General features: G+C 48.6%; 2 protein-coding genes and 1 long non-coding RNA gene across 7 annotated transcripts; 2 read left to right on the top strand and 1 right to left on the bottom strand.

Annotated features, from left to right (window-relative positions):
• Positions 1–38,695: 38,695 nt before the first annotated feature.
• On the bottom strand, positions 38,696–85,601 carry LOC144609402 (acylphosphatase-2-like). Of its 5 annotated transcripts, none has more exons than XM_078427873.1 (5): positions 85,555–85,601; positions 69,935–70,102; positions 62,183–62,199; positions 46,855–46,964; positions 38,696–41,231 (listed from the first exon to the last, which is right to left on the bottom strand). In XM_078427873.1, the coding sequence occupies exons 2-5, from the start codon at positions 69,993–69,995 to the stop codon at positions 41,117–41,119; spliced, it is 303 nt and encodes a 100-aa protein (XP_078283999.1). In that variant the 5' UTR covers positions 69,996–70,102; positions 85,555–85,601; the 3' UTR covers positions 38,696–41,116. The 5 variants fall into 5 exon arrangements, with proteins under 5 accessions (XP_078283999.1, XP_078283994.1, XP_078283995.1 ...); XM_078427868.1 differs by lacking the exon at positions 85,555–85,601 and adding an exon at positions 74,838–74,865; XM_078427869.1 differs by lacking the exon at positions 85,555–85,601 and adding an exon at positions 74,838–75,094 and having other exon boundaries at positions 41,208–41,231; positions 62,111–62,199; positions 69,970–70,102.
• On the top strand, positions 74,761–80,206 carry LOC144609401 (putative G-protein coupled receptor 75). Its single transcript, XM_078427867.1, has 2 exons — positions 74,761–75,182; positions 77,631–80,206. The coding sequence occupies exon 2, from the start codon at positions 77,732–77,734 to the stop codon at positions 79,286–79,288; it is 1,557 nt and encodes a 518-aa protein (XP_078283993.1). The 5' UTR covers positions 74,761–75,182; positions 77,631–77,731; the 3' UTR covers positions 79,289–80,206.
• Positions 85,602–93,643: 8,042 nt separating the features above from the next.
• Positions 93,644–110,886, top strand: LOC144609403 (uncharacterized). The gene is made up of 4 exons (XR_013549312.1): positions 93,644–93,750; positions 95,757–95,840; positions 97,640–97,695; positions 110,768–110,886. It is a non-coding gene; the product is annotated as an uncharacterized LOC144609403 (long non-coding RNA).
• The last annotated feature ends 21,374 nt before the right edge of the window (positions 110,887–132,260 follow it).

Genomic DNA, 132,260 nt, shown 5'->3' on the forward strand with positions numbered 1-132,260 from the left:
AGCCGACCGAACAATTTTTCGGGTGAAAAGAAATGAGTGGGCGGAGTGGAAGCACTAAAAGCATGTTAGATAGAGCTCTAGGGGCTAGGCGGAATCAAGGGATGTGGGGAGAAGGCAGGCACGGGGTTACCAATTGTGGACGATCAGCCGTGATCACAATGAATGGCGGTGCTGGCTCGAAGGGCCGAATGGCCTCCTGCTGCACCTATGTTTCTAAAAGTGAAAAACATATAGAAATGCCATCTGGTACTCTAGTCAGAATCCACACAAGAGATGGTGGGAAATGTAGTAATAATAATCATAATAATGAAGATAAAAACACAAAATGCTGGAGTAACTCAGCGGGACAGGCAGCATCTCTGGAGAGATGAGATAGAAAATAGACAATAGGTGCAGGAGGAGGCCATTCGGCCCTTCGAGCCAGCACCGCCATTCACCGTGATCGTGGCTGATCGTCCACAATCAGTACCCCGTTCCTGCCCTCTCCCCGTATCCCTTGCCTCCGCTATCATTAAGAGCTCTATCTAACTCTCATTAAGAGCTCCACCTAATTCTCTAAAGGGTGACGTTTCGGGTCGAGACCCTTCTTCAGACTGTAAAGAAGGGTCTTGACCTGAAACGTCACCCATCCCTTCTCTCCAGAGATGCTGCCTGACCCCGAGTTACTCCAGCGTTCTGTGTCTACCCTCAGTGTAAGCCAGTATCTCCAGTATCCTTGAAAGGCTGGAGCGATTAGGCTTGTATACACTGGAATTTAGAAGGATGAGGGGGGATCTTATTGAAACATATAAGATAATTAGGGGATTGGACACATTAGAGGCAGGAAACATGTTCCCAATGTTGGGGGAGTCCAGAACAAGGGGCCACAGTTTAAGAATAAGGGGTAGGCCATTTAGAACGGAGATGAGGAAGAACTTTTTCAGTCAGAGAGTGGTGAAGGTGTGGAATTCTCTGCCTCAGAAGGCAGTGGAGGCCAGTTCGTTGGATGCTTTCAAGAGAGAGCTGGATAGAGCTCTTAAGGATAGCAGAGTGATGGGGTATGGGGAGAAGGCAGGAACGGGGTACTGATTGAGAGTGATCAGCCATGATCGCATTGAATGGCGGTGCTGGCTCGAAGGGCTGAATGGCCTACTCCTGCACCTATTGTCTATTGTCTATTGTCTATTGTCTACACACGAATAATAATAATACTGAAACATAGAAAATACGTGCAGGAGGAGGCCATTCGGCCCTTCGAGCCAGCACCGCCATTCAATGTGATCATGGCTGATCGTCTACAATCAGTAACCCGTGCCTGCCTTCTCCCCATCTCCCTTGATTCCACTAGCCCCTAGAGCTCTATCTAACTCTCTCTCAAATCCATCCAGTGATTTGGCCTCCACTGCCCTCCGTGGCAGAGAATTCCACAAATTCGCTCCACTGATGATTCTGGTCTTCCGCGAATGGAAAAACTGTGCCCATCAGCACAGGGACCAGGGAATAAAAGGACACAAATTTAAAAGATTCGCAGGTGATATACGGCAAGGCCGAAGAACGGGTCTCGACCCGAAACGTCACCCATTCCTTCTCTCCTGAGATGCTGCCTGACCCGCTGAGTTACTCCAGCATTTTGTGAATAAATACGGCAAAAGCTGATTATCCACCCACTGTGTGCCTGCGATATCAACACCGTCTCTAATTGTGCATGACGCAGATTCCATCCGGACTTTCCAAAAGAAAAATAGGTAAGTATTTTAATTTACTGAAAACGTGCAGGGTAAGAAAACCAACCTCCCCTTCTGTTGACTCCAGTTCCACCTCACCCTGCGATAAGCGTAATCAGGGACCAGTCTCACCCCCCGGCCACTCCCTCTTCTCCCCTCTCCCATCGGGCAAGAGGTACAGAAGTGTGGAGACGCACACCTCCAGATTCAGGGACAGTTTATTCCCGGCTGTTATCAGGCAACTGAACCGTCCTACCACAACCAGAGAGCAGTGCTGGACTACCATCTACCTCTTTTTGGTGACCCTCGGACTATCCTTGATCGGACTTTGCTTGCTTTACCTTGCACTAAATGTGTATTCCCTTATCACGCATAGTTTACAATAGACAATAGGTGCAGGAGGAGGCCATTCGGCCCTTCGAGCCTGTACGCACCGCCATTCAATGTGATCATGGCTGATCATTCTCAATCAGTACCCCGTTCCTGCCTTCTCCCCATACCCCCTGACTCCGCTATCCTTAAGAGCTCTATCCAGCTCTCTCTTGAATGCATTCAGAGAATCGGCCTCCACTGCCTTCTGAGGCAGAGAATTCCACAGATTCACAACTCTCTGACTGAAAAAGTTCTTCCTCCTCTCAGTTTAGTTTAGTTTAGAGATACAGCGCGGAAACAGGCCCTTCGGCCCACCGGGTCCGTGCCGACCAGCGATCCCCGCGCACTAACATTATCCCACACCCACTAGGGACAATTTTTACATTGACCAAGCCAATTAACCTACAAACCTGGTATTTATTCACAAAATGCTGGAGTAACTCAGCGGGTCAGGCAGCATCTCAGGAGAGAAGGAATGGGTGACGTTTCGGGTCGAGACCCTTCTTTAGAACCTACAAACCTGCACGTCTTTGAAATTTTTTTTAGATTTAGATTCTACAGTGCGGAAACAGGCCCTTTCGGCCCACCGGGTCCACGCCGCCCAGCGATCCCCACACACTAACACTATCCTACACCCACCAGGGACAATTTTTACATTTACCCAGTCAATTAACCTACAAACCTACACGTCTTTGGAGTGCGGGAGGAAACCGAAGATCTCGGAGAAAACCCACGCAGGCCACGGGGGAGAACGTACAAACTCCGTGCAGACGGCGCCCACAATCGGGATGGAACCCGGGTCTCCGGCGCTGCATTCGCTGTAAGGCGGCAACTCTACCGCCGCGCCACTATCTATACACGGCTCGATCGTGTGTTGTCTTTCCGCCGACTGGTTCGCACGCAACAAAAGCTTTTCACTGCACCTCGGTCGGTACACGTGACAATAAACTGAACTGAAACTGAATGAAGGAGTGGGGTTGATGGGATTTCTCTTCAAAGGGATAGCACGGACTGGACGGACAGAATGGCCGCTCTCTTGTGATGATTCTAGGTCACGATTTGTTAGGGAGGCTGTCCAAATTAGTGTGTTTTGTAACCACCCAGCTCCAAAGAAATGTGTGGGAAGGGACTGCAGATTCTGTTGTACACCGAAGATAGACTCAAAATGCCGCAGTAACTCAGCGGGACAGTTAATGCTCGTTATCACCTTCCCCTCAGCTAACAACGGTCCATTCTACAGTCTGAAGAAGGGTCTCGACCCGAAACGTCGCCCATTCCTTCTCTCCCGAGATGCTGCCTGACCTGCTGAGTTACTCCAGCATTTTGTGAATAAATCGATTTGTACCAGCATCTGCAGTTATTTTCTTATACGGTCCATTCTACATCTGCCTTTGAGCATCTTCCCCTTCGATCTCTCGTTTTCACACCTCACCGCCACACCCTTCACCACATCTCACTGGAGTTTAGACGGATGAGAGGGGAACCTTGATGGAAACGTATAACATTTACAAAAGGACTGGGCAAGCTGGATGCAGGAGAAATGTTCCCAATGTTGGGGGGAGTCCAGAACCAGGGGCCACACACACACAGTCTAAGAATAAAGGGGGAGGCCATTTAAAACTGAAGTAAACTGAGAAAAAAAAAATTTCACCCAGAGAGTTGTGAATCTGTGGAATTCTCTGCCACAGAGGGCAGTGGAGGCCAATTCACTGGATGGATTTAAGAGAGAGTTAGATAGAGCTCTAGGGGCTAGTGGAATCAAGGGATATGGGGAGAAGGCAGGCACGGGTTACTGATTGTGGATGATCAGCCATGATCACAATGAATGGCGGTGCTGGCTCGAGGGGCCGAATAGCCTCCTCCTGCACCTATTTTCTATGTTTCTATGATTCTACCTCGCCTGACCCTCAGTCTGAAGAAGGGTCTCGACCCGAAACATCACCCAGAGTTGTTTTTAAGAGTCCAACCTACACCAAGAAGCTTGATGTGTGGGAATGTCCAGCTTCAGGTTTCTGGGCACTCACATTTCGGAGGACCTCACATGGTCCAATAACACCGCTGCGCTGGTCAAGAAGGCACAGCAACGACTGTTCTACCTGAGAACACTGAAGAAGTCTGGTCTACCCCAACAGCTGCTGACGACCTTCTACCGCTGCACCATAGAGAGCATCCTAACGCATGGCATCCCTGTGTGGTACCTCAGCTGCACGGAGGCAGAGAGGAAAGCTCTTCAGCGGGTAGTCCGTGGAGCTCAGAGGACCATCGGAACACAGCTACCAGCCTTGGAGGGCATCTACAACACACGATGCCTCAGAAAAGCCACCAGCATCCACAAAGACTCCTCACACCCCTGCAACAGTCTGTTCGAACTTCTACCACCGGGCAGACGATACAAGGCCTTCTACGCCCGCACCTCCAGACTCAGGAACAGCTTCATCCCCAGGGCCATAGCTGCCATGAACCGGTCCTGCTGAGCCGGATGGCCACATCGCACAGCGAACCGGCACAGACCTACTTGCACTTTATTCTGTCTTAAAACTGTTTCTAATTTTGTTTCACTGGGTTGTTTAAATTTATACTGATTAGCCGATTAATTTATTGCATCGTATGGGAGGCGCATTCCCAATCTCGTTGTACCCCTGTACAATGACAATAAAGATATATTGTATTGTATTGTGTTGTATGAACCGCAAGATGCTGGTTTAAATCGAAGGCAGACACAAAATGCTGGAGTAACTCAGACAGGCAGCATCTCTGGAGAGAAGGAATGGGTGACGTTTCGGGTCGAGACCCTTATTCCAGACGCAAAATGCTGGAGTAACTTAGCAGGGACAGGGAGCATCTCTGGAGAGAAGGAATGGGTGACGTTTCGGGTCGAAACGTCACCCATTCCTTCCCTCCAGAGATGCTGCCTGTCTGAGTTACTCCAGCATTTTGTTCTCAACCCAAGAGGCTGGATGTTTGTTCAGTGAAATCCACAAAAGGGGGGCAAAGACCCCATACATTCATTGTTAAACAGGGAAGGGGTCAAACAGGGAGATGTGGAAGGTGGCTGGCTTGCAATGAATGGGTGCAGCAGATTGGGCATTTTGATTTTGGGACTGGACTAGAGTTACTGATAAATCACCGATGCAAATTTTACATCAATACACCACCTGATTAAAAATACAAAGCCCCACAAACCCCCCTTACACAAACGAACAGTGGAGCATTTTGCAAATGGTTATCAAGATCTGGGTCTTTTATATACAATTTAAAAAAATTAAATACATTTTACACAATATGCATATTATGCAGTGAAACTGGGGGAAGGAAATGGTAGAAATCTAAATGGTAGAAATATATATGGTTTCCCTGTCTAACAAGCGTTTTGTTAGATATATATATATTTATATTTATATATATATATTGGGCTGTTTTTTCATCAGTCGCCAGAAAGATGCTATTGTGCATCTTTCACAACAGGGCTTTGCAAAAATCAAAAAAATAATATGTTTTTACAAAAAAAATTATAACATCTCAAGCAAACCTCGAAAAATCAGGGCCAATGTATGTCCTAATCTCTGTTTACATTAGCCAACGATTGCAATTTCTGCTCAGCGATTCCAAAGCATTAAATCACACATTATTCTTTTTTTTTTAAACCACACACACACACACACACGCAAACCATTTGCAAACGAGCATTGCATGAAAATCTCACAGTATTAAATGCACCTTCTCTTTTGAAAAAAAATAAAAATAAATGCATACCTTTTTAGCCTTGAGAAAAGAAGCCTTCTTCCCCCAACACACACACACACACAATCTGTGCAGTGATTTTTCGGTTTTAAATCCACATTTTTGATCAGAGAGAGGATTTTTCGAGTTGCAATCTTGCATCTGCAGCCTGGCAATGGAATAATCCAGTGTTGGGGATGTGCTCAGGAGGTGAGCAAGATTTTGTGTGTGTGTGGGGCTAGGCAGATGGAAGAATGTTTGCCTCTGTTTGCCTTTGATGCTTGCATTTGCAAAGGCGGAGGAATACACACACACACACACACACACAGAGAGCTCTTTTGAGAAGAGGCTCAGACAGACACAAGCTCACACACAATGCAGTAAACTGGGGCAAGTCAGCAGGGGCAGCATAGGCTATGCCAAGCTAGCAGCAAGCACATGGTTGCTGCTAGCTTCCTGCAAAAACGAACTGCTTTGTGCTCTTACATGAATGAAAATCGGCCACTAATACACAACTGCACCAACCCTCAAATCTCACATGAAAATTTCAACCCCCTTAACGTTGTTGCAACAAAAAATAAAAATGCACCATTTCAAAAAGAAAAATCTGGGATATTGTTATTTATTATGCCTGTAAACGTTTGCAAATCATTTGGGAATTTTTCCTTCCCAATTCATTCAGTTTGAGTCTGAAGTTTGAGTCATTCAGATCAGTCTGAAGAAGGGTCTCGACCCGAAACGTCACCCATTCCTTCTCTCCCGAGGTGCTGCCCGACCTGCTGAGTTACTCCAGCATTTTGTGAATAAATCGATTTGTACCAGCATCTGCAGTTATTTTCTTATATCATTCAGTTTGAGTTTCAGTCTGAAGAAGGGTCTCGACCCGAAACGTCACCCATTCCTTCTCTCCCGAGATGCTGCCTGACCCGCCTGACCCGCTGAGTTACTCCAGCATTTTGTGAATAAATACCTTCGATTTGTACCAGCATCTGCAGTTATTTTCTTATACTCAGTCAGTTTGAGATTGCTTTTGCTGAACAGAAGATTTTCCTTCCGTGTGCGTTGCAGAAGATTCGATTGGAATTTAGAAGATTGAGGGGGGATCTTATAGAAACCTCACAAAATTCTTAAGGGGTTGGACAGGCTAGATGCGGGAAGATTGTTCCCGATGTTGGGGAAGTCCAGAACAAGGGGTCACAGTTTAAGGATAAGGGGGAAGTCTTTTAGGACCGAGATGAGAACGTTTTCTTTCACACAGAGAGTGGTGAATCTGTGGAATTCTCTGCCACAGAAGGTAGTTGAGGCCAGTTCATTGGCTATATTTAAGAGGGAGTTAGATGTGGCCCTTGTGGCTAAAGGGATCAGGGGGTATGGAGAGAAGGCAGGTACGGGATACTGAGTTGGATGATCAGCCATGACCATATTGAATGGTGGTGCGTACAGGCTTGAAGGGCCGAATGGCCTACTCCTGCACCTATTTTCTATGTTTCTATGTTTGTGTCTTCTGTCTGACCCGAAACGTCACCTGTTCCTTCTCTCCAGAGATGCCTGCCTGTCTCCGCTGAGTTACTCCAACATTTTGTGCCTTATCTTCGGATCTGAAGAAGGGTCTCGTCCCAAAACATCACCCGTTCCTTCTCTCCAGAGATGCCTGCCTGTCCCCGCTGAGTTACTCCGGCGTTTAGTGTCTGCCCTCGATTTAAACCAACGTCTGCAGTTTTTCTCCGACAGGACATTTGTCTAACAGTCCTGTAGTCCATCGTCCAGGTGGACACAAGATGCTGGAATAACTCAGCAGGGACAGGCGGCATCTCTGGAGAGAAGGAATGGGTGACGTTTCGGGTCGAGACCCTTCCCCATCAGTCCGAAGAAGGGTCTCGAACCCGAAAACGTCGCCCGTTCCTTCTCTCCCGGGATGCTGCCTGTCCCCGCTGAGTTACTCCAGCATTTTGTGCCTACCTTCGATTTAAACCAGCATCTGCAGTTCCTTCATCCACACAAGCCAGCCAGACCTCTCTCACTGCCATTCATTATGATCAGAATGGATCAGCCACAACATGCTGGAGTTACTCAGCGTGTCAGGCAGCATCTCTGGAGAACATGGATAGGTGATGTTTCAGAAACATAGGTGCAGGAGGAGGCCATTCGGCCCTTCGAGCCAGCACCGCCATTCATTGTGATCATGGCCGATCATCCACAATCAGTACCCCGTTCCTGCCTTCTCCCCCATATCCCTTGATTCCACTAGCCCCTAGAGCTCTATCTAACTCTCTCTTTCAAATCCATCCAGTGAATCGGCCTCCACTGCCCTCTGTGGCAGAGAATTCCACAAATTCACGACTCTCTGGGTGAAAAAGGGTTTTTTCTCACCTCAGTTTTAAATGGCCTCCCCTTTATTCTTAGACTTTGTGTGTGTGGCCCCTGGTTCTGGACTCCCCCAACATTGGGAACATTTTTCCTGCATCCAGCTTGCCCAGTCCTTTTGTAAATTTTATAAGTTCCCATTAAGGTTTTCTCTCATCCGTCTAAACTCCAGTGTTTTTTCTCACCTCCGTTTTAAATGGCCTCCCCTTTATTCTTAGACCTTGTGTGTGTGGCCCCTGGTTCTGGACTCCGTAGATGGATTCAATGGAAGGGAGGGCTGGTTTGTGCGATCAGTTTCCGGCCGCGTCCCTTCCCCATAACTCAGTGGGTCAGGCAGCAACGGCACGACATCCGGAGGCTGCAACGGATCGTTCGCACAGCCGAGAGGGTTGTTACCTGCAACCTTCCCGCCCATCGACGAACTGTACACTGCAAGGGCCAGGAAGCGAGCGGGCAAGATCATCTCTGACCCCTCTCACCCTGGCCACAAACTCTTCGAAGCACTTCCCTCTGGAAGGCGACCCCGGACTGTCAAAGCAGCCACAGCCGGACATAAGGACAGCTTTTTTCCCCACAAGTGATAGTTCTACTCAACAACCAAAGTCTGTCATCTCTTGTTTTTGCTCTGGTTTATTTCCGCCCACGTGTTCAGACCGTGATAGTGTATCCTTATTGTTTTGATGTGTTTATGCTTCATTCTTAATTGTTAACTGTATGTTCGTGTTGTCATTTGTGAGCGGAGCGCCAAGGCACATTCCTTGTATGTGCACATACTTGACCAATAAACCTATTCATTCATTCATTCATTCATCCATTCATCTCTGTAGAACATGGATGGGTGACGTTTCAGGTCAGGACCCTTCTTCAGATCATGTCAAGAGTCAAGAATGTTTTATTTCCATCCGTCCCAGATAGAAACATAGAAAATAGGTGCAGGAGGAGGCCATTTGGCCCTTCGAGCCAGCACCGCCATTCATTGTGATCATGGCTGATCGTCCCCAATCAGTAACCCGTGCCTGCCTACTCCCCATACCCCTTGATTCCGCTAGCCCCTAGAGCTCTATCTAACTCTCTCTTAAATCCATCCAGTGATTTGGCCTCCACTGCCCTCTGTGGCAGAGAATTCCACAAATTCACAACTCTCTGGGTGAGTTTTTTCTCACCTCAGTTTTAAATGGCCTCCCCTTTATTCTTTGACTGTGTGTGTGGCCCCTGGTTCTGAACTCGCCCAACATTGGGAACCTTTTTCCTGCATCTAGCTTGTCCAGTCCTTTTATAATTTTATATCCACTTTGCTGCTGTAACAATGTGAATTTCCCCGGTGTGGGACGAATAAAGGAATATATTATTATTATATAATTATTATATGTTTCTATAAGATCCCTGTTGTACTTCGTGGTCCGGTACCTGTTCTGCAATATCATAACAATCCCCTCTCATCCTTCTAAGCTCCAGTGAATACAAGCCTAGTCTTTTCAACCTTTCCTCATATGACAGTCCCGCCATCCCAGAGATCAATCTTGTGAACCTACGCTGCACTGCCTCAATTACAAGGATGTCCTTCCTCAAATTAGGAGACCAAAACTGCACACAATACCCCAGATGTGGTCTCACCAGGGCCCTGTACAACTGAGATAGAAACAATGAAATTTGATCGCTCAACAAGTATCATTGTTGTACTTGCCCTTGTGGCTAAAGGGATCAGGGGGTATGGAGAGAAGGCAGATACGGGATACTGAGTTGAATGATCAGCCATGATCATATTGAATGGCGGTGCGTACAGGCTCGAAGGGCCGAATGGCCTACTCCTGCACCTATTTTCTATGTTTCTATGTTTCTATGTACTGTGACGTCAAATTCTACACATAAGGTCCTTTCCCTTCATGGACCAGCTCTGTGTGTTTAAAATTCACACAGGAGAATACAGCACTCGTATACAGCGCTGCTGAGTACACGGCCCCAGCATGGTGTCTCAGCGCTAATACTAGCAAGCTAGACACCAACAACACCATACAAATCATCAGGATAGATTCAGGACCAGTTCCTGTGGATTGGAGGGTAGCTAATGTTGTCCCACTTTTTAAGAAAGGAGGGAGAGAGAAAACGGGGAAATTATAGACCAGTTAGTCTGACATCAGTGGTGGGGAAGATGCTGGAGTCAATTATAAAAGACGAAATTGCGGAGCATTTGGATCGCAGTAACGGGATCGTTCCGAGTCAGCATGGATTTACGAAGGGGAAATCATGCTTGACTCATCTTCTGGAATTCTTTGAGGATGTAACTAGGAAAATTGACAGGGGAGAGCCGGTGGATGTGGTGTACCTCGACTTTCAGAAAGCCTTCGACAAGGTTCCACATAGGAGATTAGTGGGCAAAATTAGACCACATGGTATTGGAGGTAGGGTACTGACATGGATAGAAAATTGGTTGCCAGACAGAAAGCAAAGAGTGGGGATAAATGGGTCCCTTTCAGAATGGCAGGCAGTAACTAGTGGGGTACCGCAAGGCTCGGTGCTGGGACCCCAGCTATTTACAATATACATGAATGACTTGGATGAAGGGATTAAAAGTACCATTAGCAAATTTGCAGATGATACAAAGCTGGGTGGTAGTGTGAACTGTGAGGAAGATGCTATGAGCTTGCAGGGTGACTTGGACAGGTTGTGTGAGTGGGCGGATGCATGGCAGATGCAGTTTAATGTGGATAAGTGTGAGGTTATCCACTTTGGTGGTAAGACTAGGAAGGCAGAGTATTATCTGAACGGTGCCAAGTTAGGAAAAGGGGGCGGACAACGAGATCTGGGTGTCCTAGTGCATCAGTCACTGCAAGAAAGCATGCAGGTATAGCAGGCAGTGAAGGAAGCCAATGGAATGTTGGCCTTCATAACAAGAGGAGTTGAGTAGAGGAGCAAAGAGGTCCTTCTGTAGTTGTACAGGGCCCTAGTGAGACCACACCTGGAGTACTGTGTGCAGTTTTGGTCTCCAAATTTGAGGAAGGATATTCTTGCTATTGAGGGCGTACAGCGTAGGTTTACTAGGTTAATTCTCGGAATGGCGGGACTGTCATATGTTGAAAGACTGGAGCGACTGGGCTTGTATAGATTGGAATTTAGAAGGATGAGAGGGGATCTTATCGAAACGTATAAGATTATTAAGGGGTTGGACACGTTAGAGGCAGGAAACATGTTCCCAATGTTGGGGGAGTCCAGAACAGGGGGGCCACAGTTTAAGAATAAGGGGAAAGCCATTTAGAACGGAGATGAGGAAAAACCTTTTCAGTCAGAGAGTTGTGAATCTGTGGAATTCTCTGCCTCAGAAGGCAGTGGAGGCCAATTCTCTGAATGCTTTCAAGAGAGAGCTAGATAGAGCTCTTAAGGATAGCGGAGTCAGGGGTTATGGGGAGAAGGCAGGAACGGGGTACTGATTGAGAATGATCAGCCATGATCACATTGAATGGCGGTGCGTACAGGCTCGAAGGGCCGAATGGCCTCCTCCTGCACCTATTGTCTATTGTCTACTGTCTAAGAAGAATACAAAGAAGAACTGTTTTGACTTTCAGTCTTTGGTCTTGGGGGGTTTTATTACTGTGAAGGAAAAAACAGATGGACATTTTTAGTCATTTTATATATCAGAATCAATCAGAAAAGCCTTTAATGTCATCGAAAAACATGTTTTTGGACGAAATTACGTTAGCCACAGTCAACAAAAAGAGGCAATAAAAAAAGAATGCAATAAAACACACAATCACAAAAACCATCATAAAACAAAGAGACATCCATCACAGTGAGTCTCCTCCAGTCACCTCCTCACTGTCATGGAAGGCCACAATGTCTTCTCTCTTCCCCTGCCGTCTTCTCCCGCGGTCAGGCTGTTGGGTGGCAGTGTGAACTGTGAGGGAGATGCTGTGAGGTTGCAGGGTGACTTGGACAGGTTGTGTGAGTGGGCGGATGCATGGCAGATGCAGTTTAATGTGGATAATGTGTGAGGTTATCCACTTTGGTGGTAAGAATAGGAAGGCAGAGTATTATCTGAATGGTGTCAAGTTAGGAACAGGGGACGTACAATGAGATCTGGGTGTCCTAGTGCATCAGTCACTGAAAGGAAGCGTGCAGGTACAGCAGGCGGTGAAGAAAGCCAATGGAATGATGGCCTTCATAACAAGAGGAGTTGAGTATAGGAGCAAAGAGGTCCTTCTGCAGTTGTCCAGGGCGTTTTGGACCAATTGCAGGCGGGACTGGGATGATTGGCGGATCCCAGTGTATGGGGAGTTGCACCGCCATTCAACGTGATCATGGCTGATCATTCTCAATCAGTACCCCGTTCCTGCCTTCTCCCCATACCCCCTGACTCCGCTATCCTTAAGAGCTCTATCTAGCTCTCTCTTGAATGCATTCAGAGAATTGGCCTCCACTGCCTTCTGAGGCAGAGAATTCCACAGATTCACAACTCTCTGACTGAAAAGGTTTTTCCTCATCTCCGTTCTAAATGGCCGACCCCTTATTCTTAAACTCAGCGGGTCAGACAGCATCTCTGGAGAAAACGGTGGCGCAGCGAGTAGAACTGCTGCCTCACAGCGCCAGAGACCCGGGTTCGATCCCGACTACGGGTGCTTGTTTGTACGGAGTTTGCACCTTCTCCCCGTGACCTGCGTGGGTTTTCTCCGGGTGCTCCGGTTTCCTCCCACGCTCCAAGGACACGTACAGGTTTTGTTTGGTTAATTGGCTTTGGTAGGGTAGTGTTAGTGTGCGGGGATCGCTGGTCGGCGCGGACACGGTGGGCTGAAGGGCTGTATCTCTAAACTAAACTAGAAAAGGAACAGGAGACGTTTTGAGCCGAGACACTTCTTCAGACTGAGTAGTATAAGAAAATAACTGCAGATGCTGGTACAAATCGAAGGTATTTATTCACAAAATGCTGGAGTAACTCAGCAGGTCAGGCAGCATCTCGGGAGAGAAGGAATGGGTGACGTTTCGGGTCGTGACCCTTCTTCAGCCTGAGAAGGAATACCTTCAGACTGAGAAGGAATGGGTGACGTTTCGGGTCGAGACCCTTCTTCAGACTGAAGAACGGGTCTCGACCCAAAACGTCACCCATTCCTTCTCTCCTGAGATGCTGCCTGACCTGCTGAGTTATCATCATATCATATATGTACAGCCGGAAACAGGCCTTTTCGGCCCTCCAAGTCCGTGCCGCCCAGCGATCCCCGTACACTAACACTATCCTACACCCACTAGGGACAATTTTTACATTTACCCAGCCAATTAACCTACATACCTGTACGTCTTTGGAGTGTGGGAGGAAACCGAAGATCTCGGAGAAAACCCACGCAGGTCACGGGGAGAACGTACAAACTCCTTACTCCAGCATTTTGTGAAATAAATACCTTCAGACTGAGTAGAGTCAGGTAATATAGAAACATCGAAAACAGGTGCAGGAGGAGGCCATTTGGCCCTTCGAGCCAGCACCGCCATTCATTGTGATCATGGCTGATCGTCCATAATCAGTAACCCGTGCCTGCCTTCTCCCCATATCCCTTGATTCCACTAGCCCCCAGAGCTCTATCTAACTCTCTCTTAAATCCATCCAGTGAATCGGCCTCCACTACCTTCTGTGAAAGAGTGCAGGGAATCTGTTACAGGTTGCATTGGTTCAAGAGCCAGAGGGCATAAACGTACATGTTTGCTGCAAAAAAGGTACAAAGGGGTGATGAGAGATCTTTGTTTTTATGGGAGATTGGTTGTAATCCTGAACTCAGTGCCTGGAGGGGTAGTGAAAGTTGAATTAAGCAGGGACTTTAAAGGAGAATTTATAGGCATCCGTAGAAGGAGAATAAATTTACAGGGTTACGGAGAAAGAAGGCGGAAACGGGGTTGGCAGTGGTGTTTAGGGTTGCCAACTTTCTCACTCCCAAATAAGGGACAAAGGGTGACGTCACCGCCCCGCGCCCCACGTGACCTCACCCAGCCATCGGCCACGTGCTCCCGCTCCACCAATGGCGGCCGCCCGGGCCGGCAGGCGGGTTGCTATGCAACCTCCGTTAGGAGGCGCCCGGGCCTCCGGGCCTAGACTCTCCGGGCCTACTGCGGCCCCCAGGCCTACGGTGTCTAGTCCTACTCTGTCCGGGCTTACAGTGGCCCCCGGGCCTACAGTGTCCGGGCCTACAGTGTCCGGGCCTACAGCGGCCCCCGGGCCTACAGTGCCCGGGCCTACAGTGTCCGGGCCTAAGCGGCCCCCGGGCCTAATACAGAACAAGGGCGGTCCCGTACAGGACAAACCAATTTAGCCCAAAATAGGGGATGTCCCGGCTAATACGGGATAGTTGGCAACCCTGGTAGGGTTGGATAAAGAGCAAGCTAAAAGCCGATGGGCCGAATGGTACACATTTAGATGGTCCGTCCTGTGAAAGTCGACACAAAAGGACTAGTCGACACAAAAGTGCTGGAGTAACTCAGCGGGACAGGCAGCATCTCCGAAGAGAAGGAATGGGTGACGTTTCGGGTCGAGACCCTGAAGAGCGGGATAAATGTGCTCTATCTGTATCGTAAGGAAATGTAAAAAAAATCCTTTTTGGAAGAATGTCATCACATCACTGTTCCAGATCAAAACCCTTGGGGGGAAAAAATCAGCATTACTGAGTCCATTTCTGAAATGTAAAAGCACTTTAAATCATAAACAAACGTCTTTGAAGAGACTTGCAAAGCCAGTGTGAAGTTGTAAAGGAGTAGGTCATGTCTGGAGAATGTCTTCGACTTACTTGCTCAGCGCAGGTCGGGAAGTGTTTACATATTCAATTTATATAAACTTATATAAACGTGCAGAAGGCATTTGACAAGTTTCACTCCTGAGAAGCTTCAGCTTGTGATGAAACTCTCAGCACTGAAAGCAGATTATTAGGGTTGCCAACTGTCCCGTATTAGCCGGGGCATCCCATATTTTGGGCTAAATTAGTTTGTCCCGTATGGGACCGCCCTTGTCCCGTATTTGGCCTGGGGGGGCGCTTTAGGCCCGGACGCTGTAGGCCTGGAATGTGTAGGTCCGGACGCTGTAGGCCCGGACAGTGTAGGTCCGGACAGTGTAGGCCCGGACAGTGTAGGCCCGGACACTGTAGGCCCGGGGGGGGGCTGTAGTCCCGGACGCTGTAGGCCCGGACATGTAGGTCCGGACAGTGTAGACTCGGACGGTGTAAGCCCGGACAGTGTAGGCCTGGACAGTGTAGGTCCGGACAGTCTAGGTCTGTAGGCCCAGACGGCCCCCTAACGGAGGTTGCGTAGCAACCCGCCTCCCGGCCCGGGCGGCCGCCGTTGGCGGAGCGGGAGCACAGTGGCCGCTGGCTGGGTGAGGTCACGTGGGGCGCGGGACGGTGACGTCACCTTGTCCCTTATTTGGGAGTGAGAAAGTTGGCAACCCCTACAGATCATTGACCTGGCTGAGAAACAGGACGAGCAGCAGGATGCAAGGCCGTGGGAATAATGGACAGAGACTCCTTGCCAAGTTGTGACTGCTGGCGTCCAACTGGAATTATGTCATACAGTCATACAGTGTGGAAACAGGCCCTTCGGCCCAACTTGCCCACACCCACCAACAATGTCCCAGCTACACTAGTGGTGTAGCTGCCTCCTGGGGAGGGAGGGGAACGGGGGGATGGAATGGGGGAAGGGGAAGGGGGGAGCAGAAGGGGGAGAGGTGAAGGGGGGAAGGGGAGGGGGGGAAGTGGGGGTGGGGGGAGGGTGGTTCGATTGTAACCATATAACCATATAACAACTACAGCACGGAAACAGGCCCGTTCGGCCCTACCAGTCCACGCCGACCATTCTCCCTGACCTAGTCTCATCTACCTGCACTCAGACCATAACCCTCCAATCCCCTCTTATCCATATACCTATCCAATTTACTCTTAAATAATAAAATCGAGCCAGCCTCCACCACTTCCACCGGAAGCCCATTCCATACAGCCACCACCCTCTGAGTAAAGAAGTTACCCCTCATGTTACCCCTAAACTTTTGTCCCTTAATTCTGAAGCTATGTCCCCTTGTTGGAATCTTCCCCACTCTCAAAGGGAAAAGCCTACCCACGTCAACTCTGTCCGTCCCTCTCAAAATTTTAAAAACCTCTATCAAGTCCCCCCTCAACCTTCTACGCTCCAAAGAATAAAGACCCAACCTGTTCAACCTCTCTCTGTAGCTTAAATGCTGAAACCCAGGCAACATTCTAGTAAATCTCCTCTGTACCCTCTCCATTTTGTCGACATCCTTCCTATAATTTGGCGACCAGAACTGCACACCATACTCCAGATTCATGTAATCATGTATTGTATTTCCACTGCCTGCTTTGCTCGCAACAAAAGCTTTTCACTGTGCCTCCTCGGGTACAGGAGACAATAAACTGATGACTATCGGCCCTTCCTTCCAGAGATGCTGCCTGTCCCGCTGAGTCGCTCCAGCTTTTTGTGTCGATCTTCGGTTTAAACCAGCGTCTGCTGTTCCTTCCAAGGCACTCACCGTCTAAGTCTCTCGTTTCCCTTTCCCTCCGGACTCTCAGACTGAAGGAGGGTCTCGACCCAAAACGTCACCTGTTCCTTCCCTCCAGAGATGCCGTCTGACTCACTGGGTTACTCCAGCTTTTCGTGTCTGTCGTCAAGATAAAAGACCATTGTCCAAAGCTTGCAAACTCTCGGGGAAACGTAAATCAAATCATTGCCCTTTCATGACCCCATTCACAATCCTCTGACTATTACGAAGACTGAAAGCGAACACTGGGATAGAAACCCCTGAACATCAAATTCAGAACAGCATTTGAATTATTTCTGAATTATTTTGTAAGGGAATAAGGGGGTATACGTACGGTTTATTTTTCATTAGGGTTAGGTCAGTCTGAAGAAGGGTCTCGACCCGAAACGTCACCCATTCCTTCTCTCCCGAGATGCTGCCTGACCCGCTGAGTTACTCCAGCATTTTGTGTCTCCCATCGATTTATTTTTCTTATAGATTAGATTTATGCAAATTTAATTTTTAAAGGGATAATTTAAAACCTGAGAATGATTTAAAAATCATGTACTTACAATTTTATGAATTACAAGACCAATAGACAATGGGTGCAGGAGGAGGCCATTCGGCCCCTCAAGCCAGCACCGCCATTCAATGTGATCATGGCCGATCATTCTCAATCAGTACCCCGTTCCTGCCCTCTCCCCATACCCCCTGACTCCGCTATCCTTAAGAGCTCTATCCAGCTCTCTCTTGAATGCATTCAGAGAATTGGCCTCCACTGCCCTCTGAGGCAGAGAATTCCACAGATTCACAACAAGAGGACCCGTTGGGCCCAAACCTCTCCTGCATTGGTGCAGCACCCTCTCCTCCCCGCCTCCCCTCTCCCCCCATCTCCCCCCATTCCCCTCCTCCCCCTCCCTCCCCCCTCCCTCCCTCCCTTTCACTCCCCCTCATTCCACTACTCCTCCCTCCTCCCCCTCCCCTCCCTCCCCTCAACCCCCTTATCCGCCCTCCTCCCCTCCCTCCCTCCTCCCCCTCCCTCCCCCCTTTATCCCCCCTCCTTCCCCCTTCCTCCCCCTCCCCCTTTATCCTCCCTCCTCCCCTCCCTCCCTCCCTCCTCCCCCTCCCTCCCTCCCCCTCAACCCCCCTTATTCTCCCTCCTCCCCCTCTCCCCTCAACCCCCTAATCCTCCCTCCTCCCCTCCCTCCCTCCTCCCCCTCCCTCCTCCCCCTCCCTCCCTCCCCCTCAACCCCCCTAATCCTCCCTTTATCCCCCCTCCTTCCCCCTCCCTCCCCCTCCCCCCCTTTATCCCCCCTCCTTCCCCCTCCCTCCCCCTCCCCCCCTTTATCCTCCCTCCTTCCCCCTCCCTCCCCCTCATCCCACTTATCCTAACCCCTCCCCCTCAACCCCCCTATCCTCCCTCCCCCCTCTTTACCCTCCCTCCTTCCCCCTCCCTCCCGCCACCCCCCTCCCCCTCCCCCCCTCCCTCCCTCCCCCCTCCCTCCCTCCCCCCTCCCTCCCTCCACCCTCCCTCCCCCCTCTCTCCCTAGAAGATAGATTTAAACTTTAAAATGTGAATAACTTTAAAAATATAACACCGATTTCAACGAAACTTCTTCCATTAGCACCAAAGGGACGACGGTGAGTAAGGTGGGCCTAAAATTGTCGCGCTACCGTGTACCGTTTTGGCTGTAGTTCAGGAACAAACAAACAACAAACGAGAGTTTTAGTGTATAGAATGTGACCATCTTTGCAACAACTTTAAGAGTCGATTTGTGGTGACGAAGCTTTTTTTTTTAAACGCGCGAGAGATTCTCCTGTGGAATTGTTTTGTGAAGATTAAACGGAGAGGAACAAACAAACAAACAAACAAACAAACAAGGGTCTTAATATATAGATGATTTTTAGGTGTAATTTGATTTCAAAGCATTTTCATTGTAAAGTGCATGTTTCTGGATCGAAGTCCATTTTAAGAACATTTTTTATTCTTAAGCTTATTGAAAATCTCTCCTTTGTGGAAACATATCAGCATCTATTATGTGAAGCCCCTTCAGAATTTATTTCAATTAGTACCGTGGGCAGCAGAGTGCCCCAGCGGTAGGGACCCGGGTTCGATCCCGACTACGGGCACTGTCTGTACGGAGTTTGCACGTTCTCCCCGTGACTCGCGTGGGTTTTCTCCGGGATCTCCGGTTTCCTCCCACACTCCAAAGACGTAGACAATAGACAATAGCTGCAGGAGGAGGCCATTCGGCCCTTCGAGCCAGCACCGCCATTCACCGTGATCATGGCTGATCATTCTCAATCAGTACCCCGTTCCTGCCCTCTCCCCGTACCCCCTGACTCCGCTATCATTGAGAGCTCTATCTAGATCTCTCTTGAATGCATTCAGAGAATTGGCCTCCACTGCCTTCTGAGGCAGAGAATTTTACAGATTCACAACTCTCTGACTGAAAAAGTTTTTCCTCATCTCCGTTCTAAATGGCGTACCCCTTATTCTTAAACTGTGGCCCCTGGTTCTGGACTCCCCCAACATTGGGAACATGTTTCCTGCCTCTAACGTGTCCAACCCCTTAATAATCTTATATGTTTCGATAAGATCCCCTCTCATCCTTCTAAATTCCAGTGTATACAAGCCTAGTCGCTCCAGTCTTTCAACATATGACAGTCCCGCCATCCCGGGAATTAACCTAGTAAACCTACGCTGCACGCCCTCAATAGCAAGAATATCCTTCCTCAAATTTGGAGACCAAAACAGCACACAGTACTCCAGGTGCGGTCTCACTAGGGCCCCGTACAACTGTGAAAAAGTTCTTCCTCAGACAACCTGACGTACAGGTTTGTAGGTTGATTGGCTAGGTATAAGTGTAAATTGTCCCTAGTGTGTGTGTGTGTGTGTGTGTGAGATAGCGTGTTAATGTGCGGGGATCGCTGGTCGGCGCGGACATGGTGGGCCGAAAGGGCCTGTTTCCACGCTGTATCTCCAAACTAAAAGAAAATCACCCCTCATTCTTCTAAATTCCAATTAAGAGGCGCTCATGATATTGCGGCACGGTGGCGCAGCGGTAGAGTTGCCGCCTTACAGCGAATGCAGCGCCGGAGACTCAGGTTCGATCCTGACTACGGGCGCCGTCTGTACGGAGTTTGTACGTTCTCCCCGTGACCCGCGTGGGTTTTCTCCGAGATCTTCGGTTTCCTCCCGCACTCCATAGACGTGCGGGCTTGTAGGTTAATTGGCTGGGTTAATTAAATGTAAAAATTGTCCCTAGTGGGTGTAGGATAGTGTTAGTGTGCGGGGATCGCCGGGCGGCGCGGACCCGGTGGGCCGAAGGGCCTGTTTCCGCATTGTGTCTAAAAAAAACAACATGCCCACTATTCTCACGAATTGGCCATTCTGTTTAGAAGTGCTATTATGTTTTTTTTAACACGAGGACCAAAACCCAAGACAGGTGTGTCCTCAGCAACAGCCCGAACAATTGTAGCGATACTTCCTTGCTTCAAAATACAACTCTTTTGCCAGTTACCTTCCTAAAAGCTCGCTCCGACAGACTGTTAACTTTCTGCAGTTCATGCACTGAACACAGTGTTCCTTCCGCACTTTGCTTCTTTGTAATCTTTCTCCACTTAGACGATGGTCTGCTTTCCGACTCGTACTAGACTGAGGTTGACCTTTCGGGTCCAAATCTCTCCTGGGGCAACCCTACCCCTAACTGACGAAACTGTGAACAGAAACGTCACCCATTCCTTCTCTCCCGAGATGCTGCCTGACCTGCTGAGTTACTCCAGCGTTTTGTGAATAAATACCTTCGATTTGTACCAGCGTCTGCAGTTATTTTCTTACACAAACTGCGGGCCGGGCAACCAATAGACAATAGGTGCAGGAGGAGGCCATTCGGCCCTTCGAGCCTGTACGCACCGCCATTCAATGTGATCATGGCTGATCATTCTCAATCAGTACCCCGTTCCTGCCTTCTCCCCATACCCCCTGACTCTGCTATCCTTAAGAGCTCTATCTAGCTCTCTCTTGAATGCATTCAGAGAATTGGCCTCCACTGCCTTCTGAGGCAGAGAATTCCACAGATTCACAACTCTCTGACTGAAAAAGTTTTTCCTCATCTCCGTTCTAAATGGCCGACCCCTTATTCTTAAACTGTGTGGCCCCTTGTTCTGGACTCCCCCAACATTGGGGACATGTTTCCTGCCTCTAACGTGTCCAACCCCTTAATAATCTTATACGTTTCGATAAGATCTCCTCTCATCCTTCTAAATTCCAGTGTATACAAGCCTAGTCGCTCCAGTCTTTCAACATATGACAGTCCCGCCATTCCGGGAATTAACCTAGTAAACCTACGCTGCACGCCCTCAATAGCAAGAATATCCTTCCTCAAATTTGGAGACCAAAACTGCACACAGTACTCCAGGTGCGGTCTCACTAGGGCCCTGTACAACTGCAGAAGGACCTCTTTGCTCCTATACTCAACTCCTCTTGTTATGAAGGCCAACATTCCATTGGCTTTCTTCACTGCCTGCTGTACCTGCATGCTTCCTTTCAGTGACTGATGCACTAGGACACCCAGATCTCGTTGTACGTCCCCTGTTCCTAACTTGACACCATTCAGATAATACTCTGCCTTCCTATTCTTACCACCAAAGTGGATAACCTCACACTTATCCACATTAAACTGCATCTGCCATGCATCCGCCCACTCACACAACCTGTCCAAGTCACCCTGCAACCTCATAGCATCTTCCTCACAGTTCACACTAATAGCATCTTCCTCACAGTTCACACTAACCCTCTCCAACTGACGAAGCCCCTTGCGTAAGGTGGGCCTAAGGATTTTCCGCGCTATCGTGTACGTAGTTCAGGCACAAACAAACGAGAGTTTTCGTATACAGATAGCTGAGATTTTGCAGACAGTAAATGGTGTTCCATTTACAAGAATTTGATCCAATTTACACATAGCTGATACAACAAATGAATGTGCAATAATCACTCAGCCGCGTAAATTAGATTGAAGTTACAGCCCGTGCCTTTTCCAAAATGAAGAGGAAATGAAAGAGTTGAGTTTAGTTTAGAGATACAGCCGCGGAAACAGGCCCTTCGGCCCACCGGGTCCGTGCCGCCCAGCGATCCCCGCACATTAACACTATCCCACACACACAGGAGACCATTTTTACATTTATACCGAGCCGATTAACCTACAGACCCGCACGTCTTTGGAGTGTGGGAGGAAACGGACGATCTCGGAGAAAACCCACGCAGGTCACGGGGAGAACGTACAAACTCCGTACAGACGGCGCCCGTGGTCGGGATTGAACCCGGGTCTCCGGCGCTGTGAGGCAGCGACGCTACTCGCTGCGCCACCGGGAGGGATGGGGGGGATGGGGAGGGGGTGGGCGGAGGATAAGGGGGGTTGAGGGGGATGGAGTAGGGGGGAGGGGGATGGAGGGGGTAGGGGAGGGAGGTCAAGGGGGGTTGAGGGGGATGGAGTGGGGGGGAGGGATAGGGAAGGAGGGTGGAGGATAAGGGGGGTTGAGGGGGATGGAGTGGGATGGAGTGGGGGGGAGGGATGGGGAAGGAGGGGGAGGGTGGAGGATAAGGGGGGTTGAGGGGGATGGAGTGGGGTGGAGTGGGGGGAGGGAGGAGGGGAGGAGGGAGGGAGGAGGGGGTGGTGGAGGAGGGGCGAGGGATGGGGGAGGGATGGGCGTGGAGGGGGAGGGGGGAGGAGAAGGTGCTGCACTGTACGGAGTTTGTACGTTCTCCCCGTGACCTGCGTGGGTTTTCTCCGAGATCTTCGGTTTCCTCCCGCACTCCAAAGACGTACAGGTATGTAGGTTAATTGGCTTGGTAAATGTGAAAAATTGTCCCTAGTGGGTGTAGGATAGTGTTAATGTGCGGGGATCGCTGGGCGGCACGGACTTGGTGGGCCGAAAAGGCCTGTTTCCGGCTGTAAATATATGATATGATATGAATGCAGGAGAGGTTTGTGCCCAACGACTCCACGTGGTCTAGTTGTAATATTGTGGAATGCATAACACAAGTGCGATAAAAGGACTAGGACTCGAAAGAACATCTGTTACTTTTAAACCTCGTTGGGTGTGACTTCTCCATCGGTTCCTTTCTGAATTCAACACATGTAAACTTGTTTTTTTTGGGGGGGGGGTGTGGGGGGGCGAAACAGGAAACAAGCCATTGCAGTGGAATTCCTGTTGGTATGCAATTCCCCTTGGGAAAGAAAGAAAATTGGTACCAGGACTATCGTTGTAAGGATCAGTCCCGACTCCTTGACTCTCGCCGTACACTGACAGCGTTTGCTCGCTGCGTTTGGGCTTCATCTTTGCTATTTCAGCTTTGGAAGTTGCGGTGATCTTCGTTGTGGAGGGGGGGGGGGGGGGGGCGTGACCTTTCTCAGGGAGCTACAAACATTCGCAGGGGTCAGCAGGGGTTAAATATGGAGATGTCGGAAAGAAAACAGCAGATGCCGGTTTAAATCGAAGGCAAGACGCTGGAGTAACTCAGCGGGCCGGGCAGCATCTCTGGAGAGAAGGGATGGGTGACGTTTCAGGTCGGACTGAAGAAGAGTCTCGACCCGAAACGTCACCCGTTCCTTCTCTCCTGAAGCGCTGCCCGGCCCGCTGAGTTACTCCAGCATCTTACGTCCACCTTCAGGTTAAATAGATTTAGATGTTTAGATTTAGAGATACAGTGCGGAAACAGGCCCTTCGGCCCACCGGGTCCGCGCCGCCCAGCGGTCCCCGCACGCTAACACTATCCTACACCCCACTAGGGACAATTTTTACATTTACCCAGTCAATTAACCTACACGCCTGCACGTCTTTGGAGTGTGGGAGGAAACCGAAGATCTCGGAGAAAACCCACGCAGGTCACGGGGGAGAACGTACAAACTCCGTACAGACGGCGCCCGTAGTCAGGATCGAACCTGAGTCTCCGGCACTGCATTCGCTGTAAGGCAGCAACTCTACCGCTGCGCCATCGTGACCGCCCAATATAGAGTCAGAATCTGGTTGGATTGTCTCTTAACACACTTTAAATTTTGCCATCGCAGCTGCGGCTTGCCTGCAGTCCGTCTGTCTTTTGTGTTTTTTGTTGTTTTTGTCTGAATTGTAGTTTTAATATGGTGTAGGGTTTGTATGTTATGTTTGGGGGGGGTGGGAGGGAACGGGAATTGTAAAATTCTCTCTCCCGAACGGAGACGCGACCTTTGTTTCTGTGTCGTGTCTCCGTTCCCGCTGCGGCCCACCACCGGCCATGCACCTGGGACCACCTGGGGCTCTGGTTCGCAGAGCCCGCGGCCCGGACTCACCTCCTGCGGCGCTGGCTGCCTGCGGATGCTGCGGGAGCGGCTGCGACTCGTCTCCGGAGGCTCCGGCGCGGGCCGCGTGGACGTCGGAAGCCCGCAGGCCCCTGGGTGGGGGCCGGCATCGGGAGCTCCGGCAGCGGCAGAGGCAGCGTGTTCGCCCGCCCCGAATCGCGGGGCTTGGGTCGGCCCGCCGCGGACCTTTCACCGTCCGGCGCGGCCTGAAATAGGCCGTGGACCTTTCACCGTCCGGCGGGGGCTTCAATGTCGGGAGCCCCGACCGCCCCGACGTGGGAACTCCAACAGCCTGATCACGGGAGAAGACGGCAGGGAAGAGAAAAATACATTTTGGCCTTCCATCACAGTGAGGGGGGACTGGAGGAGACTCACTGTGATGGATGTTTCTTTTTGTTTGGTGTTAGTTGTGATTGTATTTGTTATTGCATTTTATTGATTATTCTTATTGGTCTTATTGTTCAACTGCGGGTAATCATATCATATATATTCAGCCGGAAACAGGCCTTTTCGGCCCTCCAAGTCCGTGCCGCCCAGTGATCCCCGTACATTAACACTATCCTACACCCACTAGGGACAATTTTTACATTTACCCAGCCAATTAACCTACATACCTGTACGTCTTTGGAGTGTGGGAGGAAACCGAAGATCTCGGAGAAAACCCACGCAGGTCACGGGGAGAACGTACAAACTCCTTACAGTGCAGCACCCGTAGTCAGGATCGAACCTGAGTCTCCGGCGCTGCATTCGCTGTAACGACTAGTGACTATTGACTATTGACATGTAGACGTATATACACGCAAACATACATGGATGACTAGGTCTGAAGAAGGGTCTCGACCCGAAACGTCACCCATTCCTTCTCTCCTGAGATGCTGCCTGACCCGCTGAGTTACTCCAGCATTTTGTGAATAAAAACCTTCAGTTTGTACCGGCGTCTGCAGTTATTTTCTTACACCATTGAGATTAGAATCTGCCTCCTTGTTTTTGCCGCCAAAGTGGATAACCTCGCATTTATCTCTATTATACTGCATCTGCCACGCATCTGCCCACTCGCTCAACCTGTCCAGGTCGCCCTGCACGTCTTTGGAGCGCGGGAGGAAACCGGAGCACCCGGAGAAAACGTGTGCGGTCACGGGGGAGAAGGTACAAACTCCGTACGGACAGCACCCGTGGTCAGGATCGAACCCGGGTCTCCAGCGCCGCGAGGCAGCAATTCTACCGCTGCGCCACCGTGCGGCCCCTTCCACGAACACGAGGTCCTGCTTTGTAATTAGCTGCTTGGCGCACTGCAAGATATTTTTTCTTCAGGACGCCCTTCAAAGATTTATAATCAGAAGCACACTTTTCCTCGAAACCGCGGCCGGCGCTTATTGAAAACGTTGATCGTTATCAATAGAGTCTTCTCACACAACTCCCGACCGGCAAGGCCAACGAGATGTCAAATTCCAATCATTCCCAAAGTGCTCCTGAGGTTAAAAAGTACCGAGATATCCATTTCAAAGCAAATAGAAATCACATTTCAGATATTAATCTGTCAAGAAGAGGGCAGAAAATATATATATTTTTTAATTGTGTCGGAGGGTGACGAGGAGAAAATAGGAGAATGGGGTTGAGAGGAGGGAGGGATAGATCAGCCATGATTGAATGGCGGAGTAGACTTGACGGGCCGAATGGCCTAATTCTGCTCCTATCACGTGTGAACTTATGAACTTTTTGGGATCCAAAAATCACCGTCTAGGGTATTTTTGCATGCGTTAATGTATTTAGTTTCGTTAAGTTTAGTTTAGAGTTAAAGTGCGAACGCAGGCCCCATTTTGGCCCACCGGGTCCGCGCAGACCAGCGATCCCCGCACACATTAACACCACTCTATACCCACCAGGGACAATGTGTGCATTTACCAAGCCAATTTTACCCACATACCTGCAGGTACCACACAGCGCCCGGAGAAAACCCACGCAGGTCACGGGGAGAACGTGCACAAAGATGGAGTAACTCAGCGGGTCAAGCATCACCTCAGGATGAAAGGAATAAAGTGAAAAAAGCGAATGGTATGTTAGCATTCATGGCAAGAGGATTTGAGTATAGGAGCAGGGAGGTTCTGCTGCAGTTGTACAGGGCATTGGTGAGACGGCGCCTGGAGTATTGTGTACAGTTTTGGTCTCCTAATCTGAGGAAAGACATTCTTGCCTTAGAGGGAGTACAGAGAAGGTTCACCAGATTGATCCCTGTGATGGCGGGACTTTCATATGAAGAAAGACTGGATAGACTGGGCTTGTACTAGCTGGAATTTAGAAGACTGAGGAGGGATCTTATAGAAACATATAAAATTCTTAAGGGGTTGGACAGGCTAGATGCAGGAAGATTGTTCCCGATGTTGGGGGAGTCCAGAACTAGGGGTCACAGCTTAAGGATATGGGGGATGTCTTTTAAGAACGAGATGAGAAAACATTTCTTCACACAGAGAGTGGTGAGTCTGTGGAATTCTCTGCCACAAGAATGTAGTTGAGGCCAGTTCATTGGCTATATTTAAGAGGGAGTTAGATGTGGCCCTTGAGGCTAAAGGGATCAGGGGGTATGGAGAGAAGGCAGGTACGGGATACTGAGCTGGATGATCAGCCATGATCATATTGAATGGCGGTGCAGGCTCGAAGGGCCGAATGGCCTACTCCTGCACCTATTTTCTATGTTTCTATGAATAGGTGACGTTTTGAGTCGGGACCCTTCTTCAGACTGAGAGTCAGGGGAGAGGGAGACTAGAGTTTGGTTTAGTTTAGAGATACAGTGCTGAAACAGGCCCCTTCGGCCCACCGGGTCCGCGCCGACCAGCGATCCCCGCACACTAACACTATCCCACACACACACGAGGAACAATTTTTACATTTATACCAAAGCCAATTATCCTACAAACCTGCACGTCTTTGGAGCGTGGGAGGAAGCCGAAGATCTCGGAGAAAACCCGCGCAGCTCACGGGGAGAACGTACAAACTCCGTACGGACAAGCGCCCGTAGTCGGGATGGAACCCGGGTCTCCGGCGCTGCATTCGCTGTAAGGCGGCAACTCTACCGACGCGCCACCGTGACCGCTGGATGGGGACTTTCTAAATTGACGAATTGAACTTTGGCAAGAATCGGAAGGTCCATTAATCTGTCACAGATCAGAGAAGTTGCTTATGCCACTTTTTACTGGTCCTGTAAGTCTCTGACTTACCCCTCAATGTTTGGGGGGGGGGGGGAGTCCAGAACCAGAGGCCACACACAGTCTTAGAATAAAGGGGGAGGCCATTTAAAACTGAGGTGAGAAGAAACTTTTTCCACCCAGAGAGTTGTGAATTTGTGGAATTCTCTGCCACAGAGGGCAGTGGAGGCCGAATCAATGGATGGATTTAAGAGAGAGTTAGCATAGGGGCTAGCGGAATCAAGGGATATGGGGAGAAGGCAGGCACGGGTTACTGATTGTGGACGATCGGCCATGATACACTGGAATTTAGAAGGATGAGAGGAGGTCTTATCGAAACGTATAAGATTATTAAGGGGTTGGACACGTTAGAGGCAGGAAACATGTTCCCAATGTTGGGGGAGTCCAGAACAAGGGGCCACACAGGTTAAGAATAAGGGGTAGGCCATTTAGAACGGAGATGAGGAAAAACTTTTTCAGTCAGAGAGTTGTGAATCTGTGGAATTCTTTGCCTCAGAAGGCAGTGGAGGCCAATTCTCTGAACGCATTCAAGAGAGAGCTAGATAGAGCTCTTAAGGATAGCGGAGTCAGGGGGTATGGGGAGGAGGCAGGAACGGGGTACTGATTGTGGACGATCAGCCATGATACACTGGAATTTAGATGGATGAGAGGAGATCTTATCGAAACGTATAAGATTATTAAGGGGTTGGACACGTTAGAGGCAGGAAACATGTTCCCAATGTTGGGGGAGTCCAGAACAAGGGTCCACACAGGTTAAGAATAAGGGGTAGGCCATTTAGAACGGAGATGAGGAAAAACTTTTTCAGTCAGAGAGTTGTGAATCTGTGGAATTCTCTGCCTCAGAGGGCAGTGGAGGCCAATTCTCTGAACGCATTCAGGAGAGAGCTAGATAGAGCTCTTAAGGATAGTGGAGTCAGGGGGTGCGGCAGGAACGGGGTACTGTTTGAGAATGATCAGCCATGATCACATTGAATGGCGGTGCTGGCTCGAAGGGCCGAATGGCCTACTCCTGCACCTATTGTCTATTGTCTATCAGCGATGATCACATTGAATGGCGGTGCCGGCTCGAAGGGCCGAATGGCCTCCTCCTTTCACCCAGGGAGTTGTGGCCCTACGAGCCAGCACCGCCATTCAATGTGATCGTGGCTGATCATTCACAATCAGTACCCCATATTTGTCTATCGTCTTATTCACAAAATGCTGGAGTAACTCAGCAGGTCAGGCAGCATCTCGGGAGAGAAGGAATGGGTGACGTTTCGGGTCGAGACCCTTCTTCAGACTGATGTCGGGGGTGGGACAAAGGAAGGATATAGGTGGAGACAGGAAGATAGAGGGAGATCTGGGAAGGAGGAGGGGACGGGAGGGACAGAGGAACTATCTGAAGTTGGAGAAGTCGATGTTCATACCACCAGGCTGCAAACTGCCCAGGCGAAATATGAGGTGCTGCTCCTCCAATTTCCGGCGGGCCTCACTATGGCACTGGAGGAGGCCCATGGCAGAGAGGTCAGACTGGGAATGGGAGGGGGAGTTAAAGTGCTGGGCCACCGGGAGATCAGTTGCGTTAATGCGGACCGAGCGCAGGTGTTCAGCGAAGCGATCGCCGAGCCTGCGCTTGGTTTCGCCGATATACATAAGTTGACATCTAGAGCAGCGGATGCAATAGATGAGGTTGGAGGAGGTGCAGGTGAACCTCTGTCTCACCTGGAAAGACTGTTTGGGTCCTTTGATGGAGTTGAAGGGGGAGGTAAAAGGACAGGTGTTGCATCTCGTGCGGTTGCAGGGGAAAGTGCCCGGGGATGGGGTGGTTTGGGTGGGAAGGGACGAGTGGACCAGGGAGTTACGGAGGGAACGGTCTCTGCGGAACGCAGAGAGGGGAGGAGATGGGAAGATATGGCCAGTGGTGGGGTCCCGTTGTAGGTGACGGAAATGTTGGTGGATGATATGTTGGATACGCTGGCTGGTGGGGTGGAAGGTGAGAACGAGGGGGATCCTGTCCTTGTTGCGAGTGGGGGGAGGGGGAGCAAGAGCGGAGCTGCGGGATGTAGAAGAGACCCTAGTGAGAGCCTCATCTATAATGGAGGAGGGGAAGCCCCGTTTTCTGAAGAACGAGGACATCTCGGAAGCCCTAGTCTGAAACACCTCATCCCGGGCGCAGATGCGGCGTAGACGGAGGAATTGGGAGTAGGGGATAGACTTTTTGCAGGGGACCGGGTGGGAAGAAGTGTAGTCCAGATAGCTGTGCGAGTCGGTGGGCTTGTAGTAAATGTCCGTCACTAGTCTGTCTCCTGTGATGGAGACGGTGAGGTCCAGAAACGGGAGGGAGATGTCAGAGATAGTCCAGGTATATTTAAGGGTGGATTGTCTATTGTCCATGATCACAATGAATGGCGGTGCTGGCTCGAAGGGCCGAGGGGCCTCCTCCTGCACCAATGTTTCTGTGTTTCTATGTCTGCAGTCAGCGAGTCTGTGCTGCGGTTTCACGGTTTCTCATTCAGCCCCAGCTGCGCTCTGTGTGTGAATGGGAAAGGTCAGATGCCGTTAGCCGGGTGTATGCGTGGGGCCCAGCATTCGCACACAGTAACAGTCCAGCCTTCCGCTCCGCCGATTCTTTTCCTCTCCCCTGCCAGCCAACAGCCTTTGTTATTGTTTCGGATTAAGCTGACTGTCGGCCTGACTGGTGGGTGGATGGGGGAACTCACCAGACCTGTGGTCGACTCGACCCAGGGACTAGAAACCTCGTGAAATTTAAAAAACGTAATTGTTTTATGATAAATAACGTTCTCCTGTTGAGGGGAGGGTACAAACGGCTAGAGGTTGCTACCCTGGCCCGTCACTTTTGCGGGCTGGAATTGCCCGCGTTCCGCGCGCACATAGAAAATAGGTGCAGGAGTAGGCCATTCGGCCCTTCGAGCCTGTACGCACCGCCATTCAATATGATCATGGCTGATCATCCAGCTCAGTATCCCGTACCTGCCTTCTCTCCATACCCCCTGATCCCTTTAGCCACAAGGGCCACATCTAACTCCCTCTTAAATATAGCCAATGAACTGGCCTCAACTACCCTCTGTGGCAGAGAATTCCACAGATTCACCACTCTCTGTGTGAAGAAAAACGTTCTCATCTCGGTCCTAAAAGACTTCCCCCTTATCCTTAAACTGTGACCCCCTTGTTCTGGGCTTCCCCAACATCGGGAACAATCTTCCCGCATCTAGCCCGTCCAACCCCTTAAGAATTTTATATGTTTCTATAAGATCCCCCCTCAGTCTTCTAAATTCCAGCTAGTACAAGCCGAGTCTATCCAGTCTTTCTTCATATGAAAGTCCTGCCATCCCAGGAGCTCGTGAGGCTGCGGCCCCTGTTCCGATACCTAAAGGGGGCGCTCTTTTGGCCTTCCGGCTGCACTTCATACACCCACCGCCCCCATCTTTGGGCACCCCTGTGCGTAGGTGGGGAGAGGGTGGGGGCGAAGATGTCCCGGTCGGAGTTTGCTCCTGGGCCTGGCCAAGCCATCCGTCCGCGGGTCACGGCGCCAGGCGGAAGAGGGCTCTGCCCGAGCCGGCTGCCCGCCCCTTTTTTTCCCGGGGTTACGTCCGTCCGCGCCCGGGTGGCGTTGAGAGAGGGGCCAGGCGCTGTCCACGGGCACCCGTGGGGACTTCCGGGACCACTGGGCACCGCGAGGGGGAGGTGGGGGGGGAAATGCATCCTTGACAAGTTGTATCGTAGTTCATTTAGTATATTTTCTCACAATGCTGGAGTAACTCAGCAGGTCAGGCAGCATCTCGGGAGAGAAGGAATGGGTGACGTTTCGGGTCGAGACCCTTCTTCAGACTGATGTCGGGGGGGGGGGGTCGGGACAAAGGAAAGATATCGGTGGAGACGGGAAGATAGAGGGAGATCTGGGAAGGAGGAGGGAAAGAGAGGAACTATCTAAAGTTGGAGAAGTCGATGTTCATACCGCTGGGCTGCAAGCTGCCCAGGCGAAATATGAGGCGCTGTTCCTCCAATTTCCGGTGGGCCTCACTCTGACAATGGAGGAGGCCCATGACAGAAAGGTCAGACTGGGAATGGGAGGGGGAGTTGAAGTGCTCAGCCACCGGGAGATCAGCTTGTTTGCCTTGTATTGTGGCGGTGGGTTCTGCTTTGGTTTTATCGTGTTGTAAATATTATTTTTAATAACTGAATGCATTTTGTGATCTTTATATTAAGCGAAAACAGCGTTCGTTATTCAGCCTGAAGAAGGGGCCGCCCGTTTCTTCTCTCCCGAGACGCTGCCTGACCCACTGAGTTACTCCAGCATTTTGTGTCGGCCGTCGATTTTAACCAGCGCCTGCAGTTCATTTTTCCTACACACACACGCACAGAGTCTGCAGCTCCTTCCTTGCACATCTTTGAAGGACTGTGTGATGTATATACAACATAAATACGACACAGAGATGCTGCCTGACCTGCTGAGTTACTCCAGCATTTTGTGAATAAATCGGGTTGGAAATATGACTTGCACGAGAAGTGGCCGATTATCCAAACCCCCAGCATGGCTTGTTATGTAAAGTTGATAGTTTTGTAGTTTGAAGAGCATTGTGTTATTTGTGGTGTTTCATAGAAACATAGAAAATAGGTGCAGGAGTAGGCCATTCGGCCCTTCGAGCCTGTACGCACCGCCATTCAATATGATCATGGCTGATCATCCAGCTCAGTATCCTGTACCTGCCTTCTCTCCATACCCCCTGATCCCTTTAGCCACAAGGGCCACATCTAACTCCCTCTTAAATATAGCCAATGAACTGGCCTCAACTACCTTCTGTGGCAGAGAATTCCAGACTCACCACTCTCTGTGTGAAGAAATGTTTTCTCATCTCGGTCCTAAAAGACTTCCCCCTTATCCTTAAGCTGTGACCCCTGGTTCTGGACTTCCCCAACATCGGGAACAATCTTCCCGCATCTAGCCTCTCCAACCCCTTAAGAATTTTATATGTTTCAATAAGATCCCCCCTCAGTCTTTCTAAATTTAATGTTTCATCCACATTAAATTGATTAAAGCTTCAAGTTATTAGTTTTGACCCCAACGTTGAAGGGGGAGATGTGATGTAAGTAAAGTAAAGGGGGAAATGTGATGTAATTAAAGTAAAGGGGGAGATGTGATGTATATGTAATGTAAATGCCAGTGCCCCCTTGAGGCCAAGAGCAGAAGCTGGCCAATGGGCTTGTGCCTTGTGACTGAGGTCAGGTGAACTTCTAGAAGTTTCCTGGTGAAGGATCAACAATAAAATCTTCTTACAAGATGTCGGGCGTATGTTCATTGTGCTAGCCATAACAGGGTCTTACAGAGGACGTTACAGACTGCTTCCTCGGTCTCTTGCCCGATCTCGTTTCTGGCCTGCTGCCCTTGAGAGGAGTGTGGGAAACAGCTGTGACAAAGGCCAGATGGGCCTCTCCTGCCAAGGCTGACTGACGGTCTCCACTTCACAAGCCGCAGAGCTGCAACTCTCCGGCAACTCCCCGGGACTGTGCAACGAGGGTCGACCCTTCTGTTTACTTCACAGGGGAACACGAAGCAGCGAACATCATATCATATCATCATATCATATATATACAGCGCGGAAACAGGCCTTTTCGGCCCACCAAGTCCGCGCCGCCCAGAGATCCCCGCACACTAACACTATCCTACACCCACTAGGGACAATTTTTTACATTTTACCCAGTCAATTAACCTACATACCGGTACGTCTTTGGAGTGTGGGAGGAAACCGAAGATCTCGGAGAAAACCCACGCAGGTCACGGGGAGAACGTACAAACTCCTTACAGTGCAGCACCCGTAGTCAGGATCGAACCTGAGACACCGGCGCTGCATTCGCTGTAAAGCAGCAACTCTACCGCTGCGCTACCGTGATTGAATAAGAACATCTTCTGCAAAATAATTCTCACCACCAGGCCATCTCAGAAGCTGCTTTACGAAGTTTAATGGAGAGGCTGAGAGGTATTAGACAATAGACAATAGGTGCAGGAGTAGGCCATTCGGCCCTTCAAGCCAGCACCACCATTCAATGTGATCATGGCTGATCATTCTCAATCAGTACCCCGTGCCTGCCTTCTCCCCATACCCCCTGACTCCGCTATCATTAAGAGCTCTATCTAGCTCTCTCTTGAATGCATTCAACTCACTCTTGAATTGACCTCCACTGCCTTCTGAGGCAGAGAATTCCACAGATTCACAACTCTCTGACTGAAAAAGTTTTTCCTCGTCGCCGTTCTACATGGCCTGCCCCTTATTCTTAAACTGTGGCCCCTGGTTCTGGACTCCCCCAACATTGGGAACATGTTTCCTGCCTCTAACGTGTCCAACCCCTTAATATATGTTTCGATAAGATCCCCTCTCATCCTTCTAAATTCCAGTGTATACAAGCCCAGTCGCTCCAGCTTTTCAACATACGACAGTCCCGCCATTCCGGGAATTAACCTAGTAAACCTACGCTGCACGCCCTCAATAGCAAGAATATCCTTCCTGAAATTTGGAGACCAAAACTGCACACAGTACTCCAGGTGCGGTCTCACTAGGGCCCTGTACAACTGCAGAAGGACCTCTTTGCTCCTATACTCAACTCCTCTTGTTATGAAGGCCAACATTCCATTGGCTTTCTTCACTGCCTGCTGTACCTGCATGCTTCCTTTCAGTGACTGAAACGTCAAAGAGAGGAAAGAACAAGGTTCGAATGTTCAACCGTGACAGAATCTGGTTTGTGCGGAAGACCCTGGTCTTTCTGGGACACAGGTTCAAGGTGTAAGTAACTGCAGACGCTGGTTTAAACCGAAGATAGGCCCAAAAAGCTGGAGTAACTCAGCGGGGCAGGCAGTGTCTCTGGTAGAGAAGGAACGGGCGATGTTTCAGGTCGAGAACAGGTCGGGACAAAGAGAGAATGTAGTCGGAGACAGGAAGACCGGTGGGGGAACGGGGAGAACCTTTTTCAGGCTGAATGTCGCGGGAAAGGGAAACGAGAGATAGGGACTGGGACGTGGGGAGATACACGTAGGCAAATGAATGAAAGATATGCTGGGTGAGAACGAGAAGCTGGTGCGACTTGGGTGGGGGAGTGATGGAGAGAGAGGGAATGACGGGGCTACTTGAAGTCGGAGATTTCAACTGGGTTGCGTGCAAAGGCGAGTATGCCACTGTGCCTAGGTACACGTGACAATAAAGTATCATCATTGTCACAAGAACAGGCCCTTCGGCCCACAATGTCTGTGCTGAACGTGTTGCTGAGACTTATCGAGGCAGCATCTCGGGAGAGAAGGAATGGGTGAGGTTTCGGGTCGAGACCCTTCGTCAGATTGACGTCAGGGGAGGGAGTGGGACGTATTGCTATCGGGCCTCCCCACAACCACTGGCGATCCAGAGAAGATGGCCTAAGTTTGTCCAATGTCTCCCTTCAGCCGATAAATCTCACAGCACCAGAGACGCGGGTTCAATCCTGGCTCCAGCTGCCGTCTGTACGGAGTTTGCACGTTCTCCCAGTGACCGCGTGGGTTTTCTCCGGGTGCTCCGGTTTCCTCCCGCACTCCAAAGACGTGTGGCTTTGTCGGTTAACAGGCTTCTGTAAATTGCCCCGAGCGTACAGGATACAAAACTGTGACGACGTAGAATTAGTGTGCGGCCGATCGTTGGTTGGTGCGGACTCGGTGGGCACAAGATGTAGGAAAAAAACTGCAGATGCTGGTTAAAATCGAAGGTAGACACAAAATGCTGGAGTAACTCAGCGGGTCAGGCAGCATCTCGGGAGAGAAAGGAATGGGTGACGTTTCGGGTTGAGACCTTTCTTCAGACTGATGTCAGGGGGGGCGGGACAAAGGAAGGATATAGGTGGAGACAGGAAGATAGAGGGAGATCTGGGAAGGGGGAGGGGAAGGGAGGGACAGAGGAACTATCTAAAGTTGGAGAAGTTGCTTATGCCACTTTTTACTGGTCCTGTAAGTCTCTGACTTACCCCTCAATGTTTGGGGGGGGGAAAGTCCAGAACCAGGGGCCACACACAGTCTTAGAATAAAGGGGGAGGCCATTTAAAACTGAGGTGAGAAGAAACTTTTTCCACCCAGAGAGTTGTGAATTTGTGGAATTCTCTGCCACAGAGGGCAGTGGAGGCCGAATCAATGGATGGATTTAAGAGAGAGTTAGCATGGGGGCTAGCGGAATCAAGGGATATGGGGAGCAGGCAGGCACGGGTTACTGATTGTGGACGATCGGCCATGATACACTGGAATTTAGAAGGATGAGAGGAGATCTTATCGAAACGTATAAGATTATTAAGGGGTTGGACACGTTGGAGGCAGGAAACATGTTCCCAATGTTGGGGGAGTCCAGAACAAGGGGCCACAGTTTAAGAATAAGGGGTAGGCCATTTAGAACTGAGATGAGGAAAAACTTTTTCAGTCAGAGAGTTGTGAATCTGTGGAATTCTCTGCCTCAGAAGGCAGTGGAGGCCAATTCTCTGAATGCATTCAAGAGAGAGCTGGATAGAGCCCTTAAGGATAGCGGAGTCAGGGGGTATGGGGAGGAGGCAGGAACGGGGTATTGATTGTGGATGATCAGCCATGATACACTGGAATTTAGAAGGATGAGAGGAGATCTTATCGAAACGTATAAGATTATTAAGGGGTTGGACACGTTAGAGGCAGGAAACATGTTCTGAAGAAGGGTCTCGGCCCAAAACGTCACCCGTTCCTTACTCTCCCGAGATGCTGCCTGACCCGCTGAGTTACTCCAGCACTTTCTGTCTACCTTTGCTGGCCACAAGCCCCTGTTTCCACACCGTCTCTAAACTGGACTGTGGGTAATGGAATTTGGTCCAAAAGACTTGTATTTTTTGGATGACAATAAAGGCTATTCTGATTCTAATCTCAACTAATTTTCCATCTTCGATCCAGAAATCCATTCCATATTTTCCATACACCTTTGTGTTATAAAGATCCATACAGTCGGCGCTCCACAATTTGCTTCTGACCAGTTTTAACCTGCGCTCCCTTGACCTACTTGCGCGGCACACTTTTAGTGCGGTTTCTTCTCAAGCCTCGCTGAAGCCTTGAAAAAGGGCCTCTATCCTTCCTTTGTCCCGCCCCCCCCCCCCCCTGACATCAGTCTGAAGAAGGGTCTCGACCCGAAACGTCACCCATTCCTTCTCTCCCGAGATGCTGCCTGACCCGCTGAGTTACTCCAGCGTTTTGTGAAATAAATACCCTCGATTTGTACCGGAATCTGCAGTTATTTTCTCGCACTGGGACAGGCGGTTGCTTTCCAAGCAGTGAATACACCCATCGCAGAGAATGCAAACACAGAACCAGGGCATTCAGTCAAACTGCCTCATGGCGCCAGAGACCCGGGTTCCATCCCGACTACGGGCGCCGTCTGTACGGAGTTTGTACGTTCTCCCCGTGACCTGCGTGGGTTTTCTCCGAGATCTTCGGTTTCTTCCCAAGAAGTACAGATTTGCAGGAAAATAACTGCAGATGCTGGTTTAAATGGAGGGTAGACACAAAATGGGCGGCACGGTGGCGCAGCGGTAGAGTTGCTGCCTTACAGCGAATACCGCGCCGGAGACTCAGGTTCGATCCTGACTACGGGCGCCGTCTGTACGGAGTTTGTACGTTCTCCACGTGACCTGCGCGGGTTTTCTCCGAGATCTTTGGTTTCCTCCCACACTCCAAAGACGTACAGGCATGTTGGTTAATTGACTGGGTAAATGTAAAAAATTGTCCCTAGTGTGTGTAGGATAGTGTTAATGTGCGGGGATCGCTGGGCGGCGCGGACTCGGTGGGCCGAAGGGCCTGTTTCCGCGCTGTATCTCTAAATCTAAATCTAAATCTAAAATGCTAGAGTAACTCAGCGGGTCAGGCAGCATCACGGGAGAGAAAGAATGGGTGAATTTTCGGGTCGAGACCCTTCTTCAGCCAGATTTTGCAGGTTAATTGGCCTGGTATAAATGCAAGATTGACCCTCGCGTGTGTCGGGCAGTGTTAATGTGCGGGGAATGCTGGTCGGTGTGGACCCGGTGGGCCGAAGGGCCTGTTTCCGCGCTGCATCTCTGAATTGAACTGAACAGTCTATCTGAACGATGGAAAACAAGGAACTGCAGATGCCGGTCAATACACAAAGTGCTGGAGTACCTCAACAGGTCGGGCAGCATCTCTGGAGAAGGTGGGTAGGCCCTGTACAACTGCAGAAGCACCTCTTTGCTCCTATATGAGCTGCCAGAGGAGGTAGTTGAGGCTGGGGCTACCCCAACGTTTAAGAAACAGGTAGACAGGTACATGGGCAGGACAGGACAGGTTTGGAGGGACATGGACCAAGCGCAGGCAGGTGGGACTAGTGTTGCTGGGGCATGTTGGCCGGTGTGGGTAAGTTGGGCCGAAGGGCCTGTTTCCACGCTGTATCACGGCAGTGAAGAAAGCCAATGGAATGTTGGCCTTCATGACGAGGAGTTGAGCATAGGAGCAAAGAGGTCCTTCTGCAGTTGTACAGGGCCCTAGTGAGACCGCACCTGGAGTACTGTGTGCAGTTTTGGTCTCCAAATTTGAGGAAGGATATTCTTGCTATTGAGGGCGTGCAGCGTAGGTTCACCAGGTTAATTCCCGGAATGGCGGGACTGCCCTTTGTTGAAAGACTGGAGCGACTGGGCTTGTATACACTGGAATTTAGAAGGATGAGAGGGGATCTTATCGAAACGTATAAGATTATTAAGGGGTTGGACACGTTAGAGGCAGGAAACATGTTCCCAATGTTGGGGGAGTCCAGAACAAGGGGCCACACAGTTTAAGAATAAGGGGTAGGCCATTTAGAACGGAGATGAGGAAAAACCTTTACAGTCAGAGTTGTAAATCTGTGGAATTCTCTGCCTCAGAAGGCAGTGGAGGCCAATTCTCTGAATGCATTCAAGAGAGAGCTAGATAGAGCTCTTAAGGATAGCGGAGTCAGGGGGTATGGGGAGAAGGCAGGAACGGGGTACTGATTGAGAATGATCAGCCATGATCACATTGAATGGCGGTGCTGGCTCAAAGGGCTGAATGTCCTCCTCCTGCACCTATTGTCTATTGTATGAGTCTAAGACTAAATAAGCAGCACTGCGGAGGTTGGCCCTCTGGGGGGGCGGGGGGGGGAGCTGGGTGCATGGCTAGCACGGCCTCATCATCTCGTTATAGCCCCTCGCTCACCCTCTGAAGAACAATTCAACCCGAACTTGAACTTGAAAAGCCCAGGCAAAAGAACAAGGAAGCCATTCCTTTTAAGATGTGCAGGAAGGGAACTGCAGATGCCGGTTTACACCGAAGGCAGACACAAAATGGTGGAGTAACTCAGCGGGTCGGGCTGCATCTCTGGAGAACACGGTTAAGGTGACCAGTCAGGTCGGGAGCCTTCTTTAGAAGCCTTGCATTGCATCCCTGATTACTGAGGCAGCCTGTAAGAAAATAACTGGTACAAATCGAAGGTATTTATTTCACAAAATGCTGGAGTAACTCAGCAGGTCAGGCAGCATCTCAGGAGAGACGGAACGGGTGTCGTTTCGGGTCGAGACCCTTCTTCAGAATGGATTAGTATAGCTTAGAGATACAGCGCGGAAACAGGCCCACCGAGTCCGCGCCGACCAGCGATCCCCGCTCATTAGCGCTATCCTACTACACACACTGGGGATAATTTACAATTACAACACAAAGCCTGCACGTCTTTGGAGTGTGGGAGGAAACCGGAGCACCCGGGAAAACCCACCCGGGTCACGGGGAGAACGTGCAAACTCCGTACAGACAAGCGCCCGCAGTCAGGATGGAACCCGGGTCTCTGGCGCTGTGAGGCAGCAACTCTACCGCTCCGCCACCGTGCTGCTAAACGCTTGAGGGTTCAGTTGCATTTCAGGAAAATCTAACTCTGTTGCCAGATATCAGAACAGAAGTAAGGCAGTTATAAACTTGGCAATGTCCTATAGATAGTAAGAATGGCAAAGATTAACACCCTTGTCAACAGGATTCATGATCACATTGTTGTAAGTGCCAGAGACTGACTTCATACACAGAGTTCACTGCATTTTTCTTGGGAAATTACTTTTAGTTTAGAGGTTTTTTTTAGTTTAGAGATACAGCGCGGAAAAGGCCCTTCGGCCCACCGATTCAGCGCCGACCAGCGATCCCCGTTCACTAACACTGCCCTACACCCACTAGGGACCATTTACATTTATACCAAGCCAATTAACCTACAAACCCGCACGCCTTTGGAGTGCGGGAGGAAACCGAAGATCTCGGAGAAAACCCACGCAGGTCACGGGGTGAACGTACAAACTCCGTACAGACAGCGCCCATAGTCGGGATCGAACCCGGGTGTCTGGCGCCGAAAGGCAGCAACTCTACCGCTGCGCCACCGTGCCGGAAGGTGCTGTTATAACTTCCAATTCCCCCACTCTTTAAACAGGCTCATATACATAGAAAATAGGTGCAGGAGGAGGCCATTTGGCCCTTCGAGCCAGCACCGCCATTCATTGCGATCATCCACAATCAGTAACCCGTGCCTGCCTTCTCCCCATATCCCTTGATTCCGTTAGCCCCTCGAGCTTGATCCAACTCTCTTTTAAATTCATCAAGTATAAAGTCCAGGCAAGACTCAGAATTATGATTAAGGTTCTGGTTTAATGTTCGTCCAGATTTAAGCACTTTGAACAAACGAATTCAAGGATGCGGGCATTTTTCTTCAATGCGCCCCACATTACCGATTGCGAATCTGCTCAAATAGAGATACTCCTGTATTTTACAGGACCTGTGACGATGTAAGCTAAAACCCAAGGTAGACACAAAATGCTGGAGTAACTCAGCGGGTCAGGCAGCATCTCTGGAGAGAAGGAATGGGTGGCATTTCGGGTCAAGTCCCTTCTGAAGAAGGGTCTCGACCCGAAACGTCACCCATTCCTTCTCTCCAGAGATGCTGCCTGACCCGCTGAGTTACTCCAGCATTCTGTGTCTACCTACACTGAACCCAAGGCGCGCCCAGCAAACAGTGCGAGACAGTCAACTTGGCTTGGTCTAACTGCAAAGGATACCCACTAGGTCCTCCATTAAAATAACCCCGCCGAACACAGTGGCCAACGAGAGAGTGGGGCCGCATCTAACAGCAACAAAAAAAAACCCCTGACAAATATGATAAAAGTAGTTTTCTTTGCATGCACCCATGCTCCAGATTTGATTGTGCCTCAGTCATTAATAAAAACTTGAGTAGAGTGCGAGAACAGAGATAAAAATTGGCCAGATTCTTCTGGAGGCAAAGAACAGATCTTCACCCAACAACATCCCTCCAATAATTTGGGAAGCCACCCTGAGAATAAACAGCGTCACAAAAACAGAATCGAAACAGTGAACACTTGACGTTGTCAATACGTGAGTTGACTGTCAAGACTCCGAACGAAGGGCGGTTTAGAATTGACGTGGAAATCACATTGCAACGCTGTGGAGAGCAACCGACATATTCCTCTTTCCCTCATGAATCACTCGAATTCAATCCCCTCCTTCCCAGCTCGGTGACCAGAGCGGCGATGTTAGCAATCTTGACCAAAGATACTGGAGGAACAAGATGGACCACTCCGTTGAAACCGCCTATATTGAAGTGCAGCACGCAAAGGAGCGTGACGTCCGCCATTTTAGTAGGCAAAACCCGCCGTTCGCTATGCCTCTCCCAGTGTAATCAGTGTTTTGGGGGAACAGTATGTGTGATGATACCATTAAAATACAGAATATATCTCGTCTATCAATTCAGAGATTTTTGTTATTTTACTTTTTAAATGGTTCTGCAAGTTTCTGCCTACTAAAATGGCCGCCGTGACGTACCGTACCACGGTTTTTAGGGTCGAGTGGTCTATCTTGCTCCTCGAGTACCTTTGATCTTGACCAGCGTCAGATCTTGCGGTGCCTCGGGCTTAGTATCTGGTGGCGAAATTGTTGAAATCCAGTTTGGGGACATTTATCTCATTCGAGAAATGGGCTTTGTCAATCCGAGACGTTGGGCTGCCCACGGACTTCAGCCAATTCATCCTGCAACGGGAAACAGAAGAAAGAATTGGAAACGGAAACGGGCAAGGTTGATGGGTGATCAGTGTTGGCATTCGCTAACTGTTCCAACTCTTGTGCCTTGCGTCAAATAGTTTGTCGTCTTGATAAATAAATGTCTACCTTCGATTGAGATTTTTTTAGATTTAGAGATACAGCGCGGAAACAGGCCCTTCGGCCCACCGAGTCCGCGCCGCCCAGCGATCCCCGCACATTAAAAACTATCCTACACACACTAGGGACAATGTTTACATTTTTACCCAGTGAATTAACCTACAAACCTGTACGTCTTTAGAGTGTGGGAGGAAACCGAAGATCTCGGAGAAAACCCACGCAGGTCACGGGGAGAACGTACAAACTCCGTACAGACGGCGCCCGTAGTCAGGATCGAACCTGAGTCTCCGGCGCTGCATTCGCTGTAAGGCAGCAACTCTACCGCTGCGCCACCGTGCCGATTTATACCAGCATCTGCAGTTTTTTTCCTACACATTTGGACTATCCTTGATCGGACTTTGCTGGCTTTACCTTGCACGAAACGTGATTCCCTTGTCATGTGTCTGTACACTGTGAACGGCTCGATTGTGATCACGTATTGTCTTTCCGCTGACTGGTTAGCACGCAACAAAAGTTTTTCGCTTCCTCCAGTGCCATAGTGAGGCCCACCGGAAATTGGAGGAACAGCACCTCATATTTCGCCTGGGCAGCTTGCAGCCCAAGGGTATGAACATCGACTTCTCCAACTTTAGATAGTTCCTCTGTCCCTCTCTTCCCCTCCCCCTTCCCGCATCTCCCTCTACCTGTCTCCACCTATATCCTTCCTTTGTCCCGCCCCCCTGACATCAGTCTGAAGAAGGGTCTCGACCCGAAACGTCACCCATTCCTTCCCTCCTGAGATGCTGCCTGACCCGCTGAGTTACTCCAGCATTTTGTGAATAAACACCTTTGCTGTACCTCGGTACACGTGACAATAAACTAAACTGAACTTTCCCACTCACCTCGACTGTAAGTCCCACCTTCTCTGCTCTCGATCCTGTCCTTCCATTTTACATAGTCTTCCGTGGAAGAATTTGTGCGTGCAGTGAAACGGAAAGAAGCATCACCTTACCAACTCCAAAGTAGCTCGCTCTCACACCAGAGCAAGGTCCTAAAATAACCCACATCCAACACACAGCAGCAAAGGTACGTCACTCCTGTTCCCTGGGACCGGTCAAATCCATTAGAGGGAAACTAGGTTGCCTCAATCAGTCACACAAAATGAGCCTCACTCCCAAGGGATGTGACGTCTACAAAAACCAACCAGCCCTGATGATAGAAACAGAGACAATCGGTGCAGCAGTAGGCCATTCGGCCCATCAATGTACCTGCAAATGTGTCGTTTGGCTTTTAACAATTTTAGAATTGTTAGTTATGTTTCAATTTTAAAATCTCACTCTTTTATTCAAATCTTCACAAGGCTTTGACCCTTCTGATTTCGTTAAGTGGGTGGCAAGGCGGTAGAGTTACTGCCTCACAGCGCCAGAGACCCGGGTTCGATCCCGACTACGGGTGCTGTCTGTGCGGAGTTTGTACGTTCTCCCCGTGGGTTTTCTCCAGGCTCCAAAGACGTACAGGTTCGTAGGTTAATTGGTGTAAGTGTAAATTGTCCCGAGTAGGTGTAGGATAGTGTTAGTGTGCGGGGATCGCTGGCCGGTGCCGACTAGGTGGGCCGAGGGCCCCGTTTCTGCGCTGTGTCTCTAAAACTAAACTAAACCAAGCTTCTTCAGTGCTCATTTCTCTGATATATTTTAATGGGCCTCACTGGTTGTGCCTTCGTCTGTCTGATCTCTATGTAGATAAATGTGAGGTTATCCACTTTGACGGCAAAAACAAGCAGGCAGATTATTATCTCAATGGTGTCAGATCCTCGAGACCCGAAACGTCACCCATTCCTTCTTTCCAGAGATGCTGCCTGTCCCGCTGAGTTTCTCCAGCATTTTTTAGATTTAGATATACAGCGCGGAAACAGGCCCTTCGGCCCACCGGGTCCGCGCCGCCCAGCGATCCCTGCACACTAACACTATCCTACACACACATAGGGACAATTTTTACATTTACCCAGTCAATTAACCTACATACCCGTACGTCTTTGGAGTGTGGGAGGAAACCGAAGATCTCGGAGAAAACCCACGCAGGTCACGGGGAGAACGTGCAAACTCCGTACAGACGGCGCCCGTAGTCAGGATCGAACCTGTCTCCGGCGCTGCATTCGCTGTAAGGCAGCAACTCTACCGCTGCGCCACCGTGCCGCCCTTGTGGCTTTTGTGTCTCCATCTTCGATTTAAACCAGCATCTGCAGTTCGTTCTTACACATTGCTTTAAGGTAGACACAAAATGCCGGAGTAACTCAGCAGGTCAGGCAGCATCTCTGGAGAGAAGGAATGGGCGACGTTTCGGGTCGAGACCCTTCTTCAGACTGAGAGTCAGGGGAGAGGGGGGACACAGAGATATGGAAGGGTAAGTTGTGAAAATGGGACATCTAAGGGGATGTAGATCAAGGAAAATGTAGAATAGATCATTGTTGGCTCGGGGAAGGTGACAACCAAAGGTAGACACAAAATGCTGGAGTAACTCAGCGGGTCAGGCAGCATCTCTGGGGAGCTTTATGGTATGTCGGTGTAAGTTAGAAATGGCCTACTTAAATTATATAACTCCATGGCACGAAATCAGTTAAAGTTTTCTTTCAATAAAAATCTAAGTTTAGATTACCAATTAAATTAACGGGCAAAATTAGCAAAACTGTGCTTTGGATATTTCCACAATTTTCTGGACACCAAGATCTTTTTAAAGATTTGTCCCGACTCTCGGAGTAAACTAGGGCAGTTATATGCTATTTTTACAAAGATCATTTAGCACAAACTTGGAAAATCATTGGAGAGAGGTGTGTGAATGAGGTCAGGTTATAAATGTGTACAATTAGAATGATTTTTCTGAAAACTGCCTCCAGGGCATAAAATGGATGGTCGACACAAAATGGTGGAGTAACTCAGCGGGTCAGGCGGCATCTCGGTAGAGAAGGAACGGGCGACGTTTCGGGTCGAGACCCTTCCTCAGTCTAAGAAAATAACTGCAGATGCTGGTACAAATCGAAGGTATTTATTCACAAAATGCTGGAGTAACTCAGCAGGTCAGGCAGCATCTCAGGAGAGAAGGAATGGGTGACGTTTCGGGTCGAGACCCTTCTTCCTGAGGAGAAATCGCAGTGGAGCAACATGTACTATATCAGTTCTTTGAAGGGTCTTGACCCGAAACGTCACCCATTCCTTCTCTCCAGAGATGCTGCCTGACCCGCTGAGTTACTCCACCATTTTGTGTCTACCTTCGATTTAAACCAGCGTCTGCAGTTTCCTTTCCTGCTCATAAAATGGATGCCACACATTCATGAATACAATCAAGATCATGCTCTGAACGTTATTGTACAGAGTCATCGGGTCATACAGCGCGGAAACAGACCATTCATCCCAACTTGCCCACACCAGCCAACATGTCCCAGCTACGCTAGTCCCATTTGCCTGCGCTTGGTCCATATCCCTCCACACCTGTCCTATCCATGTACCTGTCTAACTATTTCTTACATGTTGGGACAGTCCCTGCTTCAACTACCTCCTCTGGCAGCTCGTTCCATACCCCCACCAGCCTTTGTGAGAAAAAGTTACCCCTCAGGTTCCGTAAGAAAATAACTGCAGATGCTGGTACAAATCGAAGGTATTTATTTCACAAAATGCTGGAGTAACTCAGCAGGTCAGGCAGCATCTCAGGAGAGAAGGAATGGGCCTGTGATGCTGCCTGACCTGCTGAGTTACCCCTCAGGTTCCTACTAAATCTTTTCCCCTTCACCCAAAACCTGTGCCCTCTTGTCCTTGATTCACCTACTCTGGGCAAGAGATTCTGTGCGTCTACCCGATCTATTCCTCGCATGAGTTTATACACCTCTGTAAGATCGCCCCTCATCCTCCTGCGCTCCTGCTAGTGTGATGGGCGAGTGATGGAGGGCTTTAACAAGTCTTTCCTTTTAAATTGGTTGCCCGCTGTCGTGGAGAAAAGAACCCTCTCAATAACGAGCATTAATGGGTAATCGTCCTAGAGTTTCCCATGTATGACAAAATGCTGGAGTAACTCAGCGGGTCAGGCAGCGTCTCAGGAGAGAAGGAATGGGTGACGTTTTGGGTCGAGACTCTTCTTCAGTTCCTCTGTCCCTCTCTTCCCCTCCCCCTTCCCAGTTCTCCCTCTGTCTTCCTGTCTCCACCTATATTCTTCCTTTGTCCCGCCCCCCTGACATCAGAAGGCAGTGGAGGCCAGTTCTCTGAATGCAGTCAAGAGAGAGCTAAACAGAGCTCTTAAGGATAGCGGAGTCAGGGGGTATGGGGAGAAGGCAGGAAAGGGGTACTGATTGACAATGATCAGCCATGATCACATTGAATGGTGGTGTTAGCTCGAAGGGCCAAATGGCCTACTCCTGCACCTATTATCTATTGTCTGAAGAAGGGTCTCGACCCGAAACATCACCCATTCCTTCTCTCCTGAGATGCTGCCTGACCTGCTGAGTTACTCCAGCATTTTGTGAAATAAATACCTTCGATTTGTACCAGCATCTGCAGTTATTTTCTTACACTTCTTCAGACTGATGTCAGGGGAGGGGGGGCGGGACAAAGAAAGGATGTAGTTGGACACAGGAAGACAGTGGGAGAACTGGGAAGGGGGAGGGGAAAGAGAGGGACAGAGGAACTATCTAAAGTTAGAGAAATCAATGTTCATACCGCTGGGGTGTAAGCTGCCCAAACGAAATATGAGATGCTGTTCCTCCAATTTGTGCTGGGCCTCACTCTGACAACGGAGGAGGCCCAGGACAGAAAGGTCAGGCTGGGAGTGGGAGGGGGAGTTGAAGTGCTGAGCCACCGGGAGATCAGGTTGGTTAAGGCGGACTGAGCGAAGGTGTTGAGCGAAACGATGGAGTTTCCCATTGTACATCTATTTGTTTTGTGGTCAGATGTGTAGGAAAGAACTGCAGGTGCTGGTTTACACCGAAGAAAGACCCAAAATGCTGGAGTTACTCAGCGGGACGGGCAGCATCTCTGGATCTTCTCCGTGGATTGTCACCTTGTCGTGGTGGAGAAGCTTGCGTGGTCCTGAGATCCTGCGAGCGATGCCGTCTGGAGCTACGCTCCTGGGAGGGTCACCCGTGGCGGTAAGGTCGAGGGGGAGGTCCCCTGACAAAGAGCAATCCAGCCAAGACCTCAACGGTGGAACAGGCGGAGGAGGGTGGCTGACTTTAGTGGAGCGTCACAACGGCTGGGAAGGCGGGTGGATGAAGGTTGCAGCAGAAAAGGGTCCCCAGTCGTCTTGGACTCCATGCCACTGGATCCTGACCCAGATCTGTCAAGGACCGTGTGGCGGCTGTCTGTGCGCCAGTCTCCCCGCGTTAAACAAAGTCACGCACGGGCGTCCGACCCTACGGAGAGGACAGTCACACTCGCTCCGAGTGACCGCCGATGATGGTGAACCGGACCGACAAATGCAAATCTCAACGCGCGCCCGTGATAGGGCTGCCGCGTTTCCACCTCGTGCTACTTACATGACGTTTATTTTATCCGCTGAACCCTGCACCTGACCTGTCACCGTGCCTTCTGCTGTGTTCTTCACCCAGCCAACAAGGCCGAGTTTCTCGGCCTGCTCCACCGTGAACTGAAAAAGAAAAACAAAGGAGAAAACATTAACGCGACTAGGCTTGCATACGCTGGAACTTAAGATGGATGAGAGGGGATCTTATTGAAACATATAAGATTATTAAGGGATTGGACTCGTTAGGGGCAGGAGACATGTTCCGGATGTTGGGTGGAGTCCAGAACCAGGGCCCCACACACAGTTTAAGAATAAGGGGTAGGCTCTTGCTATTGAGGGCGTGCAGCGTAGGTTTACTAGGTTAATTCCCGGAATGGTGGGACTGTCGTATGTTGAAAGACTAGAGCGACTAGGTTTGTATACACTGGAATTTAGAAGGATGAGAGGGGATCTTATCGAAACGTATAAGATTATTAAGGGGTTGGACATGTTAGAGGCAGGAAACATGTTCCCAATGTTGGGGGAGTCCAGAACAAGGGGCCACAGTTTAAGAATAAGGGGTAGGCCATTTAGAACAGAGATGAGGAAAAACCTTTTTAGTCAGAGAGTTGTGAATCTGTGGAATTCTCTGCCTCAGAAGGCAGTGGAGGCCAATTCTCTGAATACATTCAAGAGAGAGCTGGATAGAGCTCTTAAGGATAGCGGAGTCAGGGGGTATGGGGAGAAAGCAGGAACGGGGTACTGATTGAGAATGATCAGCCATGATCACATTGAATGGCAGTGCTGGCTCAAAGGGCCGAATGGCCTACTCCTGCACCTATTGTCTATTGTCTATTGCCATTTAGAACGGAGATGAGGAAAAACTTTTTCAGTCAGCGGGTTGTGAATCTGTGGAATTCTCTGCCTCAGAAGGGCGGCACGGTGGCGCAGCGGTAGAGTTGCTGCCTTACTGCGAATGCAGCGCCGGAGACTCAGGTTCGATCCTGACATCGGGCGCCGTCTGTACGGGGTTTGTACGTTCTCCCCGTGACCTGCGTGGGTTTTTTCCGAGGTCTTCGGTTTCCTCCCGCACTCCAAAGACGTACAGGTTTGTAGGTTAATTGGCTGGGCAAATGTAAAAAAAATTGTTCCTAGTGTGTGTAAGATAGTGTTAATGTGCGGGGATCGCTGGGCGGCGCGGACCCAGTGGGTCGAAGGGCCTGTTTCCGCGCTGTATCTCTAAATCTAAAGAAGGCAGTGGAGGTGAATTCTCTGGATGCTTTCAAGAGAGAGCTAGATAGAGCTCTTAAAGATAGAGTCAGGGGTTATGGGGAGAAGGCAGGAACAGGGTTACTGATTGTGAATGATCAGCCATGATTACATTGAATGGTGAAGGGGAAAAAATTTAATAGGAATCCGAGGGGTAACTTTTTCACACAGAGGTTGGTGGGTGTATGGAACGAGCTGCCAGCAGAGGTAGTTGAGGCTGGGACAATCACATTGTTTAAAAAACATTTGGACAGGTACATGGATAGGACGGGTTTGGAGGGATATGGACCAAGCGCAGGCAGGTGGGACATTGTTGGCCGGTGTGGGCGAGTTGGGCTGAGGGGCCTGTTTCCACGCTGTGACTCTATATCTATAACTTTTACGTTCTGCGGAAAGATAAGTTGGAACAGATGGTGCGGTCAGTTTGGATGCGATCAGGCTGAAAGCTCGAGGCAAAGTGAAGGCAGCGGCAAGTGAGGATTGACGGAATCTCCTCCCTTCCATCAGGCCCTGTGTCACACAAAATGGTGGTTGTGGTGATTCATTCTCAGCAGAACAAGAGACATTCTTGAACCATCTGCCACCCCCCCCCCTCCCCTCCCCCCCCCCCCCCCCCCCCCTCCAATGTCTGAACAAGTGAGAAAATAGGCAGAGCGGCAGAGTGCGCAGGAGAAACAACTCACGACCGGACTCACAGATGGGCCATTCTTTGGAAAGTGAACCGAAAATGTCACGCAAGTGAACAGACGTCATCGCGTAAAGTCATACATTTAAAAAAAATTCTTGTGAGAGATTAATATTATATAGACCCGGGTTGGGTTCCCTCCACACCCCGCCCTCCCTCCGTGACGGATCCCAAAGTATTTGCAAAGATTTCCAACGATTTTTAGTATCCTTAGCAAGGAGGTTTTGTCAAGCTAGAAAGGGGTCGGACACGTTAGAGGCAGGAAACATGTTCCCAATGTTGGGGGAGTCCAGAACCAGGGGCCACACACAGTTGAAGAATAAGGGGTAGGCCATTTAGAACGGAGATGAGGAAAAACATCGGGGGGCGAGGCGTAAGGGAGGGGAGGGTGGGGGGATAGGGGAAGGGGGGAGGGGAGGGGGGGGGGAGGAGAGGGTACTGCATCAGTGCAGGAAAGGTTTGGGCCCAACGAGTCCACTCGGTCTAGTAACTTGATCACTTGATTAACTTCGACATATATATATAGTACAAAACAATATACCTATAATGCTTTCAGAATTAGAAGAGATGTAAAGAAGATTCTTGGTCACACACGCGACTAAGAATGGCCCAAGTGGCCACCTCCACAGGGAAAAAGACCGCTTCTCTCTTATTGTGCAGGATAGGAATTGCAGATGCTGGTTAAAAATACACCGAAGATAGACACAAGCTTCAGACTGAAGGAAGGGTCTGGACCCGAAACGTCACCCGTTCCTTCTCTCCCCAGATGCTGCCTGACCCGCTGAGCTACTCCTGCTTTTCTGTGTCTATCTCCGGTGCTTATTCTGATTCTTTGCTTCCAGCCTGCCAACCAGTTCCCTCTCTGTCAGTACCTTACAGCCAATCCATTGCACTCTAACACTGATGCCCGCAAATTGTTTACACGGCACCTTATTAAAAGTCCAAGCACAGGCATCTTGCTTTTTTGTTTGCGCGGTGTGATTCATGCCCTTTTAAAATAATGCGCTTGTTCCTTTAACACCAACGCTTGATTTATGGGCTGGGATTTTCGGAATAACACGCTCAAATTTACTGCTGACAGCGTCGGCACACACATGAATAACTTGCGCGTTTTTGCATAACGCGCGGTTTTTCAAACACGTAACCTTGGCGTGAAACACGCTTGAGGTGCCCGCACACCACATCCCGCATGTATCCTGTCGGCTGCATCTGCAGAAAGTGTCAGTAGATCTGTCAAGCATGATTTGCCTTTCGAAAAAATCCGTGCTAACTCTGTCTGACCCCGTCACTGTTTTCCATGTGCCCTGCTACTAAATCATTTATAATGGACTAGACCAAGTGGACCCGTTGGGCCCAAACCTCTCCTGCATTGGTGCAGCACCCTCTCCTCCCCCCCTTCCCCCCTCCTCCCTCCCCACTCCATCCCCCTCCTTCAGTCTGAAGAAAGGTCCCGACCCAAAACGTCACCCATTCCTTCTCTCCCGAGATGCTGCCTGACCTGCTGAGTTACTCCAGCATTTTGTGAATAAATACCTTCGATTTGTACCAGCATCTGCAGTTATCTTCTTATACCCCTCAACCCCCCCTTATCCTCCCTCCTCCCCCCCCCCCTCCCTCCACCTCCCTCCCTAGGAGATAGATTTAAACTTTAAAATGTGAATAACTGAAAATATAACACCGATTTCAATGAAACTTCTTCCATTAGCACCAAAGGGAACGACGGTGAGTAAGGTGGGCCTAAAATTGTCGCGCTATCGTGTACCGTTTTGGCTGTAGTCCAGGAACAAACAAACAAACAAACAAACAAGGGTTTTAGTGTACAGATTCTAGCATTTCTCCCCACTCTCTAATTCATGATTCCTTGTTTTCCTTCGCCCCATTTTTAAACCGCAGGATTGAGCACAGGATGTTGACAGGCAAACATGGAGCGTGCGACATGCAGGGTCGAGGTTTGTGCCAATTTCCTTTCAAAGTTGTTTTGAGCATTAGGGTGGCGCAGAGGTAGTCTTGCTCCCGTACAGCGGCAGGGAGGGGGAAGTGGGGGTGGGGTAGGGTGGGGATGGAGTGGGTGAGTGGGGAGGGGGGGGGGAGGAGGGGGGATAAGACCATTACAGGATTTGGGTCTACGGCTCCCTCTGCCCTTCCCTGTCCCCCCCTCTACGATGAATGGGACCAATCTATGGGTCTGTCTGTCTGTGTCTGTCTGTCTGTGTCTGTCTGTCTGTCTGTGTCTGTCTGTCTGTGTCTGTCTGTCTGTCTGTGTCTGTCTGTGTCTGTCTGTCTGTCTGTCTGTCTGTCTGTCTGTCTGTCTGTCATAAGAAAATAACTGCAGATGCTGGTACAAATCGATTTATTCACAAAATGCTGGAGTAACTCGGCAGGTCAGGCAGCATCTCGGGAGAGAAGGAATGGGTGACGTTTCGGGTCGAGACCCTTCTTCAGACTGATGTCAGGGGGGCGGGACAAAGGAAGGATATGGGTGGAGACAGGAAGATAGAGGGAGATCTGGGAAGGGGGAGGGGAAGAGAGGGACAGAGGAACTATCTAAGGTTGGAGAAGTCAATGTTCATACCACTGGGCTGCAAACTACCCAAGCGAAATATGAGGTGCTGTTCCTCCAATTTGCGGTGGGCCTCACTATGGCACTGGAGGAGGCCCATGACAGAAAGGTCAGACTGGGAATGGGAGGGAGAGTTGAAGTGCTCGGCCACCGGGAGATCAGGTTGGCCAATGCGGACCGAACGCAGGTGTTGAGCGAAGCGATCGCCGAGCCTGCGCTTGGTTTTGCCGATGTAAATAAGTTGACATCTAGAGCAGCGGATGCAATAAATGAGGTTGGAGGAGGTGCAGGTGAACCTTTGTTTCACCTGGAAAGACTGTTTGGGTCCTTGGATGGAGTCGAGAGGGGAGGTAAAGGGACAGGTGTTGCATCTCGTGCGGTTGCAGGGGAAAGTGCCCGGGGTTGGGGTGGTTTGGGTAGGAAGGGACGAGTCAAGTCAAGTCAAGTCAATTTATTTGTATAGCACATTTAAAAACAACCCACGTTGACCAAAGTGCTGCACATCTGACTAGGAAAAAAAGAAACATACAGTGGCAGGAGTGGACCAGGGAGTTACGGAGGGAACGGTCTCTGCGGAACGCAGAGAGGGGAGGGGATGGGAAGATATGGCCAGTGGTGGGGGTCCCGTTGTAGGTGACGGAAATGTTGGTGGATGATATGTTGGATCCGCTGGCTGGTGGGGTGGAAGGTGAGAACGTGGGGGATTCTGTCCTTGTTGCGAGTGGGGGAGGGGGAGCAAGAGCGGAGCTGCGGGATGTAGAAGAGACCCTAGTGAGAGCCTCATCTATAATGGAGGAGGGGAAGCCCCGTTTTCTGAAGAACCTCGTTCTCACCTTCCACCCCACCAGCCAGCGGATCCAACATATCATCCACCAACATTTCCGTCACCTACAACGGGACCCCACCACTGGGCATATCTTCCCATCCCCTCCCCTCTCTGCGTTCCGCAGAGACCGTTCCCTCCGTAACTCCCTGGTCCACTCGTCCCTTCGGGGATTGCTTCGCTCAACACCTGCGCTCGGTCCGCATTAACCAAACTGATCTCCCGGTGGCCGAGCGCTTCAACTCCCCCTCCCATTCCCAGTCTGACCTTTCTGTCATGGGCCTCCTCCAGTGCCATAGTGAGGCCCACCGGAAATTGGAGGAATAGCACCTCATATTTCGCCTGGGCAGCTTGCAGCCCAGTGGTATGAACATCGACTTCTCCAACTTTAGATAGTTTCTCTGTCCCTCCTTCCCAGATCTCCCTCTATCTTCCTGTCTCTATCTATTCTATTTATTCATTCCATCCATCCATCCATCCATCCATCCATCCATCCATCTCCTACTAAATCTCAGATCTTGGACGCCGTTAGCAGAGCCGCCCGCCCGCAATCACGGGCTCCCCTCTCCTCTCGCTTCTCTCTCCCCTCTCTCCCCCACAACCGCCGTGAGTGATCCCAGCTCAGCTAGGCCACAGCCGCCGCCGCGCTGCCCGTCTCCAGTAGTCCACCGCTCGGGGAGAGTAAGAGTGGGGGGGGATGGGGAGGGTGGGAGGAGGAGAGAGTGGGGGTGGGAGGGAGAGTGCGATTGGGGAGGGGGACAGCGGGGGCGGGTGGTTGGTGTTGTAGGGGGAATAGAGAGTGGGGGAAAGGAGGGTGGTGGGGAAAGGGGGGGTGGGGAGAGTGAGAGTGGGGCTGGTGGAGGAGAGTGAGAGTGGGGGAAGGAGAGAGTGAGGGGGAGGGAGTGTAGGAGAAAGGGGGGTGGGGAGAGCGAGAGTGTGAGAGGGGGGAGAGTGGAGCTGGGGAGGAGGAGGGGTGTGGGGAAGGGGGACAGTGAGGGTGGGGGGCGGGGGAGGGGGGGGAAGAGAGAGTGGGGTGGGGGGAAGGGGGACAGTGGTGATGGGGAAGAGGGGAGAGTGGGGGGGAGGGCAGGAGAGAGTGGGCCCATTTGGTCTAGTCTATCTATACCCTCTCCCCGCTATCCCCCCCCCCCGGACCTTTCACTGATGCGCTCCCCCGCCCCCCGGACCTTTAAATGATGCTAAGAGTGTGTCTGGGGGAGAGAAAATGGGGGGGGTCTGAGAATGGGGACTGGGGAGTGGGACAAAAGGGGTCGTGCGGAGACTTGGTGGTGGGGGAAAGAGGGGTACTGGGAAAAGGGGAGGTCCCCCTCCCTCCCTCCCCCCTCCACACCTCCCCCCCTCTCCCCCCACTCCCTCTATCCCCCCCTCCCTCCCCCCTCCACACCTCCCTCCAATGGAAAACCTACGAGGCCGGGCCCAAGGGGAGGGTGTGGGGAGAGTAAGAGTGGGGCTGGGGGAGGAGAGAATGGGGGGTGTGGGGATGGGCCCAACGGGCACTCTTTGCTAGTACACTACTAAAACTCAGAACTTGTACATATACAACCCGCAGCCAGCCATGACATACATACAGATTTATATACGAATATATATATATTTAGCCATGGCGCAGCCGCCGACAGCCCCCCGATGCGCCAGCCATGGCTCGTCCATAGTTCTTGTCTTCTTGAGAAAAAAAACCTGTGGTGTTTAATTAGAATCCAAAATGGATGACTCCACATTCAATGCTGAACTCCATTGTCATCGTTTTCATCACTCCCAATTTGTTACTGCCGTTTCTCAATTTTCTGTTCCTATCTACACTATTTACTGCATGAGGGTGTTGATCTGAAAAGTCACCTATCCATATTCTCTTGAGATGCTTGACTGACTGGGTTACTTCAGCATTTTAAAAAAATCTTCCTTTGGTAAATCAGCATCTGCAGTTACTTGTTATTACACTATTTACTGTTAGAAATGTAATTAAAAGGTTTTACTGGTTTGGGAACTATCCAAGTCGGCAAGAAATTGCAGTGAGGTGGGGATATAGCCCAGTCCGTCACGCAAACCAGGCTTTCCGCCTCTGACTCCATGTGCACTTCACGCAACCTCGGAAAAGCAGCCAACGTAATCAGAGACTTGTCTCACCCTGGTCATTCCTTCTTCTCCCTGATCTTTTTGGGCAGATCCCCGTCTGTTATCAGGATTCTGAATAGTCCTTCCATAAGCTAGGGCACTGTCCGAGTCACCTCTACTACTTGAGATGTGACCTCTACTACTTGAGACTGCTTCTCCATCACGTAAAAGGGCCAGTATCCTTCGATTCATCGAGAACACAGGACGGACATATTCTTCCTTCCTTCAAAGAATGGCCTCCTCCTGCACCTATTGTCTATTGTCTTGGGAGGTAAATAACAAGTCACATTTGGTGCTTTCCCAATGAGGAGCGTTTGATGGTTCTGGGACAGTACTCGCCGGAGTTTAGAAACACGAAGGGGGGGGGGGGGATTCTCGTTGAAACCTACCCCAAATAATGAAACCCTCTTAGATAGAGTAACTGCGGAGAAGACGTTTCCACTAGTAGGAGAGTCTACGACCAGAGGGCACAGTCTCAGAATAAAAGGAAGTATCTTTACAATGGACATGAGGAGTTTCTTTAGCCAGAGGGTGATGAATCTGTGGAACTCATTGCCACAGACAGCTGTGGAGGCCAAGTCAATGGGTATTTGTAAAGTGTAGATTGATAGGTTTTTAGATTAACAAGGGTGTCAAAGGTTACAGGGAGAAGGCGGGAGAATGGGATTCAGAGGGAAAAATAGATCATACATGATCGAATGGCGGAGCAGAATCAATGGGCCAAATGGTCTAATTCTGCTCCTAAATCTTATGATATTTCCAAAATGCTGGAGTAACTCAGCAGGTCAGGCAGCATCTCGGGAGAGAAGGAATGGGTGACGTTTCGGGTCGAGACCCTTCTTATGATATTTCATTGAGCTAAAGGTAAATATTCAAAATAAAACGAAACTGCGCGTTTGAAATCCATCAGCAGAAGTGGAAGAGTTGCTGCCTTACCAGAGACCGGATTCGATCCTGACTACGGGAGATTTCTCCTGCCCTCCTGCTCTACGATCACATTTTGACCCAGACTCGCTGACCACAGCCACATCTGCTTTCTTGGAACTTGCCTGCGCCTCCATCTTCTGCCTCCTCTCTCCTGACTATGGGTGCTGTCTGTTTTCTGAGTTTGTACGTTCTCCCCGTGACTGCGTGGGTTTTCTCCAAGTGCTCCGGTTTCCTCCCACACTCCAAAGACGTACAAGTTTGTAGGTTAATTGGCTTTGGGTAAAAATTGTAAATTGTCGCTAGTGTGGTTGGCGTGGACTCGGTGGGCTGGCGGGACTGTCATATGAGGAAAGATTGGAAAGACTGGGCTTGTATTCACTGGAGTTTAGAAGGATGAGAGGGGATCTCATAGAGACGTATAAAATGATACAAGGACTGGACAAGCTAGATTCAGGAAAAATGTTCCCAATGTTGGGGGAGTCCAAAACCAGGGGCCACACACACAGTCTAAGAATAAAGGGCAGGCCATTTAAGACTGAGGTGAGAAGAAACTTTTTCACCCAGAGAGTTGTGAATTTGTGGAATTCTCTGCCACAGAAGGCAGTGGAGGCCAATTCACTGGATGAATTTAAAAGAGAGTTAGATAGAGCTCTAGGGGCTAGTGGAATCAAGGGATATGGGGAGAAGGCAGGCATAGGTTAATGATTGTAGATGATCAGCCATGATCAGAATGAATGGAGGTGCTGGCTCGAAGGGCCAAATGGCCTCCTCCTTCACCTATTTTCTATGTTTCTATTCATGGTTGGACTGCTAACTTAATGGTGCCCAGAGTACAAAACCATAGCAGGTTCATCAGGGATAGGAGTAGAATTAGGCCATTCAGCCCCTCAAGTCTACTCCGCCATTCAATCATGGCCGATCGATCTCTCCCTCCTAACCCCTTTCCTGTCTTCTCCCCATAACGCCCGACATCCGTACGAATCAAGCAGGAAAAAAATCTGCAGATGCTGGTTTAAAATGAAGGTAGACACAAAATGCTGGAGTAACTCTGCGGGTCAGGCAGCATCTCGGGAGAGAAGGAATGGGTGACGTTTCGGGTCGAGACTCTTTCTTCAGTCGAATCAAGACGTTGCAAGGAAATACACTACATTTAATAACATAGCTCCTATATAGCGAAAAATAATTATCTTTCAACATTTCTGAGGATTCTGTTGTCACAACATATTTAATATTAATGCTTGGCTCGTCTTTCCATCCAAAACATAATTGCAAATTCATGCTATTTCCGAATTGAGAGTTTCTAGTCAATACTTTTTAATTAAAGTTGTATTCGATTTATCTGATAACACAACAGGAAGTTTATCAATCATAACTATCCAAGGCAGATATAACTGCCTTGTGAGAAGATTTAATTCCTGACAAGGTAAAAACAGTTAAATGAGAAAAAATGTTGTTAAACCCAATTAGATCGTTCGAACTTTGTCAAGAAAATATAACTCACACCGTTGTAAAATAGCCTATTTATTTTGTTATGACTGAAAAGAACTTGAAACTGAAAGCCTCATCAAAGAGCATACTCTCCCTTCAATTTATGGATTAGTTTAGTTGAGTTTAATTTAGTTTAGAGATGAAAACAGGCCCATCGGCCCACCGTGTCCGCACCGACCAGCAATCCCCGCACACTAAGGATCTTATAGAAACTTACAAAATTCTTAAGGGGTTGGACAGGCTAGATGCAGGAAGATTGTTCCCGATGTTAGGGAAGTCCAGAACAAGGGGTCACAGTTTAAGGATAAGGGGGAAGTCTTTTAGGACCGAGATGAGAAGATTTTTTTCACACAGAGTGTGAATCTGTGGAATTCTCTGCCACAGAAGGTAGTTGTGGCCAGTTCATTGGCTATATTTAAGAGGGAATTAGATATGGCCCTTGTGGCTAAAGGGATCAGGGAGTATGGAGAGAAGGCAGGTACGGGATACTGAGTTGGATGATCAGCCATGATCATATTGAATGGCGGTGCAGGCTCGAAGGGCCGAATGGCCTACTCCTGCACCTATTTTCTATGTTTCTATGTTTCTATTAACGGAGTGTGGGAGGAAACCGGAGCACCCGGAGAAAACCCACGCAAGTCACTGGGAGAACGTATAAACTCCGTACAGACTGAAGGTAGACACAGAATGTTGGAGTAACTCAGCTGGTCAGGCAGCATCTCAGGAGAGAAGGAATGGGTGGCGTTTCGGGTCGAGTCCCTTCTTCAGACTGAAGAAGGGTCTCGACCCAAAATGGGTGACGTTTTGGGTCGAGACCCTTCTTCACTCTGAAGAAGGGAGTCGACCCGAAACGCCACCCATTCCTTCTCTCCTGAGATGCTGCCTGATCCGCTGAGCTACTCAAGCATTTTGTGTCTACCTTCAATTTGAAACGAGTGTCTGCAGTTATTTTCCTACATAACTCCGTACAGACAGTACCCATAGTCAGGATCGAACCCATGTCTCTGGTGCTGTAAGGCAGCAACTCCAACGCTGCGCCACCGTGCCTCCCAATTGCAACAAAAAAATAGTTCAGAGCTGAAGTAAAGATTAAAAAAAATATCTATACAGAGATCTCTACCATTGATCCAGAAACATGAGTTTGAATGGGTAGGATAGGTTTGGACTGGATAGGAATCTGAGGGGTAACTTTTCCACAGAGGGTGGTGGGTGTGTGGAACGTGCTGCCAGAGGAGGTAGTTGAGGCAACTCTCCCAACGTTTCAGAAACAGTTAGACAGGTACATGGATAGGACGGGTTTGGAGGGATATGGACCAAACGCAGGCAGGTGGGACTAGTGTCTCTGGGACATGTTGGCCGGTGCGGGCAAGTTGGGCCGAAGGAGCTGTTTCCACACAGAATCACTCTATGACTCAACAGTTGGAACTTAAATTGAGGTAATCAAATAAATTGGAAACAAAAAGCTATTATCTGTAATGGTGAGCAGGTAACGGCTGGTTTATCGTAAAATCCCATCTGGTTCTCTAAAGCCCTTGAGGCCAGGAAATCTGGCTTGCTTATCCTGTCTGGCCGACACGTGACTCCAGATGCGGTAGGCTTTTAATTGGTTCCTTAGTCCTGGTGCAATTAAGATGGGCAATTATTGGTGGTCTCTACCCCACGAACATGTAAGTGAAAAAATCTGCAACAAAAATCAGCTTTGTAAGAAGTACCTTATAAATGGTAGGGAATTGAGGAATGCAGTGGAACAGAGGGATCTGGGAATAACTGTGCATTGTTCCCTGAAGGTGGAATCTCATGTGGATAGGGTGGTGAAGAAGGCGTTTGGTATGCTTGCCTTTATAAATCAGAGCATCGAGTATAGAAGTTGGGATGTAATGTTGAAATTGTACAGGGCATTGGTGAGGCCGAATCTGGAGTATGGTGTGCAGTTCTGGTCGCCAAATTATAGGAAGGATGTCGACAAAATGGAGAGGGTACAGAGGAGATTTACTAGAATGTTGCCTGGGTTTCAGCACTTAGGCTACAGAGAGAGGTTGAACAGGTTGGGTCTTTATTCTTTGGAGCGTAGAAGGTTGAGGGGGGACTTGATAGAGGTTTTTAAAATTTTGAGAGGGACGGACAGAGTTGACGTGGGTAGGCTTTTCCCTTTGAGAGTGGGGAACATTCCAACAAGGGTACCTAGCTTCAGAATTGAGGGACAAAGGTTTAGGGGTAACATGAGGGGGAACTTCTTTACTCAGAGGGTGGTGGCTGTATGGAATGGGCTTCCGGAGGAAGTGGTGGAGGCTGGCTCGATTTTATTATTTAAGAGTAAATTGGATAGGTATATGGATAGGAGGGGATTGGAGGGTTATGGTCTGAGTGCAGGTAGATGAGACTAGGTCAGGGAGAGTGGTCGGCGTGGACTGGTAGGGCCGGACAGGCCTGTTTCCATGCTGTAGTTGTTATATGTTATATGTTATATGTTATAATTGCCTTCATGAGAATGAACAGCAACATTATCTCACTTCACATATGCTGCTGGGTGCTTACATCTCCTTTTCCTTCATTCCGAACTTCCAGTCCCCTCAATCTGTTTGCTTTTGTGCTGATTACTTCACTTAAGTCCCGGATCTACACTGGTTTAGTTTAGTTTACAGATACAGTGCGGAAACAGGCCCATCGGCCCCACCGAGTCCGCACCGCCCAGAGATCCCCGCACATTGACACAAATGCCGCGACACGGTGGCGCAGCGGCAGAGTTGCTGCCTTACAGCGAATGCAGCGCCGGACACCCGGGTTCGATCCCGACTATGGGTGCTGTCCGTACGGAGTTTGTACGTTCTCCCCCGTGACCTGCGTGGGTTTTCTCCGGGATCTTCGGTTTCCTCCCGCACTCCAAAGACGTGCGGGTTTGTAGGTTAATTGGCTTGGTAAAAGTAAAAATTGCCCCTTGTGTGTGTGGGACAGTGTTAGTGTGCGGGGATCGCTGGTCGGCGCGGACCCGGTGGGCCAAAGGGCCTGTTTCCACGCTGTATCTCTACACTAAACTAAAACCACCCTACACACACGAGGGACAAGTCACATTTATACCAAGCCAATTAACCTACAAACCTGCACGTGTTTGGAGTGTGGGAGGAAATCGGAAATCCCGGGGGAAACCCACGCAGGTCACGGGGGAGAACGTACAAACTCCGTAAAGATGGCACCCGTAGTCAGGGTCAAACACGCCACTGTAAGGCAGCAATTCTACCGCTGCGCCACCGTGCCACCAACTTGAATCCCAAATTTTCACTCCGATTAATAAGTTGCATTTAAACCAATTGTGTCTTTTCCCCTCACTTTTTTTTCTTATACATTCAGTTGTTACGTTTGATGGGTCTGGGCCTGTACTCGTTGGGAGTTTAGAAGGATGAGGGGCGATATCATTGAAATCTGCCGAATAGTGAAAGGCCTGGATAGAGTGGATGTGGAGAGGATGTTTCCACTAGTGGGAGACTCTGGGACCAGAGGACGCAGCCTCAGAAGAAAAGGGACGTTCCTTTAGAATGGATTTATTCACAAAATGCTGGAGTAACTCAGCAGGCCAGGCAGCATCTCAGGAGAGAAGGAATGGGTGACGTTTCGGGTCAAGACCCTTCTTCAGTCTGACACCATCCTATACCCGCTAGGGACAATTTTTGCACTTACCATCCCAATTAACCTACAAACCCGGTAGACACAAAATGCTGGAGTAACTCAGCGGATCAGGCAGCATCTCGGGAGAGAAGGAATGGGTGACTTTTCCGGTCGCCCGAAACGTCATGCATTCCTTCTCTCCCGAGATGCTGCCTGACCCGCTGAGTTACTCCAGCATTTTGTGTTTACCTTTGATTTAAACCAGCATCTGCAGTTTTTTTCCGACACAACCTACATACCTGCACGTCTTTGGAGTGTGGGAGGAAATCGAAGATCTCGGAGGAAACCCACGCGGGTCACGGGGAGAACGTGCAAACTCCGCGCGGACAGCGCCCGTAGTCGGGATGGATCCCACGTCACCGGCGCTGCATTCGCTGCGAGGCAGCAACTCTACCGCTGCGCCACCGTGCCGAGTTCTATGACTTTAAGGCTGTTGCGAAGCACTGCATTTTTAATTGCTTTCCTAATGTCGAAAGCCAACGTGTATTTTGAAAGCTTGTGCCAGGGGCTAGGTGCCTCAGCTGCCAGACACGGGAAAAGTCACAGGCAATACACCATGATTTTCTGATAAGCAGCGGTCGAGATCGCTTGCCCCTGGCGTGCGTTTGGAAAATATAGACAAGGCTGCATTATCTTTCATTTCAAAAAGGCCATCAATTGATGGCTGCTGGATAAAATCAGCTTCAACTGAATGCATCTGTGAGGGGTAGCTCAAGTTTGGCTAATCTGTTTGTAACTCTTGAGGGGCTCCCTGGCACGGTGGTGGGTTGAGAAGAAAGGACTCTTTAAAACTGCGTCAAAGAATCGCTGGCATCCATTTGAATAGGCAGACAGACCTACGACCATACAGTGGACCGTCAGCCGACAGAATCGAAATATTAAAATGTTTGTTTGTTTGTTTCTTCAGCAGGTCAGACAGCACACCTCTGGTGAAAAGGAATAGGTGACGTTTTGGGTCGAGGCCCTTCTTCAGACGAATGCGGTATTACTTGTTGGCCTTCATAACAAGAGGAGTTGAGTATAGGAGCAAAGAGGTCCTTCTACAGTTGTACCGGGCCCTGGTGAGACCGCACCTGGAGTACTGTGTGCAGTTTTGGTCTCCAAATTTGAGGAAGGATATTCTTGCTATTGAGGGCGTGCAGCGTAGGTTCACTAGGTTAATTCCCGGAATGGCGGGACTGTCGTATGTTGAAAGGCTGGAGCAATTAGGCTTGTATACACTGGAATTTAGAAGGATGAGGGGGGATCTTATTGAAACATATAAGATAATTAGGGGATTGGACACATTAGAGGCAGGAAACATGTTCCCAATGTTGGGGGAGTCCAGAACAAGGGGACACAGTTTAAGAATAAGGGGTAGGCCATTTAGAACGGAGATGAGGAAGAACCTTTTCAGTCAGAGAGTGGTGAAGGTGTGGAATTCTCTGCCTCAGAAGGCAGTGGAGGCCAGTTCGTTGGATGCTTTCAAGAGAGAGCTGGATAGAGCTCTTAAGGATAGCGGGGGTATGGGGAGAAGGCAGGAATGGGGTACTGATTGAGAATGATCAGCCATGATCGCATTGAATGGCGGTGCTGGCTCGAAGAGGCGAATGGCCTCCTCCTGCACCTATTGTCTATTGTCTATTGTCTACTGTTTACTTCTACGTGCTGAGCAGACCGACTCCTTCTTAAGAAGAACGTGGAAAGTCAAAAGAATTCCTCTCAAAATAGAAGGATGGATTCCCCTTCAATAAGTACATACTCACATTTGACACTCTGGTGTCTTAGGGGTGACATAGTGGGTGAGAAACGGATCCGTTGGGAGTCAGCAATCTTACCTTTCGGAAAAAGACACCTGGAAATGAAAAAGAACAAAAAGAAAATCATTCATCATTTCCTGCAGAGAGTGCAGCTGCAATGCTTGAGGGATGTTTCCCGGGTCCCCAGCAGTCTGAACGTGAGCAACATGGTACAAAGACAGATCGGGTGGCACAGTGGCGCAGTGGTAGAGTTGCCGCCTGACAGGGCTTTCAGCGCCAGTGACGCGAGCATGATCCTGACCACGGGCGCCGTCTGTACGCAGTTTGTACCTTCTCCCCGTGACCTGCGTGGGTTTCCTCCGAGATCTTCGGTTTCCTCCCACACTCTAAAGACGTACAGGTTTGTAGTATAAGAAAATAACTGCAGATGCTGGTACAAATCGATTTATTCACAAAATGCTGGAGTAACTCAGCAGGTCAGACTGTTGGAGAAAAACTGCAGTTGCTGGTTTAAATCAAAGGTAAACACAAAACACTGGAGTAACTCAGCGGGTCAGGCAGCATCTCGGGAGAGAAGGAATGCGTGACGTTTCGGGTCGAGACCCTGCTTCAGTCTGAAGACCCGAAACGTCACGCATTCCTTCTCTCCCGAGATGCTGCCTGACCCGCTGAGTTACTCCAGCATTTTGTGTCCAGCAGGTTTGTAGGTTAATTGGGATGGTAAGTGCAGAAACTGTCCCTAGTGGGTATAGGATGGTGTTAATGTGCGGGGATCGCTGGTCGGTGTGGACTTGGTGGGCCGAAGGGCCTGTATCTCAAAACTAAAAAACTAAACTAATCTGGTGTTATACTGGCCCTTTGCGGAACAAAGTTAATGCACTACCTCTGACACCTAAAGGTTCTGGAACTCTTTTTGACCCTTCTGTGCAGAATGGTGGATAATTCCCATCCTTTTAGAAGCATCTGCATCACGAGTTAAAAATGGACACAATGCCAGAGGTATTTGCTCAGATCTCTTTCAAAAATACTGCTGTGATTCCAGTGGGTTTGGTGCGTTGCCTCATTGTTTTGATCGCAGGGGCTCTATCCAGCTCTCTCTTGAATGCATTCAGAGAATTGGCCTCCACTGCCTTCTGAGGCAGAGAATTCCACAGATTCACAACTCTCTGACTGAAAACGTTTTTCCTCATCTCAGTTCTAAATGGCCGACCCCTTATTCTTAAACTGTGGCCCCTTGTTCTGGACTCCCCCCAACATTGGGAACATGTTTCCTGCCTCTAACGTGTCCAACCCCTTAATAATCTTATACGTTTCGATAAGATCTCCTCTCATCCTTCTTGACCGTGAGGGGAACAGGCTAGTTTGAGAGTTTGTGACTCTCTACGTCATGTCGTGTGCGGGTTATTGCTGGGAAAAGTCCCACGCGTCAGTTGGGAGGGACCACACCACCAACGCCCAGCTCTGTGGGGAGGTTCCACCTCTGACCGAGGAGGTCAGGTTCGAGAAGGATGAGGCTTGCTGGGCATTCCCACAGAGCAACCTCGTTTACCAGCAAACAAGGTTGTGCTGTGGGAACGCGCCCGTGGAAGACGGAACCCGGGACCAACAAACAAGACGGTGATGAAGACGTTGATGGAAGACGCATAGGTGGAGGCAAAAGAGGAGCTTGCCAGCTGCATGGAGGACAGAGATGTGTGGTGCGTCCATAACCGTGCCCGTCGGAAACCAGCACCACTGCATCGCTAATGCTCTCAACGATCCCAATTAATTAATTCACAAAATGCTGGAGTAACTCAGCAGGTCAGGCAGCATCTCAGGAGAGAAGGAATGGGTGACGTTTCGGGTCGAGACCCTTCTTCAGACTGATGTCAGGGGGGCGGGACAAAGAAAGGATATAGGTGGAGACAGGAAGATAGAGGGAGATCTGGGAAGGGGGAGGGGAAGAGAGGGACAGAGGAACTATCTAAAGTTGGAGAAGTCGATGTTCATACCACTGGGCTGCAAGCTGCCCAGGCGAAATATGAGGTGCTGTTCCTCCAATTTCCGGTGGGCCTCACTATGGCAATGGAGGAGGCCCATGACAGAAAGGTCAGACTGGGAGTGGGAGGGGGAGTTGAAGTGCTCGGCCACCGGGAGATCAGGTTGGTTAACGCGGACCGAGCGCAGGTGTTGAGCGAAGCGATCGCCAAGCCTGCGCTTGGTTTCGCCAATGTAAATAAGTTGACATCTGGAGCAGCGGATGCAATAGATGAGGTTGGAGGAGGTGCAGGTGAACCTCTGTCTCACCTGGAAAGACTGTTTGGGTCCTTGGATGGAGTTGAGGGGGGAGGTAAAGGGACAGGTGTTGCTTCTCGTGCGGTTGCAGGGGAAAGTGCCCGGGGTTGGGGTGGTTTGGGTGGGAAGGGACGAGTGGAACAGGGAGTTACGGATGGAACGGTCTCTGCGGAACGCAGAGAGGGGAGGGGATGGGAAGATGTGGCCAGTGGTGGGGTCCCGTTGTAGGTGACGGAAATGTTGGCGGATGATTTGTTGGATCCGCTGGCTGGTGGGGTGGAAGGTGAGAACGAGGGGGATTCTGTCCTTGTTATGAGGGGGGGGGGAGGGGGAGCAAGAGCGGAGCTGCGGGATGTAGAAGAGACCCTAGTGAGATCCTCATCCAATTAATTAATTAATTACCACCGCCAATTAAATAATTAATTAAAATTAAATTAAATTAATTAATTGTGACTCTGGGCAAACTCTGAAAACTATTTTCATGTATACTAGACCAAGTGGACCCGTTGGGCCCAAACCTCTCCTGAATTGGTGCAGCACCCCCTCCTCCATCACCCCCCTCCCCCCTCCCCTCCTCTCTCCCCCTCATCCCTTCCCACCCTCCTCCCCTCCCTTCCCCCCTCTTCCCCGCTCCCCCCTCATCCCCCTCCCACCATCCCTCCCCTCTCGCCCCCTCCCTCTCCCCCTCCCCCTCCTCTCTCCCCCCTCCTCCCCTCCTCCCCCTCACACCCCCTCTCCTCCTCCCCCTCCCTCCCTCCCTCCTCCCCTCTCACCCTTCTCTCTCCCCCCTCACCCCCCTCCCACCCTCCTCTCCTCCCCCTCCCTCCATCCTCCCCCTTCCCTCCCTCCTCCACTCTCCCCCTCACGTTCCCCCTCCTCCCCTCCCTCCCTTCCCCTCCCCCACTCCATCCCCCTCAACCCCCCTTATCCTCCCTCCCTGCCCCCCTTCCTCCCTCCCTCCCTCCCCCCCCTCCCTCCCTCCCCCCCTTGGAGATAGATTTAAACTTTAAAATGTGAATAACTTTAAAAATATAACAATGAAACGTCTTCCATTAGCACCAAAGGGACAAGGGTGAGTGAGGTGGGCGTAAAATTGTCACGCTATCGTGTACCGTTTTGGCTGTAGCTCAGGAACAAACAAACGAGACTTCAAGTATTTAGATGTCATCCCCTTTGCATAGCAATCTATTAAAGAAAAGAAACACCGTGTTTATGCAGTCAAAGACAATCGACCATCACCACTGGGGGATTTTTTTTTAGCAATTTTGTGAGAAGAATCTATCTGTTGCACTGCTGCTCAGGGAATAATCCGATGAGATAACGGTGACCAAAGATAAGACTAAATGTTATCAACAATACGACAAGAGCCCTTGTCAGACCCCTTTTAATGGAGGAAGCTTTAATCTTGATCGCTCAGGATGATAAAACTGCACAACTCTCAGTCCACACAAATAATCCTGCTGCTTTTTTTTTGCTGCAGATCTGAAGTTAAACCCCTGCAGCGATTATTAAGATGCCTGTCGTGTGCGAGTTATTGGAGGAACAGCATGCCTTTCGGATATGTAGCTTGCAGCACCACCAAGAGGACAGAAATGCACACTGGGTTTAAACCCGGCACACTCAAGAATTGGTGTTTAGTTTTAGATTTTTTAGATTTTTAGATTTATCATTTCATTTATCATATCATATCATTTATATACAGCCGGAAACAGGCCTTTTCGGCCCTCCAAGTCCGCGCCGCCCAGTGATCCCCGTACATTAACACTATCCTACACCCACTAGGGACAATTTTTACATTTACCCAGCCAATTTAGAGATACAGCGAAGAAACAGGCCCTTCGGCCCACCGGGTCCGCGCCACCCAGCGATCCCCGCACATTAACACTATCCTGGGCGGCACGGTGGCGCAGCGGTAGAGTTGCTGCCTTACAGCGAATGCAGCGCCGGAGACTCAGGTTTGATCCTGACTACGGGCGCCGTCTGTACGGAGTTTGTACGTTCTCCCCGTGACCTGCGTGGGTTTTCTCCGAGATCTTCGGTTTCCTCCCACACTCCAAAGAGGTATGTAGGTTAATTGGCTGGGTAAAATGTAAAAATTGTCCCTAGTGTGTGTAGGATAGTGTTAATGTGCGGGGATCGCTGGGCGGCACGGACTCGGTGGGCCGAAGGGCCTGTTTCCGCTCTGTATCTCTAAATCTAAAAAATCCTACACCAACTAGGGACAATTTTTACATTTGCCCAGCCAATTAACCTACATACCTGTACGTCTTTGGAGTGTGGGAGGAAACCGAAGACCACGCAGGTCACGGGGAGAACGTACAAACTATGTACAGACAAGCCCCCTTAGTCATGATCGAACCCGGACCTCTGGCGCTGTAAGGCAGTAGCTCTACTGCTACACCATTTCGCAAAAAGTCCAAAATAGTGACAGCAATCCTAGACAATAGGTGCAGGAGGAGGCCATTCGGCCCTTCGAGCCAGTACCGCCATTCAATGTGATCATGGCTGATCACTCTCAATCAGTACCCCGTTCCTGCCTTCTCCCCATACCCCCTGACTCCGCTATCCTTAAGAGCTCCATCTAGCTCTCGAATGCATTCAGAGAATTGGCCTCCACTGCCTTCTGAGGCAGAGAATTCCACAGATTCACAACTCTCTGACTGAAAAGGTTTTTCCTCATCTCCATTCTAAATGGCCTACCCCTTATTCTTAAACTGTGGCCCCTTGTTCTGGACTCCCCCAACATTGGGAACATGTTTCCTGCCTCTAACGTGTCCAACCCCTTAATAATCTTATACGTTTCGATAAGATCCCCTCCATCCTTCTAAATTCCAGTGTATACAAGCCTAGTCGCTCCAGTCTTTCAACATATGATAGTCCCGCCATTCCAGGGATTAACCTAGTAAACCTACGCTGCACACCCTCAATAGCAAGAATATCCTTTGTTAGTTTAGTTAAGTTTAGAGATACAGCCCGGAAACAGGCCCTTTCGGCCCACCGGGTCCGCGCCGACCAGCGATCCCCGCACATTTACACTATCCTACACCCACTAGGGATAATTTTCACATTTACCGAGCCAATTAACCTACAAACCTGCACGTCTTTGGAGTGTGGGAGGAAACCGAAGATCTCGGGGAAAACCCACGCAGGTCACGGGGAGAACGTGCAAACTCCGCACAGACGGCGCCCGTAGTCGGGATGGAACCCGGGTCTCCAGCGCTGCATTCGCTGTAAGGCGGCAACTCTACCGCTGCGCCCCGTTAACTGTTCTAAGTGTCAAGCGTTTGTGCCTATCTTATATTCTAAGTGACAATCTGCATCTGGATTGAGAGTGTACGCTTGGGCTCGCCGATGTACAGGGGGCCACATCGGGAACACTGGATGGAGTAGGAGGTGCATGTGAACCTCTGCCTCACCTGGAAGGACTGCTGTGGTCCCTGCGATCCTTCCAGATGAGACAGAGATTCAAATGCACCTCCTCGAACCTCATCTATGGCATCCAGCGTTCCCAATGTGGTTTTCTGCACATTGGCATTGCCAAGTGGCCGCTCTGCTGAACACTTGCACTCAGAAGTCAAGTCAAGTCAATTTTATTTGTATAGCACATTTAAAAACAACCCACGTTGACCAAAGTGCTGTACATCAGTTCAGGTACTAAGAAACGAACATACAATGGCACACAAACATAACAGCACATACTGGGGAAGTCCAGAACAAGGGGTCACAGTTTAAGGATAAGGGGGAAGTCTTTTAGGACCGAGATGAGAAAGTTTTTTTCCACACAGAGAGTGGTGAATCTGTGGAATTCTCTGCCACAGAAGGTAGTTGAGGCCAGTTCATTGGCTATATTTAAGAGGGAGTTAGATGTGGCCCTTGTGGCTAAAGGGATCAGGGGGTATGGAGAGAAGACAGGTACAGGATACTGAGTTGGATGATCAGCCATGATCATATTGAATGGCGGTGCAGGCTCAAAGGGCTGAATGGCCTACTCCAGCACCCCCTCAGAGGGCCTCAAACGGTAGGGAGTAGAAATCGGTTTTGAGCCTGGACTTGAAGGAGTCGATAGAGGGTTCTGATGGGGAGAGGGATGCTGTTCCACAGTCTAGGAGCTGCAACCGCAAAAGCGCGGTCACCCCTGAGCTTAAGCCTAGACCGCGGGATAGTCAGTAGCCCCAAGTCGGCCGACCTGAGGGACCTGGAGATAGGGTGGTGGGTTAGAAGATTTTTGATATGGTGGGTGGGTGGGGGGGCAAGCCCGTTTAGGGCTTTGTATGTGAATAGGAGGAGCTTGAAGTTGATACTGTACTGGGAGCCAGTGGAGAGAGGCCAGAATCGGGGTGATGTGGTCCCTTTTACGGGTACCGGTCAGGAGTCTCGCTGAGGCGTTTTGGACAAATTGCAGGCGGGATAGGGCCAAGGCATGTGGGATCTCCCGGTTGCAAACCATTTTACCTCCCCTTCCCATTACTACACTGACCTTCATACTCCGAGCCTCCTTTATTGCCAGGGTGAGGCAGCCACACGCAGCCAAACATCACCCATTCCTTCTCTCCGGAAATGCTGCCTGTCCCGCTGAGTTACTCCAGCATTTTGTGTCTATCTTCGGTGTAAACCAGCATCTGCAGTTCCCTCTTACACCAGAGCAACTGGGTAGCATTAGGAGAGGCAGATTTTATTTCCCCTCCTGTCCATTATTATCATTGCCAACTTTAGTACCTTGTCCTCTTCCCGAGTTGACATCAGGCAATTGGACACAGGCAGGATTTAAAATTTTAGATTTAGAGATACAGCACGGAAACAGGCCCTTCGGCCCACCGGGTCCGCGCCGCCCAGCGATCCCCGCACATTAACACTATCCTACACACACTAGGGACAATTTTTACATTTGCCCAGCCAATTAACCTACATACCTGTACGTCTTTGGAGTGTGGGAGGAAACCGAAGATCTCGGAGAAAACCTACGCAGGTCACGGGGCGAACGTACAAACTCCGTACAGACAGCGCCCGTAGTCACTATCGAACCTGAGTCTCCGGTGCTGCATTCGCTGTAAGGCAGCAACTCTACCGCTGCGCCACCGCGCCTCCCTTATGGGAATGTCAGCTACGGTTAAATACTGCACAGGTACTTTTTAACATTAGGTAGCATTGGGATCATTCATTACAATTCATATTTTTCCTACAGAAGATTATCTGTAGTGCAACACTCTCTACGGTATTTGTAGCTCAGAAATAGGTCCTATAAATAAATATAGCAGCACGGCATAACTGATGAATCTAGAAATGTTGACTGCCTTGCACAGATAAGCAAATTCCGAATTACTGAATTTAAGAGTGGTCAGCCACTCTTGCCAAAATAGGCTTATAATAACCCAGATATATTTCCCAATTGCGTACATCTCCTTAGCGTTTTTGCTTTTTCTGATGGCACCTGCCTTTTTTGCAAGTTTTGCTGGGCTATTTTCAGCTGACTCCCTCCCTCCAGCCAGGGAAAGGGAGATCAAATGAAATTTAAAAAGCAGGGAAAAGGAAAAAATGCTTGCCCCGCATCACACCAACCCTGCACGTTTCCGAAGACCTCGTAATCCACGGACCTCAGCCCCGCGCCGGTGGAGCTCATCTCTGACGCCGGCCGATGCAGACCAACGAACGAGGCCACTGCAGTCTTGATGGCTGAGCCACTGCTTCTGTCTGCAGCCTCTGCAGGATCCGAATGGGAGCAGAATCCTGCCATCAGTCAGAGGGAGAGGAAGGAAACACCAGAAGAGAGAACGAGAATGAGGGGTGTTTACAAAATGGTGAAAATGTATCTTATATTGTTAAACTAGCATTGCAATATATTCACATACTGTATGTCAGAAATGAATTTGGGAGAGCTTTACATCAGCCAAAACATTATGACCTGATGAGCCAAAACATTATGACCACCTGCCTAACAAGCCGTTGGTCCTCCGTGTGCAGCCCCATACGCAGCAGGGTGCGATGCACTGTGTATTGTGACACATTCCTCCTGTGACCACCATTAAACTTCTCTGTGACTTGTGCCAGTCGACCTTCTGTCGGTTCGGACCAGACGGGATAGCCTTCGTTGCCCTCGCGCATCGATGAGCCTTGGGCGCCCAACACCCTGCCTGTTGCCGGTTTGTGGTTTGTCCCTCCTCGGACCACTGTCGGTCGGTACTCACCACTGCTGACCGAGAGCACCCCACAAGCATTGCCGTTTCAGAGATGCTCTGACCCAGTCGTCTGGCCACAACAATTTGGCCCTCGTCAAGTCGCTCAGGTCTTTACTCCTGCCCATTTCTCCTGCATCCAACACATCAACTTCAAGGACTGACTGTTCACTTGCTGCCTAATATATCCCACCCCTTGACAGGTGCCATTGTAACAAGACAATCAATGTTATTCACTTCGCCTGTCAATGGTCATAATGATTTGGCCGATTGGTGTATAATACATTTTATGTGCACTGACTTCACATTGCGCATGTAATTTTAAGGCACAGGTTTTGTTCACCAATTTAAATGCGTTATCATTTCAGGTGAAATAAATCACAATGGAATATTACATATACATTCATCATAAGATTTAATTTTTTTAACGTTTTTTTCAAACAGATTTTCTCATGTACTGTGGTTTTGAACACGTAGTACTAATTTCATTGCAGATAGTTTTTCACCCAAAGTTGACAGGTGATAAAGTGCAGGATTTTCTCAATTTGCTATGGTGGACAGCTGTTCGTTTTGCTATACACTGTTCGAATAACACTCTGAAGCCTTGTTCTATTACAACTTCTTGCATTTGGGCAATCAGAACCATTAGACAGAATAAAGGGGTCCTCCCCTGTGCCATACTTAGAGACTCGCACTGATTTCTCCCCATCCCCTCCATCCTTTCCTCTGGCTTCACAATTTGCAACTCTTCAATCCTATTATCTCAAACCTTTTTTTCATCTCTTGGCCTTTGTCCAACCATCTGCTTATCACCCCACCCCCACCGATGTTCACCTATTGCCTGCCACGCTTTGTCCTGCCCCTCCTCTCTTCAAGTCATCAAATTTATTCAGTTTCCAGCTGGTTTGCACAACAGAAGATAAACACAAAAAGCTGGAGTAACTCAGCGGGTCAGGCAGCATCTCTGGAGAGAAGGAATGGGTGGCGTTTCGGGTCGAGACCCTTCGTCCAATGCTGAAGTAACTCAGCGGGACAGGCAGCATGTCTGGGAGAGAAGGAATGGGTGTCATTTCGGGTCGAGACCCTTCTTCAGACCCTTTTACATAACAAGGGAAAATTCTAAATTTATATTGGAATCTTCCCATGAACAATGATTAAGCTTGGGAAAATTTGATTAAAAAGAAAATCAATGTTTACATTTAGACACTAGTTTGGACAATTAAAAATTCTTGCAATGCACAAAGTTAAGAGTTTAGGGATAGGCAATTTCTCACTCTTGCTTGAAATTCTTATATATTCATCTATCAATATACAATAGGTAGACACAAAATGCTGGAGTAACTCAGCAGGTCAGGCAGCATCTCAGGAGAGAAGGGATGGGTGACATTTTGGGTCGAGACCCTTCTTCAGACTGTTGTCTGGGGAGGGGGGCGGGACAAAGACAGGATGTAGACGGAGACAGGAAGACTAGTAGCAGAACTGGGAAGGGGAAGGGATAGAGAGGGGAAACAGGGACTACCTGAAGTGGGAGAAGTCAATGTTCAAACCGCTGGGGTGTAACCTGCCCAAGCGAAATATGAGGTGCTGTTCCTCCAATTTGCACTGGGCCTCAGAGTAATTACAATACGGACATACGCCCAGAAAGGTGGGAAAATTGCCCAGGTTCATCCACTTCACTGAATCCAGAACAAATGAAGTACAGCTGGTTCTCAATCAATCTACACTCAATCATCAGCAAAGTCATGGAGACTATCGTCAAGAGTGCTCTCCAAGTGCCACTTGCTCGCAATAACCTACTCACTAACACCCAGTTTGGGTTTCACCAAGACTCACAGGTAGACAGGGTGGTCTAAAAGGCACATTGGCCTTCATCAGTCAAGAGTACTGAGTACAGACGTTGGGAGGCCATGTTGCAGTAGTATAAAATGTTGGTGAGGCCGCATTTAGAGTATTTGTGTTCAGTTCTGGGCACCATGGTATAGGAAAGATGTTGTCAAGTTGGAAAAGGTTCCGAGAAGATTTACGAGGTGTTGGGATGTTGCCAGGACTAGAGGGTGTGAGATACAGGGAGAGGTTGCGCAAGCTAGGACTTTATTCCCTGCAGCACAGAAGTATGAGGAGTGATCTTATAGGGGTGTATAAAATCAATAGAGGAATAGAATGGGTGGACTCACAGAGTCTCTTGACCAAAGTAGGGGAATCGAGAGCCAAATGACATAGGATTACGGTGAAGGGGAAAAGATTTCATAGAATCTAAGGGGTAACTTTTTCTCACAAAGTGTGGTGGGTGTATGGAACGAGCTGCCAGAAGAGGTAGTTGAGGCAGGGACTATCACAACATTTAGGAAATAATTAGACAGGTGCATGGATAGGGCAGGTTTAGAGGGATATGGATCAAACGCAGGCAGGTGTAACAAGTGTAGATTGGACTGATGTTGGCCGGTGTGGGCAAGTTGGGCCAAAGGGCCTGTTTCCATACTATATCACTCTGACTCCAGATCAAAAAAAACTAAGACGTTTGTCAGGTGATTTCATCTGATTGTCAGGCTGCTTTTACTTGATTAGCTCTCAATTTTCCAATTATTTTCTTCTTAATTGATTCTAACATTATTAAGCAATATACAATAGCCTAATTAACCTGTGGATCCCCCTTTTATTCTTCCTCCCTTTGAGAATAGAGGTTTCCCAATTCTTCGCCAGAATCTTAGGATTATTGGAAGTATAGAACTAAAGCACTAATTAATTAGTTAGTATACAACAAAAACTTTTCACTGGACCTCAGTACACATGACAATAAACTAAACTATAACAGTATAACTAAACAAATTATTTAAGAGACTAGGTAGACACAAAATGCTGGAGTAACTCAGCGGGTCAGGCAGCATCTCTGGAGAGAAGGAATGGGTGACGTTTCGGGTCGAGACCCTTCTTCAGACTGATGTCAGGGGAGGGGGCGGGACAAAGATAGAATGTAGTCGGAGACAGGAAGACTGGGAAGGGGAGGGAGAGGGAGAGGGAAAGCAGGGGCTATCTGAAGTTAGAGAAGTCATTGTTCATACCGCTGGGGTGTAAACTTCTCCAAGCGAAATATGAGGTGTTGTTCCTCCAATTTGCACTGGGCCTCACTCTGACAATGGAGGAGGCCCAGGACAGAAAGGTCAGATTGGGAATGGGAGGGGGAGTTGAAGTGCTGAGCCACAGGGAGATCAGGTAGATTAAGACGGACATATCTAAGAGACTATTTCTTTTAAGATCGTATAGAGTAACTCACCTGCACCATGGGACTGTAAGAAAATAACTGCAGATGCTGGTACAAATCGAAGGTATTTATTCACAAAATGCTGGAGTAATTCAGCAGGTCAGGCAGCATCTCAGGAGAGAAGGAATGGGTGACGTTTCGGGTCGAGACCCTTCTTCAGTCTGAAGAAGGGTCTCCACCGGAAACGTCACCCATTCCTTCTCTCCTGAGATACTGCCTGACCTGCTGAGTTACTCCAGCATTTTGTGAATATGCACCATGGGACTTATCAGCCTTAGTTTGGCTGATACTAATTCTCCATTTAATGTTGGTATAATTTAATTCCTATCGTGTTGTCCTATCCTTCCACCTATTAATAAAGATGCAGCTATGCAGAGAGAATCACAATAATATCAGAGATAAATGTCCTGTTCCACAGAAACTGCAGATGCCAGTTCTTGCATGTGTTCCAGCCCTATATTCCATTCTGAGTGGTGTGTGGCTCTTTTATAAATGGTACATGGCTTCCACACCTTCGCCAACCAGTGTTATATGTGCATTGATAAGTACTCTGTGGAATTCTCTGCCACAGAAGGTAGTTGAGGCCAGTTCATTGGCTATATTTAAGAGGGAGTTAGATGTGGCCCTTGTGGCTAAAGGGATCAGGGGGTATGGAGAGAAGGCAGGTACGGGATACTGAGTTGGATGATCAGCCATGATCATATTGAGTGGCGGTGCAGACTCGATGGGCCGAATGGCCTACTCCTGCACCTATTTTCTATGTTTCTACTCGTTGTACATGCACGTATATGGGGTGATGTAAAAGTAGGACATATTTGTACCCAGAGATTGGTTGAAACCAGAGATTGGTTGAAAATTACCATCAAAATAATGGGTTTTAAGACAGAAAAATGCAACATGCATCCAATCACATTCATCGTAGAAGTGAATATATGTCCATGGGCAGGTTCATCAATCTGTGCCAACCTGTCGATAAATGCATCAGGGCCACAGCTCGCAAGCAAAACACATTTCCAATTCGTATACGTACTTGTAGTTTCCATGGTAACACTCCTTAGAAACCGGAGATTGCTCCGGACTGCAGCATCGGATGGGGAAAAAAAAGCTTGTTTAACAATGAGGCCGCAATGTATGTTGGCGTATTGAGTGGGATGGTTGATTATCTCTCCGAGTTTTAACATTTGGCTTTGCATTTTTCGCAATGTGGACGGCGCTTGATGCAACCCGTCGGGCCTGAGGATTTCTGATTCCCTCAGCCGTCAATGTCAAAGAGCTGCAGTACCGAGCCCAAATGCCAAAGTGTCGTCTCATGGAGATTTAGCACATCGCCGATCACAGCCAAAATGTGAGCCTATGATCAAAAGCAAACCGAGTGGTATGTATTGGCACTTAATTCGTTTTTGAGTAACGATTCTGCGAATGAAAAGCCATTGCAAAATTTATGTTAATTCAGACATCTAAAGTACCAAGAATGTACATTTTATTCTTTACTCTTTCATGTGTACCTTGGTTCGAACAAAATACTGTTAGAAACGACCTGCAGAGTTTTTTTTTCCCTATCATCCAAAGGTGTTGAAAATGTTATACGTATACATATACATATGTTATAGGTATATTTAGTACAGTACAACATTGGACAAATTATTCTCGATGTTTGAAACAAAATATATATATTTCACAAAATGCTGGAGTAACACAGCAGGCCAGGCAGCATCTCAGGAGAGAAGGAATGGGTGACGTTTCGGATCAAGACCCTTCTTCAGACTGATATGATTCTAAAGCTTTTGGTACACAGCATGTAAATGTTATATAAATGCGTAACTGTGTGTGTCTCTGTAGCAATCAGCAGCAGTACAAGGAAGGCATTTCAAATCCATGGATGACAATCACAGTGTCAGCATTGTGCGATCAACATACACACCTCCGTGAATTCTCCCCATCATTTCTTGGGAGTACAATCAATGTTATTTTAGAGAAAATTGTACCATAATGCATTATTTTCACAAAGAAAGGGTGAGAGAGCTGATCTAATAGGACTTCACTTTGCACAGGAAACAGATTGAGGGGGAATATTACAAGTCTGGTCAACCAACTTCAAGGTGAAGGTGCAACAGCTAATTAGTGACAAATTATAGGCATACTTTTTGATGGGTTATCTGTACACCGATCAGCCAAAACATTATGACCACTGACAGGCGAAGTGAATAACATTGATTATCTTGTTACAATGGCACCTGTCAAGGGGTGGGATTTATTAGGCAGCAAGTGAACAGTCAGTTCTTGAAGTTGGTGTGTTGGGTGCAGGAATTAGGGGGTAGGGGGCAACTGGGGTTAGGAAAAGGCATGACCCTCTGAGTTACTCCAGCGCTTTGTGTCTATCTTCAGTATAAACTAGCATATGTCGATCCTTCCTACACAGATTCTTGGGGGAGTTGTTTAGAATATGAGGAAAATATGAATGAGATTACTGCGAATGGGTTCAGAAAAGATTTACGAGGATGTTGCCAGGACTAGAGGGTGTGAGCTAAAGGGAGAGGTTGGGTAGGCTGGGTCTCTATTCCATGGAGCGTAGGAAGATGAGGGGAGATCTTATAGAGGTATACAAAATCACGAGAGGAATCGATCAGGTAAATGCAGAGTCTCTTGCCAAATTGAGGACCAGAGGACATAGGTTCAAGGTGAAGGGGAAAAAAATTAATAGGAATCCGAGGGGTAACTTTTTCACACAGAGGGTAGTGGGTGTGTTGAACAAGCTGCCAGAGGAGGTAGTTGAGGCTGGGACTATCCCATCGTTTAAGAAACAGTTGGACAGGTACATGGATAGGACAGGTTTAGAGGGATATGGACCAAGTGCAGGCAAGTGGGACTAGGGTAGCTGGGACCATTGTTGCCTGGTGTGGGCGAGTTGGGCTTAAGGGCCTGTTTCCACACTGCATCACTCTATGACTCTATGAATGGGTGCTTGATGGGTCAGCATGGACTCGATGGGCTGCAGGGTCTTTTTCTGTGCTGCATTACCATAATGATATATTAAAGGTATCACAAAATGCTGGAGTAAGTCAGCTGGTCAGGCAGCATCTCAGGAGAGAAGGAATGGGTGACGTTTCGGGTCGAGACCCCTCTTCAGACTGATGTCAGAGGGGGGGGGGGGGGGGAGGGCGAGATAGGATGTAGTAGGAGACAGTGGGAGAACTGGGAAGGGGGAAGGGAAAGAGAGGGACAGAGGAGCTATCTGAAGTTGAATAATGATAGTTCCATGAGTGATAGTTCTACTAAATAACCAAAGTCTGTAGTCTCTTTTTTGCTCTGGTTTATTTTCACCCACATGTTTAGACCGTAATGGTGTTTTCTTGTTTTGATGTGTTTATGCTTTATTCTTAATTGTTAACTGTATGTTTAGATTTAGATTTAGAGATACTGCGCAGAAACAGGCACTTCGGCCCACCGGGTCCGCGCCGCCCAGCGATCCCCGCACATTAACACTATCCTACATCCACTAGGGACAATTTTTACATTTGCCCAGCCAATTAACCTACAAACCTATACGTCTTTGGAGTGTGGGAGGAAACCGAAGATCTCGGAGAAAACCCACGCAGGTCACGGGGAGAACGTACAAACTCCGTACAGACAGCACCCGTACCTGAGTCACCGGCGCTGCATTCGCTGTAAGGCAGCAACTCTACCGCTGCGCCACTGCGCCGTTTGTGTTGTCATTTGTGAGCGGAGCACCAAGGCACATTCCTTGTATATGCATACTTGGCCAATAAACTTATTCATTATTATTATTATAATTATAATTATTATATATTATTTCTGTTTCCAGGAACCACAATTAATCCATCAAAACACTTTCTGAAATTGCCATTTAATTCTACCTGAACGGACACCCAACCATATTTTATAAAAGACAAGCTCCGTTTCAAGATGAACACAAGCCTGGAATGTATTTTCCCTGTGCTCACCAACTGCTCTCCAGGCAAGAATCAAACGGAGGTGCAAACAGCCATCCACAGAGCCACACTGGCCACCTGCATCCTTCTACTTATCCTGGTGTTCTGCCTTGGCTCCTACGGGAATCTAATTGTCTTTTCGTCCTTCTTCAATCCATCTTGCCGAAAGTTTCGGACTCATTTCGACTTCATGATTCTGAACCTGTCGTTCTGTGACCTCTTCATCTGCCTCGTTACAGCCCCCATGTTTGGCTTCGTGATGTTCTCCAGCAACGGGGCCAGCGTGTCGGACGCTTTCTGCTTCACCTTCCACCTCACCACCACGGGCTTCGTGATAATGTCTTTGAAAACGGTTGCTGTTATCGCCGTCCACCGCCTGCGCATGGTGCTGGGGCAGCAGACAGAACACTGCTCCTCGTTCCTCTGCAGGCTCCTTTTCACCGCCATCTTGTGGGTCATCAGTTTCACCCTGGCCACCTTGTCGGCCATGACGAGGTACCACGGCTCCAAGATCTGCGTGCCGCTGCTGGGGCTGGTCAACGAAGACGGCAAGGCCATCTTGTACACGTACGTCGTGGACTTCACCCTCTGCGTGGGCATCGTTGCCGTCTCTTACGCAATGATCGCTCAAACTCTGCACAAGAACGCACAGATACGCCGGTGCCCCGTAATCACCGTGGTCGACCCCAAAAAGCCTGACTCCTTTCTCCCTCCTGAAGGCCCGGGGCCATCTTTATACAGAAAACAGAAATCCAACAAAGCTCCCCATGTGCAGATACATCTGCACGCCACCGTCCAAAGTAAAAATGCCCTGGCGTCCAATAAAAAGCTCGAGCAAACTGTGAATCTTTCAGCTGTTAAGGATTCCAAAGCTGTCGTGACTTGCATTATGATTCTGCTATCAGTCGTCTGCTGTCTACCACTGGGTATAGCGCTGGTGCATGACGTCTTATCGTCAGAAAACAGTTTTATCATCTATCAGTTTGAGCTCTGCGGGTTGACCCTAGTGTTTTTTAGGTCAGGCCTCAACCCATTTATCTATTCCCGGAACAAATCTGGCCTGCGCAAGAAGGTGGCGTGGTACACGCACCTCGTGGGCCTACTGCTGTGCTGCAAGCAGAAAACGAGGTTGAAAGCAGTGGGAGACGGCAGCCTGGTTGCCAACAGGAACAAGTCCTCCCACCACGACACCAACTCGGCATACATCCTCTCTCCCAAGCCCCAGAGAAAGCTCGTTGACCAGGCCTGCGGCCCGAGTAATTCAAAGGATGCCTTCACCTCCGTCGAGCCTCAACAGAAAGTGCAGAGCCCCTCGACGCCGATCAACACTCGGATGGAGCCCTATTACAGTATCTACAATGCCAGCGGCCTCCAAGAGAACAGCACTCCAACAAGCCTGCAGCCCAAGAGGCAAAACTTCGGGTCAGCTCAGTCCTATACAGGAATGTACTACCACATCTCAAAGACATCCGATTTCACGCAGGACCATGACAGCACCTCTGCCAAACATATTCCTATCCCATCTGTCTAAACCTGCCACCTGTCTATGTGAATAGTAAAATAGGAATGGACAAAATTCCAGTGGCAAGAATGTTTTTGCTTGAAAGCAGACAATAGACAAATAGGTGCAGGAGTAGGCCATTCGGCCCTTCGAGCCAGCACCGCTATTCAACGTGATCATGGCTGATCATTCTCAATCAGTACCCCGTTCCTGCCTTCTCCCCATACCCCCTGACTCCGCTATCCTTAAGAGCTCTATCTAGCTCTCTCTTGAATGTATTCAGAGAATTGGCCTCCACTGCCTTCTGAGGCAGAGAATTCCACAGATTCACAACTCTCTGACTGAAAAAGTTTTTCCTCATCTCCGTTCTAAATGGCCTACCCCTTATTCTTAAACTGTGGCCCCTTGTTCTGGACTCCCCCAACATTGGGAACATGTTTCCTGCCTCTAACGTGTCCAACCCCTTAATAATCTTATACGTTTCGATAAGATCAATTATCAGCAATATACAAATATTGCTGATCGTAGGGCACTGGACTGTTAAATATCTGACATATACAGTATATGAAATAATGAACATTGGTTATTAACTAACAATCCATAAAACTCTGGTCCAGCATGGCTTTTGTATGTTCCCTGCCAGATGACATGGATATATGTTACAAATTGTATGAATGTCCACCCAAATTGTCAAAAGCCACAGGACATTATTGGTGGCAGAGTGGTTGATTTAACATTAAACAGGTTTATGGGACAGGTGGAAACCATGTCCAACTCCACATAAATGAGCCTCTAATATGATTTTCAGTGGCGATGGATTTTAGCTAAACGATTATACTGGGATTGCTCTCCTGGGCTGATAATGTTTGAAAGGAAATTTAATGGAGAACAGGCTGGGTCCAAATCTCTTCTGCAGGCCCGGCAACCCCCTCCGTGCAAACCCCCCCCCCCCCCCCACTCATGCACTTCATCGCGCGGGACTTCTCCCTTTGTGACGTCCAAAACGCAGCTCGGCGGCGACGGCCATCTTGTTTGACCCTCTGCCCCACGGGAGGTCAGGTGCGGGGCACGCCGGTATGGGCGCCTGTCCTCCCGGCAGAGGGGGGGAGCACATTTATTAAAGTCAGTGGCAGCTCGTCTGCTCAGCAGTCCCGCCCCCCCCCCCCCCCCCATTGGCCGCCACTCCGGCGGGTCCCACCCCCGGCGGCCATCAGGGCCCCCCTTCCCTCATTGGCCGCCACTCCCATCACTCCAGCGGGTCCCGCCCCCGGCGGCCATCAGGGCCCCCCCTTCCCTCATTGGCCGCCACTCCGGTCACTCGAACGGGTCCCATCGTGATGTCGAGCTCTGAAGACGAGCAGCGTTCGTTGAAAAGGTAATTTTTCAACTTTATAATGTCTATAACTTTAAAAATATAAGACCAATGTGAATGAAACTTGCATTAAGGTGACCCCAGGACATTGGTGAGTAAGGTGGGTCTAAAATTGTCGCGCTATCGTGTGACAGGGGCACAATGATAAGGCATGATTATCCGGGGACGACAACAAACAGAGAGTTTGAGGAATATAATAATAGATGATGCACAAGATCAAGATCAGCTGTGAGGGGGGTAATTAGAGAAAATCTGGTGCAGCTGACAGTTCAAGGATGCAGGACACGGAATTAAAATAATTTAGTTTAGTTTAGAGATACAACGTGGAAACAAGCCCTTCAGCCCACCGAGTCCGCGCCGACCAGCGATCCCCGCACATCAACACGACCCTACACACTAGGGATAATTTAAAACATTTTATGGCAAGCCAATTAACCTACAAACCTGAATGTCCTAGGAGTGTGCTGGGAAGACAAAGAACTTAAGAGAAAACCCACGCAGGTCACGGGGAGAACGTACAAACTCTGTCAGGATTGAACCAAGGACTCTGGCGGTGTAAGGCAGCAACTCTACCAATATGCTATCGTGCCGCCCAAATGTTATTTGGGGGGGCGAGGGGTGATGATGAGGAATTTTAAAATATATATAACGTATGTTTGTAAGCTGCAACTCACTGCCTTTGAGAATGATGGAAGGAGTCATTCAGGGATTTCAAGGGGAAATTAGAAAGGCGATCCAGGAAAATAATTTGCAGGGCTATGGAAAGAAGAGGTGAATAGTACTTGACAGGATTACTCTAGAGAACCTGTACTTTATTTTTGAGCTGAATGATCCCCTATGCTGGAACGATTCTATAATTCGACAACAGTGTGCTGTCAGACAAATCATTGGCCAGACTCACGGAACTGACAAAAGTTGAGCGATTTCTGACAGTGCTCAATGTCATCTTTCAGCAAAGAAGAAATTGTTGCAATAATCATCACTAGGTGGGACTGGCGCAGTTGGGGCATTGCAGTCGGTGTGGGCAAGTTGGGTTGAAGGGCCTGTTTAAGTGAAGCTTTGAAATACAGGCTTTTGTGTGAATCTGAAGCCATTATAATGGAAGAAACACACCTGTGGAGAGAGCAACCCAGAGTTAACATTATCCCAGTGTTAATAATGCAAAGAATGCATGTGTGGAGAGAGAGAGAGAGAGAGGAACCCCAAGCTAATAATACAAGAAACCCATCTGTGGAGAGAGAGAGAGACATAGAAAGAGCGAGAGATATAGAAAGAGAGATAAAGAGAAAAAGAGAGAAATAGAGATAGAAAGAGAAATATAGAAAGAGAGAAAGATAGAATGAGAGAGATGTATAGAGAAAGGGAGAGAGATAGAGAGAGAGATGGAAAGGGAGAGATATATAGAGGGAAAGAAAGAGAACGAGAGATGTATAGAAAGAGATGGAGAGAAACAGAGACAGAGAGAACAAAAGAGAGAGAGAGATAGAGAGTGTGAGATAGAGAGATAGAGGATGAGAGAAAGAGATAGTTCGAGAGATAGAGAGCAAGATAGAGAATCAGAGAAAGAGAGATAGAGAGATAGAAAGAGAAAGCGAGAGATAGAGAGAGAAAGAGAGATAGAACGAGATATAGAAAAAGAAAGTGAGATAGAGAGAGAACGAGATAGAAAAAGAGAGATACAGAAAGAGAGATATATATAGAAAGAGATAGAAATAGAAAGAGAGATAGGGAGATAGGGAGGGAGGGAGAGATAGGAGAGAGATAGAGGGAGAGAGAGATAGAACGAGATAGAAAAAGAGAGAGGGAGGGAGAGATAGAACGAGTGATAGAAAAAGAGAGAGAAAGAGAAAGTGAGAGATAGAGAGGGAGGGAGAGAGAGAGATTGAGAGAGAGGGAGAGTGTGAGATAGAGAGGGAGGGAGGAAGAGAGAGAGAGAGAGATAGAGATGGAACGACAGATAGAAAAGAGATAGAGAGATAGGGAGATAGAGAGAGGGAGGGAGAGAGAGAGAGAGGGAGGGAGAGAGAGAGAGATATAGGGAGAGAGAGAGAGAGAGGGAGGAAGAGAGTGAGGGAGGAGATAGAGAGTGAGGGAGGGAGGGGAGATAGAGATTGAGAGAGAGATAGAAAGAGAAAATGAGAGATAGAGAAAGAGAGAGAAAGGGAGAGAGAGATATAGAAAGAGATAGAGAGATAGAAAGAGAGTGAGAGGGATAGAGGAATAGAGAGAGAAATATATAGAATGAGATAGAAAAAGAGAGAGAATATATATAGAAAGAGAGGGAGGGAGGGAGAGAGAGAAAGTGAGAGAGATAGAGAGATAGAAAGAGAGATATATAGAAAGAGATACAAAGAGAGAGATAGATAGAGGGAGAGAGATAGAACGAGGTAGAAAAAGAATGAGAGAATATATAAAGAAAGAGAGAGGGAGATAGAACGATAGAAAAAGAGAGAGAATATAAACATAGCACAAAAAGTAAGGAAATTTGTGTTTGGTAGATTATTTCTTTGTTGTAACAATGCTTCTTGGCAATAAATCTTATACCGTTGGAAAGCCTGTTTATTACCCTTTTAAATGGTGCCACATTTGTAAGGAACATGCATTTGTGGGATGAGCAGCAGAGCTGAGTATATGGGATGCGCCCATGAAAAATTTGCCAAATCTTCTCTGCCAATGCCAAACAGCTTATTCTGCTGTTGCTATTGACTCTTGTTTTGAGCTTCTGGTACCCCCAGGTGCTGACAAGAATGGGATGCCATCCCACAACAGTGTGTGACCAGGCTGGTGACCAGCATGAGGAGGAGGTGCCAGGCTGTTGTGGCTGTGTATGGTTCTTCCACACGCTACTGTGGCTCCTGTTTATTAAATGAATAAATTGTTGAATTGCCAATATGTCTTGTTTCTTCAGACCAATCATCCAATCCACCAAACAACACCGAACAAGAGTCAATGGCAGAATAAGCTGTTTGGCATTGGCAGAGAAGATTTGGCAAATTTTTCATGGGTGCATCCCATATACTCAGCTCTGCTGCTCATCCCACAAATGCATGTTCCTTACAAATGTGGCACCATTTAAAAGGGAAATAAACAGGCTTTCCAACGGTATAAGATTTCTTGCCAAGAAGCATTGTTACAACAAAGAAATAATCTACCAAACACAAATTTCCTTACTTTTTGTGCTATGTTTATATAGAAAGAGAGAGGGAAAGAGGGAGGGAGAGATAGAACGAGCTAGAAAAAGAGTGAGAGTGAGAGAAAGAGAGAGAATACATATAGAAAGAAAGAGAGGGGGAGGGGGGGAGGGAGAGAGAGATAGAGGGGGGAGAGGAGAGAGAGATAGAACGAGATAGAAAATGAGTGATAGGGAGATAGAGAGAGAGATGGAGGGAGGGAGAGAGATATAGAAAGAGATAGAAAGAGAAATGATGTATCTTATCATGCCAATAAAGTATTTAAATTGAAAAATTGAGAAAGAGAGAGAAAGTGAAAGATAGAAAGAGATATATAGAGATGCAAAGAGATAGATAGATAGATAGAGAGAGAAAAGGTGTGAGCGAGAGAATATATATAGAAAGAGAGAGAGAGGGAGAGGGGGAGACACACTCGCACTCCGAGGTGCTGTGAGATGGCGGGGGGGGGGGGGGGGGGGGGGGGAGAGGGAGGGGTGAGAGAGGGAGAGGGGGAGAGAGGGAGGGGGGGAGAGAGGGAGGGGGGAGAGAGGGAGGGGGGAGAGAGGGAGGGGGGAGAGAGGATTGGGGGGAGAGAGGATTGGGGGGAGAGAGGGAGGGGGGGAGAGAGGGAGGGGGGGAGGGAGAGAGAGGGGGAGGGAGGGAGAGAGAGGGGAGGGAGAGAGAGGAGAGGGAGGGAGAGGGGGAGGGAGGGAGAGAGGGAGGGGGGGGAGAGAGGGAAGGGTGAGAGAGCATTGGGGGAGAGAGGAGGGGGGAGAGAGGAGGGGTGAGAGAGGATTGGGGGAGAGAGGGAGGGGGGGAGAGAGGGAGGGGGGGAGAGAGAGGGGGAGAGGGAGGGGGGAGAGAGGGAGGGGGGAGAGAGGGAGGGGGGGGAGAGGGAGGGGGGAGAGAGGGAGAGAGGGAGGGGGGAGAGAGGGAGGGGGGGGAGAGGGAGGGGGGGGGGAGAGAGAGGGGAGGGGGGAGAGAGGGAGGGGGGGAGAGAGAGGGGGAGAGGGAGGGGGGAGAGAGGGAGGGGGGAGAGAGGGAGGGGGGGGGAGAGGGAGGGGGGAGAGAGAGGGGGAGAGGGAGGGGGGAGAGAGGGAGGGGGGGGAGAGGGAGGGGGGAGAGAGAGGGGGAGGGGGGGAGAGAGGGAGGGGGGGAGAGAGAGGGGGAGGGGGGGAGAGAGGGAGGGGGGGAGAGAGGGAGGGGGGAGAGAGGAGAGGGGGAGAGAGAGGGGGAGGGGGGGAGAGAGGGGGGGGTGAGAGAGGGAGGGGGAGAGAGGGAGGGGGGAGAGAGGGAGGGGGGAGAGAGGGAGGGGGGGAGAGAGGGAGAGAGGGAGGGAGAGGGGAGGGAGAGGGGAGAGAGGGAGGGGGGAGAGAGGGAGGGGGGAGAGAGGGAGGGGGGAGTGAGGGAGGGGTGAGAGAGGGAGGGGGGGAGGGGGGGAGAGAGTGAGGGGGGGAGGGAGGGAGGGGGGGAGGGAGGGGGGGAGGGAGGGAGGGGGGGAGGGAGAGAGGGAGACACACACTCGCACCCCGAGGCGCTTTGTAAGATGGCGGGGGGGGGGGAGAGGGAGAGAGGGGGAGAGAGGGAGGGGGAGGGGGAGGGAGAGAGGGGGAGGGAGAGAGAGGGGGAGGGAGAGGGAGAGAGGGAGAGAGGGAGGGGGGGAGGGAGGGAGACACACACTCGCACCCCGAGGCGCTGTGTAAGATGGCGGCGGGGGCGGGGGGGGGGGGGGGGGGGGCCGCAGCACCACTGACCGGTTGAGGCGCTGATGGCCGCGAGGCGACGCCCGGCGACGGCGGGAACCCCCGGGGAGCCGCGGTCCGCGCATGCGCGCCGCCGGCAGCGCGGGAGGGACGCGGGTCACCTGGGCCGCAGCGCGCACGCGCGGACACCTCGCACTTTTGGCGGCAAACGGCGCGAGCGCGGGCGCGGGAAATCGGCGCCGTTCAAATCTGAAATACCGTTGGTGGCGCGTGGGAGAGAGAGAGAGACAGAGAGAGAGACAGAGACAGAGGGAGAGACACACACAGAGAGAGAGAGGGAGAGAGAGAGAGAGGGGAGAGAGAGAGAGAGAGAGAGAGAGAGAGAGAGAGAGAGAGAGAGAGAGAAAGAGAGACAGAGACAGAGGGAGAGACACACACAGAGAGAGAGAGAGGGAGAGAGAGAGAGAGAGAGAGAGAGAGAGAGAGGAGAGAGAGAGAGAGAGAGAGAGTGACAGGGAGAGACAGAGAGAGAGACACACAGAGAGAGGGAGAGAGAGAGGGGAGAGAGAGAGAGAGAGAGAGAGAGAGAGAGAGAGAGAGAGAGAGAGAGAGAGAGAGAGAGGGAGGGGGGAGAGAGAGAGAGAGAGAAGAGGGAGAGGGAGGGAGGGGGAGAGAGTGAGACAGAGAGAGAGGGAGAGAGAGAGAGGGAGAGAAAGAGCAAGAGAGAGGGAGGGAGAGAGAGAGAGAGACAGAGAGGGGGAGACAGAGAGGGAGAGAGAGAGAAGAGGGAGAGAGAGGGAGGGGGAGAGAGTGAGACAGAGAGAGAGGGAGAGAGAGAGAGGGAGAGAAAGAGCAAGAGAGAGGGAGGGAGAGAGAGAGAGAGACAGAGAGAGAGAGACATAGAGAGAGAGAGAGAGAGTGACAGAGAGATAGAGACATACACACACACAGTAAGAGATAGGCAGAGAGAGACAGAGAGAGAGGCACACAGTCAGAGACACACAGTGACAGAAAGAGACACAGCCAGAGGGAGGCACCTAGAGAGAGACACACCTACAGAGAGACACACCTAGAGAGAGACACACAGTGACAGAGAGAAAGACAGAAAGATACAGAAAGAGAGAGACAGGGAAAGAGAGAGAGACAGCGAGAGAGCGACAAACGCACAGAGACAGAGAGAGCCTTGTGGAGAAATTCCACCACAGGGCAGATCTTAAACCAGGCGGAGTTAATGGAGGTGGCGGTCCGGCAGGTAATGGGATCAGACTGTGCTCTGTCCCTGGAAACGCACAGATAAACGATGCATGGAGCCACGGGCTGATCTTGCAGTAGTCTGCACAAAACGTCATCAGTTTTTCATTCTGCCAAGGTCGAATCACATTTTTCTCGAACGCACTTTCAATGATCCTGTTTCACTTTCGGCATTTTGGCACTTTATGGCCTCACGAACATGTCCAAACACGTTCGATTGATTGGGAATATTCATTCGAACTACTGGTCAGACGAGTGAGTTACCGAGGAAAAACGCAGCCGCCTCCTTTCCTCATTCTTATTTTTAACCAAAAATAAAACTGCAGGCAGAGTTGAGGTAGCTGGGTGTGCCTTCCCACCATTTCGAAACAGCCCCCAAAGATTCTGGTGCAAAGATCAGCAATGGATGGTTCAAACAATGGCTATGTTTTAACATTGATATTCCAGGGAGGATTTAGGCCAATTTGGAAGAAAGTTAATCAATTTTTGGGCTGCATATATCGTTGCCAAGGTTCAACTATACACATCATCTCATATTCCACTTGGGTAGCTTACAACCCAATTGCATGATCATTGAATTCTCCAACTTCAGGTAAACTCTACAAAACACCCCCTTCTCCCCGAAGCCATGACTGGCCTTGTAGATATGCAGTCTGACCAGTGTCATATAGTCAGCATTACATCCCTGCTTTTATATTGTAGCCCTCCTGATTTGGGTCAGACTCTTCCACAGACAATCTTTCTTAAATGTCTGCCATTTGTGCTGAAGATTACCATTTGCTAACTTCTATATTAGTTGTGTGAGGACAATATGGGCTTTTTGGACTGTTTTTATTTCGGTTAAGTTGGCTGCCAATGCTGATTTAACGAGTTCCCACGTGAAGACTGGCCATTGTGCAGCTTCCAAAAAAGTAGCCACCACCTTTGGAATTGGCCTGGAGTCCAACTAATGGTGCCAAGCAGAAGTTTTAAGTGGGTTTTTGTTTCTCTAGTGTTCATGGGCTAAACAGAAGGAGAAAATTATTTCCTGGTATCTCACAGACCAAATTATCTTCCCCAACCGGGGCGGTCACGGTGGCCAAGTGGTAGAGTTGCTGCCTTACAGCGAATGCAGCGCCGGAGACCTGGGTTCGATCATGACTACGGGTGCTGTCTGTACCGAGTTTGTACGTTCTCCCCGTGACCTGCGTGGGTTTTCTCCGAGGTCTTCGGTTTCCTCCCACACTCCAAAGCCGTACAGGTTTGTAGGTTAATTGGCTTGATAAATGTAAAAAATGTCCCTAGTGGGTGTAGGATAGTGTTAGTGTGCGGGGATCGCTGGTCGGCGCGGACCCGGTGGGCCGAAGGGCCTGTTTCCACACTGTATCTCTAAACTAAACTGAACTAAGAGGCATTTAAAAAATTACCCGTCTAAGAGTAGATATTAATCAAAGTCTTGAATGCAGAACATTGATCAATGCTGATCACAACAAAACATGTTTTGCTTCCAGATTATAGAAAACCTCATTATTAAGATAAAACATGAGAACAGGAAATTTCAAAAACCTGCTGAACTTGAAGCTGACCTGTTTGTGTGGGTTAATGCGGCTAGCTCTAGTTTACGTTATCACAGGGAAAGACTCTCTTGTACTGTGACAGGTAGGTGCAACAAACTGTAACACAATTAATTCCACAAATTGGATAGATTGATTTTGTTTTTAGTCCCAATGTTAATTGTGCACGATTCCAATTTGTTCAGTGGCAGCTAGTGGACCTTGGATTGCCAACAATCAAAAAGATAATTTCGACGCAGGTAAGACTTTTAATCTGTAAATATTTCTTCCAAACACATTTCAGTTTTAAATTGGTTCATAGCCACTGTTGTCTATAATGCTGATATAAATTATCAGCATAAAATATAAAATATGGATATCCATGTTCTCCACAGATGCCAGACACAAAACGCTGGAGTAAAACAGCGGGTCAGACAGCATCTCTGGAGAACAGGAATATGTGATGTTTCGGGTCGAAAACCCTTCTTCGGATTGAAGAAGGGTCTCAGTCCGAAACATCACCTAATCCTTTTATCGGTGGTATAGACCTTTTACAGGTCTACCGAAGATAGACACAAAATGCTGGAGTAACTCTGTGGGTCAGACAGCATCTCTGGAGAAAAGGAATAGGTGATGTTTCGGGTCGAGACCCTTCCTCAGACTGAAGAAGGGTCTCGACCCGAAACATCACCTATTCCTTTTCTCCAGAGATGCAGTCTGACCCGCTGAGTTACTCCAGCATTTTGTGTCTATCTTCAGTTTAAACCAGCATCTGCAGTTCCCTCCGACACATTTCTTCAGAGATGCTGCCAGACCCACTGAGTTACTCCAGCGCTTTGTAAACCAACAACTGCAGTTCTCTAGATTATATTTAATAAAGGCTAGTAGAATAGACAGAATCTGCCCAAAATAGCACAATTTTATAAAATTGAATAGTATCATCAAAGCTTGCTGGGCTCATCAAGTCTTTATTCTTTCAAAGTATAATCCAAATAGTTCCTTTGAGTTACATTTTTAAAGCTGCAAATGAGGCTATATTCATCACCCTATCGTATTTCAAATTCCAATAACTTATTGGATAAAAAATTCTTCATGTTGTCTCTGGTTCCTTTGCTCATTATCTTAAATCACAGCTTCCTGTTTATAGATTCTTCAGCCGTTGGAGACAACTTTTACTCTGACTGAATTTTTTAAATTTCAGAGTTTGATAATTAGGGGACCTAGATTAAGTTAAGAAGTTAAGCAAATAAAACATTTTATTTGCTTCCAAAGAGTTGTGGTGAGGGTTCCAGTTCTCAGTGCTTGATTGGAGTTATCAAGGCAGAAACTCTTAATTAAACATTTAGAATGTGTAAGGCAAGTCCGAACAAGAATCCTGACCCAAAATATCACCTATCCATGTCCTCTAGAGATGCTGCCTGACTTGCTGAGTTACTCCAGTACTTTCAAGTATTAACCGGCATCTGTAGTTCTTTGTTTCAACATCAACATCAGAAGGTTTAGAAAGAATAGCTGAGATTGGCGAGTGTTTAGTAGTTATAGATCTGTTCGGTCGGTGGATTGAAGCCTTGCCAAGATTTGGCAGACAGTAAATGGTGTTCCATTTACACTAATTTGATGCATTTTACACTAAGCTGACACAACAAATGAATGTGCAATAATCACTCGGACGTATAAATTAGGTTGAAGTTACAGTACGTGCCTTTTCCAAAATGAAGAGGTAATTAAAGAGTTTAGTTCAGTTTAGAGATATGGAGCGGAAACAGGCTCTTCAGCCCACCGAGTCCACGTCGACCAGCGATCCCCGCGCATTATAGTCAATAGTCAATTTATTTGTCACATACACATATATGTGCAGTGAAATGAAAAATTACCCGCAGTTCAACAATAAGACCAATAAGAATAAGCAATAAAAATAAGCACTAACACATACAATCATAAACCAACACCAAACAAAAGAAACATCCATCACAGTGAGTCTCCTCCAGTCACCTCCTCACTGTGATGGAAGGCCAGAATGTCTTTTTCTCTTCCCCTGCCGTTTTCTCCCGCGGTCAGGCTGTTGGAGTTGCCACGTCGGGGCGGTCGGGGCTCCCGACATTGAAGCGCCGCGCCAGACGGTGAAAGGTCCGCGGTGGGTCGACCCAAGCCCCGCGATTCGGGGCGGGCGAAGACGCTGTTGCTGCCGCTGCCGGAGCTCCCGATGTCGGCCCCCACCCAGGGGCCTGCGGGCTTCCGACGTCCACGCGGCCCGCGCCGAAGCCTCCGGAGATGAGTCGCAGCCCCTCCGGCAGCATCCGAAGGCAGCCAGCGCCGCAGGTGGTGAGTCCGGGCCGCGGGCTCTGCGAACCAAGCCCGGGTGGTCCCAGCCGGAGACCGCCAGCTCCAGGTGCATGGCCGATGGTAGGCCGCAGCGGGAATGGAGACACGACACAGAAAACAAAGGTCGGGTCTCCGTTCGGGAGAGACAATGTTACAGTTCCCCCCCCCACCCTCATAACACACAACCACTACATCATATTTAAACTACAATTAAGACAAAAACATCAAAAAACAAAAAAGACAAACGGACTGCAGGCAAGCCGCAGCTGCGAGGGCAACGCATTAACACTATCCTACATGCTTAATTGGTGTTATAAAGGCAGAAACTCTTAATTAAACATTTAGAATGTGTCTGGGTGAGCCATTACTGGTAAGGCAAGGCAAGTCTGAATAAGGGTCCTGACCTGAAACATTACCTACCCACTTCCTCCGGAGATGCTGCCTGACCTGCTGAGTTACTCCACCATCTACGGTTCCTTGTGTCTGGAAAAGGTTACGAACTGAGAATTGAGTGGGGGATCAACTGAAATAATTTCCTATTTTTGGTAGACGATGCACCATATGAACTTCTTCAACATGTAAAACATTTATATCATCACAAGACATTGGACTTCTGGCACTCTGTGTTTCCTTTCTGACAAGATTACCCCTGTATTATTACCACTATATTATTACCCCTATAAATCTCATTCCAAATCCTAAAACTGTCACGTATCGTAGAAGGTCTCAACCCGAAACGGGAAGAAGGTATCTCGACCTGAAACGTCACCCATTCCTTCTCTCCAGAGACGCTGCCTGTCCCGCTGAGCTACTCAGGCATTTTGTGTCTACCTTTGGTGTAAACCAGCATCTGCAGTTTCTTCCTACACGTAAAATAATGTAAAGATTAAATAAAATAAAGATTCTTTTGTGCATCTTTGTTCCATTCAATTTTTCTTTGGAAAGTCAGAATGGAATCAATGTCAGCCACAATTATAGACGACATCTTAATCACAGAAGGTGAATCAGCCCTGCCATATCAAGTCAAGTCAAGTTTATTTGTCACATACACATACATGCTGTGCAGTGAAATGAAAGTGGCAATGCCTGCGGATTGTGCAAAAAAATAATTACAGTTACAGCATATAAATTAAAGTTAATACAGAGAAGACAAAATTTAGTCCCGGGAGTTATAAAAGTTAACAGTCCTAATGGCCTGTGGGAAGAAACTCCGTCTCATCCTCTCCGTTTTCACAGCGTGACAGCGGAGGCGTTTGCCTGACCGTAGCAGCTGGAACAGTCCGTTGCTGGGGTGGTAGGGGTCCCTTATAATCTTGCTTGCTCTCGATCTACACCTCCTGATGTATAGGTCCTGCAGGGGGGCGAATGTAGTTCCCATGGTGCGTTCTGCCGAACGCACTACTCTCTGCAGCGCCTTCCTGTCCTGGGCAGAGCTGTTCCCAAACCAGACTGTGATGTTGCAGGATAGGATGCTCTCTACAGCCCCAGAGTAGAAGCCCCAGAGTAGAAGAACCTCAGAGACACTCTGGGTTTCCTCAGCTGTCTGAGGTGGTAAAGGCGCTGCTTTGCCTTACCCACCAGTGCGGCAATGTGCGTTGTCCATGTCAGATCCTCTTTGATGTGGACTCCCAAGTATTTAAAGCTGCTCACCCTATCCACAGTAGACCCATTTATTTCCAGTGGCGTGTACGTCCTTGGATGTTGAGCCCTTCTAAAGTCCACAATCAGCTCCTTAGTTTTTTTGACATTCAAGACGAGGCTATTGTCCTGACACCAGAGTGCCAGATCAGCCACCTCCTCCCGGTTGGCCTTCTCATCGTGTCGTGTGGATCTTTTAAATTTGTGTCCTTTTAATTTGTGGTCCCTGTGCTGATGGGCACAGTTTCTCATTCATGGAAGAACAGAATCATCAGTATTATTATTATTATGATGATGATGATACGTACAGGTATGTAGGTTAATTGACTGGGTAAAATGTAAAAATTGTCCCTAGTGGGTGTAGGATAGTGTTAATGTGCGGGGATCGCTGGGCGGCGCGGACTTGGTGGGCCCGAAAAGGCCTGTTTCCGCGCTGTATATATATGATATGATATGATGATGATGATGATGATGATGATGATTATTATTATTATTATTATTATTATTATTATTATTATTATTATGATGTAAGAAGAATACTGCAGATGCTGGTTTACAGAGGATAGACACAAAATGCTGGTGTAACTCAGCGGGGACAGGCAACATCTCTGGAGAGAAGGAATGGGTCGAGACCCTTCTTCCCACTGAGAGTCAGGGGAGAGGAAAACTAGAGATATGGAACGGTACAAAGAGCATGTTCTTATGCTAGCAATGCTAGATTGCTCTTGCATAGTATGTATTTTCTGGTGAAGGGCCACATTGCATCATTCCATGCTGTAGTCTTATGTGAGTCTGAAAATGGCCAAAATAAGCCTTTCTGCAGTTTAACAGAATAGAAATGATCCCACGGCCAACATTGGACCATTGTGGGCTCCACCTTTCCTGGATTATTGTTGCTTTTTGCATATCTTCCATTCACTTGTCCTGTATCTCTTGTTTCCCTCTCCCCTGACTCTCAGTCTGAAGAAGGGTCTCGACCCGAGACGTCACCCATTCCTTCTCTCCAGACTTCTGTGGAATTCTCTGCCTCAGAAGGCAGTGGAGGCCAATTCTCTGAATGCATTCAAGAGAGAGCGAGATAGAGCTCTTCAAGATAGCGGAGTCAGGGGGTATTGGGAGAAGGCAGGAACGGGCTACTGATTGAGAATGATCAGCCATGATCACATTGAATGGTGGTGCTGGCTCGAAGGGCCGAATGGCCCCCTCCTGCACCTATTGGCTATTGTCTATTGTCCAGAGATGCTGCCTGACCCGCTGAGTTACTCCGGCATTTTGTGCCTACCTTTGGTGTAAACCAGCATTTGCAGTTTCTTCCCTCACATAAAATAATGTAAAGATTAAATAAAATAAAGATTCTTTGTGCATGCTTGTGCCATTCATTTTAATTTGTCCAGTTATAGAAAAGCTGTTACCCCAGCTGTCCTTGACTGCAGTGCCACCAGATACAGGAGATGCTCATTTAAATGATCGGCTCGTCTCCTCACCATTCAAGTTGACATTTGAGGTATGAACAAAGCCATAGACTCCCCAAAGATTAATTATTGCTTCTGCTTGAAGGCGGATGAAGGACAGAATTATGTCAATTTGCATGTTTTTGACGAGGCCAGGAAATATTGTTCACCTCTCAGCGTCTTTAGGGCGGCGCAGTGGCGCAGCGGTAGAGTTGCTGCCTTACAGCGCTCACAGCACCGGCGACCCAGGTTCGATCCTGACTACGGGTGCTTGTCTGTGCGGAGTTTGTACGTTCTCTCCCTGACTGCATGGGTTTTCTCCAAGAATTTCGGTTTCCTCCCACACTCTATAGACGTACAGGTTTGTAGGTTAATTGGCTGGGTGTAAACGTATAAATGATCCCTATCTAATGAGCGGGGATCGCCGGTTGGCGCAGATTCGGTGGGCCGAAGGGCCTGTTTCCGCGCTACATCTCTAAACTCAACTAAACTAAACTAGAGCTGTATGGCTTACTAGGCGATTTCAGTAGGGTAGTTATGATTTAACCACATTTCTGTACATCTGGAAACACTCAGGCCTCGGGTAAGATAAGGAACTTTCCATCCTTGTAAGAAATCAGCCAATAGATGTTTTTTACAATTCGTAGTTTCATGGTCACCACTTCTTTTTATTTTAATTATCAAAAAATTTATTCAATTATTAAAAATAATATTTACAATACAGTAAAACAAAACAGAACCCACCACCATAGTACAAGACAAACAAATATACTAAATGAACTATTATACAACTCTGTTACATTCCTTGTCCAATCCTTGCCCAGCAGTCCTGGAAATCCCCCAGGGTGCCCGTGGGCAGCGCGAGGTCCCTCTCTAACGCTAACCTGGCGCGGACGGACGTAACCCTGGAAAAGGGGCAGGCAGCCGGCTCGGGCAGAGCCCTCTTCCGCCTGACGCCGTGAGGGGTTGGAGAGGCTAGATGCAGGAAGATGTTCCCGATGTTGGGGAAGTTCAGTACCAGGGGTCACAGCTTAAGGATAAGGGGGACGTCTTTTAGGACCGAGATGAGAAAACATTTCTTCACACAGAGAGTGGTGAATCTGTGGAATTCTCTGCCACAGAAGGTAGTTGAGGTCAGTTCATTGGCTATATTTAAGAGGGAGTTAGATGTGGCCCTTGTGGCTAAAGGGATCAGGGGGTATGGAGAGAAGGCAGGTACAGGTTACTGAGCTGGATGATCAGCCATGATCATATTGAATGGCGGTGCAGGCTCGAAGGGCTGAATGGCCTACTCCTGACTACGGGCGCCGTCTGTACGGAGTTTGTACGTTCTCCCCGTGACCTGCGTGGGTTTTCTCCGAGATCTTCGGTTTCCTCCCACACTCCAAAGACGTGCAGGTTTGTAGGTTAATTGACTGGGTAAATGTAAAAATTGTCCCTAGTGTGTGTAGGATAGTGTTAGTGTGCGGGGATCGCTGGGCGGCGCGGATTCGGTGGGCCGAAGGGCCTATTTCCGCGCTGAATCTCTAAATCTAAAAAAATAAATAATCTAAAATGCAATTGTTTAGAATGCACCACCAAAATTGCCAAGTACATTTACTTGTTTTTTATTCTAAGATAATTTATCATTTGAATTGACATTGCCACGGTGGGAACTGAATCCCTGTCTGCAGATTAATCATCCGAATATCGTAAAATTCTGCAGATGTTTGAAATTTGAAATATACTTAAAGTGATAAAAATACAGGTCTCTGTGGGGAGAGAAACAGCATTAAAGTTTCAAATCAACGACCTTTTAAAAGTTCTCTGGTACACTGAGTTTCTATTTATTATCTTAGTTTTTTCTTGATGTTTTTTTTAAGATGCAATAATGTTTAAATTTTAAAGAAGTCAAAATGTCTAGATCAGTCTCAATAAATATCATGTGAAAGATGTGAAATTTTCATTTCACTGCACATTTATGTGTATGTGACAAATAAATGGACTATGGACTATTAATTGTGGATTTTTTGTTAATCCCATTCTCTCTGGCTTTCCTTCTGTTTTCTTTCCCAATTAGATTTCGGAAAGAAGAGGCACTGTTCTGGCACACTGCTTAGTGATCAAACATTTCTTACATCGGATCAGTATTGTCCATCCACAGGTATTTAATTTATGTACAGCAACTGAGTGATGCTGACAAAAATAAAACATTAAAACAAACTGGAGTACACCTGAAATGTCATCACCTCCAGAGAAAGACGTGTGGATAGACACAAAATGGCGGAGCAACTCTGATACGTTCTACTCAGTATCATTCTCTAAAGCACGCATTGAGTGGGAGACCAAAACAACACAGGTCTGGACACAAGATCGCCATTTTAACTCTCTGTGTGTATTTTAGCAAATGCGCAGGCACAGCTTTACCATATTGTTGCATGTATACATCGCATAGCAGCTTTACCATATTGTTGCATGTATATATCACATAAATTAATGATACGTTCTACTCAGTATCATTCTCTAAAGCACGCATTGAGTGGGAGACCAAAACTACACAGGTCTGGACACAAGATCGCCATTTTAACTCTCTCTGTGTATTTTAGCAAATACGCAGGCACAGCTTTACCATATTGTTGCGTGTATACATCGCATAGCAGCTTTACCATATTGTTGCATGTATACATCACAAACTCAACGGGACCGGCAGCATCTCTGGAGAGAAGGGTTGAGACCTTCCTGAAGAAGTCCTGAGGAATCTGGAGATGGATCTCGACCCGAAACGTCACCCATTCCTTCTCTCCAGAGATGCTGCCGGTCCCGCTGAGTTACTCCAGCTTTTTGTGTCTATCTTCGGTGTAAACCAGTATCTGCAGGTCCTTCCTACACAACAATCTGTCAACCTCTTAAAAATACCCATTGACCTGGCCTCCACAGCCGTGTGCGGCAATGAGGAAAGACATTCTTGCCATAGAGGGAGTACAGAGAAGGTTCACCAGATTGATTCCTGGGATGGCAGGACTTTCATATGTAGAAAGACTGGATAGACTCAGCTTGTACTCGCTGGAATTTAGAAGATTGAGGGGGGATCTTTGTGGAAACTTACAAAATTCTTAAGGGGTTGGACAGGCTAGATGCAGGAAGATTGTTCCCGATGTTGGGGAAGTCCAGAACAAGGGGTCACAGTTTAAGGATAAGGGGGAAGTCTTTTAGGACCGAGATGAGAACGTTTTTTTTCACACAGAGAGTGGTGAATCTGTGGAATTCTCTGCCACAGAAGGTAGTTGAGGCCAGTTCATTGGCTATATTTAAGAGGGAGTTAGATGTGGCCCTTGTGGCTAAAGGGATCAGGGGTATGGAGAGAAGGCAGGTACGGGATACTGAGTTGGATGATCAGTCATGATCATATTATCATATCATATCATATATATACAGCCGGAAACAGGCCTTTTCGGCCCTCCAAGGCCGTGCCGCCCAGTGATCCCCGCACATTAACACTATCCTACACCCACTAGGGACAATTTTTACATTTACCCAGCCAATTAACCTACATACCTGTACGTCTTTGGAGTGTGGGAGGAAACCGAAGATCTCGGAGAAAACCCACGCAGGTCACGGGGAGAACGTACAAACTCCTTACAGTGCAGCACCCGTAGTCAGGATCGAACCTGAGTCTCCGGCGCTGCATTCGCTGTAAAGCAGCAACTCTACCGCTGCGCTACCGTGCCGATATTGAATGGCGGTGCAGGCTCGAAGGGCCTAATGGCCTACTCCTGCACCTATTTTCTATGTTTCTATGAATTTCACAAATTCACCACCCTAATACACCTACATCAAAACAATCCCATTTTACATTAAAAGTATCTAATTGTAAAGTGATTTGGGATGTCCTGATAGGGACATGATAATGGCAAGATTTATTCTTAAATTATGAAAAAGTAAAATAATTTTCTTCCCCTTTAGCTGAAAAACGAATTTCACATCAAAGTGAACGGAGTTCTATTGAATCAAACTTTTGGGTAAGAATATTAATTTATTATCATATTGCTGGAGTATTGCGTAGAATATTATTACAAAAAAATAATATCAAGTAACCAACCAAACGCCTGAAGAGCTTGTAGATTCACCCTTTAGAAGCATCTGCTAGCACTGGTTTAAGGTGAAAGAGGAGGAATCGGTAGATCAGAATCAGAATCAGAATTACCTTTATTTGTCATCCAAAAAACAAGTCTTTTGGACGAGATTTCGTCACCCACAGTTCAACAATAAGAGCAATAAAATAAGCAATTACACAACCACAACCAACACAAAAAAAGAAAGAAAGAAACATCCATCACAGTGAGTCTCCTCCAGTCCCCTCCTCACTGTGATGGAAGGCCAGAATGTCATTTCTCTTCGCCTGCCGTCTTCTCCCGCGGTCAGGCTGTTGAAGTTGCCACGTTCCAGGCCGCGCCGGACGGTGAAAGGTCCGCGGCGGGCCGACCACAACCCCGCGATCTGGTGTGGGCAAAGACGCTGCCGCTGCTGCTGCACGTCGGGGCAGTCGTGGCTCCCGACATTGAAGCCCCCGCCGAGCAGAGAAAAATCCCGCGGCCTATTTCAGGCCGCGCCGGAAGGTGAAATGTCCGCGGCGGGCCGACCCAAGCCCCGCGATCCGGGGAGGGTGAACACGCTGCCGCTGCCGGAGCTCCTGATGTCGGCATCCACGCGGCCCGCGCTGAAGCCTCCGAAGGCGAGTCGCAGCCGCTCCCGCAGCCTCCGAAGACAGCCGGCTCCGCTGATGGTGAGTCCGGTCCGTGGGCTCTGCGAACCAGAGCCCCAAGTGGTCCCGGGTGGAGGCCGCCAGCTCCAGGAGTTTGGCCGATGGTAGACCACAGCAGGAACGGAGACACCACCCAGAAAACAAAGGTCGGGTCTCCGTTTTATAATTTACAATTTTACAGTCCCCTCCCCCCCCCCCCCCCCCCACACACACACACATAGTGCACAACCACAAAAAACACGACATCACATCTACAATTAAGACAAAAAAACAACAAAAAACACAAAGACAAACGGACCGCAGGTAAGCCGCAGCTGCTAAGGCAGCGCCGCCATTTTGGATGAGGGGTAAGTATTTCTCACAGAGGGTGTGAAGATTTGGAACAAGTGTCAGAGGAGGTAGTGAAGGCCAGTATGATTGCAATGCTTAAAAGGCAGTGGGGCAGGTTCTTGAATAGAAAAGGAGTAGAGGGATACAGGTCTAACATGGGCCAACGCAATTAGCTTGATCAGTCTGAAGAAGGGTCTCGACCCGAAACGTCACCCATTCCTTCTCTCCTGAGATGCTGCCTGACCTGCTGAGTTACTCCAGCATTTTGTGAAATAAATACCTTTGATTTGTACCAGCATCTGCAGTTATTTTCTTACACAACCTCGTGAGCCGATGACTCAGAACAAACCGTAACCATTGTACAACAAACAAAACCAATTTGCTCAATAAACAAAGACTACTTAAAGACCATTAAACTATAAGCCATCACAATTTATCACTTCAAAAACAAGGTCATTTTAGGAAAAGTGCAATGAGTAGAGCATAAATTAAACCAGGAATCTGCAAAGAAGATTTATGAGAATGTTGCCAGGGTTTGACTGCCCTGATACAGTAAACCCTCGTTTTAACCAACCTTTTTATAACAGACCGGTTATCGCAGACTGACCTGCTGACCTTCATCGCCAGGACAGACTGCCGACACCACACGTGGCCCTAGGGTTGCCAACTGTCCCGTATTAGTATTTTGGGCTAAATTGGTTTGTCCCTTATGGGACCACCCTTGTCCTGTATTAGGCCCGGACGGCGCTGTAGGCCTGGACACTGTAGGCCTGGACACTGTAGGCCTGGGCACTGTAGGCCCGGGCACTGTAGGTCTGGACACTGTAAGCCCGGACACTGTATGCCCGGACACTGTAGGCCCGGATTCTGTAGCCCAGGGGGCGCTGTAGTCCCAGACAGTCTAGGCATGGGCGCCGCCCAACGGAGGTTGCATAGCAACCCGCCTCCTGGCCTGGAGGTGCGTCATTAGTGGAGCAGGAGCACGTGGCCACTGGCTGGGCGAGGTCACGTGTGGGGGGCGGGGCGGTGACGTCACCCTTTGTCCCTTATTTGGGAGTGAGGAAGTTGGCAACCCTACCTGGCCCCCACAGTTTCCAGGCCGCCCCTGCTATCGCTACCACTGACCCTTACCTGCACTCCAGCCGCCCGCAGGCAGCGACAAATGACTCAATCAATCCTCGCCTCTTCCCAGGCAGCCCACAGGCCCAGGCCGCCAACTCACCCAGTTTCCAGGCCCAGTTCCTGACCAAGAGTCTGAAGAAGGGTCTCGAGGAACTTCACCTATCCATGTTCTCCAGAGATGCTATCTGATCTGCTGAGTTACTCCAGCACTTTTGTGTAATAACCAGCAACTCCAGTTGTTTGTTTCTACTACTTATACAATGATAATCCCTTACTTGGTTATAGCGGACAATCAACAACAACAGACACCCTCCCCTCCCCTGGTACATTGTAACGAGGGTGGTCATGCTAGGACTTTATTCCTTGGAGCATAGGAAAGTAAAAGACTGAGGTGTATATAAATAGATGTATATAAAATCATGATGGGCATAGATAAGTGAATGCACATAATCTTTTTGTCAGGAAAAGGGAATGAAAAACCAGAGGGCATAGTTTTAAAGTTAGAGAGGGGAAAGATTTAAAAGGGATCTGAGGGACTTCTTCACACAGATGATGGTGTGCATATAGAACAGGCTGTTGGAGAAAGTGGTTGAGGCAGCTATAATAAGAAAATGTTAAAGAATTTGATCAGGTACAGGTCAAGTCAAGTCAAGTCAATTTTATTTGTATAGCACATTTACAAACAACCCACGTTGACCAAAGTGCTGTACATCAGTTCAGGTACGAAGAACGGACATACAATAGACAATAGACAATAGGTGCAGGAGTAGGCCATTCAGCCCTTCGAGCCAGCACCGCCATTCAATGCGATCATGGCTGATCACTCTCAATCAGTACCCCGTTCCTGCCTTCTCCCCATACCCCCTCACTCCGCTATCCTTAAGAGCTCTATCCAGCTCTCTCTTGAAAGCATCCAACGAACTGGCCTCCACTGCCTTCTGAGGCAGAGAATTCCACACCTTCACCACTCTCCGACTGAAAAAGTTCTTCCTCATCTCCGTTCTAAATGGCCTACCCCTTATTCTTAAACTGTGGCCCCTTGTTCTGGACTCCCCCAACATTGGGAACATGTTTCCTGCCTCTAATGTGTCCAATCCCCTAATTATCTTATATGTTTCAATAAGATCCCCCCTCATCCTTCTAAATTCCAGTGTATACAAGCCTAATTGCTCCAGCCTTTCAACATACGACAGTCCCGCCATTCCGGGAATTAACCTAGTGAACCTACACTGTACGCCCTCCATAGCAAGAATATCCTTCCTCAAATTTGGAGACCAAAACTGCACACAGTACTCCAGGTGCGGTCTCACCAGGGCCCGGTACAACTGTAGAAGGACCTCTTTGCTCCTATACTCAACTCCTCTTGTTACGAAGGCCAACATTCCATTGGCTTTCTTCACTGCCTGCTGTACCTGCATGCTTCCTTTCATTGACTGATGCACTAGGACACCCAGATCTCATTGAACTCCCCCTCCTCCTAACTTGACACCATTCAGATAATAATCTGCCTTTCTATTCTTACTTCCAAAGTGAATAACCTCACACTTATCTACATTAAACTGCATCTGCCATGTATCCGCCCACTCACACAACCTGTCCAAGTCACCCTGCAGCCTTATTGCATCTTCCTCACAATTCACACTACCCCCCAGCTTAGTATCATCTGCAAATTTGCTAATGGTACTTTTAATCCCTTCGTCTAAGTCATTAATGTATGTCGTAAATAGCTGGGGTCCCAGCACCGAACCTTGCGGTACCCCACTGGTCACTGCCTGCCATTCCGAAAGGGACCCATTTATCCCCACTCTTTGCTTTCTGTCTGTCAACCAATTTTCTATCCATGTCAGTACCCTACCCCCAATACCATGTGCCCTAGTTTTGCCCACTAATCTCCTATGTGGGACCTTGTCGAAGGCTTTCTGAAAGTCGAGGTACACCACATCCACTGACTCTCCCCTGTCAATTTTCCTAGTTACATCCTCAAAAAATTCCAGTAGATTTGTCAAGCATGATTTCCCCTTCGTAAATCCATGCTGACTCGGAATGATCCTGTTACTGCTATCCAAATGCTCAGCAATTTCGTCTTTTATAATTGACTCCAGCATCTTCCCCACCACTGATGTCAGACTAACTGGTCTATAATTACCCGTTTTCTCTCTCCCTCCTTTCTTAAAAAGTGGGATAACATTTGCTATCCTCCAATCCACAGGAACTGATCCTGAATCTATAGAACATTGAAAAATGATCTCCAATGCTTCCACTATTTCTAGAGCCACCTCCTTAAGTACCCTGGGATGCAGACCATCAGGCCCTGGGGATTTATCAGCCTTCAGTCCCATCAGTCTACCCAAAACCATTTCCTGCCTAATGTGGATTTCCTTCAGTTCCTCCATCACCCTAGGTTCTCCGGCCCCTAGAACATTTGGGAGATTGTGTGTATCTTCCTCAGTGAAGACAGATCCAAAGTAACGGTTTAACTCGTCTGCCATTTCTTTGTTCCCCATAATAAATTCCCTTGCTTCTGTCTTCAAGGGACCCACATTTGCCTTGACTATTTTTTTCCTCTTCACGTACCTAAAAAAACTTTTGCTATCCTCCTTTATATTATTGGCTAGTTTACCCTCGTACCTCATCTTTTCTCCCCGTATTGCCTTTTTAGTTAACTTTTGTTGCTCTTTAAAAGAGTCCCAATCCTCTGTCTTCCCACTCTTCTTTGCTATGTTATACTTCCTCTCCTTAATTTTTATGCTGTCCCTGACTTCCCTTGTCAGCCACAGGTGTCTCTTACTCCCCTTAGAGTCTTTCCACCTCTTTGGAATAAATTGATCCTGCAACCTCTGCATTATTCCCAGGAATACCTGCCATTGCTGTTCTACCGTCTTCCCTGCTAGGGCCTCCTTCCAGTCAATTTTGGTCAGCTCCTGCCTCATGCCTCTGTAATCCCCTTTGCTATACTGTAATACTGACACTTCCGATTTTCCCTTCTGCCTTTCCATTTGCAGAGTAAAACTTATCATGTTGTGATCACTGCCTCCTAATGGCTCTTTTACCTCTAGTCCCCTTATCAGATCAGGATCATTACACAACACTAAATCCAGAATTGCCTTCTCCCTGGTAGGCTCCAGTACAAGCTGTTCTAAGAATCCATCTCGAAGGCACTCTACATACTCTCTTTCCTGGGGTCCATTTCCAACCTGATTTTCCCAGTCTACCTGCATGTTGAAATCTCCCATAACCACCGTAGCATTACATTTTTGACACGCCAATTTTATCTCCTGATTCAACTTGCACCCTATGTCGAGGCTACTGTTTGGGGGCCTATAGATAACTCCCATTAGGGTCTTTTTACCCTTACAATTTCTCATTTCTATCCATACTGATTCAACATCTCCTGATTCTATGTCACCCCTTGCAAGGGAATGAATATCATTCCTTACCATCAGAGCAACCCCACCCCCTCTGCCCACCTGTCTGTCTTTTCTATACGTTGTGTACCCCTGAATATTCAGTTCCCAGCCCTGGTCCTCTTGTAGCCATGTCTCAGTGATCCCTACAACATCATACTTGCCCATGGCTAACTGAGCCTCAAGCTCATCCACTTTATTTTTTATACTACGCGCATTTAAGTACAACACTTTAACTTCTGTATTTACCTCCCCTCTCACATCGGTCACAATTGGCCCTGCCCTTAATTTCTTTTCCTCTCTAGAACTTCTGTTCCCATTCTTCCGAGAGTCTTTTGCAATATCTCCTGTATTCCCTTTTACCTCATCTTCATATTCACAATTTGTTAACCCCTCCCCCCCACTACTTAGTTTAAAGCCACAGGTGTCACACTAGCAAACCTGCCTGCCAGAATGTTTGTCCCCCTGCTGTTAAGATGTAACCCGTCCCTTTTGTACAAGTCACCCCTAGCCCAGAAGAGATCCCAGTGGTCCAGAAATCTAAATCCCTGCTCTCTGCACCAGCCCCTCAGCCATAAATTCATACCCTCTATCTCTCTGTTCCTGGCCTCACCAGCACGAGGTACCGGTAGCAGTCCAGAGATAACCACCTTCGACGTCCTACTTCTCAGTGTTTTTCCCAACTCTCTAAACTCCCGCTATAGCAACTCCTTCCTCTTCCGCCCGACGTCATTCGTGCCCACGTGCACAACGACTTCAGGTTGATCGCCTTCCCTCACTAGGATTTTCTGAAGCCGGTCCGTGATGTGTTGAACCCTGGCACCAGGGAGGCAACAGACCATCCTCAAGTCCCTCCTGCTGCCACAGAATCTTCTGTCCGTCCCTCGGACTATGGAGTCACCGACCATTACGGCTCTTCCTGACTTCAGTCTCCCCTGTCGAGTATCCTTGCCAACAGGTCCGCCACTCGGACTGGAAACGTCTTCTGCCCCGACAGTTCCCAAGAGGGAACCCGCAGGCATTGCCACTTTCATTTCACTGCACATCGAGTATGTGTATGTGACAAATAAATTTGACTTGACTTGACTTGACTTGGTATACCTATTGGCAATAGGCACAGCCACTGGGGTCTCCTGTAGTCCTCGTCCACTCCCCCCTGAAACAGTCTCCCACCTTCGCTCGACCTGGACCCTTGGTGTGACAGCCTCACAATAGGTCCTGTCGAGGAAACTCTCGCATTCCCGGATGGCCCTGAGGTCATCCAACTGCCTCTCCAACTCCACCACACGTCCCTTCAGGAGCTGCACCTGGACACAGTTCTTGCAGGTGTAGCTCCCAGAAGCTCCAGCGACGTCCCTGTCTTCCCACATCCTGCAGGAAACACACTGCACCAACTTTTCCGCCATTACCTTGTGCCTATAACCAGTTCTGGCTTAAAACAATTGTATCCTCCTCACCTAAGACTCGCAGCCAAAGACTCGCACTTCCCTCACTGGGCTGCACCCTTTTGCAAGTCTTGCTTATATCACCAATTAAATTGCCTGATTGTCCAATTTACCTGACTTCTCACTTAAATTAACACTTACTTTTCTTCTCAGCCAACGGGCGTCCTTGCTCTGCTCCCGGACTTTTCAAATGGCACACAAACATAACAGCACGTACATAACCAGTTCACAGCGCCCCCTCAGAGGGCCTCAAACGCTAGGGGGTAGAAATAGGTTTTGAGCCTGGACTTGAAGGAGTCGATGGAGGAGGGTGCAGCAGTAGAGTTGCTGCCTTACAGCGCCAGAGACCCGGCTTCGATCCTAGCTACGGCTGTTATCCACAGGGAGTTTGTACATTCTCCCCGTGATCACGTGGGTTTTCCCTGGACGTTCCGGTGTTTCCTCCCACATTCCAAAGACGAGCAGATTTGTAGGTTAATTGGCTTCTGTAATTAGCCCCGATTATGTAGGATGTGAAATTGGGATGACATCGAACTAGTGCTCAGATGATCGTTGGTTGGCGTGGACTAGGTGGGCCGAAGGGCCTGCTTCCACGCCAATGTTCCTAAACTGAACAAAGGTAAAAGATACATGGATAGAAAGGTTTGCAGAGGGATATTGGCTGAACACAGGCACATGGGATTAGGCTACATGGACAATTCCTTCCATCCCACAAATCCTGCTTGACTCTCTGAGTTCCTCTAACATATTCAGTCTGAAGAACGGTCTCGACCCGAAACGTCACCCATTCCATCTCTCCCGAGTCAGTCTGAAGAAGGGTCTCGACCCGAAACTTCACCCATTCCTTCTCTCCCGAGTCAGTCTGAAGAAGGGTCTCGACCCGAAACTTCACCCATTCCTTCTCTCCCGAGTCAGTCTGAAGAAGAGTCTCGACCCGAAACGTCACCCATTCCTTCTCTCCCGAGTCAGTCTGAAGAAGGGTATCGACCCGAAACACCACCCATTCTTTCTCTCCCGAGTCAGTCTGAAGAAGGGTCTTGCCCCGAAACGTCACCCATTCCTTCCCTCCCGAGACGCTGCCTGACCCGCTGAGTAACTCCAGCATTTGTTGTCTACCTTCCTCTAACATATTGTTTGATGCACCGGATTCCAGCAGTGCAGTCTTATGTGTCTCCAGTAACCACACTTAATTTTCTTTAGGAATGAGAAACAAGAGAAGTTTTGCATCAATGGACAATCTATACTTTGTGGCAGTGGTCATTATGTCATGTGAGTGTGAAGTATTGGCATGCCTGGATCTTAATTTTAGTGCTCCAAAATGCGCAAATCACCCAAATGTTGACAAGATTGCAGGTTGGGTTGCCAACTTCCTCACTCCCAAATACAGGACAAGGTGACGTCACCGCCCCGCGTCCCACGCGACCTCACCCAGCCAGCGGCCGCTGGCTGGGTGAGGTCACGTGGGGCGCAGGCAGGGCGGTGACGTCACCCTTTGTCCCTTCTTTGGGAGTGAGGAAGTTGGCAATCCAACTAATACGGGACAAGGGGCGGTCCCGTAGGGGACAAACCAATTTAGCCCAAAATATGGGATGTCCCGTTTAATGCGGGACAGTTGGCAACCCTGGTTGCAGGGAAGATGTGGGAAAAAAGATTTTTTTTAAATAAACTGTCGGCTTTTTAGTGAGGTAAGACTTAACTATGTAAAGAGGGACCAAAATCAAGTATTGAACATTAAATTCTCCAAATGTAGGTGATCTCTACAAAACCCTCCCATCTCCACTCCCCCCTCACAAAAGGTCTGTAAACTAACGTCACAGTTCACAACTCTGCGTCCATCTTGGGCTCACGCATGTTTTTATATCTAGCCTTTAGAGTCATAGAGTGATACAGCATGGAAACAGGCCCCCTCGGCCCAACTTGCCTGCATCGGCCAACAATGTCCCAGCTACACCAGGCCCAGGTTTGGCCAATATCCCTCCAAACCGGTCCTGTTTAACTGTTTCTTAAATGTTGGGATAGTCCTTGCCTCAACTGCCTCCTCTGGCATACACCCATCACCCCTTGTGTGAAAAAGGTTACCCCTCAGGTTCCTATTAAACATTTTTCCCTTCACCTTCGACTTATGTCCTCTGTGTCGAACAATCTGCCTATTAGGAACCCCGTCACCTGAGGTCATCTGTTGCCGGCCGTGATTTGTCTGCCTCTTTTCGCGTCCTGTTTTTTTCCCCGCTCTCCCTACTCAAGAAGTGTCCTGACCCTAAACGTCACCTGTCCACTTTCACCAGCGATGCTGCCTGTCCTGCTGAGTTACTCCAGCATTTTGTGTCTATCTCGAGTATTGTAAGTCAGGTCGAGCTGGCAGTCTTTCCCAGTGAATCAGGTGGGTTTGTTAAAGCACGTCCGCGCTCTGAAATAACCAACACCGTCGGACACTGATAGTAAAGACACAACTTTATTACGTTAGCGGGAGGGGGAGAGTCACTGTAAGTATGGTCACATACTTGCCAGCTACTCGCGGTCAATTATTTTGTGCACCGGTAGTATATTTATACATGAGTAGTCTGTATATATGACAGTATATATGACTGTCATATGTTGAAAGACTGGAGTGGCTAGGCTTGTATACACTGGAATTTAGAAGGATGAGAGGGGATCTTATCGAAACGTATAAGATTATTAAGGGGTTGGACACGTTAGAGGCAGGAAACGTGTTCCCAATGTTGGGGGAGTCCAGAACCAGGGGCCACAGTTTAAGAATAAGGGGTAGGCCATTTAGAACGGAGATGAGGAAAAACCTTTTCAGTCAGAGAGTTGTAAATCTGTGGAATTCACTGCCTCAGAAGGCAGTGGAGGCCAATTCTCTGAATGCATTCAAGAGAGAGCTAGATAGAGCTCTTAAGGATAGCGGAGTCAGGGGGTATGGGGAGAAGGCAGGAACGGGGTACTGATGGAGAATGATCAGCCATGATCACATTGAATGGTGGTGCTGGCTCGAAGGGCCGAATGGCCTCCTCCTGCACCTATTGTCTATTGTCGATTGCCTAGTCACGGGTCCAGCTAATCACACAATCAGCACATTTCCTCGCCGGTTCTTATTGTCCAGAACAGACTTGTTCTCTGCAGAATACTTGGTATCGTGCCTTTCTCCCTCAGTCACAACACCCTCTGCAGTTCTGCAAAGCAACCTGTTATACTTTAGCTAGCAATTCTAAGCACTTAGGTGATTTTTTAGGCGACTGCCGGCGACTGTCATAGGTCGCCGAAAAAACGGCGACTGGACCCCCCCAGGACAATGTCTACGACAAGCTACAGCAACCTACCACATAGTCGACGTCAAGCCACGGCAATCTACCGACAACCGGCGACACAATCGTCGCGACTTAGGACGTCCACCTACGGCCACGCCTCCGTCATCCTACGACCACGCAGGCGACAAGCTTCAACAACCAAAGTCTACCTATGTCCACCTCGCGACATGCTACGACAATTCACGTCATTTTGGCCTCCGGTTTTGACGTCGGTACCTGTCGCCGGTTGACGTAGGTAGTCGCCAATGGAATTGGCCGAAGTCAGCACCTGGCGACAACCTGGCGACAACCTATGACAGCGCCTACGTCAGATCATTGACGTCAAACCAACAGTCGCTGAAATTTTTTTAACTTTTCAAAATCCAGCGGCGACCAGAAAAACGCTACGACTCTTTGGAGACGACTCACGTCCGTACAGGCGACACCCCGGCGACCGTGTGGCCAAGGCCTAGTCACCTGTAGTCGCCTAAACAAACGCCTAAGTGGGACAGGGGCTTAATAGCAGGCTCACAACATGCAATCTGTACACATTACCTCTTAAACCCCCATCCTCCTCTACAGGTTTTCATGATAACCTGGGAGTTTCTCAGCATCTATTTTCAAAATTACTACCCCTTGAATTAGCAAGCTTATTGAATAAAACCACATAACTTTCAGTCTTTTGGATACTAATTCCTTATCCATTGAGATATAGGAGCACAACCATATATGCAATCAGAAATATCAATAACTAATAATGGCAGAATAAATTTGGAGACCACCTGATAGATTCATTTTCAAGATTGAGAACGTTTGTGAGCTTTGCACAATCACCTTTTGCTCTGCATTCATTAAGGAAAATCATCCGTTACAACTAATGTTCAACGCCATGAACACCGAATTACTATATTTTTGTTTTAGTTTTTAGTTTAGTTTAGTTTATTGTCACGTGTAGTGAAAAGCTTTTTGTAGTGTAAGCAGCGCGGTGGCGCAGCGGTAGAGTTGCAGCGAATGCAATACCGGAGACTCAGGTTCGATCCTGACTACGGGCGCCGTCTGTACGGAGTTTGTACGTTCTCCCCGTGACCTGCGTGGGTTTTCTCCGAGATCTTCGGTTTCCTCCCACACTCCAAAGACGTACAGGTATGTAGGTTAATTGGCTGGGTTAATTTTTTTTTAAAATTAAAAATGTAAAAATTGTCCCTAGTGTGTGTAGGATAGTGTTAATGTGTGGGGATTGCTGGGCGGCGCGGACCCGGTGGGCCGAAGGGCCTGTTTCCGTGCTGTATATCTAAATCTAAAAAATCCAGCAGCGGAGAGACTATCGTCGATTACTATCGAGCCGTCCACAGTGTACAGGTACAGATAAAGGGAATAACGTACAGTGCTAGGTAAAGTCTGGTTACACGTTGTCTGAGTGTCTCCGATGAGGAAGATGGGAGGTCTGGACCGCTCTCTAGTTGTTCAATACCCTTTACGTTGCAGATCATATTTTAATATATTTCTCTTGAACATTCCCCTTCATTGTCTTCCTTTGGTTGCACCCCCAGTTTTATTTTCATTCATGAATTCATGAGGGACAGTTTCATCCCAGCTGTTATCAGGCAACTGAGTCATCCTATCACAACCAGAGAGCAGTCCTGAACTACTATCTACGACGGACTATCCTTGTTCGGACTTTGCTGGCTGTACATAGAAACAGGAGAAAATAGGTGCAGGAGGAGGCTATTTGGCCCTTTGAGCCAGCACCGCCGTTCATTGTGATCACGGCTGATCATCCATAATCAGTAAGCCCCGCCTGCCTTCTCCCCATATCCCTTGATTCTGCCAGCCCCTGGTGCTCTATCTAACTCTCTTTTAAATTCATCCAGTGAATTGGCCTCCACTGCCTTCTGTGGCAGAGAATTCCGCAGGGCGTTCCACAGGGACGTTCACGGTGGCGGCAGCGGTAGAGTTGCTGCCTTACAGCGAATGCAGCGCCGGAGACCCGGGTTCGATCCCAACTATGGGTGCTGTCTGTGCAGAGTTTGTACGTTCTCCCCGTGATCTGCGTGGGTTTTCTCGCAGATCTTCGGTTTCCTCCCACGCTCCAAAGACGTACAGGGTATGTAGGTTAATTGACTTGGTAAATGTTTAAAAAAATTGTCCCTAGTGTGTGTGCGGGGATCGCTCGTCAGCATGGACCCGGTGGGCCGAAGGGCCTGTTTCCGCACTGTATCTCTAAACTAAACTAAATTCACAACCCTCTGGGTGAAAAGGTTTTTTTCTCATTTCAGTTTTAAATGGCTTCCCCATTATTCTTAGACTGTGTGGTCCCTGGTTCTGGACTCCCCCAACATTGGGAACCTGTTTCCTGCATCCAGCACCTTGCACTAAATGTCATTCCCTGCAAGAAAATAACTGCAGATGCTGGTACAAATCAAAAGTATTTATTTCACAAAATGCTGGAGTAACTCAGCAGGTTAGGCAGCATCTCAGGAGAGAAGGAATGGGTGGCGTTTCGGGTCGAGACCCTTCTTCAGACATTTCCTTATCACTATGTATATCTATCTATACACTGTAAACCCCTCGATTGTAATCATGTATTGTCTTTCCGCTGACTGGATAGCAAGCGACAAAAGCTTTACACTGTACCTCGGTACACGTGACAATAAACTAAACTGTAAACTGGAACTGAAATGATCTCAGTAAATACATAATGATGCAAATCAAATACTTACATTAACTTTCTTCCTGAGAAGAGACGAAGGAAGTGCAACTCATCCACATTGCTGCAAACTCCACCCTGTTGCTGGAAAGCCTTTCCCTATGTCCGTTCCCAAACAGCTCGCGGAAGCCGGAGTGTGTGGATTGCTTGAGATATTGTCAATAGCAGCAATCTGTCCGTGCCTTAAGAACTACCCCAACAAACCTGCCAGAATCTCCAACGTATCTGTATCCTTTAGGTAAAAAGAGTATGCAATGAATGTGGACGTAAATGGGAGCTGGTTTTCTTTGTAAAGCGTGTTCCTGTGACACTTTTATTTATTGGTGTGTCATGTCCAGCAAATGTTACACTATCTGTCAGGAGAGGTGCCATCAAGAATGAAGTTTTGCCTTGACATTGAGAAGGGGACTCCTGTTTTTATTTCATCATCATAATCATAATCATACTTTATTAGCCAAGTATGTTTTGCAACAAGTGGGGAATTTCATTTGCCACACGGTCATATCGATAAAAAGCAACAGAACACACAAAATACATTTTAACATGAACATCCACCACAGTGACTCCTCCACATTCCTCACTGTGATGGAAGGCGAAAAAAAGTTCAATCTACTTCCCTTTTTTATTCTCCCGCGGTCGGGGGTCTCGAGCCTTCCGATGACGGGACGATCTTACTCCCGTAGCCGACGATGTTTGGGCCCTCTGAATCGAGGCGATCAAGCTCCTGCATCGAGGGGGGGGGGGGATCTCAGCTCCCCCGCGCCGGGCGATCGGATCCGGGTGGGGGCTGGTCGAAACCTTCTGCGTCGTTTGGAGCTTCCCGACATCGGTCTCAGTCCGAGACTGCGGGCTCCTCGATGGTAAAATCCGCAGGCCGCAGTTGGAGCGTTGATCCCAGGCAAGGGATCTCATGCTCCGATGGTAAGTCCACATCCCCGCGGTGGGGCTCAGAGTCAGTCCCAAGCAAGGCCACCAGCTCCACGATGTTAGGCCACAGTGCGACCGGAGAAACGATGCGGAAAACAATCGCATCTCCGGCAAGGTAAGAAATTGAAAAAAGGTTTCCACCTCCTCCCCGCCCTCCCCCCACATAAAACAAACCAGAGAACATTAACACATACTTTTAAAACACACTAAAAATAACAAAAAAATACGAAAAAGACAGTCTGCGGGCGAGGTTGCCATTGCAGCGCCACCCGGTGGTTTGTATATACAGAGGTTGATACTTCTGTCCAGTGACTCGCTGCCTACAGTGACTGTCTAAATCCCTACTAAATGGACTGTTATCTGGTAGACTCAGCCTCAGCCACCATATTATTGAACGCCCGAGCAAGCTTTAAGGCCTACCCTACTCCTTGTTTAATCATGTTTATGTTTTTGAGATAATCACTTTTACAGTCTGTGCTTCCTGTATGGAATAAGTTCATAATTTCATAAGCGATAGGAGCAGAATTAGACCATTTGGCCCATCAAGTCTACTCCGCCATTCAATCATGGCTGGCCTATCTTTCCCTCTCAACACCATTCTCCTGCCTTTTCTCCATAACCCCTGACGCAGGTACTTATCAAGAATCTATCTGTCCCTGCCTTAAAAACATCCACTGATTTGGCCTCCACAGCCGCCTTTGGCAATGAATTCCACAGATTCACCAACCTCTGACTAAAGCAATCCCTCCTCATCTCCTTCCTAAAGGAACGCCCTTTAATTCTGAGGCTGTGACCTCTGGTCCCAGACTCTCCCACGAGTGGAAACATCCTCTCCACATCCACTCGATCCAGGCCTTTCACTATTCGGTAAGTTTCGACGAGGTCGCAATGGTACATAATGAACCGGAAAATTATTATCTGATGAATGATCCCCACATTGTAAATCCACAAAGGTTTCCGCGGGTCACTGAGAACGAGAGATGTATGTGCAATGTTGATATTTGCTTAAACCGAATGGCACTCCTTAACTTGGCACATCTATTTATATATGGACCTGCTGACCTGCCCTTATCATTCAAGGATGGTAAATGTTCCTTGTCATTCTTTACGGATCCATCCCATCTGGGAGACTGGAAGCAATATGAACAGTGTCTGATTCAAAACACTGACCAGACGATGGTGGAAGGAAAGTTTACCTTGTTTGCTTATTTGTTTATCTAAAGGTGACATATAGGATTATTAAGGGATTGGACACGTTAGAGGCAGGAAACATGTTCCCAATGTTGGGGGGCGTCCAGAACCAGAGGCCACAGTTTAAGAATAAGCAGTAGGCCATTTAGAACGGAGATGAGGAACAACTTTTTCATTCAGAGAGTTGTAAATCTGTGGAACTCTCTGCCTCAGAACTCTCTGCCTCTGGATGCTTTCAAGAGAGAGCTAGATAGAGCTCTTAAAGATAGCGGAGTCAGGGGGTATGGGGAGAGAGCAGGAACGGGATACTGATTGTGAATGATCAGCCATGATCACATTGAATGGCAGAGGTGGCTCGAGGGGCCGAATGGCCTATTCCTGCACCTATTGTCGATTGTCTATTGTCGATTATCCTTGGCTGATAAAGTTTGAAAGGAGACTTAATGGAGACTAGAATGGGGTGGAATCGTTGGGTCTAAATCTATTGTCTATTGTCTATTGTCATTTGAAACGTCACCCGTTCCTGCTCTCCAAAGATGCTGCCTGTCCCGCTGAGTTACTCCAGTATTTGGTGTCCGTCTTCGGCTTAAACCAGCATTTGCAGTCATTTCCTACATATATCACTATTAAGATCAAAATAATGGTTTGGCATTTATAACGCAGTTAGATTTTCAGAGCGTTTTCTTTTTGTTTTCAGCACCATCCCTCCCAGCAGTTTCTCTTGCACCGCTCCGGGGGATGTGCAGAAATTTAACTTTTATGGAGCAAACGTTAACCTTTTCTCCTGCGGAGTTTTCCCTTTGACGTTATCTCACTCTTGCGTAAAAGGACCGCGTGTCGATTCGAAGCCGACGATTGATTTAAAAATTATTTCACTCTTGTGCCATCACGTCCCAAGGCGATCAGACGCACAGCTGGGCTACACATGTTTTCTCTCGGCAGACCATAAAATCTGGGTGATCTTTATTCCTCTCAGGAGGTCAGTCCGCTTGGTTTAAATAAGCTGACCACACAGCCCAGGAATGAAACTTGAACCATGCTTCATTTGCAGAGGCCACCTACTTAGTGAATAAGGGCATTTATAAAAAGGAAATATATATGAAGCCTTAATAAATTACCCATACATCATGTCCGACAGGCAGACAGTTTCCCTGGGGTCTAATTTTGAATGAAACGCAATGACACTCACTCAGGCTGCTGGCTTTTCTGCAAATATTCAGCAGACACATAAAGAAAATCAATATGTGCTGGTGCCGTTTAACAATAACGACCATCACTCATCAAGCTAGTTTTGTAGGAAAATTTGTAGGCGGCACGGTGGCGCAGCGGTAGAGTGGCTGCCTTACAGCGAATGCAGCGCCGGAGACTCAGGTTCGATCCTGACTACAGGCGCCGTCTGTACGGAGTTTGTACGTTCTCCCCGTGACCTGCGTGGGTTTTCTCCGAGATCTTCATTTCCTCCCACACTCCAAAGACGTACAGGTTTGTAGGTTAATTGGCTGGGCAAATGTAAAAATTGTCCCTAATGGGTGTAGGATAGTGTTAATGTGCGGGGATCGCTGGGCGGCGCGGACCCGGTGGGCCGAAGGGCCTGTTTCTGCGCTGTATCTCTAAATCTAAAAAAAAATCTAAAATAACTGCAGATGCTGGTACAAATCGAAGGTATCACAAAAAGCTGGAGTAACTCAGCGGGTCAGGCAGCATCTCGGAAGAGAATGACATTTTGGGTCAAGACCCTTCTTCAGACTGATGTCAGGGGAGGGGGGGGGCGGGACAAAGGAAGTAGTTGGAGACAAGAAAACTGGGAGAACTGGGAAGGGGGAGGGGAAAGAGAGGGACAGAGGAGCTATCTAAAGTTAGAGGTCAGTGTTCATACCGCTGGGGTGTAAGCTGCCCAAGCGAAATATGAGGTGCTGTTCCTCCAATTTGCGGTGGGCCTCACTATGACAATGGAGGAGGCCAATGACAGAAAGGGCAGACTGGGAGTGGGAGGGGGAGTTGAAGTGCTGAGCCACCGGGAGATCAGGTTGGTTAAGGCGGACTGAGCGACTGATCAAGTTAGTTTTGTTAACTTTTGCACAGCGATAAAACAGTCCATTCAATCACCTTGACTTTTGTTTGTATTTGTGATTAGCTTTGCTTTGGTCAACATATTCCACGAATACTAATTTAATTAATTTAAAATCGTTGAGAACATTAGCGATGCAGTGGTGCTGGTTTCCGGCGGGCACTGTGACGGACGCCCCACACATCTCTGTAGACACAAAATGCCGGAGTAACTCAGCGGGTCAGGCAGCATCTCGGGAGAGAAGGAATGGGCAACGTTTCGGGTCGAGACCCTTCTTCAGACTGATGTCAGGGGAGGGGGCGGGACAAAGATAGAATGTAGCAGGAGACAGGAAGACTAGTGGGAGAACTGGGAAGGGGGAGGAGAAAGAGGAACTATCTGAAGTTAGAGAAGTCAATGTTCATACCGCTGGGGTGTAAGCTGCCCAAGCGAAATATGAAGTGCTGTTCCTCCAATTTGCGCTGGGCCTCACTCCGACAATGGAGGAGGCCCAGGACAGAAAGGTAAGATTGGGAATGGGAGGGGGAGTTGAAGTGCTGAGCCACCGGGAGATCAGGTTGGTTAAGGCGGACTGAGCGAAGGTGTTGAGCCACCGGGAGTATGCCTTGAAGTATACCCATATTAAAAGCTAATATCTGCATCATAGGATGAAAGAAATTGGTAAGCACATTTTAGAAGCCAATTGCACTTTATATCTCTGCATTGTGTTATAGGGTTAGCCAGCCCAGATATCAGTTACCTTGTTTCATCAGTACTGGAAGATGGCCAGTCCGAAGACTCTGAAACTCAGGAGCAGATGATCCTTCTTTTCCTCTTCATTAAATACCAGGACGACTTTCACTCGGAGCTGGTGGATATAATTGGTATTATTGAACTTTTAGTTAAGTTTGGTTTAGAGATACAGCGCGGAAACAGGCCCTTTCGGCCTACCAGGTCCGCGCCGACCAGCGATCCCCGCACACTAACACTATCCTACACCCACGAGCGACAATTTTATCTATTTATCTTATCCATCTTATTTATTTATTTATCTCTTTTCAATTTATTTATTTATCTATCTACCCATTTATTTATTTATTTGTCAACTTATTTATTCATCTATTTATCTATTTATCTGCTCATTCACCAGCTTATTTGTTTATTTATTTATCTATTCACTTCTCTGTCTATCTATCTATCTATCTATCTATCTATCTATCTATCTATCTATCTATCTATCTATCTATCTATCTATCTATCTATCTCTATCTATCTATCTATCTATCTATCTATCTATCTATCTATTTATCTATCTATCTATCTATCTATCTATCTATCTATCTATCTATCTATCTATCTATCTATCTATCTATCTATCTATCTATCTATCTATCTATCTACCCATTTATTTATTTACCCATTTATTTATGTATTTTTTTGTTTATTTATTTTGATGATTTATTTTGATTATATATTATATTTATCAAGCCAATTAACCTACAAACTTGCACGTCTTTTGAGTGTGGGAGGAAACCGAAGATCTCAGAGAAAACCCACGCAGGTCAAGGGGAGAACGTACAAACTCCGTACAGACGGTGCCCGTAGTCGGGATGGAACCCGGGTCTCTGGCACTGCATTCGCTGTAAGGCAGCAACTCCACCGCTGTGCTACCAAGGCTTCCCAAACTTCTTTTGGGTTCAACATTATTTGCCACATTTATTGGCAGCTTTTCTTTGTTTCCTCATTGCATTTTATTAGGCCCTGTAACACAAAGAAACCTTATTGTAGCACTGTCTCAAATGGGCTGGGTGTCTGTGCGAAAGATGTGCTGTTAGATAGTTGACTGGTGACTGTAAATTAATCGCCTCTCGTGCAAGTAGGTGGAAATCAGGAAATGATGGGCACATTGGACTGAAAAGGTTACAGGGAAATAAATGGGACTCCTCTGAGAGCTGGCACGGTCTCGATAGACTGAATAGCCTTCTATTATGTGTCCTACTTCTGAGGTGAGACTAGGTTTAAACATTTGAAGGTAGACACAAAATGCTGGAGTAACTCAGCAGGTCAGGCAGCATCTCGGGAGAGAAGGAATGGGTGACGTTTCGGGTCAAGACCCTTCTTCAGACTGATGAAGTCTAGAGTATCGGGACCCAAACTGTCGGGCCTACAGTGTCCGGGCCTACAGCGTCCCCCGGGCCTTATACATGACAAGGGCTGTCCCATACGGGACAAACCAATTTAGCCGAAAATATGGGATGTCCCGGCTAATACGGGACAGTTGGCAACCCTACTTCAAACTAAGGGCAAGATACTGACTGTGAAACCTGACCAGTCATTGTGCTAACGGAGATTGCTATTGGCATACATCTGGCCTTTGAAACGACTATTCAATAGTGACATTAATTCTCTCATCAATAGGAGGACAACAAACTGTCGTTGAACATTTGGACCAGATTCTTAACTGTAATAAAGATGTTGTGAAGGAATGCATTCAACCTGTACTTCATAAAGTCCTTGACGAATATATGCAGCTGAGCAAGGTAATTGTAATCTATAAGGTGGCATACAGGAAAGTGATACTGAGCTGTGGAAATGTGGTCACTATCCACAGAATGGCTTGACGAGATATTTTCAAACAGAATAGACGAGAGATATAGGGGTGACTACTATCTCACTCCCAAATAAGGGACAAGGTGACGTCACCGCCCTGCGCCCCACATGACCTCACCCAGCCAGCGGCCACGTGCTCCCGCTCCACCAATGATGGCCGCCCGAGCCGGCAGGCGGGTTGGTACGCAACCTCCGTTAGACGGCGCCCGGGCCTCCGGACCTCGGCTGTCCAGAGCTAAAATGTCGGACACCTAGAGTGACAGGACATAAACTGTCGGGACCTACAGCGTCGGGGCCTACAGTGTCGGGCCTACAGCACCCTCGCGGCCTAATATGGGAACAAGGGCAGTCCCGTACGGGACAAACCAATTTAGCCCAAAATATGGGATGTCCTGCCTAATACAGGACAGTTGGAAACCCTAACCGAGGTACATGAACTTCATTGTTGTGTACATGTTTTCAAATACACAGGACGTGATGTTAAAATCCAAAGTGCCAACTCTTAAATTGCTCTCGGTGGTGATGGGAGGCTAAAGCACTCACCAAGCTCCTCCGATGTTGAGAAAGGCTGGGCAGACAGGTCATTGGGGTTATCAAGTGTGCACCTACTTTCATCGACGTTTCGCTGACTGGGCCCACGACGTCTCCAGTAGGCTCAGCGGTGGTCCCAGAACCACCTCCCTCTGCATCTGCCTAGCCGGCTTATTTGGGAGACCACACGGGGTCTTTCCTCTTCAGTCAGAGCCACTGGCTCCTCCGTTCTGCCACCCCTGATGTTTCCTTGATAGCCTGGCATAGGGCTTGTCCGCTGATCCCCAGGTCCTTCGTCAGTCTTACGGTAGATGTTGCCACGAATCCTCGACATCCAACTTCTACCGGGCAGATCTTTCCTCTCCAGCCCCACTGTTCTGCCTCCGCTGCAAGCTCTGTATATCGCAGTTTCAGTTCAGTACAAGTATCACTCTACATCAGCACTTAGAAACAAATTAGATAAGCATCTCAGAAACAGTACAAGTAGTAGACTGAGACAGTGTACAGAGCCTCGACATAAAAAGCCGGAGTAACTCAGTGGGACGGGCAGCACCTCTGGAGAGAAGGAACGGGTGCCGTTTGGGTTCGAGACCATTCTTCAGGTCTGGGAATCAAGAACCGGAGATCATAGATTTGGGGTGAGAAGGGGAAGATTTAAAGATTAGCTGAGGATCAACTTTTCCACATCGTGGATGGTGCATACATGGAATAAGCTGCCAGAGAAAGTGGTTGACGCAGAGACAGTAAGGTACTGCATACAAGTCGTTTGGATATGTACATGCATAGCAAAAAGTTTCGAGGGATATGGGCCAAAGTAGTTGGTTATCTTGGTCGGCATGGAGTAGTGAGGAAGACTCTCGGCCCGAAACGTCACCCATTCCTTCTCTCCAGAGACGCCGCCTGTCCCGCCACAAACCGGCGACAGGCAGGGTGTTGGGCGCCCAAGGTTCATCGATGCGCGAGGGCAACGAAGGCTATCCCGTCTGGTCCGAACCGACAGAAAGTTGACTGTGGCACAAGTCACAGAAAATTTTAATGGTGGTCACGGGAGGAATGTGTCACAATACACAGTGCATCGCACCCTGCTGCGTATGGGGCTGCACACGGAGGACCAACAGCATATTAGGCAGGTGGTCAAAATGTTTTGGCTCATCAGGTCATAATGTTTTGGCTGATCGGTATATATATATATATATATATATATATATATATATATATATATATATATATTGAGTTTTTCTCTCCACAGAATCAGAGAAAGGTACAGACTGCTACCCACATCATCTATGATGCAGTTCAGAGTATCATATCTTGCAGTACAAATCATGACTTTAGAACCAAATCTCTACAACTCTTGAAGGTAAGTGGTGGAACTCTCAGTGTGGTTGGCACACCAAATTTGGTAAAGGTTATCAAAGATGATATTTAAAGATGATTCAAAGTGGCCGAGCACTTCAACTCCCCCTCCCATTCCCAGTCTGACCTTTCTGTCATGGGCCTCCTCCAGTGCCATAGTGAGGCCCACCGGAAATTGGAGGAACAGCACCTCATATTTCGCCTGGGCAGCTTGCAGCCCAGTGGTATGAACATCGACTTCTCCAACTTTAGATAGTTCCTCTGTCCCTCTCTTCCCCTCCTCCTTCCCAGATCTCCCTCTGTCTTCCTGTCTCCACCTATATCCTTCCTTTGTCCCGCCCCCCCTGACATCAGTCTGAAGAAGGGTCTCGACCCGAAACGTCACCCATTCCTTCTCTCCTGACCTGCTGAGTTACTCCAGCATTTTGTGAATAAATACCTTCGATTTGTACCAGCATCTGCAGTTATTTTCTTATTCAAAGACTGAAGTAAGCTTTGGTTTTCAGTTTGGAGCTACAGGGCAGAAGCAGGCCCTTTGGCTCACCGGAGTTCGCGCCGACCAGGGATCTCCCCGCACTAACACATGCTGGGAGCAATTTACAATTTTCCCAAAGCCAATTAACCTACAAACCTGAGGTGGACACAAAATGCTGGAGTAACTCAGCGGGTCATGCAGCATCTCTGGAGAGAAGGAATGGGCGACGTTTCGGGTCGAGACCTTTCTTCAGACTGATGTCAGGGGGGCGGGATAAAATGTAGTCAGAGACAGGATGTCTAGTGGGAGGACTGGGAAGGGGGAGGGGATAGTGAGGGAAAGCAGGGTCTGAAGTTTTCACCCAAACCTACAAACCTGTACGTCTTTGGAGTGTGGGAAGAAACCGGAGATCCCGGAGAAAACCCACGTGGGTCCCTGGGAGAACGCACAAGGTCTGTACAGACAAGGTCAGGATGGAACCCGGGTCTCTGGCGCTGTGAGGCAGCAAATCTACCGCTGCGCCAACGTGCCGCAAGGGCGTCAATGTGTCACGCCACAAGTCACCAATATATGGAGTGGTGAGAGGAGGCGGGACGAGTTCACGCTGTCAGTGGTACTGGCAGTGTTGTGAGGGAACAAATGGAGTCGCTTAGCTGCTGCAGTTCCATTCACCGGGTGGGAGTTGAAGCACTGTCTTCAGTTTGCAGTCTCTTTTTTTTTTGATGCAGATGCAGATCTAATTTTGTTTCAAAGTTTAAGGCTTTCAGATCAATCAGCACAATGCTTGTAATTCTGCAGAGGATTTGGCGGGACTGTCGTATGTTGAAAGGCTGGAGCGATTGGGCTTGTATACACTGGAATTTAGAAGGATGAGGGGGGATCTTATTGAAACATATAAGATAATTAGGGGATTGGACACATTAGAGGCAGATAACATGTTCCCAATGTTGGGGGAGTCCAGAACAAGGGGCCACAGTTTAAGAATAAGGGGTAGGCCATTTAGAACGGAGATGAGGAAGAACTTTTTCAGTCAGAGGGTGGTGAAGGTGTGGAATTCTCTGCCTCAGAAGGCAGTGGAGGCCAGTTCGTTGGATGCTTTCAAGAGAGAGCTGGATAGAGCTCTTAAGGATAGTGGAGTGAGGGGGTATGGGGAGAAGGCAGGAACGGGGTACTGATTGAGAGTGATCAGCCATGATCGCATTGAATGGCGGTGCTGGCTCGAAGGGCTGAATGGCCTACTCCTGCACCTATTGTCTATTGTCTATTGTCTATTGTCTACACATGCCCCGTTCATAATGCAATGTCAATAGACACTGCAAAATCAGTCTGAAGAAAGGTCTCGGCCTAAAACGTCGCCCATTCCTTCTCTCCAGAGATGCTGCCTGACCTGCTGTGTTACTCCAGCATTTTGTGATACCTGCAAAATTAAACGTCATTTAATGAAATACATACACGCCCCATTACACCTTTAAATACAACGGCGACCTGTAGGGAAAAGTACATTATTTCATTTTGTAGATCTAAGCGCTGTCAGATGTTAGGCTTGAATAGGGTTGCCAACTTCCCCACTCCCAAATAAGGGACAAAGGGTGACATCACCGCCCCGCGCCCCATGTGACCTCACCCAGCAGGCGGCCACGAGCTCCCGCTCCACCAATGGCTGCCGCCCGGGCCGGGAGGCGGGTTGCTAAGCAACCTCCGTTAGGCGGCGCCCGGGCCTCTGGACCTACACTGTGTCCGAGCCTACAGCGGCCCCCGGGCTACAGTGTCCAGGCCTACAGTGTCCAGGCATACAGTGTCCGGGCCTACAGCAGCCCCCGGGCTACAGTGTCCAGGCCTACAGTGTCCAGGCATACAGTGTCCGGGCCTACAGCGGCCCCCAGGCTACAGTGTCCAGGCATACAGTGTCCGGGCCTACAACGCCATCCAGGCCTAGTACGGGACAAGGGCGGTCCCGTATGGGACAAACCAATTTAGCCCAAAATACGGGATATCCCGGCTAATACGGGACAGTTGGCAACCCTAGGCTTGAAAGACTACTATTAAGCTTCAGGGACCTTACAGAGAAGGCTCCATCTTCTAAGAACATGTGTATCTGTGTGCACAAACTTCAGCTTGCAGTCTCTTTGGCTGTCACCAGCCTTGACCCTGTTTCTTTAGCGTAGAATTCCACTGGCTGTCAGTGAGAATGCTGAACTTTGTTGTCATGTGGAAGTATTACACCATCTTGGAGTCATAAGAGACATACAGCACGAAACAGGCCCGACCCTCATCCATCCATTTACATTAATCTTACACTTTTAATCTTTCTTCCCAAACGCTCATAACCTCCCCCCCCCCCTCCCCCCCCACCTCCCTGTTACCACGCTGTATCTTAAAGTATAAAAGGCTAAAAGGCTGATGTAATTTAACGTAAGATATACAAATAAGATTCTTGTCTTTTCTCTAGGTCTCGCACACGCAAGAAATTAAGGTTTCACTTCAGAGTTTGCTGCAAAACGTTTTGCAGAACAGATTTCTCCCAAGCAGAGTCTGCACCAGAAAGCAGGTATGTCCTTCAATCCAAAAGCAAAATGCTGCAGATGCTAGAAATCTGAAATTTAAAAAAATTGGAGAAAACACCAGATGCAATCGGCCTGTCAGGCAGCATCTTTGGAGAGAGAAGCAGAGATCGCTGGTCGGCGCGGACTTGGTGGGACGAAAAGGCCTGTTTCCCCGCTGTATCTGAAATATGAAATATGAAAATAATGTATTCAGTGGTAGGCACGCAATGCTGGAGTCACTCAACGGGTCAGGCAGCATCAAAGATAACAGAGCAGAGCAAGATAGACCACTCGACCCTAAAAACCGTAGTACGTCACGGCGCCATTTTAGTAGGCAGAAACTAGCAGAAACATTTAAAAAGAAAAATAACAAAAATCTGTGAATTGATAGATGAGATTCTCTTCTGCCTTTTAATGGTATCATCACACGTACTGTTCCCCAAAAACACTGATTACACTACGAGAAGCATAGCGAACGGCGGGTTTTGCTTACTAAAATGGCGGATGTCACACTCCTTTGCATACTGCACTTCAGTATAGGCGATTTTGACGGAGTAGTTCATCTTACTCCTCTAGTATCTTTGGGCAGCATCTCGGGAGAGAAGGAATGGGTGACGTTTCGGGTCGAGACCTTTCTTCAGACTCGACTCTTCAGGGTCTCCACCCGAAACGTCACCCATTCCTTCTCTCCCGAGGTGCTGCCTGACCCGCTGAGTTACTCCAGTATTATGTGTCTACCTACACTGCCCGGGACTGCTGCAGCCCCCAGGCTCCGATGTCCAGGCCTACAGCGTCGTCCGGGCCTAATACGGGACAAGGGCGGTCCCGTATGGGACAAACCAATTTAGCCCAAAATATGGGATATCCCGGCTAATACGGACAGTTGGCAACCCTAATGTGCGAGGATCGCTGGTCGGTGCAGACTTGGTGGGCCGAAGGGCCTGTTTCCGCGCAATATCTCTAAAGTAATCTAAACTAAAGGAGTCTAGCTGCGCTCGATTAACATGATTGCCATTTGAATTTAAGGTTCTTTCAGGAGACGATGGCCATGCTGAGTGTAGCAGTGACTCAGCAGAGCTCGAAACCAGTCACGAGAATCTGTCTGAGAAAGACAACTTCCAGAGGATTTATTCAGAGCTCAAAAGCTTTGTGTCAGGTACAAGGCTAATCTGTTTCGGCTAATCTGTGCTCAATCCCCTCCCATGCATCTGCCTCTCTTCCATATGGTTCATGTTAATCAGAGCTCCCTGGTCCATACCTCTGAGTCGGCCCAGATAACACTGCTGACATGTAAACCTTAGATAAGCAAACTAGCATTGCATCTTCCAGATAAGGTCGGCTTGTTTTTGCTTCTCTGTCTCATTTCCCACTTCATCTATGTACTAAAACTCTCGTTTGTTTGTTTGTTTGTTCCTGAACTACAGCCAAAACAGTACACGATAGCGCGACAATTTTGGGCCCACCCACTTTAGGCCCGTCGTCCCTTTGGTGCTAATGGAAGAAGTTTCATTGAAATCAGTGTTATATTTTTTAAGTTATTCACATTATAAAGTTTAAATCTATCTGCTAGGGAGGGAGGGAGGTGGGTGGGTGGAGGGGTGGAGGGGAGGAGGAAGGATGAGGGGGATGGAGTGGGGGGGAGGGGGAGGGGGGGTGGAGGGATGGGAAGAGGGAGGGGAGGAGGGGGAGGGGGGGAGAGGGGAGGTGGAGAGGGGGAGGAGAGGGTGCTGCATCAATGCAGGAGAGGTTTGGGCCTAACGGATCCTCTTGGTCTAGTAGCACTTTAAATGCCAACATCTTCTCCAGTCAATATTTTTTATTATCAAAAAATACTTTATTCAAGAAATAAATATATACAAAACAGGTTCCTTCCAAAACTCCCTCCAACATTCTCGGAGACTATACATATATTCAATACATACACTCATTACACCAATTGCATAAAATTACCCCCCACCCTTGCCACTCATGTCGCCCACTGGCGTGGAATCCCTTCCCTTATTTGGAGGGGCGTCTCCACCACACCCTGCCCCCCCCATGTCCAGCAGCGGAAGGACCCTAGATTGCAGTCCTCCCGCAGAGCCTTGACGTTGGCTGCTTCATGACTACCGAAGATATAGAGGAACAAAATGGACCACTCCGTTGAAATCGCGTACACTGAAGTGCAGTACGCAAAGGAGCCAATAGACAATAGACAATAGGTGCAGGAGGAGGCCATTCGGCCCTTCGAGCCAGCACCGCCATTCAATGTGATCATGGCTGATCATTCTCAATCAGTACCCCGTTCCTGCTTTCTCCCCATACCCCCTGACTCCGCTATCCTAAAGAGCTCTATCTAACTCTCGCTTGAATGCATTCAGAGAATTGGCCTCCACTGCCTTCTGAGGCAGAGAATTCCACAGATTCACAACTCTCTGACTGAAAAAGTTTTTCCTCATCTCAGTTCTAAATGGCCTACCCCTTATTCTTAAACTGTGGCCCCTTGTTCTGGACTCCCCCAACATTGGGAACATGTTTCCTGCCTCTAACGTGTCCAACCCCTTAATAATCTTATACGTTTCGATAAGATCTCCTCTCATCCTTCTAAATTCCAGTGTATACAAGCCTAGTCGCTCCAGTCTTTCAACATATGATAGTCCCGCCATTCCGGGAAATAACCTAGTAAACCTACGCTAGCTAAGCCATTTTAGTAGGCAAAACCCACCGTTCGCTATGCCTCTTGCAGTGTAATCAGTGTTTTGGGGGAACAGTGTGTGTGATGATACCATTAAAATGCAGAATATATCTCATCTATCAATTCACAGATGTTTGGTTTTTTTCTTTTTAAATGTTTCTGTAAGTTTCTGCCTACTAAAATGGCGCCGTGACGGCCTACGGTTTTTAAGGGTCGAGTGGGCTATCTTGTTCCTCTAGTATCCTTGCTTAGCAGGGAGTATGTGTAAATGTCTTCACATACACAGGGCATATAAAGTATTCAATGTTAGACTCCAGGTCAGGGTGAGGGAGGGGTGGAGAAGCAGATTACCTGCATGCTTTCTCTTTCCCATTTCTGAAAATGTATTTGTCCAATGTTCCTAAATTTATAACAGCTTCCTGAGACAGTAAAAGCTTTCTTATCCATGCACCTGGTGGCTCAGTGGTAGAGTCGCTGCCTTCTCCCCGTGACCCGCGTGGGTTTTCTCCAGGAACTCCGGTCTCCTCCCACATTCCAAAGACGGACTGGTTTGCAGGCTAATTGGCTCGGTATAAATGTAAATCGCCCCTGATGTGTGTAGGATAGCGTTAGTGTGCGGGGATCGTTGGTCGTTGTGGACTCAATGGGCCGAAGGACCTGTTTCTGCGCAGTTTCTCTAGATCTAACTAAAACTAAGTTCTAGAGATACACACAAAATGCTGGAGTAACTCAACGGGACAGGCAGCATCTCTGGAGAGAAGGAACGGGTGACGTTTCGGGGTCGAGACCCTTCTTCAGATGCTGTTATCATGCCTGTCCCAACTATTTCCTCCAACAGCTCATTTCATATACTCACCACTCTCTGAATGAAAAAGTTGCCCCTCAGGTTCCTATTTAATGTTGCCCCTCTCACATGCTTTGAACTGCTTTACAATGTTTCTGGAAGACATACACCGATCAGCCAAAACATTATGACCACTGACAGGCGAAGCGTATAACATTGACTATCCTGTTACAATGGCACCTGTGAAGGGGTGGGATATATTAGGCAGCAAGTCAACAGTCAGTTCTTGAAGTTGACGTGTTGGATGCAGGAGAAATGGGCAGGAGTAAAGACCTGAGCGACTTTGACAAGGGCCAAATTATTACGGCCAGACGACTGGGTCAGAGCATCTCTGAAACGGCAAGGCTTGTGGGGTGCTCCCGGTCAGCAGTGGTGAGTACCGACCGACAGTGGTCCGAGGAGGGACAAACCACAAACCGGCGACAGGCAGGGTGTTGGGCGCCCAAGGCTCATCGATGCGCGAGGGCAACGAAGGCTATCCCGTCTGGTCCGAACCGACAGAAGGTCGACTGTGGCACAAGTCACAGAAAATGTTAATGGTGGTGACGGGAGGAATGTGTCACAATACACAGTGCATCGCACCCTGCTGCGTATGGGGCTGCACACGGAGGACCAGCAGCATATTAGGCAGGTGGTCATAATGTTTTGGCTCATCCGGTCATAATGTTTTGGCTGATGCATGAAAGATTTTGAATAAAGTACATAATTTGTGTTACACAGATTCATCACTTGTTTCACTGGATGGGAACATCCCTAGTCACAGTAATGAATATATGACCCCAGAGACCACAATCAGTTTTGACGAAACAACGGCCACCAGGAAAAGACAACTGGAAATGAACGCGACAAATCGCTGCGTGAATCAAAGCAGTCCACCTTCCAAACAGGCAATGGATGGAGCTTCCCACCAGCCAAGGGTGGGGCATGCTAGCACAGACCATGTCCCCTTGTTGAAAACAGACACGCAGGTCTCAGCGCCTGGTCTTACAATATCAACAACTGACGGACGGAGTGGTCAGATGAGCACTCAGGATCAGAACCGTGAAAAAACAACTGAAGATCAGGTTTGTAATCATCTGTGGAATTCTCTGCCTCAGAAGGCAGTGGAGGCCAATTCTCTGAATGCATTCAAGAGAGAGCTGGATAGAGCTCTTAAGGATAGCGGAGTCAGGGGGTATGGGGAGAAGGCAGGAACGGGATACTGATTGAGAATGATCAGTCATGATCACATTGAATGGCGGTGCTGGCTCGAAGGGCCGAATGGCCTCCTCCTGCACCTATTGTCTATTGTCTATTGTCTATTCATAACGAGTATAACGCAGTCTCTGGTCACCAGCAGAAGATGAGGCCTTATCGCCAGATATTATAATGCCCCCAAGATGTTTAGTTCTACCAACTGCAATGGAAGTAAAGACAGGGAAAGAGAATACAAGAGAGACACAAAGCGCTGGAGTATGAAAATAACTACAGATGCTGGTACAAATCGAATGTATTTATTCACAAAATGCTGGAGTAACTCAGCAGGTCAGGCAGCATCTCAGGAAAGAAGGAATGGGTGACGTTTCGGGTCGACACTGTAGGCCCGGGGGCCGCTGTAGGACCTGGAAACTGTAGGCCCGGGGGCCGCTGTAGGACCTGGACACTGTAGGCCCGGACAGTGAGGTCTGGAGGCCCGGGCGCCGCCTAACAGAGGTTGCATAGCAACCCACGTCCCGGCCCGGGCGGCCGCCCTTGGTGGAGCGGGAGCACGTGGCCACCGGCTGGGTGAGGTCACGTGAGGCGCATGGCAGGTGACGTCACCTTTTGTCCCTTATTTGGGAGTGAGAAAGTTGGCAACCCTATTCTAGATTGGCCTTTTTAAAGCGAATGTTCTGCTTTTATAGATGGTGGCCCCTGAATAGACACAACATACTACCCATTGCCTCTTTTTGGGGTTTGTGGGAAGAGTTAGTCCTCAATGGGTTGTTCTCTGATACATACAGAGACCATGATCCCGGTAAACATCATTGAAGTGCATCTGCTTTCAAACCAAAGATAGACCACAAAAAGCTGGAGTAACTCAGCGGGTCAGACAGCATCTCTGGAGAAAAGGAATTGATGACATTTCGGGTGAAGACAAGAAAGTTCTTGACCGGAAACATCACCTATTCCGTTTCTCCAGAGATGCTGCCTGACCCGCTGAGGTGAGTAGGTTTCGGTTAAAAATGTAAATTGTCCCTGGTGTGTAGGGGGATCGCTGGTCGGCGCGGACTCGGTGGGCAAAGGGGCATATTTCCACGCCGTATCTTGAAACTAAACTAAACTAAAAAGGAACAGTGCAGATGCTGGTTTATACCAAAGATAGACACAAAATGCTGGAGTACCTCAGCGGGTCAGGCAGCGTCTCTGGAGAAATCTCCCTTGACGATGATATTCATAATTTTCATGTTCTGTTATGTTCAGGATTACCTGTGGCTTCAGGAAGTCTGCAACCTATCCGAATGGACGCGATGACTTTTACCTGACGGGTTGTAGTGAATGAATCCTTGAAGCTGCCAAATCGACCGTGATAGAAGCCAGCGTTAATAGCTGCAGGATTCATTGAGCGCGCAGCACAAAGGTGAAAAGATTCAACTGAATTGTTTCATATGTATAATAAGAGAAGTTACAGAATAATCTTGTTTCCGTGTAACTGGAAATGTTTTTTTTCCGGATCTGGGACACACCACAGGTGCCCGAAATATTTTTCCAAACTAATCCATGCATCACCTTTGGTTTAAATAACAGAATATTCATAGAAACACAGAAAATAGGTGCAGGAGGAGGCCATTCGGCCCTTCAAGCCAGCACCGCCATTCATTGTAATCATGGCTGATCATCCACAATCAGTAACCTGTGCCCAACTTCTCCCCATATCCCCTGATTCCACTAGCCCCCTGAGCTCTATCTAACTCTCTCTTAAATTCTTCCAGTGACTTGGCCTCCACTGCCCTCTGTGGCAGAGAATTCCAAAAAATTCACAACTCTCTGGGTGAAAAAGTTCCTTCTCACCTCAGTTTTAAATGGCCTCCCCTTTATTCTAAGACTGTGGCCCCTGGTTCTGGACTCCCCCAACATTGGGAACATTTTTCCTGTATCTAGCTTGTCCAGTCCTTTTATAATTTTATATGTCTCTATAAGATCCCCTCTCATCCTTCTAAACTGCAGTGAATACAAGCCAAGTCTTTTCAGTCTTTCTTCATGTGACAGTCCCGCCATCCCAGGGATCAATCTCGTGAACCTACGCTGCACAGCCTCACTTACAAGGATGTCCTTCCTCAAATTAGGAGAGCAAAACTGTACACAATACTCCAGATGTGGTCTTACCAGGGCCCTGTACAACTGCAGAAGAACCTCTTTACTCCTACACCGAAATCCTCTCGTTATGAAGGCCAACATGCCATTAGCTTTCTTCACTGCCTGCTGTACCTGCACGCCAACTTTCAGTGACTGGTGTACAAGGACACCCAGGTCTCGCTGCACTTCCCCCTAGATTCCCCCTATTCCTCCCTAGATAGACACTAAAAGCTGGTGCTACTAATGTCTAAAAGTTGAAAGCAAAGATAATAGAGCAGAGCAAGATAGACCACTCGACCCTAAAAACCGTAGTAGGTCACGGCGCCATTATAGCAGGCAGAAACTTGCAGAAACATTTAAAATGAAAAATAACAAAAATCTGTGAGTTGATAGATGATATATATTCTGCATTTTAATGGTATCATCACACATACTGTTCCCCCAAAACACTGATTACACTGCGAGAGGCAGAGCGAACGGCAGGTTTTGCTTACTAAAATGGCGGACGTTACGCTCCTTTGCGTACTACACTTCAGTATAGGCGATTTCAATGGAGTGGTCCATCTTGCTCCTCTAGTATCTTTGGTCGAAAGATGGTTCCCTAAACAGCCCAGTTATAACAGTGATGGAGGGAATGAATGTTCAGGTACCATTTAACTGAATTGGGGTGGGGGAGGATAGTCCATTAGATTCTGGACTTGTGCCCAGTAGCTGCAGGAAAGACTTTGAGGAGTCAGAAAGCGAATCACTCGTTGCGGGTAAACCTCTGTTTAAGCTGCAACGTTTATGTGGCTGGTCACATTGAATATGAATTCTCAGTGGTGTGTCATCCCAGGCTGTTGACAATGATGGGCACAGAGATGGGAATGACTTAAGATAGACACAAAATGATGGAGTAACTCAGCGGGACAGGCAGCATCTTTGGATAGAAGGAATGGGTGACTATGGTTGCCAACTTTCTCACTCCCAAATAAGGGACAAAAGGCGACGTCACCGCCCCGCGCCCCACGTGACCTCACCCAGCCGTGCTCCACCAATGGTGGCCACCCAGGGTGGGAGGCAGGTTGCTATGCAACCTCTGTTAGGCGGTGCCCTGGCCTCTGGGCCTACACTGTTCGGGCCTACAGCGGCTCCCGGGCCTAGGGTATTCGGGCCCACAGTTTCCGGGCCTACAGTGTCCGGGCCTATAGTGTCCGGGCCTACAGTGTTCCGGCCTACAGCTTCCCCCGGGCCTAATACGGGACAAGGGTGGTCCCGTGCGGGACAAACCAATTTAGCCCAATATACGGGTTGTCCCGGCTAATAGGGGGCAGTAGGCAACTCTATGGGTGACGTTTCCGGTCGAGACCAGAATATTATTAGACCCAATGGAGGTGGTTATGTTGATCCCGGACGATAGATTTTAATTAAAAAAATAACCCGGGGTGAACAATTTCCTACGCAGTACAAGCTCATTACTCAACCACCACTTTCATCTTCCCTCCGAAGTGTTTTGGCTGCCAGAATTGTAATTCCACAGCACTTTAAAACGTGTTTTTTGTCATTTAAAAAAATATTTGAGTTGTGCTAATAAAGATGATTGCAAGCATATCAAAAGGGAATCAAGTTTATTGGGTGATCAAACACCATTTTGACCTTGAATACGTCATTGGGCCTCATACATATCTACATTGCAGGGAAACAATAGATGATTAAATTGAGGAAATCACTAGTCCAACTAGGGTGGCCAACTGTTCCGTATTAGCAGGGACATCCCGTATATTGGGCTAAATTGGTTTGTCCCGTACGGGACCGCCTTGTCCCATATTTGGCCGAGGGGGCACTGTAGGCCCGGACACTACACTGTAGGCCCGGACACTGTAGGCCCGGACACTGTAGGCCCGGACACTGTAGGCCCGGACACTGTAGGCCCGGACAGTGTAGGCCCGGACAGTGTAGGCCCGGACAGTGTAGGCCCGGACAGTGTAGGCCCGGACAGTGTAGGCCCGGACAGTGTAGGCCCGGACAGTGTAGGCCCGGACAGTGTAGGCCCGGAGGCCGGGCGCCGCCTAACAGAGGTTGTCATCACCTTTTGCCCCTTATTTGGGGGTGAGAAAGTTGGCACCCCTAGGCCCAACACAACAAAACACGGCATTAAAATTACACAGCGCAACTTACATCCACAGCAAATGCTCCCAATGTAGCTGAAACTTAAGGGGTGATGAGAACGAACTGCAGGTGCTGGCTTACATCAAAGATAGCCACAAAGTGCTGGAGTAACTCAGCGGGTTAGGCAGCATCTCTGGAGAAAATGGATGGATAACGTTTCGGATCGGGACCTTTCTTCAGACTGGATTGTCTGTCAGAATCAGACTGGATTCTATCTGAAGAAGGTTCCTGGCCCGAAATGTCACCCATATTTTCTCCAGAGATTCTGCCTGAACGGCTGAGATACTCCAGCACTTTGTGTCTATTTTTGGAACTTAAGGAGTTCAGTTTCATATGGGGATAGGTGGATTAATTGGTAAATTACTGCACTGGCTTCTTGGGCAAAACACCGCAAAATGCTGGAGGAACTCAGCGGGTCAGGCAGCATCTTTGGAGGGAATGGTCAGACCGCGTTTCAAGCTGGGACACTTCTTTAGATATTGATTGATAAGTAGCAAGTATCATTCGCAAGCTCCAATCATTTCCAAAAAGAGTCTAATTACTTATCTTTACCAATCAATGGCATTACCATCATCAATATTTCCATGATCAACACCCTGTCAGGGTCATTATTGATCAAAAACCCAACTGAATCATTCACACAAGTACTGTTGTTTCAACAGCAAGTATGTGGCTACATAATCTGTGACAGTGGGACTGGTTGGAGAACTGGGAAGGGGGAAGGGATGGAGAAAGAGGGAAAGCAGACATCAGTCTGAAGAAGGGTCTCGACCCGAAACGCCACCCATTCCCTCTCTCCCGAGATGCTGCCTGACCCGCTGAGTGACTCCAGCATTTTGCGTCCACCTTCGATTTAAACCAGCAAT

Source organism: Rhinoraja longicauda, chromosome 34, assembly GCF_053455715.1.
Source record: "Rhinoraja longicauda isolate Sanriku21f chromosome 34, sRhiLon1.1, whole genome shotgun sequence".
Classification (NCBI taxonomy): domain Eukaryota; kingdom Metazoa; phylum Chordata; class Chondrichthyes; order Rajiformes; family Arhynchobatidae; genus Rhinoraja; species Rhinoraja longicauda.

What these genes read in the sequence shown, in the direction of transcription:
- LOC144609402 (XM_078427869.1), bottom strand. Translation starts at nt 75,000, where the DNA reads ATGCAAAGCCAAATGTTAAAACTCGGAGAGATAATCAACCATCCCACT. An exon ending in TCCACCGGCGCGGGGCTGAG is followed by an intron (nt 62,200 to 69,969) that starts GTCCGTGGATTA and finishes TTTCATTTCCAG; the next exon opens with GTGTCTTTTTCCGAAAGGTA. An exon ending in AAGACACCAGAGTGTCAAAT is followed by an intron (nt 46,965 to 62,110) that starts GTGAGTATGTAC and finishes TTTCTTTTTCAG; the next exon opens with TTCACGGTGGAGCAGGCCGA.
- LOC144609401 (XM_078427867.1), top strand. Translation starts at nt 77,732, where the DNA reads ATGAACACAAGCCTGGAATGTATTTTCCCTGTGCTCACCAACTGCTCT.